Source organism: Henckelia pumila, chromosome 4 (genome assembly GCF_033568475.1).
Source record: "Henckelia pumila isolate YLH828 chromosome 4, ASM3356847v2, whole genome shotgun sequence".
NCBI classification, from domain to species: domain Eukaryota; kingdom Viridiplantae; phylum Streptophyta; class Magnoliopsida; order Lamiales; family Gesneriaceae; genus Henckelia; species Henckelia pumila.
Genome location: NC_133123.1, coordinates 144,333,958 through 144,472,358, shown reverse-complemented (window position 1 = coordinate 144,472,358; position 138,401 = coordinate 144,333,958). Strand labels below are relative to the sequence as shown.

The 138,401-nt window shown below is 37.8% G+C and overlaps 5 protein-coding genes across 7 annotated transcripts; 2 read left to right on the top strand and 3 right to left on the bottom strand.

The window, feature by feature from the left end:
- Window positions 1–7,775: 7,775 nt before the first annotated feature.
- Window positions 7,776–12,178, bottom strand: LOC140861963 (uncharacterized). Its single transcript, XM_073264963.1, has 6 exons — window positions 11,198–12,178; window positions 10,994–11,054; window positions 10,775–10,951; window positions 10,415–10,474; window positions 9,683–9,782; window positions 7,776–7,836 (listed from the first exon to the last, which is right to left on the bottom strand). Exons 1-6 carry the CDS (start codon window positions 12,176–12,178, stop codon window positions 7,776–7,778), a joined length of 1,440 nt encoding a protein of 479 aa, XP_073121064.1.
- Window positions 12,179–52,551: 40,373 nt separating this feature from the next.
- LOC140865893 (protein DETOXIFICATION 48-like) lies at window positions 52,552–54,388 on the top strand. Its single transcript, XM_073270723.1, is given in 3 exon segments — window positions 52,552–52,590; window positions 52,593–52,688; window positions 52,801–54,388. Coding segments are annotated over 3 exon segments (1,638 nt in total). The 3' UTR covers window positions 54,304–54,388.
- A 5,129-nt stretch (window positions 54,389–59,517) lies between these two features.
- LOC140863195 (probable beta-1,4-xylosyltransferase IRX9H) lies at window positions 59,518–63,725 on the top strand. Its single transcript, XM_073266441.1, has 4 exons — window positions 59,518–60,471; window positions 62,288–62,537; window positions 62,632–62,849; window positions 63,042–63,725. Exons 1-3 carry the CDS (start codon window positions 59,639–59,641, stop codon window positions 62,803–62,805), a joined length of 1,257 nt encoding a protein of 418 aa, XP_073122542.1. The 5' UTR covers window positions 59,518–59,638; the 3' UTR covers window positions 62,806–62,849; window positions 63,042–63,725.
- Window positions 63,726–63,868: 143 nt separating this feature from the next.
- On the bottom strand, window positions 63,869–65,976 carry LOC140863194 (E3 ubiquitin-protein ligase WAV3-like). Of its 2 annotated transcripts, none has more exons than XM_073266439.1 (2): window positions 65,591–65,976; window positions 63,869–65,523 (listed from the first exon to the last, which is right to left on the bottom strand). In XM_073266439.1, the coding sequence occupies exons 1-2, from the start codon at window positions 65,810–65,812 to the stop codon at window positions 63,961–63,963; spliced, it is 1,785 nt and encodes a 594-aa protein (XP_073122540.1). In that variant the 5' UTR covers window positions 65,813–65,976; the 3' UTR covers window positions 63,869–63,960. The 2 variants fall into 2 exon arrangements, with proteins under 2 accessions (XP_073122540.1, XP_073122541.1); XM_073266440.1 differs by having other exon boundaries at window positions 63,869–65,499.
- A 5,525-nt stretch (window positions 65,977–71,501) lies between these two features.
- On the bottom strand, window positions 71,502–134,841 carry LOC140866599 (transcription factor bHLH93-like). 2 transcript variants are annotated; one of them, XM_073271625.1, is made up of 5 exons: window positions 134,654–134,841; window positions 72,293–72,806; window positions 72,005–72,181; window positions 71,744–71,935; window positions 71,502–71,644 (listed from the first exon to the last, which is right to left on the bottom strand). In XM_073271625.1, exons 1-5 carry the CDS (start codon window positions 134,824–134,826, stop codon window positions 71,561–71,563), a joined length of 1,140 nt encoding a protein of 379 aa, XP_073127726.1. In that variant the 5' UTR covers window positions 134,827–134,841; the 3' UTR covers window positions 71,502–71,560. The 2 variants fall into 2 exon arrangements, with proteins under 2 accessions (XP_073127726.1, XP_073127727.1); XM_073271626.1 differs by lacking the exon at window positions 134,654–134,841 and having other exon boundaries at window positions 72,011–72,181; window positions 72,293–72,932.
- Window positions 134,842–138,401: the final 3,560 nt, after the last annotated feature.

Here is a 138,401-nt window from a genome sequence, read left to right as displayed (position 1 = left end):
TTTAGGAAATCCTACTCCCTTACTCTTATTTAAGAAGTCCAACTCCTTAGTTCATTAAATTTAACTCTTTAAATTTAACTATCTCAACGGGGATTAAAACTCCATTACACTGTGTGACCCTCAATGGTTCAGGGATACAGCTAGCCGTGGGCTCACAACTCCTTGTGACTCGGAACAACACTTTCCGACTTGCCCAACGAATCATGGTAAAGCGCCTAGCAACATCGCCCCATGATTCCCTAGGTATCACTGATAGTGCCTACAAGAACCAGTAGATTTTGGTTAGCGTACAGTACGGTCCCTTCATCCATATATCCCGATCGAATCAACAACCATTGGTATATCGAGAGTCGCTCAAGATTCGATAACTATGCAATACATCTTGAAGATCAAATTAGTGACATCGCATGTGCTACTAAGAAACCATTTCTTAAATCACATCAAGTACTCTGGCCAGAGATTTGTCACACTAATATCTCCTCAGATCGCATAGGATATCCACACTCGCAAGTATGTGGTGAATCCTTGACAACAATGCATTGACTCCTATATGTGTCGTAACTGTACCCAATCTCGACACCTGATGACCCCCATAGAGTCGGTAAACGAGTCAAAGCACAGCACTAGCATATAGAGTCTCCATGATGTTTCAAGTCGTAAGGACTAATGGTGTACAACCAAAACCGCGGACTTTATCCACTCGATAAGTGATAACCACTTGGAAAGTCCGGATAGGGTAGTTCGACTATTCATCCTATGAATATCCATTTGCATGCTTCGAACATCTCCATGTTCCCTACCAATGAAACGTGGTACTCCGCATCGCAAATGCTAGTCTCAAACTCGAGCGATCCTTATCCTTATTATCGGACGGCTCAATTGACTAGGAACGATTTTAGAATATACAGTGACTATAAGATGTATTTCATGATAGACATCTCCATGTTCTACCACATCTTACATACACTATAGTATATTCAAGGTCTTTATCAAAACAACAATAGTATATCACAATATAACAATATGAAGTAATATAAAGTCATTGCCATAAAAGTGTAAATAATATTAAACAAAAGATTGTTTATACAAAGAGTCAACAAAGCCCATAGCCACACAGTTGGCTCACTGGGCACCCACTCTTACAATTATCTCGGTATGGGAGCCACCTCCTGAAGCGACGGCACAGCGTGCTACATACCAGGGCCCGGTCTGTCTCTGTTATCTGATCCTTGACCTCGAGTCTATAGGGAGTTCACTTTGCATGCATGTATACTCATACTCTCGCACTGAGCGTTTTATGCTCACGTCTCGTACTCTGTATTTTCTGGACACCCTATTCCATGGGGCAGGTTTGCGATTGGATGAGGAGGGTGGATCCAGGAGGGGCTAGTCAGTGGTTGGCCAGCTGGAGCTTCGCTTAGGTTTTATTACTGTTGTTTGGGTTTATACAGCTATTCAATTTGGTTGTATATTATTGGATAAATTACAGATTCCTTTACTTGGGGTTGTAAACTATTTATGGTTTCCGCAGTTTTATTCTGATATCTGTTTAATTAAGTTAATTGCATGCCTAAGTTCTGTTTAGTAGGTGATCCGGGTAAGGGTCACTACATTTATGGTATCAGAGCATGCAAAAGATTTCTTGGGATTTAGTCTCATCTTGAGGTGTTTTTGTAGATGTCAAATCGTGACGACCAGAGTTCTCATGGCAGTGTTGGTGGGCGTTGGGGTGATGCCGACTGGGAGTCTCGTCAAGAACGGCGTCATCGTCACCATGACGACGAGCGTTTCACTGTGCGTCGATTTTTAGCTATGGGTCCTAAGCCCTTAGTTGGAGGTGAGTCTCCGGAGGATGCGGAGAACTGGTTAGACCGCATGGAGACGACTTTTCAGACTTTCCAATGCACCGATGAGCAGAAGGTGGAGACCCTTGGCTATCTTCTGGATGGGCGTGCGCGCAGGTGGTGGAGGTTTACTTCTGCACCTTTTGTTGCGGCGAGAGGAGTGGCCACCTGGGCCGAGTTCCGCACAGCTTTCCAAAAGGGGTATTTTCCTCCTACACTCCGTCAGTCGAAGGCAGGCGAGCTACTGAGTCTGCGACAGGGAGCCATGTCTATCGATGAGTATCAGCAGAGGTTCTTTGATCTGTTATCCTATTGTCCCGAGATTTCTGATAGCTCAGAGATGAAGTATAATCTGTTCCTTCAGGGCCTTAACCCTGAGATCCATGATCGTGTGGCATTTGGCGACGACATGTCCTACGAGGGTTTGGTGAGCCGTTGTCACCAGGCGGAGGACAGCATTCGGCGGAACAGGTCTTTCCCTCAGTCGAGGCCTGCTAGTTCTTTGGGTCCCCGTGCCCAAACTTTCAAGAAGTCTGGATCTTCTTCTTCCTCTGGTTCTGGAGGTGTTGTTCGTTTCGGTAAGAAGAACAAGTGTGATCACTGTGGGAAGAACCATCCATCCAACAAGTGCCGCAGAGCTGCTGGAGCTTGTTTCCGTTGTGGAGAGATTGGTCATATCCGGAGGGATTGTCCACAGTCTGGGGGAGGCGGTTCTGGATCTGGTTCAGGATCGGGTTCTCAGGCCACCGTTCAGCAGAGGTCGCAGGGACAGTCTGCTGGGAGTTCTCATTTGAGGCCACGAGCTTCTGGCCAAGTTTTTGCCCTGAGACATGATCAGGCTGTGGAAGAGAATGAGAAAATCATCGCAGGTACATTTCTGCTTTATGGTATACCTGCTCTTGTACTTATTGACACTGGTGCATCTCATTCCTTCATTTCTGCACGTTTTGTTAAGAGGCATAAGTTACCATGCATTGCACTAGACGTAGTGATGTCTGTTTCTACTCCGACGGGCCAATCTGCTTTGGCTAAGCGTCTAGTGATGGGTTGCCCTTTAGAGTTCGAAGGGAACATTCTGTTAGCGAATCTCATGGTCCTGGCGATGGACGACTTTGATTGCATTATGGGAATAGATGTGTTGACTACCTATCGAGCTTCAGTGGACTGCTATCAGAGATTAGTACGCTTTCATCCGGAAGGGAGTGAGAGTTGGTTTTTCTATGGTGAGGGAGCGCGACCCCCGATGCCTTTGGTATCAGCTTTGAGAGCCTGTCGAGCTCTGAAGTCTGGCGGGGAAGGCTACCTTATCTATGCAGTTGATTTGTCTGCTGAGAGTATTGGGTTAGAGAGCATTCCTGTTGTGGATGAATTTCCAGATGTATTTCCTGATGAGATACCGGGTTTTCCTCCTGCTAGGGAAGTCGAGTTTGGCATAGAGTTGATGCCGGGTACTTTGCCTATTTCTAGAGCACCGTATCGTCTGGCTCCGTCAGTGATGCGTGATTTAAAGAATCAGCTACAGGATCTTTTGGACAAGGGGTACATTTGTCCTAGTGTGTCTCCTTGGGGAGCTCCTGTTCTCTTCGTGAAGAAAAAGGATGGATCGATGCGGCTGTGCATTGACTATCGGCAGCTGAATCGAGTCACTGTGAAGAACAAGTATCCGTTGCCTCGTATTGATGACTTGTTCGATCAGCTGCAGGGCACGTCAGTTTACTCCAAGATTGACTTGAGATCTGGGTATCATCAGTTGAGAGTCCGTGATCAGGATGTAGCCAAGACTGCATTCCGTACTCGCTATGGGCATTACGAGTTTCTAGTGATGCCATTTGGTTTGACTAATGCGCCGGCTATATTCATGGATTTGATGAACCGTGTCTTCAGGGAGTATTTGGACAAGTTTGTCGTGGTCTTCATTGACGATATCTTGGTGTATTCGCGTAATACGGAAGAACATGTTTCTCACTTGCGGTTGGTACTACAGACTCTTCGAGATGAGCAGTTGTACGCCAAGCTGAGCAAGTGTGAGTTCTGGATGGATAGAGTGGTCTTTCTTGGCCATATCATATCCAGGGAAGGGATTTCTGTTGATCCAAGCAAGATTGAAGCGGTACTTAATTGGTCGCGTCCGACGACAGTTGCTGAGATCCGTAGTTTTCTGGGTCTAGCAGGATATTATCATCGCTTTATTCTGAACTTCTCTCAGTTAGCTCGAACGTTGACGCAGCTTACCCGCAAGGGTGTGGATTTTGAGTGGTCCTCCGAGTGTGAGGAGAATTTCCGTGAGCTTCGACGGCGGTTGACTTCTGCGCCGGTGTTGGCATTACCGTCAGGATCTGGAGGGTATGTAGTTTACACGGATGCTTCTCTTCAGGGGTTGGGTTGTGTCCTGACTCAGAATGGGCATGTGATCGCATACGCTTCTAGACAGCTGAAGCTTCACGAGGACAACTACCCAGTCCATGATTTGGAGTTAGCAGCCATTGTGTTCGCTTTGAAGATCTGGCGTCATTATCTGTATGGCGAGAAATTTGAGATCTTCACCGACCAAAAGAGTCTCAAGTATTTGTTCACTCAGGCGGAGTTGAACATGAGGCAGAGACGTTGGATGGACTTGCTTAAGGATTATGATTGCGAGATTAAGTACCATCCGGGAGCTGCTAATCTCACCGCTGATGCTTTGAGTCGCAAGGTGCGATTATCCGCACTTCAGACTTGTTCTATGTCTAGTGCGATCAGTGACTGTTGTACTTCAGGTTATACCTTCAAACATAAGAAAGGTATGCAGAGTATCCAGATGTTTGCGATATTATCTGAGCCAGCCTTGTATTCACGGATCCGAGATGCTCAGATGTCTGATTCGAAGACCCAGCGTTTAGCTCGTCTAGCTAACGAGGGTAGCTCGTCTGGATTTCATTATCAGTCAGATGGCTTTCTGTGTTTGTCTGGTAGGCTTGTGATTCCGCAGGATGAAGAGTTGCGAGAGGAGATTTTGTCTCAGGCGCATCGCACTAAGTTGAGTATTCATCCTGGGAGCAACAAGATGTACAAGGATCTACGTACTCGTTTCTGGTGGAAGGGAATGAAACGCAGTGTTTATCAGTTTGTTTCGAGATGTTTGGTGTGTCAACAGGTCAAGGCATAGCACCGACGACCTGGAGGATTGCTTCACAGTCTGCCTATTCCTGAATGGAAATGAGAGTTTATCACTATGGACTTTGTGACCCATTTGCCGGTATCCCCGAAGAACTGTGATGCTATCTGGGTTGTGGTGGACCGACTCACCAAGTCAGCGCATTTCATTTCCTATAGCCGAGAGTACTCTATGGATCGCATGGCACGGATGTACATTCAGGAGATCGTTCGACTTCATGGAGTGCCTGTGAGCATTGTCAGCGATCGGGACCCCAGGTTTACTTCTAGATTCTGGGGGAGTGTTCAGCGTGCGATGGGTACTACTCTCAGTTTGAGTACAGCCTATCATCCGGAGACTGATGGTCAGTCAAAGCGCACTATCCGTACGCTAGAGGATATGCTTAGAGCGTGCGTCTTGGATTTTGGTCCAGCCTGGCATGATCATTTGCCGTTGATCGAGTTCGCTTACAACAACAGCTATCATACTAGTATTGGGATGGCACCTTTTGAGGCGTTGTATGGGCGACGTTGTCGTACTCCACTCTTTTGGGAAGAAGTGGGGGAGAGACAGGCTGAGGGACCAGAATTTATCCAGCAGGCGATAGACATTGTTGATCAGATCAAGAAACGGATTAAGACTGCACAGGATCGTCAGGCCAGCTATGCTAATATCAAGCGTAGGCCTTTGCAGTTCAAGGTCGGGGAGAAAGTGTTTCTGAGAGTGTCACCTTTCCGCAAGATTCTCAGATTTGGCCTTAAGGGCAAGTTGTCTCCCAGATTTATCGGTCCGTTTGAGATCTTGGAGAGCATTGGCGATTTGGCTTATCGACTAGCTTTGCCACCGCATCTATCCAGTATTCACGACGTGTTCCACGTATCTCTGTTGCGACGGTATGTGGCGGATGAATCTCATATTCTGCAGCGGTCTGAGGTTCAGATAGACAAGGATTTGACTTATGTTGAGAAACCTCTTCGTATCCTGGATTATAAGGATAAGGTCTTACGGAACAAAGTAATTCCTTTGGTTTTAGTTCAGTGGCAGCGCAGAGGCACTGAGGAAGCTACTTGGGAGCTTGAGGACAGGATGTGTAAAGACCATCCTGAGTTGTTTTGATTTCATTCTTTAAGTTGTATTCAGTTGCAAACTCTGTAAACGTTTGATTTGAATAAGAATGTTTCTGATTTCTGTATTTGCATTCGGTACTTAAGATCTGTTTTCGAGGACGAAATATCTTAAGTGGGGGAGAATGTAGTAGCCCGTACCCTAATTGAGTAATTAAAGGATTAATGCTAATTAATTGAATTGGGTATTGGACGGATCAGAAGCTCCGAAGGCACGATCGGAAGCTCCGAACAGGATCGGAAGCTCCGATGAGCGATCGGAGGCACCGATGTTATTACGTCAGGCATGACGTGTGGTTGGATCGAAAGCTCCGACTAGGACCGGAGGCTCCGATCAGGACCGGAGTCTCCGATCAGGACCGGAGGCTCCGATCACCCCTATCCGGAGTCAACAAGTGATATTTTGACATGTGGCAGATCAGGATCTTCGAAAGCTCCGATGGCAGGATCGGACGTTCCGATCGAGGTTCGGACGTTCCGATCAAGGATCGGAAGTTCCGATCGTTGTCTATAAATAGAAGGCCGAGACTTCACTTTCATTTGCCAATTCCGAGTTCTCCTTTCCTTTCTAGTCCTTTTGGAGCTATTATAGTCTTCTTAGGCTTGGTCCGGAGGTCGGCGAGGCGTTCGGTAGTCGTAGCGGAGTTGTGCCCAAGTTCTGGAGGCATCGACATCAAAGGGCTAACGACGGACGAAGGTATAGCTTTTGCTTCCTATAAATATTTAGGAGTATGCAATAGCTTAGTTAAGGCTTTTAGAGCACTTTAATGATAGTAGTATCATTTGGCAGTGTAGAGCAGACTATAGGCGTGGACCTAGAGTTGGTAGAGCTTGCACTGTATTGAGGTACGAAAGTACTGTTCGAGATATCCTGACTGAGCATGCATGTATTATGTGACCGCATGATTTATATGCCATGATATTATGCTGCATTCATTTGCATCTTGCTGTATCTCCTTCGAGATGTCTGTTAGTAGGGTTGTACCCTATCCTGTTAGTGGATGGACTTCCATTGATTTGGGTCCGGCGTTTCCACGGTTATCTCGGTATGGGAGCCACCTCCTGAAGCGACGGCACAGCGTGCTACATACCAGGGCCCGGTCTGTCTCTGTTATCTGATCCTTGACCTCGAGTCTATAGGGAGTTCACTTTGCATGCATGTATACTCATACTCTCGCACTGAGCGTTTTATGCTCACGTCTCGTACTCTGTATTTTCTGGACACCCTATTCCATGAGGCAGGTTTGCGATTGGACGAGGAGGGTGGATCCAGGAGGGGCTAGTCAGTGGTTGGCCAGCTGGAGCTTCGCTTAGGTTTTATTACTGTTGTTTGGGTTTATACAGCTATTCGATTTGGTTGTATATTATTGGATAAATTACAGATTCCTTTACTTGGGGTTGTAAACTATTTATGGTTTCCGCAGTTTTATTCTGATATCTGTTTAATTAAGTTAATTGCATGCCTAAGTTCTGTTTAGTAGGTGATCCGGGTAAGGGTCACTACATCACATCAGATAAAAAAATCCGGAAATCTCTGCCTCATATCAGATTCTGTCTCCCAAGTCGCTTCTTCGACTCCGTGACGACTCCACTGAACTTTCACCAAAGGAATCGTTTTGGTTCTGAGCTGTTTCTCCTTTCTGTCAAGGATCTGAATCGGTCTCTCGAAATAAATCAGAGTTTCATCAAGTTCGGCTTCATTAGGTTGAAGAACATAAGAAGGATCTGGATGATACTGCCGTAGCATAGAGACATGGAAGACGTCGTGAATACCAGATAAAAAAGGAGGAAGTGCTAATCGGTAGGCTAGATCGCCTATCTTCTGTAAAATCTCATACGGACCGATGAATCTTGGTGACAACTTTCCTCTCTTCCCAAATCTAACAGTACCTCTAAACGGAGAAATCTTCAAGAATACTCGGTCTCCCTGATCAAAAGATAGAGGTCTGCGACGGATATTTGCATACTTCGCTTGTCGGTCCTGAGCAGTCTTCATTCTCAACCGAATAATCTTCACCTGCTCAGCCATATCACGAATCATATCTGGTCCCAAGTCTGGGGACTCAGACATCTCATCCCAGTAAAGAGGAGATCTGCACTTATTTCCGTACAACGCTTCAAAGGGTGCCATTTCTATACTCGTCTGGAAGCTGTTGTTGTATGAAAACTCGACGAGAGGCAAAGAATCTTGCCAAGTAGTGCCAAAGACAAGCACCACTGCTCTTAACATATCCTCTAGAGTCTGAATCATCCGCTCAAACTGACCGTCGGTCTGAGGATGATAAGCTGTACTCAGATGCAACTTAGTACCAAGAGCCTCTTGCAGGCTGTGCCAAAAATGAGAAGTAAACCGAGGATCTCGGTCAGAAACAATCGATCTCGGTACCCCGTGCAATCTGAAAATTTCTCTGACATACAAATCGGCCATCTGATCATGGCGGCACGTCATCCGATAAGGAATTAAGCAAGCAGACTTCGTCAACCTATCAATCACTACCCAAATAGCATCGCATCGTTGAACCGATCGGGGTAGTTTCGTGACGAAATCCATCGAAATGTGATCCCACTTCCATTCTGAAATAGACAGACGGTGCAAAAGCCCACCCGGTCTCTTTCTCTCAGCTTTAACTTGCTGACAGTTCAAACAATGGGATACAAACCTCACCACATCCTTCTTCAACTTCTTCCACCAGAACTGACTCTTCAAGTCGTTATACATCTTTCGGCCTCCGGGATGAACACTGAACCGACTACAATGTGCCTCTCTCAGAATACGCTGTCTTAAATCATCAATCTTAGGCACAACAATACGGCTATTCACAAATAAAACATCATCTCTGACCTGAAACTCAGACTGGTGTCCTGATCTCACCTTCTCTATCGAATTCTGAATACTCTCATCTGATTTCTGTGCTTCTCTGATCGACACAAACAACTCTGGCTCGGCCTGAATCGCACAAACTCTGATCGGATTCCTATCTGATTCAAACTCCAACCCAGAAGTACAACAGTCATCGATCAAACGAGAAACACCGATCGTCAAAAGAGATAAAGAGCAAAGCTTGCGACTCAAAGCATCAGCAGCCGCATTCGACTTCCCCGGATAATACTTAATCTTGCAGTCGAAGTCCTTCAACAAATCTAGCCATCTTCTCTGTCTCATATTCAATTCTGACTGCGAAAACAAGTACTTCAGACTCTTATGGTCAGAAAAGATCTCGAAAGACTCACCGTAGAGATAGTGACGCCAGATCTTCAAGGCAAAAACAATAGCAGCGAGTTCAAGATCATGAACTGGATAGCGAGTCTCGTGCGGTTTCAACTGCCTCAACGCATATGCTATCACGTGCTTCTTCTGCATAAGAACACATCCGATACCTAGATGAGAAGCATCGCAATAAACTGTGAAACCTCCAGAACCAGATGGAATAGAAAGAATCGGAGCACTGGTTAATCTCTTCTTTAACTCAACAAAACTGGCTTCACAATCATCTGTCCACAGAAAAGGAGCATTCTTCTGAGTCAGCTGGGTAATAGACTTTGCAATAGAAGAAAAACCCTAAATAAATCTGCGATAGTACCATGCTAAACCCATAAAGCTGCGGATCTCAGGCACCAAAGTCGGCCTTCGCCAGTTCATCACTGCTTCTATCTTGCTGGGATCAACAGTAATCCCTTCTCCTGAAATAATGTGCCCCAAAAAGACAACTCTGTCAAGCCAAAACTCACACTTCGAAAGCTTGGCGAATAACTGTTCTGTCCTCAAAATCTGCAAAACTGTTCTCAGATGCTCTGCATGCTCGGCATGCTCGGCACGACTCTTAGAATAGAAAAAGATATCATAAATGAAAATAATCACAAACTCATCAAGAAAACGCTGAAAGATTCGGTTCATCAATCCCATAAAGACTGCGGGGCGTTAGTCAAACCGAACGGCATGACAAGAAATTCAAAGTGGCCATACCTCGTTCGAAACGCAGTCTTAGGAACATCCTCTTCACGAACTCTCAGCTGATGATACCCAGACCTCAAATCTATCTTTGAATAGATACAAGAACCCTGCAACTGGTCAAAAAGGTCATCGATACGCGGTAAAGGATACCTATTCTTCACCGTCGCTTGATTCAGTTGGCGGTAGTCGATGCAGAGTCTCATTGAGCCATCCTTCTTTCTCACAAACAGAACAGGAGCACCCCAAGGCGTCACACTCGGTCTAATGTATCCCTTGGCAATCAAATCTTCCAATTGCTCCTTCAGTTCTTTCAATTCGATCGGAGCCATTTGGTATGGAGCTTTCAAAATTGGCTGAGTACCTGTCATCAAATCAATGCCGAATTCAATCTCCCTAATCGGTGGCAAACCCGGAATTTCATCTGCAAACACATCAGGGAATTCCCTAACCATTGGTATATCGTTCAGCTCAGGGCTAGACTTCAGAATATCGATCGCATAAACAAGAAATCCTTCGGCTCCTCTCTATAATAATCTAGTCATAGATAAGACAGATATCAAAGGAATTTTAGAACGAGAACCCTTACCGAAGAATCTCCATTCATCTGTCATAACGGGTCTGAACCGAACTACTTTCTGAAAAAAGTCCACGGTAGCCCTATATTTAGTCAACACATCTATTCCAACTATGCATTCAAAATCAGACAGACTAAGTACAATACAGTCACACTCAATCGAATTTCCATCAAAACTCAACTCGCAGTTCCTAACCAATTTCTTCGACACAAAACCTTCACCCAAAGGTGAAGTAACAGATACAAAAGCAGACATAGGCTCCACAGGCAAGGCATGCATCAAAATAAAGTTCTTAGATAAGAAAAAATGAGATGCACCTGTATCTACCAGAATAAATGCAGGATAACCAAAAATCTTACAGTTACCTGTAATCACATCATTCGGTGCAGCTTGAGCCTCATCTTCGTTCAGAGCAAACACTCTAGCCTGTGGCCGGGAAGGTTGGTTCGAACTTTGATTACCTCCCTGACGGTTCTACTGTTGTGGTTGGAAGGAGTGAACCGCAATAGCCTGTCTCCTAGGCTGAGATGACTGTCGAGAGGCATTCCCACTCTGAGTCAGGTCAGAACCTTTCTGAGGACACTGTCTGGAATAATGTCCTGTCTGTTGACAGATGTAGCAGTTCCCAAAAATTCCTCTGCATTTCTCACTGGAGTGCCGTCCTCCACACTTGCTACACAAAGCTCCAGATGATCCTGAACCCTGTCCAGAACTGAACTGTCTCGAGCCACTCGAGCTCGAAGAAGTGCTTCCCGACTTCTTGAACTGCTTCTCGTGGGACGAAAATAGTTTTTCTTGCTACCACCACTTCTACCACCCTCATTTATCTGTGGTTGATTCTGATACTGCCTCTGCTGCTGCTGTTGAGGCTGGTACTGATTCCCCCTATTTCTCATCAGTCCCTCTTCTGCTCCCTTAGCCTGATCCATCGCATCAGAAAAATTATCTGGCCTCCCAGTATTTACCAGAATAAAGATATCAGGGTGCAAACCATTAATGAACTGGTCTGCTTTTGCCTCCTCGTTGTCGGCAATATGCGGAGTGAACCTCAACAAACTGTCAAACTTTGTAACATAATCCTCAATACTCATGCTACCTTGCCTCAAATTTGCAAACTCGGCACCTTTGTTCTTTCGATAGGAAACCGGAAAGAGTCTCTTATAAAACTCTGCTCTGAAAAGTGCCCAAGTAATTGCCGTACCTTTATTCTCTTTGGATCTTTTGGTAGTCATCCACCAACTCTTTGCCACTCCCTGTAGTTGATGCATTACCAGTCTAGTTCTGCGGTCATCAGAGTAGTCAAGCGACTCAAAGAGCTGATAAATATCCTCCAACCAACTCTCGCAATCGACCGGATTTTCCTTCCCATTCAAATACGACGACCTAAAAGATTGGAACCTCTTCAGTAAAGATTCCATAGGCGTGATCGAATCATCCATCTGTACCACCGCTCTATTACCCGGAACCAACGGAGGAGTCGTAACCGGTGGAGTTTCTGTCGTAGGGATAATTGGTGGAGTATTCATGTCTAGCCTTCTTCGATTACCCATCTAAATTGACAGGGTTAGAACACGGGTAATTCAATTCACATCTCATCATTTCAATGTCTCGAAACCTCTGATCTTCTTATTCGATTCAAAGATGGAACTCAGATCAAATGCATGAATACAGTTCATATCTCAATTAACTCATGCTTTATTATTTAAATCACCGAGTCAAGTAATTCAAATAATTTTCAATCAATAAAGCATGCTCGCATATTCTTTACTCAGAGAATTAATCAAGCACATGCGAGAAATTAAGGTCAAGCGGACTCGATCTACCTGGCTCACTTCTAGAAATAAAATCTAGAAACTTATCGCTCTGATACCACTTAATGTGAGGCCTCGGTTCTAATATTCTATCCTTAAGATAATATAAACAATTATCATGCACCATCTATAAGATAAGGCAACAAGTAAAAAAAATTTTATTTTTTGGGTGAACAGTGCTGCGCTCGATCCTATAAAAGTCTAGGATTGAGCGCACCAAATTTCAAAACTCTCTGCCGAGAAAAAGCAGTGTGCCGCGCTCGATCCGGCAAAAAGCCAGGATCGAGCGCACCAATTTTTGAAACTCTCTGCCTCGGAAATCACAGGGGCCGCGCTCGATCCTGCAATAACCTAGGATCGAGCGCACCCCCTTGCCCAGAAAATTTCAGAATATGGAATGTCTTTCCTTACAAACTCAATCCAATCAATAATAATAACAACATGCATTAATCCAAATTCAAAAATAATCTCGACTACTCGATACAACAAGATACAACCAAGGTTTGAGTTTAGTAATTACTTCAAAACATAAATAGATTCGCATGCATTACAAAACATCAAAAGTTCGAATACATTCGACTTCTAAAAACCAAGCCTCACTTCTAATCTCTCGATCCTCTATCCACGTGGTCTCTGACTGGTACCTGCCCCACCTGTTTCCAAGTACACATACAAACAAAGACAACAACCGGATAATTCGGTGAGAATTGACATTCCCAGTAAAAGAGACTAACATGCTATCAAATAAGCATATCAAGTCATATATGAACTCATTCTTCATATAATCAATTAATCCAATCAAATACTGAATTAAAATGATATGCATGTCTTTAAAACTTCTGGATTATCAGACTCAGATAATCGAATGAAATTCTTCTATTCTTTCTTTCTTTCTTCGGTTTGGGATCCCGAGGTTAAAATATCCTACAATCACACCGACTTCCCTCTCGAGGTGGACGAGGCATATTTTAATCCTCTAGACTCCAGAGCATTATAGTGAGTTAAACAACGAAGTAGTAAATCGCCAACCAAGTCACTCGACTACAATCTCTAGATCGTCTAATTCAAAATGAATAATCAATTCAGCTCAATATGAATGCACATGAATCTAATGCATTCAAATAACAATTCAGACATATATTCAAATAAGCACATAAGCACATAAACATGCAATATGTGATTTCTTCTAGGACACTCGAATCAATCCGGATTCGAGTTAATCATCCTATTCCATTCCAAAGTCATCTTATACCTTTCTTCGTGTTGTTCACAATCGTCGATCTGTAAAACAACAATTCTCAATCAAAGTTCCCTCAATCAAAATCTATCCAAATCCATCAAGAAATAAAGAATAACATCGACACTATACCGGCTCAACTCTTCCAACTGATCAAAGCTGTAAGGCTCTCAACTTCCAGGACTTCAAATCAATCTATCAGAAGAAGTCATAGTGATCAAATTGATATCAAAACTCATATCAAACTCGGTATAACTCAAAACATCAAACCGATATCTAAATCTCAAACTGACGGCATAACGACTATAACTGATCAAACCGGAAATGCAGACAGCAAAACAATAACTTAATAAACTCATTCCAATCCTCAAACCTCAATTTCAACACAATCTCAACACATCACAAAATCAAGGTTTTCGAAAAATAATAAGAAAATCATAACAATTCCGAACGTCGCTCTATTTCAAAACCGACAGATAATAAACAACCAGAACTCTGTCAAGAACAACATACTCGAAACTCGAACGATTCTAACAACATCCAAAAACTAGAATGTATCCGATCGTAGAAAAACTTACGATATAACGGAGCTCTCGTTGCAGTGATCGCTAAACTGCCTTCAGAAATAGATTCTAACGGCCGGATCGAGCTCGAAATGAAATCACAAAGCTTGGAAACTCATTTGGGTCGGCTTCAATGGAGGAGGCGTGCTTGAGAAAGGAGGAGAAGTAATGGACCAAGTCAAACTAGACAAGATAATATATAAAATCCATTACTTGCATTTTAGTCCCTGAAATTTCCAAAATTTGCAAAAAGGACCCTGATCAAAATTAAGTCGGCTCGTGAACTCTGTAATATCCGATTAACTCAAATAAACTCATTGAAGATAAAAACGGGGCGTTACATCTTATGACTTATATTACAAATTTATTATATTTTATTCTACTTCACTCGCATTTCCTCCCATCGTAGTTCCGGATGTTCCTTCGGTATCATCTTGGTCTTCTTCATCACTTTGAATATGTTGTGTTCGAGTAGCGGCTTTTGACCAATCATTGAGCAAACATTGGGCTTCCAAATTTTTCGGCGTTAAGCTAGAACGTCTTTCGTCCAATGTATTTCCTCCAATACTAAATGTTTGCTCCACTGCAACTGTTGAAACCGGACAAGCTAGAATTTCTTTTGCCATTATAGCCAAAATTGGATATATTTCTGTTTTTTGCGACCACCATCTCAAAATGTCGAAGTTTTCCTCATCTGTATCACTAAAATCAAAAGTAGTGGTAAAATAATTCTCAAGTTCCTGACTGGAACTTGAGGATCCTCATGGACGTTTCGTCCGTTCCCTTAATAAAAGTTGTGCTTTAGTAAGTTTAGAAGTAACATTACTAGTTGCAGTGGATTGTGTTTCATGTGAAACAATTTGTCCACCATATTTGATGTTATATTCATTATAAATATCAAGTAAATGAGTTTTAATATTAAACAAAATCAATGAGATAGAAGGAATCATTTCCGCAATAGGCTCCAAAGATTCATAATATAATGTTAATATGTCGCTTAAGCCATCTAATTTAAGTCTAGGATATAAAACAAAAGCACATAAAAAAATTTCAGGAATGAGCAAAAAATATTTTTCCCATTTTGCTTTCATGACGAGAATACATTGAGATAAATCACTATCATTAGATTTAACATGTTCATGAAAAATACAAGCAATGTTGCAATAATGTGTTAAAACTAAATGTGAAGTAGGATAATAAACACCGGATAATTGGTCACTAGCATCATTAAAAACTTTTAAAATTTCACAAATACTAGTGCATATGTTCCATTGATTTGAAAACAAATAAATATCACGAGTTTGAACAAATTGATGAAAAAATGTACATAATAAATCTTTATATTCAAAAGAGGACAATAACAATTTATATGTTGAATTCCAACGAGTTGGAACATCTCGTGCAAACCGCTTAGGCTTCATAACATTTACTCTACAAAATTTTCCCCATTTCTTCATAACTTGAGGATGCGTCCATAAATAATGAATAGCATTTCTAATTGGTTGAATATGTATGCCTAAACTTTTTAGCCCATCTTGAACACAGAAATTTAAAATATGACATGTGCATCTAATATGAAAAAATTTTCCACCTAGTGATGGTTTAAATATTTCAATAAGCTCACTAATACTAGAAGTATTTGCACTAGCATTATCAAAAGACATTGAAAAAATTTTGGTAGTTAGACCATATTCTTTTAAAATAACAAATATAAGTTGCGAAATATTTTGTGTCGTGTGTGATTCGTTGAAACATCTATATGCAAGCAACCTTTTTTGAATGTTCCAATTATTATTAATCCAATGACATGTAATACCCATATATGAACAACTTTGTCAATGATCACTCCAAATATCGGAACACAAAGAAACTTTATTATTCAAACTATAAAATTCATTAATTAATTCTTTCTTTTGATCAACGACTAACTTTTTCAATGTGCGTTTGAGACTATTTACTGGAATACGTCTAATAGAAGGATTTGCACTTGTAGAAAGCCAATTTTTAAAAGATAATTTATCGCTAAAACTAAAAGAAAGTTGTTCAACCGCACAAAATTTAGCCGTTTCTTTTCTAAATCTAGCTTCGTTATATTTAAATAGTTGAGATTCATTACCCGATTGAGAAGAGAATGCCGGAATTTGAGTTTGACCACGATCAATACCAATTTCCACCGGATGATTTTTCTCGATATGCCGCGTCAAAGTTCCATAACCATCTCCTTGTTTAAATTTGTAACATTTTGAACAATATTTGCATTTGGCTTACAAATCACCAGAGGGAAGCGTCACCTTGTCGAAATGTTTGGTGAAGATATCGGATGTCGGGCGAGGCACCGCTCGAGTTTGTCTTTGAGAGGCCGCCGGATCGTTCATACTTTCTTGACTTGCATGATAACATGGTGGTGGTTGTTGTTCAATTTGTTGTCTTTGTTGCGTCTCTTGTCGAATTTCTTGAATTTCATCATCGGAATATTCAAGATCAAAGCCATCGACATTGAATTGAGGATACTCGACTTCGGGTGGTATGATGCTCTTTTCCTTTCCTTTTCCTTTGTCACCCCTACGACTTGATCCCGCTTCGGACATTTGTAATTGTATAAATATGAAAATAAATCAACAATTGACAATAAACCAATAATCGAAACTTGATATTTTTGATAATTTAAGAAATTAAAAGGAATTGAGAATAGAGAAAATGAAGAGAGAATTGTGTAAACAAAATGAAAGGAGATTTGGGGTATTTATAGATAAAATCATAAAAAATAGGTTTTTTTTTTTTAAAAAAAATTCCGATAGACCCGGCGGGTCGGCCGGGTTTCAACGGCCACAAAATCGTGGCCGTTGAGAGATCCAACGGCCACTTGCTAGTGGCCGTTGGATCACCTGGGCGCCCCCATGGGCGCCACGTATCCAACCCGCCGGTTTTCAAAAGGAAAAACCGGGACCGGACCGCCTAGTGGCCGGTCCTGTCTCGGTTCCGGGTTGGACCCGTTGACCCGGTTAACCGGCCCGTTGACCACGGTCCGGTTTTGGGCCGGATCCGGGCCCAACTCAGCCCTTGGCCAGGTCTATGCACAACATTGATATTTAGTCTTTGGTAAAAAAATAACTTGTAAGTGTTACACTTAAATATCATGGTTATTATTTTTCAAAAAAAAATCATGGTTATTAAATATTAATATATAATAAATCCGACTAACAACATGTCTTTTTTTGGACAACATATTGCGTGCATAGGTAGCCCAAATACCACATGGTGTTATCATTTAGCAAAAAAAATATTATTTTATTTTTCACATAAATTTAACACAATTAATTAAGACCATAACATTGATGTGCCTACAATCTTGCCGAAAAATAATCTTTCTTTGGTCCAATTATTTTATGCATAGGTATTATAAACTTAAGAAAAAGATTTATTGTATTTATAATATGGTCATGAAATAACCTTCTTTCAGACTGCTTATTTTTCACATATTTTTTTTTTAACACAATCAAACACTAAATATCATTCTGCAATTTCGCCAAAAATAGTCTGTGTGTCGCCTATTTTTCGTATAGATTTAAGTACAGGTACGTAAAAGCAAAAATTGTGTCACGATTTGACCAAAAATTAACTTTTCTTTGGGCAATTTTTTTTTTTTAAAATATAAACTTAAACACGATTTATTTTATAAATTAACAATATCCTCGTATCTAAAAAATGACATAACTACGAAGGTAACTTGAGTTTAACAAAATTTGATAAATAAGATATTAATGCAATCAAAAAATTCTAAAGAAAATTACATTAATTACTTTAATATATAGGGTCACATAAAATAGAAATACTGGATATGAATATTTATGTCCTAATTATTCATTGTCAAATATTTTATCATAACAACAAACAATGACTTTTGAATTAGTTATTTATTTCATGCAGATAAATTTTGAAATAGTAAAAATAATTTTGAAATCCAAATTAAGAGAAGTCAAATTCAATGAAAAGTCAAAATCCATAATTTTAAAATCTAACTCAAAGTCAGAGAACCAAGCATGCCTAATTTACATTGATTGTCGCGTCAAAATTATATGGATATTCCATAGCAACAAAAAATCGACCACTTTATTTTTATCTGTGATAGAAACAGGACAAAAATCTAAAATGTGTGTATTGTATTTTTTTTATTTGATATGCCTCGGGGACCCTTTCAACCTCCCACGGAAGACTTTTGAAACCCAAATTATACATCAAGTGAACTATATATATATACCAATTTATTTTAATCATTAGAAACTCACAATTAAATTCATATATAATTAATGGAGTGAGGTCATAAAATAATGATGGCAATTATATATATATATATCATATTCATATTAGGAAGGGAAATGCACCTAAAATGAAAATATAATTAGCTAGGAGAGAAATGTAGGTGATGGGTGCCGGGGAAACCAACCATGCCAAATGGGGCAACTTATTGAGCTGGGAACATGTGTTGTTCTGACATACACCAGTTTTCGAAATAATCGTTACCATTATTAGAATTATAGAAAAAAGCAAAGCAAAACCTGATTCTGGTTGGTTTGTCATATATATATATCAGACTGTTGCTTGGGTAAAATATAAAAAGAACATGAGAATGTGTTTGTGTTTATTTTATTTTATTTATTTACGTTATAGAGTATGATTGAAGGATGTAAAATTAAAGGCCTTTGTGTTTGTGTACTGTACCGGCAATTGCATCAATTTTACAGAGACAGAGTCAGAGTCCGAGTCCGAGTCAGAGTCAGAGTGGGGGAGGAAAAGGAAAAAATTATAGCAGTACTCTCATCTCATGATCTCTTGAGAGCTAGAGATACAAAATTAAATGGTTGTAGTTAAATGCCTTTCTTCCATCTGCATGCCCGCCGGTTCTTGATCATATATAACCATTAATCATACTGGTCCGTCCTGCACCTACCTCCATATTCATTTCATTTGTCAGTGATAGAAATCGTATTGTAATTGTAGGTTAAAATAAATATTCAGTATTGTCCGCGGTGTCACAACATCAACGACAACACAGTGCAGCAAAAAATAAACAAAAATAAATAACACAAGAAATTAATTTTGCACGAGTATAAAAACTCGTGCGGGTGCCTTAGGGCTAAATATCACTAGTAAACGTAAGATGAGTCTTACAAAATAATCCTAATGATTTTATGAAAAATCATTAAATCCTAAATTTCTCAACAAGTTGAGAAATCAAACTTGCATCCTAAAATACAACAGAGTATAAAAGAAATCAGATGCAACTCTCGTAGCCTAAATTGAAGAGACAGAAAAATCTTCGATCAACACAGTTTCCACAGTGTTGTCTCTGATGTTTTCAACACGAACGGCAGCACGGGGACAAGCAACAACGATGGTTGCAAAAATTCTTCAGAATCTTCGAATTCTTCTATGTGATTTTCTCTGAAAGCTCTTCTGAATTCTCTTATGAAGTGTACGATTGTTTGTGCGCAGAATCCTTTACTTATAGATGAGAGTCCAAGTAGAGAAAAGATTTCTTGTAGAGTCCTACACAAATAAGAAAATAAGTTTTTGTTAGGAATTAGACTCTTTTGATATCATCTTGATAATATATGATAATGATAATACACAATATTTCTTTATCAAGATAATACTCAATCTAGGCAAATATCTATCTCAATATTTTCGATAATAGCACATAAATATTCAACGTATCATATCATATCTTGATAATATTTTATAAACATAAATCCCTTAATTTCCTAATCAAGATATAATATTCATTCTAGTTAAATATCTATCCTAGTCAATCTCGAGATCATAGAATATTTAACCATGTCAAATCAAATATATTGTCTAGAAGGCAAAATTCAATATTATAATTAACACGCTTAAGAAAAATATTTTCAAGGAATTAAAATTTCTTTCAATCTCCTACTTTTTGCCTTTCTAGACAAAACCAGCACAAACATTTCAAACGTAAACTCCCCCTGAGTTTAAAGCACTTCTCCCCCTGAATTTTAAGTTTTCCCCTGAAAGTGTTGTCCCTCGTGTTGGCAACACCAAGGATAACACGAACCTTGACGCTTAGGGATTCTATAATTCATATATCAGAGCATAAGTGGGGTAGAAGTAGTTAGTCTAGTTAAAGCATATCAGAGCAATTAAGGCACATAACTAGAGCAAAACAAAAACAGATATAATAATAAAAAAATTAAAGCAAAGATGAGATAAGAAAAAAAATATGGGATGACACCAATCAATCCAAAATTGATCAGTATCAGATCCCTTCTGATCTTCAGTGTCCTCATCGTCCTTAGTCCCAGATGGACCAGCCTCATCTTGCATTCTCTCCCCCTTTTTTGGCCAGAAATGCCAAATCTTGTACGACAGTCACCTAACAAGGCTCCATAAAGATCCAAGTCCTCCAGGGCTTGGGCAAACCGCTTTCAGCATGAACCATGAGAGCTTAAATGGTAAAAACAAAAAAAAATTCCAGAGAATAGGGTGTATGCACAATTTCTTCAGTTTCTTCAGTGTTGTTTTCCATGTTGGCAACACCGGGAACAACATCATCACCAGTAACAACAGCAGTAGATTCAGACCAAGGAAGGTCAAGGTTTCTCTTCCCTCTTATTAAAGCAGCTGCAACCTGCAGATTTTCAGTCAGTTCAGAGATACCTTCACCAAAATCGCAAAGAAAAACTTGAAAATCCAAAATTCCATAGATCAAAGATGGAAAAGACAGCTTGATGGATTTTAAGCTTCCATCTGCAAACCAAAGTATAGTCTTGAATACGAGCTTTGCTAAAAAAGAAAAGTGCTCTTAGTCTCTATATCAAATGACACAAATGCTTGTGGTCGAGTCACCACAATGGAGCGTGTAGAAAGCATCCAATTTTGTACAGCTGTTTTGTGTAAGATAGAGTAAAAGGATATGAGCTGTGCAACAGAGAGTTATCCAGAACACTTTTGAGTACACCACCGGTGAGTAAACATGTAACGCCCCGTTTTTATCTTAATTGATGTTATTTGAGATATTAAGTGATTTCAAAATTCGAGAGCCAGTTTTTATTAATCAGAGACCTTTTTGCAATTTTCGGAAATTTCAGGGACTAAAACGCAAAATTGAGCTTTGTTATATATTGGACTTTGACTAAGTCTTTTGCACCACTCCATCATCCCCTCCACACATTCCTTCACCATTGTAGGCGATCAAAAAGCTTCCAAGCTTTTGTGATTTCGATTCTAGCTGGATCCGTCCGTTGGAATTTGATCTGAAGTAGATATATGCGATCACAGCATCGAGTGCTCCGTTTGGAAATAAGTTTCTCTTATTTCTACGAGGTTTGAATTTTTGGATGTCTTTAGAATTGATTGATATTCGTAGAGAATGTTCTTGAGGTTGCTGGGATAGTATATCTAAGACGGTTCGGAGATTTATCAACGATCGGATTTGATATGATTTTTCTTATGATTTTCGAAACTTAGATTTTTTAGATGTGTTGGGTTTGACTTGGAAATGATGTTAGATGATTGGTTTGAGTATTTGGAATTGATATTCTGCTGTCTGCAATTTCGGTTTGATCAGTTTATAGCCGTTATGCCGTCAGTTTGAGTTTCGGGATGTCGTTTCTATTGATTTGATTATACCGAGTTTGATGAGGTTTTGCTATCGATATTGATCATGTGACTTCTTCTATTAGATTGATTCGAAGTCCTTGGAGTTGCGAGATTGCAGCTTCGATCAGTTCGGAAGATTGAGCCGGTATAGTATCGACTTCTTACTTCGATCGTAGAACTTGAATAGATATGGAATTGAGATTTGTTGTTTTACAGATTGAAGATTGTGAACGACAAGAAGGTATAAGACGACTTTGGAATGAAATATGACGATTAACTTGAATTCGGATTGATTCGAGTGTCCTAGAAGAAATCACATATTGCATGTTTATATGCTTATTTGAACTTATGATTGAATTGACGATTGAATGCATGAGATTTCATATGCATTCATTTTGAGCCGATTGATTATTCATTTTGAATTAGACGATCTGGAGATTATAGTTGAGTGTCCTTGGTAGGCGATTTACTACAAGTGTCGATTAACTCACTATAATGCCCTAGAGTCTATAGGATTAAAATATACCTTATCCACCTCGAAAGGGGAGTTCGGTGTGATTGTAGGATATTTTAACCTCGGGATCCCAAACTGAAGAAAGAAAGAAAAATTCCTTTTGATTATCTGAGTCTGATAATCCAGAAGTTTTAAAGTCATTCATATCATTTTAATTTCGCAATTGAATGAATTACTTGAGGTATACGTGAAATTTAATTATATATCATGTTTTGATATATTATGTGATATTGTATGCTAGTCTCTTTTACTGGGAATATTATTCTCATCGGATTATCTGGCTGTTGTCTTTGCTTGTATGTGTACTTGGCAACAGGTGGGGCAGGATCAAGTCAGAGACCTCATGGCTAGATCGGGAATGAGATGATAGAAGTGAGGCTTAGATGTTAGGAGTCATTTATGTATTTTTGAACTCCTGTTGTTTTGTATAAGTCGAACTAGTTGGAACTTATGCATGATTTTTAATGAAGATTGTATGCATCTAGAATCAAATACTTTTATATCTTGTTGAATGAGAATATGATGTTTGGAATGTATTTGATAAAGTTGGAGTTGAATTTTTGAGGAAAAACCAGTTTTATTTCTGGTACAGAGCATCTCGCTCGATCGGTAGAAGTTCACCGATCGAGCGAGTACCCATGTACCAAAACAGAGAGTTGGACATTTTTGTGTCCGCTCGATCGGTAAGATTTTACCGATCGAGCGGGCATCCTGATTTTCTGGGCAGTGGCTTCGGAATCCTTGGCCGCTCGATCGGTAAGAATTTACAGATCGAGCGGGCACTTTTAAAAAAAATAAAATCAATGTCTTAATCCTTATTGTTTAATTGTGTTGATCAATTGCTTTACTCTAAGTTTATGATTAGAATCGAGGCCTCACATTAAGTGGTATCAGAGAATTAAGATCTTGGACTGAATTTAGAAGAGAGCGGGGTAGATCGAGTCTGCTTGTATTGGCTTCTCGCATGTGTTTGAGTTATTTAATTGATTTATTAATACGATGCGAGCATGCTTTATTGATTGAGAATTATTTGAATTACATGATTATGTGATTTAATTTATAAAGCATGGATTGATTGAGATATGAACTATAATCATTCATTGGATCTGAGTTCCATCTTTTGAATTGTGTTAGAAGATCAGAGGTTGAGGGGGCACTGGAATTTTGAGATTGAGATACCTGTGTCCTAATCCCTTGTTTTTAGATGGGTACTCGAAGAAGATTGAACTTGAATACTCCGCCAATTTTTGCTACGACTGAAACTCCACCTGTAGTGACTCCTCGGAAGGACCAGGGCGATACGGTTGAGAATCAGATGGATGCCACGGCTACCCCTATGGAAACCTTACTGAAGAGGTTTCAGTCTTTCCGACCACCGATCTTGAAAGGTACGGAGAATCCCGTGGATTGCGAGGGCTGGTTGGATGATATAGATCAGCTTTTTGATTCTCTCGACTATTCCGATGACCGACGAATTAGATTGGTTATTCATCAGCTGCACGGAGTGGCTAAGAAATGGTGGACCTCGACTAAGAAAGCCATGGAGAACAGAGGTACGCTTATAAACTGGATTCTGTTCAAGACTGAGTTTTATAAACGATTCTTCCCAATTTCGTACCGTAAGGATAAGAATGCCGAGTTCGCAAATTTGAAGCAAGAAAATTTGAGTATCGAAGATTATGTTACCAAATTTGACAGTCTATTAAGGTTTGCTCCACACATTTCTGACAATGAGAAAGCGAAAGCTGACCACTTTATTAACGGTCTAAATCCTGATATCTTTGTTCTGGCGAATACCGAAAGGCCGAATAACTTTTCTGATGCAATGGATCATGCCAAGGGTGCGGAAGCTGGACTGATAAGGCAGAGAAGGAATCAGTTTGCCCCTCAGCAACAACAAAGGCAGTTTCAGGCCCAACCGTCCCAATACCAGAATCAACCACCGAGGACTGAAGGTGGTAGCAGTTGAGGTAATAAGAAGAATTACTTTCGTCTCAAAGGAAAACAGTTTAAGAACTCGGGAAGCAGTTCTTCAAGTTCTGGTGTCTCGAAACAGAACAGTTGCAGTCAAGGTTCAGGTTCCTCTGGTACTTCTTGCAACAAGTGTGGAGGTCATCACTCCAGCGACCAGTGTAGAGGGATTTTTGGGAATTGCTATATTTGTCAACAGACGGGGCATTATGATAGACTTTTTCCTCAACGGGGCTCTGAGCAAGCACAGAGTGGAAATGCTTCTCGACAGTCATCTCAGCCTCAGAGGCAATTGAATGCAGTTCACTCTTTTCAACCTCAACAACAGAATCGTCAAGGAGGCAACCAGAATTTGAACCAACCTCCTAGACAGCAGGCGAGAGTGTATGCTCTGAATGGGGATCAGGCTCAGGCTGCACCTGATGATGTGATTGCAGGTAATTGTATGATCTTTGATTATCCTGCTAATATTTTGATAGATACAAGGGCTTCTCACTCTTTCATATCTGAGAAATTTGTGTTGATGCATACCTTGCCTTTTGAGCCATTACCTGCTGTAGTTTCTGTTACTTCACCTTTAGGTGGAGGAATTTTTTCGAGGAATTTTGTTAGGAATTGTGGATTGTGTTTTGAAGGAAATTTAATCGAGTTTAACTGTATTGTACTTGGTTTGTACGACTTTGACTGCATAGTTGTCATAGATGTTTTGACTAAGTACAGAGCTATAGTAGATTGTTTTCAGAAGATAGTCCGTTTCAGACCAGAGATGTCAGACGATTGGAGATTCTTTGGTAAGGTTTCTCGTTGTAGAATTCCTTTGATTTCTGTATTGTCTATGACTAGATTGTTGCAGAAAGGAGCCGAGGGATTTTTGATTTATGCGGTCGATGTTTTGAAGTCTAGCCCGGAGTTGATTGATATACCAGTGGTTAGAGAGTTTTCTGATGTGTTCTCGGATGAGATTCCGGGATTACCGCCTATTCGTGAGATTGAATTTGGCATCGAATTGACGCCAGGTACTCAGCCGATTTCTAAAGCTCCGTATAGAATGGCTCCGATTGAATTGAAGGAGCAGTTGGAAGAATTGATTGCCAAGGGATACATTCGACCTTGTCTATCGCCTTGGGATGCTCCTATTCTGTTTGTTAGAAAGAAAGATGGATCTATGCGTCTCTGCATTGACTACCGCCAATTGAACCAGGCGACGGTTAAGAACAGGTATCCTTTACCTCGTATAGATGATATTTTTGACCAATTGCAGGGTTCGTGTATCTATTCGAAGATAGATTTGAGGTCTGGGTATCATCATGTGGGGACCTCGGGTGCTAATCTCATCTTATAGGGCGATTAATAACAAGAAATATTCAATCAGAATATTAAACTGCTTAAAAAAATAATAATAAATAACAAGAAATATTCAATCAGAATATTGAACCAGGCGACGGTTAAGAACAGGTATCCTTTACCTCGTATAGATGATATTAAACTGTTGTATCAGCAAAATTTTCTTTTTTTTTTTTTAGTAGACCTTAACGCGCGGGCGCGCCTCATGTGGCGCGGGCACGCATAGGGCTCGGTCCAAGGCACCCAAGGTGCCTTGGTTAGGCGCGGCCGCGCCTCTGGGCTGGGCGGGCACGCCTGGCCCTCTGATTTGCCTTCCAAACAGCTGAAAAATGATGTCTTTGTCCCTGTTTTGATTCTCAAACATTGACAAACACATATAACATGAATTTAACATCAAAATCTAGATGAAAACATGCAAATCCATGAACTAATCAAGTAACTAAACATGGAACTTGACATACAACCATAAGATCTTACATACTCTTGTTCTTTACAACATACATATCTATATGCTCAAATGTTCTTATTCTTGCCATTCATACAAGTCTTTATATGCAAAACAAAGACAAGATCTAAATACAAAGGTTGACATCAACTCTACTGCATAAACCCGAGTTCACCACATGCTACTCTTGCTCTCGTCCTTCTTACAATCTTCTTTGTCCTGTGCTCTCCCCATCTATTCCCATGCACACATACAAACATAGAAATAGCCGGATATCTCCGGTGAGAATTGAATCTCAGTATAAAACAACTATATCATGCATATCTTAAAGTTTAAGGAAACACTCATATAAACATCTCAACAAGCATTAAACCAATCTATAGCAATGCATGACTTAAAAATCTGCTATCAAATTCTATATCGGTTCTTGGGATCCCGGGGAATAAGAACACAACAAATCTCCCACCTACTCTCCCTTTCGGGGTGGCGTTGAGCTCTTTTCCCGGACTTTGGCATACTATATCAAGTTTCTAACCATAGGAGTTGATCTATCTCCTAGGTTCCTTTATATATATCCAAACATCCGTATTCTTTTGGCGAATCTGCCATTTCAAATCTCAAAGGGTTGTTGGCTCAAGATTAATGCATCAAAATCTAGAAGCATAAGAGTAAAATCCAACTAATAACAAGCTAAGTCAAACAAGCAAGTAAATGTGCAAATACAACACATATAAGCACATAGTATGTGGTTTTGGAAAGGGCATTCAAGCAAAATCTCTTGAATGTACAAGCCCTTATTCAAAGGTTGTCTTATACCTTTCAAACTTGGTTTCAAAGCTCTTCCAATCTGATATAGCTTGTTCTTCCGTCGATTGGTTTCGAAGTCGTGATTCTTAACTTGAAGTCCCCTGTTTTCAATATGAAAATACATCAAACATGTCTAAGAACATCAGCAAGAAGTCACATCATACTCAGCTTAAACAATCTAGACTCAAACTTGATCATTTTTCAAACCGACGGCGTAACGGTATGGAATCGGTAACCGAAACTGAAATCCAACCAATCTATCATTCATATCTACTTCAAATACATGATACACCAGCCAAAATACATCAATATACCAGCATATCAGCAGCTACCATTTCAAAATACATGCTGAAAAATTCATAAGAAATAGAAACGGCATCCAATCTTCGACCCGATTGCGATAATACAACACATAGAATCTCAAGAACACATACTCATACTCAAATTCTGAGTTCCTTATCATCTCAATTTCGAAATATGCTGAATCATAAAGATCCTTACACCAAATCGAAGCTCGTCTTTCAAGGATCGCAGAACTATGCCCGGAATTTAATTCGGATGCACGGATCTTGAAATATTTAACTTGGAAGACAAAATTCCAAGGTAGAAGATGGTGTTCTCGATTTTGGCTGAGTAATCTGATGTAAAACATGCATATACACGTTTATCTCTATGTCAAGCCAAGTGTCCCACTCAAAATGTTAAAATTTCACTTTGGCCCCTCATTTCTTCACTATTTGCAAATTGACCCTTGAAACTTCTATTTATTCAATTTCAATCCTAAATAATTTAAGAATATTAGAATTTAAATCTAAACTCCAAAAATTCTCAAATTAAATATTCTCGAATTAAAATTAAATAATCTCGGGCCTTACAATTCTCCCCCTCTAAGATATAATTTCGTCCTCGAAATCTTATGCAATCTGTACGCATATAAGAGAAAGAAATAACAGAAATACTGAAGAAGACTCACATCAGTGAAATAGCTCTGGAAAGCATTGTCTCATATCTAATTTGACTTCCCAAGTTGCTTCTTCAACTCCATGTCTACTCCACTGAACTTTCACGAGAGGAATAGTCTTGTTTCTGAGTTGTTTCTCTTTCTGATCAAGTATTCGTATCGGCTTCTCAAAGTAACTCAGAGTCTCATCTAATTCTGCTTCATCTGGCTGGAGAACATGAGAAATATCAGGCTGATACTTCCGCAGCATAGAAACATGAAAGACATCATGTATTCCAGAAAGAGCTGAAGGAAGAGCAAGTCTATAGGCAAGATTGCCTATCTTCTCAAGAATTTCGTAAGGACCGATAAATCGTGGAGATAACTTCCCTCTCTTGCCGAATCTGACAGTGCCTCTGAAAGGTGAAATCTTCAAGAATACTCTGTCCCCCTGTTCAAAACACAAAGGCCTGCGTCTGACATTTGCATATTTGGCTTGTCGATCTTGTGCTGTTTTCATTCTTTTCTGAATCAGTCTTACTTTCTCGGTCATCTCTCGGATCATATCTGGCCCAATATCAGGTGTCTCTGAAATATCATCCCAATAAAGAGGAGATCTGCATTTCTTTCCGTACAATGCTTCAAATGGAGCCATCTCAATACTAGTCTGGTAGCTGTTATTGTATGAGAACTCCACAAGTGGTAATGAATCTTGCCAACTAGTGCCAAAATCTAGCACTACAGCTCTAAGCATATCCTCGAGTGTCTGGATAGTCCGCTCTGACTGTCCGTCAGTCTGAGGATGATATGCAGTACTCAAATGTAATCGAGTACCAAGAGCTTGTTGCAAGCTGTGCCAAAAGTGCGATGTAAATCTAGGGTCTCGATCTGAAACGATAGATTTAGGCACACCATGTAATCTTACCACTTCTCTGACATAAATCTCTGCCATCTGATTGTGTCTGTATGTCATTCTGTACGGAATAAAACATGCTGATTTCGTAAATCTGTCGATAACTACCCAAACAGCATCACAACCTCTGGATGAACGTGGTAGCTTCGTAACGAAATCCATAGAAATATGATCCCACTTCCATTCTGGAATAGGTAAGCTATGCAATAAACCACCTGGTTTCTTTCTTTCAGCCTTTACCTGCTGGCAATTCAGACAACGAGATACAAACTCTGTAACATCAGATTTCATCTGTTTCCACCAATACTGAGTTTTCAAATCATTGTACATTTTTCTGCCACCAGGATGAACACTGTATCTGCTACAATGAGCTTCTTTCAAAATTTGCTGTCTCAAATCTGAAATATCTGGAACAACAAGCCTGTTATTCACATATAAAACGCCATCTACACTAACCTTGTATTCAGACTGATGCCCTGATCTGACCATGTCAACAGACTTCTGAATACTCTGATCATTCTTTTGTGCTTCTTTGATTCTGACTAACAATTCTGGCTCAGCTTGAAGTGCACAAATTCTGATAGACTTCATATCTGTTTCAAATATCAATCCAGAAACACAGCAATCTTCTACCAATTTAGTGATACCTATCGTAGATAAGGATAAGGCGCATACCTTTCTACTCAAGGCATCTGCAGCTGCATTGGACTTTCCTGGATAATATTTAATCTCACAATCAAAATCTTTCAGTAAATCTAGCCATCTTCGTTGCCTCATATTCAGCTCAGACTGTGAAAATAAATACTTCAAACTTTTATGGTCAGAATAAATCTCAAATTTCTCACCGTATAGATAATGTCGCCATATCTTCAATGCAAATACGATGGCTGCAAGTTCCAGGTCATGGATAGGATATCTGGTCTCGTGTGGTTTCAGCTGTCTCGAGGCATAAGCAATAACATGTCCTCGCTGCATAAGCACACAACCTAATCCCCTGTGAGAAGCATCACAATATACAGTAAAATCACCAGTACCTGAAGGAATAGTCAAGACTGGTGCACTCGTCAATCTCTTCTTCAACTCAAGGAAACTGGCTTCACATGCTTCAGTCCAGACATACGGTGCATTTTTCTGAGTCAACTGAGTAATAGGCTTGGCAATACTGGAGAAATCTTTAATAAATCTGCGATAATAACCTGCTAAGCCCATAAAACTCCGTATCTCTGGTACAGATGTCGGTCTAGGCCAACTGATCACCGCTTCAACTTTGCTAGGATCAACAGAAATCCCATCTCCGGATATAATATGCCCAAGGAAGACCACTTTCTTCAACCAGAATTCACACTTTGACAGTTTGGCATACAACTTTTCTGTTCTCAAAGTCTTTAAAATAATTCTGAGATGCTCGGCATGATCACACAGATTCTTAGAATAAATCAGAATATCGTCAATAAAAATAATAACAAAGTCATCGAGATATTTCTGAAATACTCTATTCATAAGACCCATAAATACTGCTGGAGCATTCGTCAGCCCAAACGGCATAACGATAAACTCAAAATGACCATACCTCGTTCTAAATGCGGTCTTCGGTATATCTTCATCCCGAACTCTCAACTGATGATATCCAGATCGTAAATCAATCTTGGAATACACTGAGGAACCCTGCAACTGGTCAAACAAATCATCTATTCTAGGCAATGGATATTTATTCTTTACCGTCGCCTTGTTCAATTGCCGGTAGTCAATTCAAAGTCTCATTGAACCGTCTTTCTTTCGTACAAATAGAACCGGAGCGCCCCAGGGTGAAACACTTGGTCTAATGTACCCTTTTGCTAAAAGATCTTCAAACTGTTCTTTTAATTCTTTCAACTCTATTGGTGCCATTCTGTAAGGTGCTTTAGAAATCGGTAATGTACCTGGCATCAATTCAATATTGAAGTCTATCTCCCGAGCTGGAGGTAATCCTGGAATTTCATCTGGAAAGACATCAGCAAACTCACTAACCACTGGCAGATCTGCCAATTCTGGGCTAGTTTTCAACACATCTACTGCATAAACAAGGAATCCCTCTGCCCCTTTCTGCAATAAACGAGTCATAGATAGAACTGATATCAAAGGTATTCGAGATCTCGAACCTTTACCGTAAAATTTCCATTCCCCTGCCATTTCTGGTCTGACTCTCACAACCTTCTGAAAACAGTCTACGGTAGCCCTGTACTTGGTTAACATATCGATTCCGATAATGCAATCAAAGTCTGACAACCCAAGCACAATACAGTCTATCTCTATCACATTATCTTCAAACTGTAGTATACAATTTCTGACAGATTTCACTGATACTATACCGCTCCCCAAAGGTGAAGATATAGATACTACAGCAGATAATGACTCAACAGGCAATGCATGTGATATAGCAAATTGTTCAGATATAAACGTATGGGATGCACCTGTATCTATGAGCACATAAGCAGGATAACCACAGAGAGTACAGTTACCTGCTATAACGTCGTCAGGTGCTGCCTGAGCCTGCTCTTCAGTCAAGGCAAAGACTCGAGCTTGTTGTCTTGGAGGTTGATTCGTTGCTTGACTACCTCCTGCTCTATTCTGTTGCTGAGGCTGTGGCTGGAAGGAGTGTACAGTAGATGCTTGCCTTTCAGGCTGAGCCACTGATCGTGATGACCCCGCACCTTGAGACCTCACAAGACCACGCTGTGGACACACCTTGGCAAAATGTCCTGGCTGATGGCATATGTTGCAATTCCCAGACACACCTCTGCACTGATCACTAGGATGTCTTCCTCCACATTTGTTGCAATACATTCCTGTGTAGCCTGAACCTTGTCCAGCACTGCTCTGTCTTGGCCCACTAGAGCTGGATGAACCACTGCCTGACTTCTTAAACTGCTTTCCTTTTGCTTTCAGATAATCTTTCTTACCACCGCTGCTGCTACCTCCCTCGAATCTAGGAAATGATTGTTGAAATTGAGCTTGGGGTTGTGATTGTCGTTGAGACTGTGCAACATACGATGCTCCTCGTTGTTTAATCAAACCAGCCTCCGCTCCCTTTGCTCTATCAAGTGCATCAGCAAAGTTATTCGGCCTCCCAGAGTTCACAAGGATAAAGACATCTGGATTCAGTCCATTGATGAACTGATCAGCTTTGGCCTCCTCACTTCCAGCTACATGTGGAGCAAACTTTAGTAATGTAGAGAACTTGGCAACGTACTCTTCTATATTCAGATTCCCCTGTTTCAGATTTGCAAACTCTGCACCCTTGTCCTTTCTGTACGACACTGGAAATAAACGTTGATAAAATTCTTTTGTAAATACTTTCCAAGTGATAGCTGTACCTCGATTTTCAAGAGCTCTCTTGGTTGTTATCCACCAACTCTTGGCAACCTCGTGTAGTTGGTGCCCAATCAGTCTGACTCTTCTGTCATCTGCATAATCTAGGGAATCAAACAACATTTCCATATCCTCTAACCATCCTTCACATTCAACTGAGTTCTCGGTTCCTTTCAAAGTAGGCGGCTTGAAGGATTGAAATCTTTTCAATAAAGTCTCCATAGGTGTTGCTGTAACATCCATTGGATCATTGGATGTACTACCATGTTCTGGTCTAGGAGCTTCTGCGGCCTGTGGTACATCTGCCTGTTCTGGCGGAGGAACGACCAATGTCTGTCTAGTAACCGGCGCTTGACGAGGAGGCATATCTGATATTCAAAAGGATTAGCACACAAAAGTATCAATATATCAGACTCACTCATTCTGTTTCAGCCCCCCTCTGATTAGCATTTTCATGCCTTCTCTAGAGATCAAGTTCTGATCCAAAACCGGTTCAAATTCATTCTCAAATAATACATACTTGATAAAGCAATAAATCATGCTTATAAAATCAATACACATAATCATGTGATCAATTTAATCTAAAACATTAAATCATGCAAGCAAAATCAATCAATCAAGAGGACTCGATCTACCCCGCTCGCTTATCTCTAATCAGTCCAGAACTTACGCTCTGATACCACCTGTTGTCGGGACCTCGAGTGCTAATCTCATCTTATAGGGCGATTAATAACAAGAAATATTCAATCAGAATATTAATCTGCTTAAAAAAATAATAATAAATAATACAGGACATTTGGCGACGCAAAACCATACATTTGGCGACGCAAAAACACGTCGCAAAAGATCAGCAAAATTTTCTTTTTTTTTTTTTTAGTAGACCTTAACGCGCGGGCGCGCATAGGGCTCGGTCCAAGGCACCCAAGGTGCCTTGGTTAGGCGCGGCCGTGCCTCTGGGCTGGGCGGGCGCGTCTGGCCCTCTGATTTGCCTTCCAAACAGCTGAAAAATGATGTCTTTGTCCCTGTTTTGATTCTCAAACATTGACAAACACATATAACATGAATTTAACATCAAAATCTAGATGAAAACATGCAAATCCATGAACTAATCAAGTAACTAAACATGGAACTTGACATACAACCATAAGATCTTACATACTCTTGTTCTTTACAACATACATATCTATATGCTCAAATGTTCTTATTCTTGCCATTCATACAAGTCTTTATATGCAAAACAAAGACAAGATCTAAATACAAAGGTTGACATCAACTCTACTGCATAAACCCGAGTTCACCACATGCTACTCTTGCTCTCGTCCTTCTTACAATCTTCTTTGTCATGTGCTCGCCCCATCTATTCCCATGCACACATACAAACATAGAAATAGCCGGATATCTCCGATGAGAATTGAATCCCAGTATAAAACAACTATATCATGCACATCTTAAAGTTTAAGGAAACACTCATATAAACATCTCAACAAGCATTAAACCAATCTATAGCAATGCATGACTTAAAAATCTGTTATCAAATTCTATATCGGTTCTTGGGATCCCGGGGAATAAGAACACAACAAATCTCCCACCTACTCTCCCTTTCGGGGTGGCGTTGAACTCTTTTCCCGGACTTTGGCATACTATATCAAGTTTCTAACCATAGGAGTTGATCTATCTCCTAGGTTCCTTTATATATATCCAAACATCCGTATTCTTTTGGCGAATCTGCCATTTCAAATCTCAAAGGGTTGTTGGCTCAAGATGAATGCATCAAAATCTAGAAGCATAAGAGTAAAATCCAACTAATAACAAGCTAAGTCAAACAAGCAAGTAAATGTGCAAATAAAACACATATAAGCACATAGTATGTGGTTTTGGAAAGGGCATTCAAGCAAAATCTCTTGAATGTACAAGCCCTTATTCAAAGGTTGTCTTATACCTTTCAAACTTGGTTTCAAAGCTCTTCCAATCTGATATAGCTTGTTCTTCCGTCGATTGGTTTCGAAGTCGTGATTCTTAACTTGAAGTCCCCTGTTTTCAATCTGAAAATACATCAAACATGTCTAAGAACATCAGCAAGAACTCACATCATACTCAGCTCAAACAATCTAGACTCAAACTTGATCATTTTTCAAACCGACGGCGTAACGGTATGGAATCGGTAACCGAAACTGAAATCCAACCAATCTATCATTCATATCTACTTCAAATACATGATACACCAGCCAAAATACATCAATATACCAGCATATTAGCAGCTACCATTTCGAAATACATGCTGAAAAATTCATAAGAAATAGAAACGGCATCCAATCTTCGACCCGATTGCGATAATACAACACATAGAATCTCAAGAACACATACTCATACTCAAATTCTGAGTTCCTTATCATCTCAATTTCGAAATATGCTGAATCATAAAGATACTTACACCAAATCGAAGCTCGTCTTTCAAGGATCGCAGAACTATGCCCGGAATTTAATTCGGATGCACGGATCTTGAAATATTTAACTTGGAAGACAAAATTCCAAGGTAGAAGATGATGTTCTCGATTTTGGCTGAGTAATCTGATGTAAAACATGCATATACACGTTTATCTCTATGTCAAGCCAAGTGTCCCACTCAAAATGTTAAAATTTCACTTTGGCCCCTCATTTCTTCACTATTTGCAAATTGACCCTTGAAACTTCTATTTATTCAATTTCAATCCTAAATAATTTAAGAATATTAGAATTTAAATCTAAACTCCAAAAATTCTCAAATTAAATATTCTCGAATTAAAATTAAATAATCTCGGGCCTTACACATCAACTGAGAGTTCGTGAAGAGGATGTTCCTAAGACTGTGTTTTGAACGAGGTATGGCCACTTTGAATTTCTTGTCATGCTGTTCGGTTTGACTAACGCCCCAGCAGTCTTTATGGGGTTGATGAACCGAATCTTTCAGCGTTTTCTAGATGAGTTTGTTATTATTTTCATTGACGATATCCTGATCTATTCGAAGAGCCGTGCTGATCATGCAGAGCATCTGAGGATTGTTTTGCAGATTTTGAGAACCGAACAGTTGTTTGCCAAACTGTCGAAGTGCAAGTTTTGGTTGGACCGAGTCGTTTTTCTTGGTCACATTATCTCGGGAGATGGGATTTCTGTCGATCCCAGCAAGATCAAGGCAGTTATGAACTGGCGTAGGCCGACTTCTGTGCCTGAGATTCGAAGTTTTATGGGTTTAGCTGGTTACTATCGCCGATTTATCCAGGGTTTCTCTTCTATTGCGAAGCTGATTACCCAGCTGACTCAGAAGAACGCGCATTTTGTCTGGACTGAAGAGTGTGAGAACAGTTTCATTGAGTTGAAGAAGAGATTGACTAGTGCTCCGATACTATCTATTCCATCAGGTTCTGGAGGTTTTTCGGTGTATTGCGATGCTTCTCATTCTGGGCTTGGATGTATTCTTATGTAGAGGAAGCATGTGATAGCGTATGCGTCGAGTCAGTTGAAACCGCATGAGACTCGCTATCCAGTTCACGATCTTGAACTCGCTGCTATTGTTTTTGCCTTGAAGATCTGTCGTCACTATTTGTACGGTGAGTCTTTTGAGATATTTTCTGATCATAAGAGTCTTAATTACTTATTTTCACAGTCTGAGTTGAATATGAGATAGAGGAGATGGCTAGATTTATTGAAGGACTTTGACTGCGAGATTAAATATTACCCGGGAAAGTCGAATGCAGCTGCCGATGCTTTGAGTCGCAAGCTTTGTTCTTTATCTCTTTCGACCATCGGTGTGTCTCGTTTGATTGACGACTGTTGCAATTCTGGATTGGAGTTTGAATCATATAGGAGTCCTATCAGAGTTTGTGCTATCCAGGCCGAGCCAAAGTTGTTTGTGTCGATCAGAGAAGCACAGAAATCCGATGAGATTATTCAGAATTCGATAGAGAAAGTGAGATCTGGACACCAGTCTGAGTTTCAGTTCAGGGATGATGTTTTATTTGTGAATAATCGTATTGTCATGCCTGATATTGTTGAGATGAGACAGAGTATTCTGCAAGAGGCACATTGCAGTCGGTTCAGTGTTCATCCAGGAGGCCGAAAGATGTTTAACGACCTGAAGAGTCACTTTTGGTGGAAGAAGATGAAGAGTGACGTTGTGAGGTTTGTATCCCGTTGTTTGAACTGTCAACAGGTGAAAGCCGAGAGAAAGAGGCCGGGTGGTCTTATGCACAGTTTATCTGTTCCGGAATGGAAGTGGGATCATATATCGATGGATTTCGTCACGAAACTACCCCGATCTGTTCGAGGATGCGATGCCATTTGGGTAGTGATTGATCGTTTGACAAAGTCTGCTTGTTTTATTCCGTATCGGATGACATATCGTCACGATCTGATGACCGAGTTGTATGTTAGAGAGATTGTCAGATTGCACGGTATGCCGAGATCGATTGTTTTAGACCGAGATCCTCGGTTTAGTTCTCATTTCTGGCACAGTCTACAGGAGGCTCTTGGTACTCGTTTGCACTTGAGTACAGCTTACCATCCTCAGACCGACGGTCAATCAGAACGGACGATTCAGACTCTGGAGGATATGTTACGAGCAGTGGTGCTTGACTTTGGCACTACTTGGCAAGATTCATTGCCTCTCGTTGAGTTTTCGTACAACAACAGCTTCCAGACGAGTATAGGAATGACACCATTCGAAGCGTTGTACGGAAAGAAGTGCAGATCTCCTCTGTACTGGGATAAGATGTCTGAGTCCCCAGGATTGGGACCAGATATGATTCGTGATATGGCTGAGCAGGTGAAGATTATTCGATTGAGAATGAAGACTGCTCAGGATCGACAAGCGAAGTATGCGAATATCCGTTGCAGACCTCTGTCTTTCGATCAGGGAGACCGAGTATTCTTGAATATTTCTCCGTTTATAGGTACTGTTAGATTTGGAAAGAGAGGGAAGTTGTCACCGAGATTCATCGGTCCGTATGAGATTTTGCATAGGATATGTGATCTAGCCTACAAATTAGCACTTCCTCCTTTTTTATCTGGTATTCACGACGTATTTCACGTCTCGATATTGAGGAAATATCATCCAAATACTTCTCATGTTCTTCAACCTAACGAAGCCAAACTTGATGAAACTCTGAGTTATTTCGATAGACCGATTCAGATCCTTGACAGAAAGGAGAAACAGCTCAGAACCAAATCGATCCCATTGGTAAAAGTTCAGTGGAGTCGTCATGGAGTCCAAGAAGCGACTTGGGAGACAGAATCTGACATGAGACAGAGATTTTCGGATTTGTTTATCTGACGTGAGTCCTTATTCTATTCTTGATTCTTATTTCTTTTTAATGAGTTGATATTACTGATTTCGAGGACGAAATCTATTCTTAGAGGGGGAGAATTATAACGCCCCGTTTTTATCTTAATTGATGTTATTTGAGATATTAAGTGATTTCAGAATTCGAGAGCCGGTTTTTATTAATCAGGGACCTTTTTGCAATTTTTGGAAATTTCAGGGACTAAAACGCAAAATTGAGCTTTGTTATATATTGGACTTTGAATAAGTCTTTTGCACCACTCCATCATCCCCTCCACACGTTGGAATTTGATCTGAAGTAGATATCTGCGATCACAGCATCGAGTGCTCCGTTTGGAATTAAGTTTCTCTTATTTCTACGAGGTTTGAATTTTTGGATGTCTTTAGAATTGATTGATATTTGGAGAGGATGTTCTTGAGGTTGCTGTGATAGTATATCTAAGACGGTTCGGAGATTTATCGACGATCGGATTTGATATGATTTTTCTTATGATTTTCAAAACTTAGATTTTTAGATGTGTTGGGTTTGACTTGGAAATGATGTTAGATGATTGGTTTGAGTATTTGGAATTGATATTCTGCTGTCTGCAATTTCGGTTTGATCAGTTTATAGCCGTTATGCCGTCAGTTTGAGTTTCGGGATGTCGTTTCTATTGATTTGATTATACTGAGTTTGATGAGGTTTTGCTATCGATATTGATCATGTGACTTCTTCTGTTAGATTGATTCGAAGTCCTTGGAGTTGCGAGATTGCAGCTTCGATCAGTTCGGAAGATTGAGCCGGTATAGTATCGACTTCTTACTTTGATCGTAGAACTTGAATAGATATTGAATTGAGATTTGTTGTTTTACAGATTGAAGATTGTGAACGACAAGAAAGTATAAGACGACATTGAAATGAAATAGGACGATTAACTTGAATCCGGATTGATTCGAGTGTCCTAGAAGAAATCACATATTGCATGTTTATATGCTTATTTGAACTTATGATTGAGTTGATGATTGAATGCATGAGATTTCATATGCATTCATTTTGAGCCGATTGATTATTCATTTTGAATTAGACGATCTAGAGATTATAGTTGAGTGGCCTTGGTAGGCGATTTACTACAAGTATCGATTAACTCACTATAATGCCCTAGAGCTAGAGGATTAAAATATACCTCATCCACCTCGAAAGGGGAGTTCGGTGTGATTGTTGGATATTTTAACCTCGGGATCCCAAACCAAAGAAAAAAAGAAGAATTTCTTTTGATTATCTGAGTCTGATAATCCAGAAGTTTTAAAGTCATGCATATCATTTTAATTCCGCAATTGAATGAATTACTTAAGGTATATGTGGAATTTAATTATATATCATGTTTTGATATATTATGTGATATTGTATGCTATTCTCTTTTACTGGGAATATTATTCTCACCGGATTATCCGACTGTTGTCTTTGCTTGTATGTGTACTTGGCAACAGGTGGGACAGGATCAAGTCAGAGACCTCATGGCTAGATCGGGAATGAGATGATAGAAGTGAGGCTTAGATGTTAGGAGTCATTTATGTATTTTTGAACTCCTGTTGTTTTGTATAAGTCGAACTAGTTGGAACTTATGCATGATTTTTGTTGAAGATTGTATGCATCTAGAATCGAATACTTTTATATCTTGTTGAATGAGAATATGATGTTTGGAATGTATTTGATAGAGTTCGAGTTGAATTTTTGAGGAAAAACCAGTTTTATTTCTGGTACAGAGCATCTCGCTCGATCGGTAGAAGTTCACCGATCGAGCGAGTACCCCTGTACCAAAATAGAGAGTTGGACATTTTTGTGTCCGCTCGATCGGTAAGATTTTACCGATCGAGCGGGCGTCCTGATTTTTGGGCAGTGGCTTCGGAATCCTTGGCCGCTCGATCGGTAAGAATTTACAGATCGAGCGGGCACTTTTCAAAAAATAAAAAATTTCGATGTCTTAATCCTTATTGTTTAACTGTGTTGATCAATTGCTTTACTCTAAGTTTATGATTAGAATCGAGGCCTCACAAAACAGTAACTTCATGAATATCAAGGTGGTTCCCTTCTTCAACATCCGGTGTGTCAGAAGGAGTATTTATTATGGCAGGGTTGAACTCAAAAAGCTTTTCTCTCTCAAAAATTCCAGCTTGGTTTCTTGATGTAAGGCACCACTGGAGTAAAACTATAAAATAGCTTTTGAGCCTTTCAAAACCTCAACACAAATTGAACCTTCCATTGGCGTTCACATCAATATTCTTCTCATCAATCAGCCTCGATTCCCATACAAAATTCACACAGAAGTATCTTCTCCATAGTAGAACTTGTAGGAAAAGACAGTAGTCAAATAAAACTCAGCAGCATTCGTGTTGTCTGTGATGTTGGCAACACCATCAACAACACTAACATCAGTATCAGCATCATCATCTTCCTCGGAAAACTTGATTCCTAACTATCTTAAGCATCATACTTATCTTAGATATGGAGGAATTATCAGATACATTGGGCCTGATTGCAGCAAATTATTCTAGCATCTCTTTATCAAGCTCATCATCGAAAGTATGAGTAAAAACAACCACATAAATATCAACCTTCCCTTGCTTTAGAATGTCCAGAACTTGAGTTAAGGAAGCTTCATCATCATCATAAAAGACAATTTTCTCAGTAGCAATAGGAGGAACAAAAACATCAAATTCAATCATCAATCGATACTCAGCCATTATAGTATACATTATATTCCTTCTCCTGAATTATTTTCTTCACTGCATGATCCATCGAAGATTGTACAGCAACATGAGTGATCTGCAGAAAATCAGTTGTGGGATCAGTGTTGCGCGCAGTGTTGGCAACACGAGGCACAACATCAAATTCAGACCAAGTTAGGTCTATTTTCCCTTCCAGCAAAATATGACCAACCTTCAATTCTTAATCAACCATAGACAAAGACTCATCAATGTCTCGGATAAAGCCATATTATTCCAGAATCCCAAATATGAGGGATGAAAAAGGCAAATTTGTGGACATTATCAACATCTATCAGCAAATTGGAATATGAACTTGAATATCAACTTCACAAAACTTGAAAGGACATCAAGTTCCAACTGCAAAAAGTACCACTCCTTGTACTTGGCTACCATAGTAGATTTGGTTGAAGGAGTCTCGTTCTTCACAACACTAATTTATTTTCAGCAGAACCCCTTTCTCTTCAATATCAAAAGTGCGATATAGAGCAGTGATAACAACTGAATCAAACATCTATTCGCTCATGCACAGACACTCTGTCAAAATTGTTAGATTGCTCAGCATCTACACTAGCAGCGAGGTTTACAAAGAGTTCCAAAACAGGCTTTCGACTATGATGAACAAAAGCAAAGACAATATAAAAAAAATCTCGAGTCTTGAACAAATTCGACCAAATTCTGCCTCTTGCAAGCATCCAGATCAATCTTCTTCTCTTCAATGAATTCATGGTTGACATACATATGTCAATAAACAATAGAAGCTTCTGAACACAACTTGAGAAATAAGACAAATGACATATCATATTCTGCATAAACAATATTGCCTCCAGTGTTGGCAACACCATTCACAACATCATCACCAGCAGAATTTTTAGTGTTCGCTTCCTCAAATTCATCATCCTCAGAGATGAAAGATGAACTACCAGAAAATTTTTGCCTATAATCTGCAAGTTTCTGTTGCATATCTGCATTCGGTTCTTTCTCAATGACAGCATAAGTAGGCACATGTTTGGAAAAACGAAAACAAAAAAAAAACAATCTGATTAGCACAGAAAGCAGATAAGCCTAAATATAATCAAAGCGAGAAAATGTACAAAGACAATTTGATGACTGCAAAGACCAATTAAGAATAAGAATAATCAAATCAATGAGGAATATATGCTTAAAAGAAATCCATTGGATAGTAAAAAGAAATTCAAACAATCAAGCATTCACCTTCTAACAAACTCATCCAGAAATACTTACCAACGAAAATTCTTATGGGTAAAACTTTTCAAATCGAGGAAATAAAATCCAACCCAATTATGAAAATAATCCGAGATTGAAAGCAATCAAAATTCCCATAAATAACTCCACATCGGCTTAACTCCACTAAATCATTGTTAATCACAAAAATTCAATTTTCAGTAGATAAAGTATTTCACCAAATTTGTTCGTTTAGAACGTCAAACCCTGAACAGAAAATATTCACAATTTTGAATGCATATGCATGTCTTATTTTATTCCTAAAATAGAATGTAACAAAAAAATAAAATGCAACCACATGCACATGATATGTTCACAAGTGTAGTGTTGCCTTTCGTGTTGACAACATCATCAACAACACCATAGTTTTTCAAAAAGTATTTGAAACTTACACACTTGATTACCTTTGATTTCAGAAAATTTCCAGAAGTGGTAGCCTGCACACTAAAAGAACAGTATTCATTGGACTCAATTAGGTAGCTTTTTCCATTTTCTTCCGATTATTGGTAAAGTTTGTAAGTATGACATTGATCATCAAACTTAGTAAAAAGCTGAACACTGAATTTGCGAAACCACCTTTCACATGGGACAAGAACATGGAATACACGTACATCCCTCAACTACTTAGTGGTTTAATCAGAGTTCTATAAACAAGGGCCAGTGTGTTTTTAAAAAAATGTTCTGTAGAAAAACTTGGTGTCAGTCAAATAATTGTAACACAGATTAACACACTACACATCACAAAATGAATGCAGAATGTCTAAAATCCTAAATATGCATGAAAGGAAAAACAACAGTGTTGTCTATGGTGTTGTAACACCGGAGACAACATCAGTAAATGGTTATAATGCACACATGCTGAAAGACCTCCGAAGAGTTGAGAATCCCTCGAAATCTAAAGCTTTTGTGAATATAACTGTCAGTTGGTTATTAGTTTCAACAAAATCCATTCGGATCACACCTTTTTCCACCAAATCTCGAATAAAGTGACGTCGAATGTCAATGGGTTTTGTGCGAGAGTGTTGAACGGGGTTTTCTGAAATGTCAATCACACTCAAATTATCACAATAAAAAATGGGGGATTGACTTTTAAATTCACAATCCTCTAACATTTGGTTCATCAAAAAAGGTTGTGAACAAAAAGCTCCATCTCCAAGACAACAACACCCTCCCATAGTGCATTTTCTATCATTCAAAATCCCAGCACATAAACACACAGTAAAACCAACAAGAATGGTATTTGTCTCCCTATTTACCACAATCTCAAATCCAAGGTGTCTGAGGTGTATCTTAAGATACATTTTACTTCTTTTAAAAGTGTGACCTTAGGATCAGATTGGTACCTAGCACATAAACTGTAGTAGCCAGTTCCAATTTACAAGATTAATTGGTTAATTATATTTTATTAACAAGAGCACAAGTTAAGATCAAGAACACATGACATGAGTAGCTCGAGTCGGTCATAAGTAGCTCGGGTCGGTCATGGTTGTTCAACAATAGCTCGGGAATTGAGCAAGAGCTCAGGCATTGAGCTAGAGCTCGGGCTTGGAGCTAGGGCTCGGGAATGTGTTAGTGCTTGGCTCGGGTCGGGGCATAGGGTGCTCAAGAAATTGATGTGCAAGGCCAGGATAGTGTTCGGTCATGGGAAGAACACATGGTATTCAGGTCGGAAATGGACACGTGGCTGGAGCTATAACACGATTAGTGTCCTGCTAGGTGTCATGCACTCGATTGACACCTGTCCCGGCTCATCCTCTATAAATAGGAGTCGAGGGTTCGGTCATTTTACACCATTTCATCTCACTTCTTAGTTCTACTCGGACCAAGGAGTAGCTCGGGAGCTTGGGAGCTCGGGAAAGAGTAGCTCGGGAGTTCGGGAAGGAGTAGCTCGGGGCTTGACCAGGAGCAGTTCAGGTCGGGCTTGACCAGGTGCAGTTCAGGTCGGGCTTGAAGGTAGAGGTCAGGTCGGGTCAGTCTTGAGACCAGGTCGGGTCGGGACTTGGACCTAAGGCAGCTAGGGGTTGTCTTCTTCCAGCTTAGTTCAGACTTCGGTGTTAGGAACGATAGTACTGTTCGAGATATCCTGACTGTGACGACCCGGTTCTTAATCTCTCGAATAAAATAATAATCTAAGGTTCATGAATTAAGGTCAAGCATCAAAGCCAAAACCAAAAGATTTTTTTTTTTAATCAATGTGGCTCGCTCGAGCAAGCCTCACCCCTCGCTCGAGCGAGAGCTGCTCGGGTCCAAGACACCCCGCCCCCTTGGCTCGCTCGAGCGAGCCTCGGGTTCCGCTCGAGCGATCTGCACTCTGTCCAGCTGCTAAAACTCTGATTTTCTGCTGTACAATGAAGATTTATACTATATAACCTCTTCCAACAAAACCAAATGTACAAGAGAAGGTGATAACATCAAAAACTCAAACCCAACAAGATCATGTGTTATACATCTCAAAGTAGTAGAATCTCTAGACTAAAAGTTCAAGTCTAAGAAGAATTAAGACAATACTAAGATTCATAACATGAGTTTCAACATGCTTCATTTCATATCCATCTAGCATTAACAACATCATAACATCTATATAAAGATGTCAACTAGAAATTCATAAACTAGAGTTTAGTACAACACAAGCTAAAATCATTGCATAAAACCAACTATATCTCAAGTTGATACAATTTGACAGCAACTCAATATCTAAACCCGGATCACCACTCTACTTTCTCTCGATCTCAATTCTTCAGGGTCTTTTCGGACTCGTTCCAATCCCACCTATTGTTATGCACACATACAAACAAGACAATAGCCGAAGAGACTCCGGTGAGAATTTAATCACAATATAAAACAACATAAACATGCATAATCTCAAGTAATTCAACTTGAAGTATATATCAATTATTCAACAAATAAGACTCAAGGCAACTTAAAACATATTAACTCAACATTGTATAAATCAAGTTGCAAACATTGCATTTAAGCAAGACATGCTATCAATATTTACAAACTCATATCAAATCAATAAGTCAATATCAACTCTTCAAACAATCATCATTTTCTTATACCCTTACCTGTCGAATATCTTCCAAAAAAAATTCATTCAATAAAATAAAGACTCAAAGACAAGTCGAGGGTTCAAGGATTCAAGTCTCACAGAATCGATAATTTCAAAAATCATCTCATTGGGATCCCGGGAATATATTAAGGCCCAAAATCAAGCCTCCCACCTACGCTCCCGCTCGAGGTGGTAACAATCTCATATTCCCTGGACTGTGAACACTATACTGAGAATTCGTAGCAAAAATAAATCAAGTCCAGATCTCTAGCTTCTCATATACAAGTTCACCACGTCCACTATTTTCTTTTCGATTCTGTTTTCAAGGTTTCGAAAGAATTGTGGCTCAAGAGGGTTACTATCAATTCTATAACCAATCTACCACAACTCAACAACTCAAAATAATTTAAACTCATCAATATCAAATAAATTATCAATCATCAATCTCAATAAGTAATCATGTTTAAATCAAAAACCTCATATATCAACCAAATCAACTAAGTCAAGTATTCATTTAGATAATAAAAGAGTAAGTAAGTACTCATATAATCATCTATTAACATAGAAGCACAAAGTATGTGGTTTTAGAAAGGAATACTCAATAGATTCATATTGAGTGTGCAAGTCATTTCTTTAAAGGTTGTCTTATACCTTTCTTTTCTTGGTTTTTAAACTCTTCAACTCTTCAAAATCTTGACCCAAATCAATCCCGGTTCGAAGCTGAACTTCTCGAGCTCAATGTTTCCTGTTTTCAATTTGAAAATACATCATATATATTCAAGAACATCAGCAAGAACTCAAACCATGTTCAGCTCAATCAAAGAGAATTCAAAACTAATCAATTCTTGACTTGACGGCATTAACGATTAAACTTCGGCAACCGTAACTCATTTCTATCAACTCTATCATTTATATCAACTTCATATACATCTTATAACAGCTGAATATAATCATATATCAGCTAATTCAGAAGCATAAATTCGAACCCAACTTCTGAAAAATCTTGACGATTGCAAACAACGATTGTTCTTCGGTTCAACTTCGATACCGTAATTTATATCATTTCTAAACATCATATTAACTTCTAATAAACCTCATACCAGCAAGATATCAATAAGAACCAGCACATACACATTCAAACTAGCAAGATCAGATGGTAGGAATTTCAAATCATAGCTAAAACTCATAACAATTTCCTACAATAACCGTTCTTTAATCCGTCTTCGATATCGCCATACATATCACATTTAACCATAATCTGAACATCTAATTCATCTCTTAACATCATATACCAGCGTAATCAAAGGTGATAATCTCGAAATAATTGCTGGAATTTCATATCAAACTCAATCGTTGTCCGTTCTTCGATTCAATTGCGATATATCAAGATATAGAAGCTTTAGAACATTAATATATGATCAATCTGATTTCTGCCCCATATCAACATTTCAAAATCATAATAAATCTCATCAATACTTACATCAATAGATAGCCCTTATTGCAAGGAGTCCGGAACTATTTTCAGAATTGAATTCGGACAAACGGATCACAAGAAATCAAGGATTGAAGATGATAAAATATCTTGAGCTTTCCTTTCCTTTCTCTCTCGGTTTTGGTTTCTAAAATTCTGAACATGTACATGTATTTACACGTTCCTATTCATAATAAAGACATGTGTCCATGCACTTTTCCCATATTTGCACTTTGGCTCCTCAAGTCTTCATTAATTGCAAATCGGTCCTCGGCAAATCTTTTTAATTCAATTTCAATCCTAAATAATTTAAGAATATTAAAATTTAATTCAAAACTCCAAAATTCTCAAATTAAATATACTTGGATTAAAATTAAATAATTTCTGGATTAAATCAATTAATCCCGGGCCTTACAATTCTCCTCCGCTAAGATCGGATTTCGTCCTCGAAATCTCATGCAATCTATACGCACATAAGATAAGGAATAAGAAAAATACTGAATAAGAACTCATATCAGTAGAATAACTCAGAATAACACTGATTCATATCGGATTCAACTTTTCAAATAACTTCTTCAATTCTACAACGACTCCACTGAACTGTCACCAGCGGAATAATCTTATGTCTGAGTTGCTTTTCTTCCTCATCAAATATCTATATTAGCTGTTTGACATACATCAATGTCTCATCAAACTTAATCTCATCTGATTGAAGTACATAAGAAGTCTTCATTCTAATACGTTCGCAGCATAAAATACATCGCGAATATCAGAAATCAATAAAGACAAGGTAATTCGAGAGGCAAGATTGCCTACTTCTTCGGAAGTGTCATAAGATTCAATAATTCTTGAAGATAATAGTCTTCGCTAGTCAAATGAGATAAGACTTCAGCAATTAAAAGAATCTTCAAACATACTCGATCTTTCTGTTCACAAATCAAAGGTCGGTGTCTAATTTTCGTAAGTCTTGCTTCTCGATCTTAACCTATCTTCATTCTCGTCTGAATAAGCTTCTCAGTCTCTATCATTTCTCAAATCATATCTGATCCAATAACTGATAATTCTGAAATACTATCTCAATTCAGGGAATTTCTGATTTTCTTGTCATTTCACAATTCAGAACAGTATCGTTACATCTATTAGATAGCTGTTACAAGAATTATAATATTCAAGTGGCAATATTAGTCCGCTAATACCGAATCAGATACTAAAATTCTGAGCATCTCCTCAAATTTTGGATAGTCAACTCAGACAATCCTTCGATAAGAGGATGGTCGAATAAAATCTCATAAAACCAATTACTCAAAATATTTGACAATCGATACCACAATCAATCAATTAAATCTAAAGTCGTAAGCTTGACAATAGATTTTCATAATTCCTGTCCTCTCATCATATCAGTAACTTCTTTTACAGCTATCTTTTCATATCTGTATCATATCCAATATAGCATATTCTTGCATTTGTTGAATTCTACTTTAAGTAAATCGCAAACTCATAACGATCAGTAGCATAACTGAGAAATTTAACTCAAAATAGTACTCTGACATAATAGATCTCAACCTTTCTGCCATAACATCGAGTAATATCAATTTCAGAGTCAAACTCCTTTGGCGATCTCTTATAACAAGGAATAACATTTCTCATATAGCTACCATCTATTTCATCATCTTGTATAACTTCAAATACAACAGATTATTCCAACTATACGAACTATCAAAAATTATATCGCAATCTCCTGCCAATATTGATAGTTTCAGAATAAAATTCAATGAAATTTGATCTTCTTTCGATTCTGAACTACGAATTTGTTCATAACTCATTCAATTGACCTTGCTCAGTCTAATTCATTGACAATATAGACTTTAGAACCAAGAATTCTATCACATCTGCATTCATATCTCATCTGCTAGAATTGATAAATTCTATAACTGTGCAAATCAATCATCTAATCAAGGCAAAAAGATAACAATTTAGTATTGTGGCCTTATTCAATTTCTGATAAGTAGCATAAAATCTCACTGATCTGTGTCTCTTTCAATTTGTGCAGTTCTGTTGGTGCCATTCTATAAGGTACTAGAAAATCAATAAGATACCTGGCATCAGTTACGTATCGAAGTCCATCTCACAGGCTGGAATCTCAGAATTTCATTTGGAAAATAGCAGCAATTCGATAATAATTGACAAATCAATCAATTCCGAGCTAGCTTCCAATACATTGATTGCATAACAAAGAATTTTCTCTGCTCTTTTCTGCAATCATCAAATCATAAATAGAATAGATATCGAAGAAATTCAACATGTCGAACTCTTACCGTAGAATTCCCAGCCCTCTATCAATTCAATTCTGAATCTCATAACTTTCTGAATCAATCGACGACATCCATGTACTTGATCAACATATCTAAGCCGATATTTCAATCATAATCTGACGAACCAAGCACAATACAATCGATGTTTCTCACATTACCATCAGACTGTAGTATACAATTTTCGAACAGATGTCACTTCCTTCAAACTCACGAATAGATACCACAGTAGATAAGATATCAACATGTCATGCACATAATATGGAAATTTCGTTCAGAGATAACATATGGGATGCTCCAATATCTTCAAGCACATAAGCAAAATAATCATAAAGAGAATAATTACCAGTTATATCATCATTCGATCAGCATATAGCTCCTCATAAAGTTCCTATACACACTCTAGAGTTATATCATCATTGACAGCTTCTTGATCACCAAAATTACCAAGAGTAGATGTATTCAAGCAAACTGATTTTTCACTGGTGTTGCAAATTGGTGTTGCAACACCGGAGGCAACACCCAGTGGGTTGACTTGAAAACATCTCTTTGCTTTCAACAATGAAGCCAGGGAGTTATGATCTTGTTCATCATTCTGTTCTTGATCTCTGTCAGAGTCATCATCACTCAAGAACATAGTCATACCTTTGTGGAATCGATTTGCACATTCAATTGCATAGTGTCCATATCCTTTGCATTACCTGCATTGCACATAATCAAAATACTTGGTATTGGATTCATGATTAACAACATACCTTGGTCGAGATGTTTCTCGAGTAGGTGACACCCTCAACAGATTTTCAGGAGCAGGAAAATTAGGGTGCTTAAATTGTTGTCCAAATTTTTATTTGTTTCTTCTTTTCAAATAATTTTCAAACTTTTGGGTGATCAAAAAAATTGAATCTTCACATAAATCTGAATTATTGACTTCCGGTGGTCGAAATCTGACGTCAACAACCGGCACGTCCATGATAAACCTACAAAACAAAAATAACCAGAATCTCTCTTAGTAAGGTCAAAAGTTGGCTCTGATACCACTTGATAGAAATCGTATTGTAATTGTAGGTTAAAATAAAGAGTCAGTATTGTCCGCGGTGTCACAACATCAACGACAACACAGTGCAGCGGAAAATAAACAAAAATAAATAACACAAGAAATTAATTTTGCACGAGTATAAAAACTCGTGTGGGTGCTTTAGGGCTAAATATCACTAGCAAACGTAAGATCAGTCTTACAAAATAATCCTAATGATTTTACGAAAAATCATTAAATCCTAAATTTCTCAACAAGTTGAGAAATCAAACTTGCATCCTAAAATACAACAGAGTATAAAAAAAATCAGATGCAACTCCCGTAGCCTAAATTGAAGAGACAGAAAAATCTTCGATCAACACAGTTCCCACAGTGTTGTCTCTGATGTCTTCAACACGAACGGCAGCATGGGGACAAGCAACAACGATGGTTGCAAAAATTCTTCAGAATCTTCGAATTCTTCTATGTGATTTTCTCTGAAAGCTCTTCTGAATTCTCCTCTGAAGTGTACGATTGTTTGTGCGCACAATCCTTTACTTATAGATGAGAGTCCAAGTAGAGAAAGGATTCCTTATAGAGTCCTGCACAAATAAGAAAATAAGTCTTTGTTAGGAATTAGACTCTTTTGATATCATCTTGATAATATATGATAACGATAATACAAAATATTTCCTTATCAAGATAATACTCAATCTAGGCAAATATCTATCTCAATATTTTCGATAATAGCACATAAATATTCAACCTATCGTATCATATCTTGATAATAGTTTATAAACATAAATCCCTTAATTTTCTAATCAAGATATAATATTCATTCTAGTTAAATATCTATCCTAGTTAATCTCGAGATCATAGAATATTTAACCATGTCAAATCAAATCTATTGTCTAGAAGGCAAAATTCAATATTATAATTAACACGCATAAGAAAAAGATTTTCAATGAATTAAAATTCTTTTCAGTTACCATCGCCCCGATCCATCCTCATATTTTATTAATTCAAATATTTTTTTATAATTTATCTAGCTAGCTCCTAGCTAGCTTGTGTAATATATATACACAATACAATGTGCTTATTTTTTTGTAAAAAAATATATATATGTATATATATGGTTTAATTTCTAATTTACTCTTTATATATATAGGTTCAGTACCCCTTTTAGTTTTGTTGGATCATGAACACCAAAACATTCGGGGGTGCATTGAAACCCCACCTGGCTGCTGTTTGGTTCAATAATGATATCAGTTGTGGATTATATATATATATACATATATATAGTCATGAATTAAAGAGAGGGATCAGATAGGATGTTTGATAAATAGAAATATATATAATTGATTGTGAGTATATAATTTTGAATTGGATTAAAACTTGCATCAAAAGTAAAATGGAGACATGTGACTTTGCATGCACGCATGATTGGTGGATATATGGGTGCTGGAATAAATATCATCACGATTAATATATAATCGTTGATTATATCCCTCAAGATATCAAAACCCGGACCATAAAAAATAAATAAATAAATATATATATATATATATATATATATATATATATATAATATGTTAATTTCCATTTCCACTTCTTTCAAGAAATTAAATAGAAGCAAGCTCGATCGGATCGGACCACAATTCAAAATACCAACAATAATATCTCATGAATACATGCAGAGCCAAAAATTAATGGGTCCTCTGATCAGTGATTTCAGATTAATGGAGTCGTGCCTCACAATTGGGCAACGTAACTAGTGTAGCAACGTTAATTGGCTGTGTATCATCACATGGCATGGCTTCCCAAGGAACGTAACATGACATGGCCACACTTGCTTCTGACCATGCAAGCTCTGCTCATTATAAATTCATCATCTCAACATCCAAACCTCATAATTATAATATATGGATTTTTATTTACCCTTGTCAAAATTCATAATATATATATATATATATATGCCATGTCAATTCAAAAGAAGTAGAGGGAATTGATCAATTAGCTTGTCAAAACCACTAATTAATTCTTCCACTAGATCATCAGCATGCATTAATTAAAGATTATCTTATTATTATTATTCCTCATGTTTCTTTTTTTGTTCCTGTCGGATAAGTCAAAGCCTAAAGAAGAAGAGGTCGGTGAAAAAAGATTATTTTGAAAATTGAAAATGGCCAATTATATTTATAGAAAATTTATGCCCACCCAAAGATACTGATTGATTCTCACCTAAACCATGATTCTATAGGCCTCAAACTCCTCGCGCGCTGGCGGTGAAAAACAATGTAAAATGCACCAATTATTGATCCACAAAACTTGTGATTTTCTCAAAATATATATATATATATATATATATATATATATATATATATATATATAGCAATAGCAATAGCCCTACCTTTAGATTATATATATATATATAAGATTTATATAACAAAGCTTTATTCACACCCTCCACTCCACATTGAGAAACATTAAAGCTGACAAATATTCTAAAGCAGAAACCGATCGATGAAATTTTTAGTATTATCATTTATCATGTTGTGTTGTGTGTGAGTGTGTCCCTGTTTATTAGTTATTATAATATTATCTTGAAGGAGATATATAAAAGTTGGCGAAAAAGATAAATTCGGCCCCCACCTCTCAACCTTAGCCAACAAGCCAATGAAATATTTACATGATTCTAACCACATAATTTATTTAATTAAATTTCCCCTAGTTGTCAATATATATATATATCACCCTGGTCGCCACTTTTGTTTATATTTTTATTATATTATAATATTTTCATATCTTTTAAAAGTCTTTTTGGTCTTTAATTAATGATATCATTCTAATCTTATATTTATACCCTCAAAAATATTTTTGTTTTTCATTGTTATTGAATAAAAGAAACAAAAACGGTTCAATATTAATATATTACTCCATTATCTTCTCCCATTATTTTTATTAACCATGTTCATCACTTTATCTAACAAAATTTCTTTCTCTTTTCAAATCAAATATTTAAAATAAAGTAAATATACATAAAATTTATATATTATATCATACGTTTTGCGCATGCTTGATGCTAATATATATATATATACTTTCGAAAATCTACATTATCGACACGTGGAGGAACCAAGGTGGGTCCCTATTATACCATGTACGCATATATATAGACACGAAACTAATATGTTTTTACTCCCATCAAACCGGAAAATTAAACACCACCACCCCAACATATTTTGCTTATACAATTGTCTGAATCATGTGCAACTCAAAGCCCTCTTCTCCTTTCTCCTTTTCTTATCCACTACAAATGTAACCCATTTCTTAAACCCTAACAAACAAATGCAATATCTTCCCGCAGATGATGATCTTCAAAGATGGCCAACATCTTCCGAGGTACGTATAAATAAATTAATTTTATTATAATAATATCATGATAGCTAGCTCGTGAATTAATATATTGAAATTATTATTAATTCTTGCTAGCTTAAATATTTGTTTTAATCAGGCCCTGGAAGAAATGAAAGCCATAGGAAAAATATCGGCGCCAACAGCTATGACAGGACTGATATTGTATTCAAGAGCCATGATTTCGATGCTTTTTCTTGGATATATAGGTGAGCTAGAACTTGCCGGGGGATCTCTTTCTATTGGTGTTGCGAATATAACTGGTTACTCTGTTATTTCTGGATTGGCCATGGGGATGGAGCCCATCTGTGGCCAAGCTTATGGAGCCAAACATATGAAACTTGTTGGCTTGACTATGCAAAGAAGTATCTTGCTTCTTCTCTCCACTTGCATTCCCATCTCTTTTATGTGGTTAAACATGAAAAAGTTGCTCCTATGGTGTAATCAAGATGAACAAGTATCATCCGTGGCTCAAACTTTTATCGTTTTCGCCATCCCGGATCTCTTCTTCCTCTCATTGCTTCATCCTTTGAGAATTTATTTAAGGACTCAAAGCATCACACTCCCATTAACCTACTGCTCCTCTCTATCGGTGTTGCTACATGCGCCCTTGAATTTTCTGCTGGTGAATTATTTCAATATGGGTGTTTCGGGAGTCGCCTTAGCCATGTCTTTGACAAATCTTAATCTCGTTATAATGCTCTGCTTGTTTATATATTATTCTGGCGCGTATAAAGACACGTGGGTGGCGCCAAGCATGGATTGTCTCCGGGGATGGTCCAAATTGCTGGCTCTAGCGGTGCCAACTTGCGTCTCCATTTGCTTAGAATGGTGGTGGTATGAACTGATGATAATGCTTTGTGGGCTGCTGCAGAACCCCAAAGCCACCATTGCTTCCATGGGAATTCTGATTCAAACAACCTCATTAGTGTATGTGTTCCCCTCGGCGTTGAGTTTGGGTGTGTCAACTCGAGTAGGGAATGAGCTGGGTGCAAGACGGCCCGCCAAGGCTCGAACATCGATGATGGTGGCCCTGTTCATGGCCGTGGTGTTGGGCCTAGCGGCCATGGTTTTCACAACAATGATGAGGCACAGGTGGGGGAAACTTTTCACGAGGGATGCTGAAATTTTGGAGCTCACAGCCATGGCGTTGCCGCTGGCAGGGTTGTGCGAGCTTGGGAATTGCCCTCAAACCACGGGGTGTGGAGTGTTACGGGGAAGTGCGAGACCAAGTATCGGGGCAAATATAAATTTAGGGTCATTTTACATGATAGGAATGCCGGTGGCTTTCTTGATGGGATTTGTGATGAAACTGGGGTTTCCAGGGTTATGGATCGGACTTCTTGCAGCACAGGCATCTTGTGTATTGTTAATGCTGTTTGTTTTGGGCAGAACAGATTGGATTCTTCAAGTCGAAAGAGCTAAACAACTCACAGAAGACCTTCATCAATCTTCTTCTTCTTCCAATCATTCTTTGTTGCCTGTTTCTGCATACAAAAGGGCTTATAATAATAGCATACATGATTTTGAAGAGTCGTTCAAATCAGTATCAGTCGAAACCGATCATGAAATAGATCCTTTAATATATAGCACTATAGTATAGGGTAATTAATTATAATATTGTACGTGTAATATATATATATATATATTATTGTACTCTATTTATAATTCGTCTTTCTCTTCTTCTTTTTTCCCACCTCCACGCTTTGTATCTTCATATTGTTGTAGAGGATCGATCAATTAAAGTTTTGATTATTATATATGTTTCTTTGTTAGAACATGTGTTTGTGTATATATATATATATATATATCATGTGTGTATATATGTATATATTGTTAATATATTTATGTGCGGTTAAATTATTAGTTAGTTCTTTCATATTAATTTGTCTTAATTTAATTAATAAATGAGCTGTTGGAATATTGTATATCATATATACAATATTAGTAAAATTTTGTTGAGAGTATAATATTATTATAGGTATGATGCATACACACATGCTGGAATATTAGCAGTTTCTTCTGAATCTTTAGTGGGAGGAGATTAATTAGATATTATTATATGGAAAGGTTAAGGTGTCGGATTCTCCTGCTTTTTATCTGTTCTTTAATGGGCGCAATTTTAGGTCAAAATATTGACTGCCAAATATGGAAATGTGTATATTATATATATTAATGATCAGTTTGACATGAATTAATTAAATTAAATATGATATGATGTCTTTTCATCTTCCTTTAATTTGTTCTCTCAAAATATATTTCTTAAGGGAGAACTAAAAGGAATATCGGTCGATGAGAATCGTTCAAAGTTGATGTCAAAACATTTATTAATTCTAAAACCTATAATTAATGTAAATAATATTATCCGGCATTGCTTTAATTAATTTTTTTTAATAAAATTAAATGTCCCTGTATATTATATCAAATGAAACATTAATTAATTTTTGGAGACTTGAAGATATGATGACATGTTAAACCATTTTTTTTTCTCGTGGAAATCCAAGATAGCTATATATATACGGGCATGCAAAATGGAAAGTATATATAAACTTTGAATTAATTTAAGCGATCATGTGGCCAAATATATAGCTAACTTTGTTACCAAAGTAGACATGTTATTTAATTTTCTAATAATTCAACCCAAGAAGAGCTGCTAGCAAGCAGAGATTTCACCAGCTTTCCAGCGCAAGCTTACTTCAAAAGATATATATATGTATATGTAGTACACACTTTAATTTCATCTTTTTCTGTTCTTTTCCCCCTTAAATTAATAATTTTTTCTTTTTAAATGAAAATATGATTTGTTTTTATTTTTGGCTATCATTGTCTTTTTTTCGATACATTCCATGCACTTTAATTTCTTCATCGATCGTGCCCATATTTCGAGCATAAAAAAATTTAATATTTCATAATACAATAGAATTCGAATAATCGTAATATTAGAGACGTATGTTCAAAAACTTCTAAAAACTACAAGATAAACATTTAAGAATTAAATTACTCTGATGCATAAAATGTATCGTTTGTAATATAAAGTGGGGGGCCTGGTTACCATTTAAGAAACAAAATATTCCAGCTACCATTTAATTTGCTAGCTCTGTCGCCTCATTGCTGTTGGAGCAGAAACGTACTGATTCATCGTTCACTTACATGCATGGCCACGGGTACTGCTTTAATCTGTATTGTAATTAATACTATTTCAGGCCAAACATTCATAGACAAAATAAATAAATATTAATCAATCTCTTTTCATTAATTAGCTAGCAAATTTGGCATGCATGCATGTATAGTTAATTCTTATATATCTGATATATGACCACTTGTATATATATATATATATATATATATATATATATATATATATGAATAGGAGAGTTCATAAATTTTTTTAATTCAGTTCTAAAAAAATAATAATAAAATAAAACTCACATGCCAGTTCACAAGCCTCCAAGCAATCAATCATGCATGCAAAAAGCTCAAGTTACGACTTAGTTTGGTAGTACTAACACCAAATAATGTGATTGAACACTTTGTAATATATGTGACATTATTATGCACATAAATAATTGATTTGGCAGTACTATATCATGAATGTTTGGAACTGCTTGGAGTTCTTTTACTAAATGTAAAAGAATGCAAATCACCAAAAAATAATTTTTAACTACGTATAAGAAAGACAAATTATATTTCACTTAATTCTCAACTAAAAATTAACGTTTTTAGTGAAACTTGGGCTCATGCCAAATGTCTCGAGCAGATATAGAATCTCCATTTACCGGCCAGCTAAAATGATAATTATATTAATTAATGTGCATGGATCAGTTGAATGCCACGTGTCACACTTCTCTTTATCATAATTATGTTCTTAATTGCTTAAGAAATTGATATATTACTTCGTTCGATCGATGTGCGTGATTGCATCCATCATTATTATTATTAGTAGAAAACAAAAGGTTATATAAAAAGGAAGATAAAAAAGTTCAAGCAAATGGCGCCGCCCAAACCCTCTTTGCGCATCAAAGTGGTAGGGTAAACACACCATAAAATTTAACCAAAAATAATACAAAAGTATATATGATCACAAAAAACTTTGACAAGAAATATAATTAAACAAGTGTTCTTTTTATGTCCATATTCCTCAAATTAATTAATGCTAAAAGCCAAGGGATTTCTGACAAATCGATCGATATTATATAACAAGTATTAATTGTTCTCATTTCTTTTCTTTTTTCTTTTTCCCTTTTGAATTGAAGATGGATGCATGGTACACAAAGAGTTGAAACTGTGTGATTCCATCCACAAAATTTTCTGCCACAAGATAATTCCCATGCTTGACCAACAACTTTAAGGGATGAGGATGTAGAAAATTAAAGGGACAACGTGTACTTGTAGCTAGCTAATTGATGTGTAAGGTAAAATGATTATAATTAAATGCGTATTTTTGTAATCTTTGTTTATGAACCTTGTACATTTTATATTGAATAATTAAATGAATTTCATTTTTATATATGCACGCAGCTGGATCGACCCAAATCTCCCAGAGTACTATATAAACTAAGATTGAGTGAATGTCAGTCATGTTTACCAAATCGTAATTTGCATAATCAAGAATATATGTATATATATAATTGTGTACGTACCATTAACGTCCTTGGTTGATGCGAAAAATGCCAATGCATGTATATAATTAATTGGCTTCTATGAATTGTGATGAATTGTGCATCCAATAATCGAATGCCACCTTATGTTGGACACATTAGATGAACATGTTAGGTGGGCAGCATAACAAAATTATATATATATATATAGTTTCGATCACATGGGCAACCATCATGATCAACTACGTGAACAACAGCTGACGTGACAATCACTCATTGGATGTACAAGGTGTCACGTCAGTTGTTGCTCACGTAGTTGCCCATGATGATTGCCCATGTAATCGAAACTCTATATTATATATTCAAATAAAAAGGTAGCTTTAGGGAGCAGAAGAAAACAAAGGATTATAAGATGCACGTAGGAGTAGGAAGATGAGGAATGGATGGCGGGCAGAGAGTGGAAGTCATGTCGGGATGAGGATCGGACGGTGGTAAGAGAGTCAGGCATGCATACAAATAATATAAATAAAGTAGCATATATATATATATATATATATATATATATATATAGGAATGGGCTTAATAATTTTTATTTTTATTTTTTTGGAGAGGAAACACCGCCGGAAGCGGGGGTTAGGCAGACCCCTACATGTATATATAAACATAAAGAAGCGGAACAAATAAAACCTAACGGAGGAGGGAACTAGGCCAAGACCTCCCAAAAGAATGAGCTTAATAATTTGTGTGAAAAATGTATACGACTTCTTCATTTTATTTTATTTTTGTTCGAAAAAATGAACGATTCATTCAAAAAAATGGGTGGGGGCAGACCCATGCAGTCCAAGATGCGAATCGTGTGGCATTCACCCAATTTCTACTGATCAAAAGCTACTTCATTTCAAAAACAAAAAAAAAATGTGCCAATATCACAAACTAATTAAAATGTACGTTACGTTTTGTAAAAAAAAAAACACTCGTTTTCCACACGAGTCTCTTCGATCATATACGCATGCATTAATATATTAATTAATGATTAACTAACGAGAATTGAATTTGAAGGGTGTACGTAAGTAACATTAACATTCAGATAGACAGAATTGCTAGCTCATGTATTAATCTTTTACTACTGCACGTTCGTACCACTTCAGCTACTATCCATTATCGATCGGTTGGTATCATGTTTTCATTTAATGATGACTTCCCCACCATCCGTTCATGATCAAGCATATATATATATATATATATATATATATATATATATATATATATATATATAATCTTGTGTGCACCCTGTGATATTCGCGATGTTCACGCGAACATCTGATTTTTTTTTAGATGTTTGCGCGAACATCCCACGGTGCACACAAAATTTCTGCATACTGATGCGCAGTAGATCATGACTGTATATATATAATTAAACACTTGATATATTTTATCTTCTTTTTTTTTTTTACCGTTAAACGTACACTAGAATCTAGATATATATCATTATTATATATAGTATGTACGATAAATAAATAAAAAGAATTAAGAAATATGATAGGTTTTAAATTGCTTCTAGCTAGTCTCTATGGATCAAATTTCAATGCCAATTTATCGATCAAAACAAAACAAAATCATGCATTCCACTTGTTTCAATACATACAAGCTAGAAAGTGGAGGTGGAGAAATGGAATGACAAACTCCCAAAGTGCTAGCTAGCTAGGAGGTCAGGATCATCTAGGATAAGTTAATAGGACGGAACTAGTACCCTTTGACAGCTACACCCATATATTATATCCATCATTTTATGGATGGTGATCACCAAAGTGAGCATGTAAAGTGATATTTATTTATTGGATGTACAAGATGTCATCTCAATCGATATTCACGTATCTATTTAGAGGATATATTACCCGAGCTAGTTAGTTAATTTATACGAACTATATCCGAACATGCATGCTGAAAGTTAATATTAATTGTTCGTTAGGATGAGATCAAGTCGACTAAAATTATTGTTCATATAGAAGTGTTTATTCCATTCCACCCACATGTACCAAATTGAAAATTCTATTATATATCCACGTCCACAAGCTAAGGCTAATGGACAACTTGATGGACTTTATTTTTCTTGGACTAGTAAAAAAGGATTGGGCTAATTGAGATGGGCCCAAACTCCCTTCGTTGGGCCCAGATGACAGCGCTCACCTCAGCTGGAGCCAGAGTGGGAGGCTTTCTTCTCCGGTTTTCTTCTACGCCAGACCAGAGCTGCATTTTTGGTTCACTTCCTTCGCATGGTATCACGATTTTATCCCGATGCATCATCGAGATCGATGCTGATTGATTTTTCCCGTCGAGGAAATGGCTTCGATTCGTAGAACTCTGTCCCCATACAGCGACCGATCGTATCAGAACGGATCCAACAACCCCTTTTCAATCCAATCTTCATCGCAGAAGCTGCTCTACAATACCAGGACGACCTTGTCTCCACTCCACAGATTTCTATCCGGAATTTTCCTCCAAAAGCACTACTACAAAAAAAGTAATCACTTTTCTTGGCGAAAATGGCTCTACCGCTGCATGTTGTTCTTTTTCCTAGGGTTTATACTCGGTATGGCGCCATTTAGTACCGATTTTAGTGAATTAAAGCAACAGCGTTTGAGTGATAGTGATTTCTCCTTCGAAATGAAGCCGCAAGTTGTGAATCTCGAGAAAAACGAGGCTGATATTGGTGGTGGTGTTGATAGGCGGGAGGAAAATCATATGGTGGTGGATGCTGTTGAATTAGGGGTTGTTGAGAGGAGTGGCGAGGATGTTACTGGTAACACCTTGGGCTCTTTTGCGCCACAGAAGCAATTGATTGTGATCACTCCAACCTATAATAGGGCTTTGCAGGCCTACTTTTTGATTAGGTTGGGACAGGTTTTGAGGCTGGTGAAACAACCAACGCTGTGGATTGTGGTGGAGATAAATGCCGCATCAATGGAGACTGCAGATATTTTGAGAAATATGGGAATCATGTACAGACATTTGGTGTGTACCAAAAATTCTACCGATATGAAGGACAGGGGAGTGCACCAGCGGAATACTGCACTTGAGCATATAGAGAGGCACAGGCTTGATGGAATTGTGTATTTTGCAGATGATGATAACATTTACTCACTCGATTTATTTGAGAGCATCAGGGAAATCAGGTTGACTTTTATTCCTCAATCATCTCAATTGTCTGTCAAACTTGTTGATCTTGCATGCCACCACCATTGCATTTATACTCTCCATAATTTATGAGGTTATGTGATTTCCCATAGAAGAGTTTACTACATTTGCTTTGCTGAAGCAATTACGTGGTTGTTGAGTAAACAAACTGGAAGGTGTGAATGATCTCCTGATAATGGAAGCTTGGACTGCAATGTTGGAGCTAGTGGAGAATGGAATCTTTAAAATTTTTAAAGTTAAACTTGGCTTTAGTTAGTTTTATCAGATATTTCCCTTGTTTTTCTTCTCTGCTGGAAATGCTTCCATCGATATTTGAACTTTTTATCTACATTTGGTTCATATAATTTACTCGGTATTTGAGACTTGTGTAAAAAAGTTTGATGGATGTAATCCTTTTTCATTCGTGAACATGGTTTGAGAGCTGTCATCTGTTGGATTGTTAACACAGCAAATATGCTTGCGAAATATGCAAGTTTGAATCCTTTTAATAGATTATAGACCTCATGAAAATGATTGAACACTCATGTGGGAAATGTGTGTCTATTATCTTGTTGGATGATATTTTTGGCAGCTTTTGCTCGTTTGATACTCAAAATGCTGGTTGTTTCCCAATGTCCTTGATAAATTAACTTCTTCACCAAGTTATCTGTTCTTAATGATATAGTTATAGAGTTTTGCAGTTGAATTAGATTGTTCTATTGATGATAAACTTTCTAAAAATATTTGGAACGTGGGAAACTGTTCTTCTAAAGATGTTTGTTAATCACTTGTGAACAAGCTTGCAAATATGCCTTCCTTTTCAACTCCTTTAGACACCTTACTACTGGGAAATTCTCCTTTTCTAATTCAGGTCTAGCGGGTGTGTTCAACATGTTTATTGATAATATCTCTCTCTAAAGAGTCGATATATTGAGCAGGAAGGTCCAATGCTCCACATCCTTCTTTGACTAACTAACTTATGCAATAGTTTTGTGTTCTAAGTGATTTAACCCTGTTAGAGCGTGAATTTATTGCTTCTTCAACCTTCTGTTAGAAGATTTGGCGCACATTCACTTGATATTATATTCTATTAACTGTTGATGATATTCTACTAAATGATGTTACCTTTTTCCTACATGAATTTGAACTAGCTTTGAGAATGCTTTAGATAGTCTAGAAACTCATAAATCCAACATGGCTATATAAAACTTAAGGGTTTATTCACATGGTCCTTTGCCAGAGAAATTCTAGTCTAAATTAGGTGATTATTTCAATTTCAGTTGTTTGGCATCTTCCTTTGTCATTTTAGTTGGTTGTACTCAACTAGATAGACCTTTAACTAGTTCAAGACAGTTTCTTGTGTCAAAGACACTGACGTTTGTCGTTGGTCAAAAGTGAAAGCCTTTTCTGCAGATTATAGGTGGTACTCACATGCTTATCTACCCATATGTTATAAATAATAAAACAGCTGCTCATGTTCATCTTGCTCTGGTGATTCACAGCTGAGATACACTGAATCATGTGTCAATACTCGTTTTGAGCACTTATTATCGTAACGTCTTTTCTTCTGGACACTAAATTTTCAACTAATCGAGATTCTGTGATTCATGATAGTAGAATTCTCTGTTAACTTCTATAGTGAGAATAGTAGTACGAGATGTAAGGAAGGACGGGATCACCTACATTAATATCCTCTCAGTCCTTTGGGAAAAAGTTTGTTTTAATGATCCTAATTAGCATTGATTTTTTAAGGTTTCTGATATAAAGTTTTGGTCCATGATTCTGAGTTCTTATTTTATTATCGTTGATATTCAGCCGTTTTGGCGTTTGGCCTGTTGGCATGCTGGCTCAAAGCAAAAATAAAGCAATTCTAGAAGGTCCTGTTTGTAATGGAAGCCAAGTGATTGGATGGCATACAAATGAGAAGAGTAAAAGGCTCCGTAGATTCCATGTTGATATGTCAGGCTTTGCGTTTAATAGCACAATACTGTGGGATCCCAAGAGATGGCAACGACCAACTTCAGACCCAATTCGGCAGTTGGATACAGTGAAGGAGGGGTTTCAAGTATGGGTCATATTTTGTATTTTGACCCCATAAAATTTAAATGATTTTATCTTATTGAGTTTAAATAGACTGTTTTATTTGATTGTTGTTTCAGGAAACAACTTTCATTGAACAGATTGTGGAGGATGAGAGTCATATGGAAGGAATTCCTCCTGGTTGTCACAGGATAATGAACTGGCACCTACATCTAGAAGCTCGCAAACTTGTATATCCCAAAGGCTGGATGCTTCAGAAAAACCTTGATGTAGTTCACCCTTCTAAGGAGTAGATTTTGATTTCATGAGATCACATATTCCATGTTTGATCTGTGAGGTATGATATCTGTCCTAAAGTTGAGCATATAATTAAGAGTCTATTCGATGTATAGTACTTCAAATCCTACAAACTATTCCTTCATTTGGCATTTTTTTTTCATATCTATAATTTTTGGACGAGATTAAAAAACAGATGTTATAAAAGAAGGAAAACAAAAGGAAATGACCTTTTAATGTGTTGTGTATACAGATTGGCAGAACGGTGCATTTTCTGTGTTGTGATGACCAGTAATTTGTATCAAGACACTAGTGTAAGGAACGAACTTATGGAACTGCAGCAGTAAACGACCTGAATGAAATGCCAACGAGCTAGCACCATTGCTGTATCTATTTCTAATATTTCGTTTAGCCGATAATTCTTTTGCATAGACTGAACTTGATTTTTGTGATAGTATGAAGCTTGTTAAGAGATGAGTTGCTGAAACGCCTTTAAACCTATGCTGGAAATGAGTGGTTGTGGATTAATATTGTGCTGCGGGTCTCACTTGTGGACTGCAGTATTTAGGAGAAATGAGGTGACAAAGTTGCCCATTCCTACTGTTGATTCTTTTTACTTTCTGTTTCATTTGGCAGTGATGAATGAACTCTGAACAGAACACCATTTTTGGTTCTTGATCAAGTATATATACCTTGTTCTTCAAGGGTGTGCGCTTGGAATTTAAAAAATTGTGTCGAGAGGTCGATATTTATTTGGGTTTATTTTCCGAAGAATTTCTTGATTAGTGTAGGTGTCATGTCAAGATATTTAATTTTTTCACAAAAACTTTTGATTGGAGAAATTACGTAGAAGGCGCTTTTAGATCCGCATTTATGTAAATTTATGCCATTTTTTTGTTAGATTTAAAAATGGTAGAATAGATTAGAAATGTTTTTGGTGAGTTTGTCTCCTCCCGTAAAGTTGAGATAAAAATCCACGTACACGTCCACCTTGAACTTATCTGACTGGGTTATATATTCTTGCTATTTCGGGCGTGGTTGGGGACAAAGCTCGAGACTTTACTCATCAGCAAGAGGATCGAAAATCTGAAGAAGCAATTGCACCTTCTTGATTATTAGTACAATGATATGTAACAGCTAGCATGGATAGTTTTCTATCTCAAATTACATGGCTAAGAATAATTCTTGACGCTGGGAGTTGATATATATTGTCTATATTGCACCTCCGCCAACTCCGTGTCTAAAACTGTTACTAATTGGAGTGCTGTCTCGGACCTCGATTGCAACAACAAATCTCGAGCCGATGACAACAACTGCATGGCACTACATAACTCATCGTACTCTATTAATCGCCTGGCCTCAGCCAGGGCTCGGGTGCTGATGAATGAATATCTCAAATGCTCAACCACTCCTGATCGAACGTCATGCGGTTTGGGCGCAAGCAATGCGTGATCACCGACGTGAATTACCTCTTGAGTGGCGGGATCCTTGTGAGTACAAGACACTGATAACACGCAGTACTGCTGCTGTGAAATTGGGACCCGTAATTCGATATAAACTTGTCTTTCCTCCTCCGCGTATAAGTTGCCAAGTTTGACTGAGCTGGGGTCCAGCAGGATTGGATGTCCGTTGCCCGAATAGACGCCCAAGATTTCGGCGGCCGTGTCCGACCCTAGCTGGATTTTCAAGTCATCCACTACAACGCTTAGTACTCCGCCCACACATTTGGAGAAAAAAGCAGCTTCCTCTTCCTCATGGCCATAGCCATGGCCTGTGCTAATTGGTAATTCTATGTGGGCAAAACGGGTAGATGACACGTGTCGTTGATTGTCTACGGGGATTATGTCATCCTGACCGTCTGACAGCAGTATGATGCTTGCCACTGGGTTCCTCTCCCGCCTATCTTGAAGCACTATGGTCGCTTGTTTTAGAGCTTCCCCGGCCTGATGCATACTGCAGCTAATTCCATTGCGGCAACTGAGGCCATCCACGGTGCGTCTAGCTGACCGCTGACCCTGACCTGTCATTCTTATCAAAGGCATTAATCTTTTCGGAGCAGCGGCAAACGCCACGACCGATAGTCGATCAGCGGGGCCTAGAGATGAAATCACCAGATGCATGGTTCGTTTCAGCATCTGCAGCTTGCTTCTGCCCATTCTCTCACTCACATTTACAACGGTCACAAGGTCGATCGGGGCCCGCCGGGGGAAGGCTGTGGCCGGTGGTGGTGGTGGGGCCTTGATGTTCAGGACTACGACGTAGGTCTCATGGGTTTGGCCCGTGCACATGACAGCAGCCTCAGGCAACAGAGAAACCTCTACAATATTTCTTGATTCTCTGATGGACTGAAAGCTATTATCACTGCTCGAAATGTGGTTCACGAAAAATCCCTGAAACTCTTCAACCTCTTCAAATTCAGCCGACTCTGTTGGTCGACCACGATCAAATTTTGGCGAAACCAATGGCTCGTCGTCGGCATAAATTTTGAAGCGTCCATATTTACGAGTGTTGTTTGTGGGAAATTTCTGTTCGTCTTCTTCTTGTGGATTTTGGTTGTGGACAGAGAGTAAAGGGACATCTTTCCAAATGATATGGCAGACAGGGCAAACCAGAGCGTCTTGCTTTCTTACATGTGAAGCTATGCAAGGAAAGTGAAAAGTGTGGGAGCACTCGGCGGTGTATATGGCCATTCCTTGACCTGTCTTCACACTCTGCATACACACGCCGCAGCCACCCTGCAAATATTAACGACAATAAAAACTTGTGCAAAAAAAAAAGAAATTGTTTAGAGTTGGAACTTACTCTGGATAGGCGAAGAGTGTTCTTCAAGAATGAAAAAGGCGATCTTGGAGAGGATGATGGATTGGAATTAGCAGAAATAGTTCTTGGGCTTTTGGAGGTTATTATATGATTCTCTGCTTTATCATGAACACGAGCAATGGACGTGTGGAGCGGTGGCGCCGCTGTTGTGGTGGCGGCGGCTTCTCTCCGATTGCCAAATGCCCGTCTCCACCCACTCCCCATTTCGATGAAAACGGAATCGATGAACGCGACGCGGGTCTTTTGATTTTCTTTATTTTAATTGAATAACACCTATCTTAAACCAATCATATTTAAATACAACTTCTTTTTTATTTATCAAATTATATTAAGGTTGCGCTTGTATTGAAATATTTCAAATGACATGGATTTCGATTATAATTGTATTGTTAACAATGAAACATAGAAATTTTAAATTCATAAATTAATTATTTACATATTACTTATATGAATTAAAATGGATTTCAAATCATTACTTTATTGGATGAACTGAAAATACATCATAACTATCATGAATTACTATTAAAACATAAAAGAAGTGGATTTGATATTTATGATTTTACTCCTCTAAACAACAAAAATGCATTTGAAATTCATGTATTTGAAATATTTTTATCCAAACACAGTCATATAATTACAAGTCATTTAAGTATCTAATAAGTACATTTGTGATCAGACAAGACAAGATCGCCTTCATATAACTCACACGTAAAAAAAAAAATGTAAATGTACTCAAATCTTGCCTTAAAAAATATGAAGTTTAGAAATACTTTTAATCTTAAAAAAATAAACTCATGACACGGTTTTATAGGTTAATCGATAATGACATCTTATTTAGATCACTGTGAAAAAGTATTACTTTAATTATAAATATAGACAAGATTAACACATTTCACGAATAAAAATCCGTAAGATCGACTCACAAAATACAATGTTAACACATTTCATGAATAAAAATTCATAAGATCGACTCATAAAATACTTACTCGTTAATCTTTAGCAAGAATAATTTTTGGACTGCAACTAATTACTCTGTTTTTCTTGTTTACCTATGCGAGGTGCATGCCATTTTAATTATTTTTATTTATTTATTTGGGATTAAAATATAAAAGAATTGCATGATAGTAGACTGGACTTGACTGTTAAAACTTAAAATTGATGTCATTGTAGGTACGTACGTAGGTAGTGAGGCGGCTTTGTGTTAGATGAGACCTTTTTTTTTTTCTTTTTCTTTTTTTTTTTTTTTAGAAAGCTAGATGAGACTTGAATAACATTACACCATAAAGGAAACTTACGGCAGAAAATTTCATGCATGCTAATATAAGGTGGATATATGATATATAAAAATATATAGATTTTGCATATATAAATTAAAATTAAATTATTAGATATAGGGTGTCAATATTACTTGTATCCGACACGTTGATTCCGCAAAATACGGAGTATCAACAAATCCTTGTATGCTCCCTGTAGAGATCTTCAGTGAGTTGTTTCTACGTCACAAAACAAAGTCAGAGGAGTCGGGAGGGTTCCCGGCGAAGGCACACCGATGTTCAAGTCTAAGGCTGGGAAAAAATACCGAAATGCCGAAAATACCGTCATACCGTATCGAAAAATTTACCGAATATATCGAAAAATCGGTATACCGAAAATTTTGTTACGGTATTTTCGGTATCGGTAACGGTATATAAATTTTTTTATTTCGGTATACCGAATATATCGAATTAATTTTTTTTAAAATTTTTCACGGTATACCGAGTTTTTTTTTCGATATACCGAGTTTTTTTTCGGTATACCGAAATTTGTCGGTATACCGAATTTTTTTTTATATCCGGTACGGTATTCGGTATAGAAATTCTCCATATCTAAAATTCGGTATATCGAATTCGGTATGGTACCGATATGAAATTCTTCATACCGATATGGTACGGTACGATATACGGTATCGTATTTTGATACGGTATACCGTACCGTATCCAGCCCTACTCAAGTCAGTTATTACTCAAGGAATAATAATCAAGAGTAGAGCCTTATAGTGCTAAAGAAAGTGTGTACCTTAATAATTAGGTAACTTGAGCTATTTATAGATATTCGGTGAATTTCACGGGCTTGAGCCTCTTATGGGCTTGTGTAGAATTCAGGGTCTGCTTGAATTAAATATATATAATATTTAAATAAGTTTGAGCCTCAAAAATATTTGAAGTGGACTTTCATGATTGAACTCAGACCCAGTTGAATTTTTAAGTGTAACCTATCATATATATATATATATATATATATATATATATATATATATATATATATATATATATATATATATATATAATCAACTATAATGACACATACCTCTTGTGATTTTTATTTTGGATGCCCACATTCGAGCAGACCACCTTTATTGTTAGTCAAAATGGCAGACTGCAACAATCCAATCTTTAACCTAATAATCATTATTACATTAATAAAAGTTAGGCCATCCCATTTACCAAATTTTCACTGCTTAACCTGCCTAAATTTTAGGCTCATTTTGACAATATTTTTTTTGTATTGTGTGGTAATAAAAAGTAGTTTATATTGTCCGATATCAACTCTGGTAAAGCTGGTTCCTTACTGCAGTGATCACGACTATTAATTTTAAATTTAATTTTATGCCATTTTTTCGTAAACCCAATATTCATGTCATCCACCACCATTGCTGGATCCATTTTTAAACACAACGACTAATCCTTTGTACCAAAAAAAATTGATTGAGAACTTAAATTTCGTGTATGTATATTATTTTGAGATGTAAGTGCATGCATTGGGATTTAATTTATTTGTAAAGCCAAGACATGATCGGACGTTTTTTCTAGCTATAACTATAATAATTATTAATTTTCAGTCAAACACATTACTGAACATGAGCCAATGGAAGTGCAATTGTTTTAGAATCGTGTCATATACATTTGTGTCATAACTATGTATGAACATTCTAATTATTACATCCACATATGTAATTATCTCGGGGATTTTGATTTTTGTGACGTTGATTTGATTATTGGCTGCCCGTAAAACATGCCATGTTGGGTGTCCGACTATGATTTCGAACGAGTCTATTTCCACATGATATGATACCTTTGACCAAATTGGCATTTCCACGTGTATATTTTATAATTTATTTTACGTTACACTCTTCTAATTATTTACTCAATAAATATCATATTCTTTCTCACATTGTTCAATGTATTCCAACACACACTAAAAAAAATGATGTGGTAAATCTAATACTCTTGAAATATTATCTCAAGCGTTGGGTCAAACTTATTTATATTTTATATATCATACGTGATTTAATTAATAATAAATGGAAGAATCTCCATAAATTATTTGTAGATTAAAAAACATACAACGTGCATGTCCTCTTGCTAACAGTTTGGATCCGAGAAAAATAGAATCAGATTTGGACATATGACGCTGATCATTAACTACTACGAAAATCAATATTGATTATCAATGCCAAAGTTATTTATATATGTTTATTAAACCAACAAGTTAGATTGATAATTTTTATTCTAATGATCAAGAATTGATTCTCCCGTACTTCCGACTTAATTCACAGGGGAACACTTTTCTTTGGTTCCATTATAATTTTGATTCCGATCCGTTTATTTTGTACACTTTCGATGATTTGGTCTTTCAGTTTTTTGTATCATGTGAGAGCAGAGGGCCAATATAATTTAATAATCGGTTTTCAGTTCATTTGAAAGTGCATATGGAAATGTGAGTTACAGGATCCATTGGATCGATCTTCAATGTTAACTACTTTTATATAATTAATAAACAAAAACTCAATTTCAATCTTTTGTTTAGCTCACTCATTCATGAATAGATATTATTTTATATGTTTAAAATATTATTATTTTTATTGTAAATATAGATAAATAAGATATCTACTCTAATCTAATTAATATATATGATTTATTCAAAACTTAATTAAAACCCATTAATGCCGTTATCACATCCCACACCTGATCCATCCAATAATTTGATATCTGCATCAATTATTTTATTTCTATACAAAATTCTATTTTCATTATATTCTATTTTCGTGAAGACTATTAATTTTTATTTATATACAAAATTCTATTTTCATTATATTCTATTTTCGTGAACACTATTAATAGTTTATACGGTTTATTTTTTAAAATTATAATGATTTACATATTCTGAAAATATTCTTACTTAATTGTGAAGAGTGATCGATGGACAATAATTCTTACTTCACATGCGTGCACGTTAAATATATATATGCATACATCAGGCATCATCCATGCCGGTGTGACAACACATGCACTGAGCTCCTATAATTATTTTGTATTCATCTTTGTTTTACGAAAAGATTTGACTCAAATTAATATAAAAATTTCAGAATAACCTCTTATAAATTTCTTTAAATTTTCATAAGTTTTAACCAATTTTGGTTGTGGCGTTATATAATTAGTTGATTGATTGATGGATTGATTTCCAACATAGCATTAAATCGACTTATTTAGATGTATAAACTATAAAATGTCACTTCATTGGTTCATAGTAAATACTCAATATATATATATATATATGTGTGTGTGTGTGTGTGTGTGTGTGGGGTTTGCTTGCTAATAAACGAATATTACTTAATTAGTTTAATAGTTTCTATAAACCCAACCCATGAATAAAAAAAAAACTCATAATTTAATATTAATTAACCAAATTAAAGCTAGTTGACATTAATTAGTAGGTAGAATCACATGGAAGATATTAAAAGAAGAGGGTGGGAGCAGCAATAATAAATAAGATTCTTGTGGACTCGATGGGGATTTCTAACCACAAAGGGTTTAACTTATTAAAAAAAAATAATTGAGAGGTAATACTTGCAATATTATTAAACAATAACATTTTATGATATTATATAAAAAATAAAAATTTAATTGTGCATATATATATACATAAATTTTAGTAGATAACTTTACCCTACATGGACATGGTTGTGTGGTGCAACTACCATATTCGTTGTATCGTGTTCATTAATTATTTTTTATATTTAAATACGATTCGCATGGACGACTATGATCACAAATAAAATTTTATTTTTGCATTAAATATCGAAGGAAATTAATAGATACAAGAAATTAATTATAAAGTGGCATCGAATTAAGACCATGCCTTTTAAAAATTATTCTTGTTGAAATATATATAGATGTCATGAAATCACGTATATTGGACTGCAACTCAGAATTTCATAGCTGAAAAGTTATTAGTCCACGATAATATTTTGTTATTATCTTCTTTTATGTGACAAATTCTGGACCGTCCCATCTAAAAGACAGGGGGCTTTAGTTTTTTAAACAATAAATGGGCCCAATGAAATGATCCATGAGATAAATGGATATATAACTAAGACCAGCCCAGTCGAGTTCAGTCCAGCAAAAATCAGTCACACACCTAGTAATGTAATGTTGAGTGTGGATAATATACCTTTTTTCCTCGTCTCTGTTAACAAATTCAATTCGAATAAAATCAATTATTACATTTACGGTTAGGGATCTTCAACCTTAAAATATACGATGATACCTATTTTATTTTGAGGTGATAATCATATTTTGTTTCGAATTCATTTCGATCTACTGCAAAAAGGTGACCACAGAGAATATTTAATTAACGATTTGTAATTGTAACCACACATTTTTTTTTAATAAGAATAAGAATTAGATTTGACATTAATTAATTTTATGGAACGAATCCATATTCCAGACGTTGGAAATAAGGAATTAGAAACAAAAATGGCATATAAAGTGAAATGTTTTATTTATTATTAAAAAGGTAGAATGGGGTTTATGAAGGGACATAAACAAATATATATATATATATAATACTAGTTATTAATAATAATTAAGGTGCAGGTGAGTAGAATAGGTGGAATGAGAATCATGCATGTATCTATACAAAAGTAGATATTCCAGCAGCTGCAATATTTCTAAACACCGCTTGCTTTATGTCTTCCACATCCATCTCCTTGAATTCCTGCAGTACCATTTAATTCAATTCAATATATATATATATATATTAATTAATGAAGAAATTAATTAAAGAATTATGAAATTTATATTGTATTATACTGGCCTGTGAGTGTGAGCAAGAAGCTTGCATTGTGAAGTCACTGAAGCAGCTGATGACACATTGTTGAATCTCCAGTCCCAATTCCTCCTCCAGTGTGTTGATGGTTGATAACAATAACCCAGCTTTCATCCCTGCACCGCAGCTAATCTTTATTCTTGTCTCTCCATTATTAATTCCCCTTTTCTCCACTTCCATCTGCACCCAATATTTCATTCATTCATCATTTAATTAATCAATTAATTACCATATACTTGAATGAATTACCTTTACCTTTGGTGAATTATTTCTGGCTAAAATTTCATTTGCCTTGAAAATGGTCATCACACCTTCAGCTGCATTATTATTATCCAATATTATTTCTTGGGCCTGCAAATGATTGATCCTCTCTAAAAGTTCCTTCACGTAATCTATCGTATCTCCGAGTATGGATGTTCTGTCCATCTGCACTAGTACTACTACTCCTAATTAATTATTAATGTTCAAAACGTATACACTTGCAATTAATATTCATTTAACAAAACATACATATATATATATATATATAAATATAACCTTGCTGATCTTGGGAACAACCGAACGGAGCATGGAAAGCCGGTCGTTCAATCTCTTCCTCCGCCGTCTCTCCGCCATAAGATTCTTGGAAGGCACCTTCTTCGCCGTTTTGTTTTTACTTTCGTTAAAAACGGCTTCATCTTTACAATTAGGAGGAATTACATAATTCGGTACCACCATGGAATATTGATCATTATAACTAGTACTACTGTAGTCCTGCAGTTGAAAATCTTGAATGTTGGTGTTGGGCGAATAGTAGTCATGTGATTGGGTGAATTCTCCGAAGGATATTGGGAAGTTGAAGCTTTGGATCATGTCCATGGCCATGGGGAAATTGGAGTAATAATTATAATCTTGAAAGCTGCTGCAATATTCATGACCATTTGAAATAGTAATATTGGTGTTGTCGGAGGGGAGACATGAATCAAGATTATCCAAGGTGTTGAGATCTTCCACATTGGCATAATATTCCACGTCTTTAACCACCAAGAACTCTTCCATCAAACATGTTTCACTATTGTAATACTCCATTAATAATATATCTATATCTATATATATATATTAGTACGCCTGCACCAGCTGCCTCTAATTCATTTTCTCTTTTCACTTCTTCCTTTATTTATATATAATAATAATAATATATACATACAAAAGTGTGTGTGTGTGTGTGCCAACATAAGTTATATATATATATAGAGAGAGATTGCTAGCTTTTTTACGTAAATAAATGGTTTATTATTTTATAATAATTATTGATTTATAATGTCATTTTCATGAAAATCTGGGTGTATCGAGAAGAAATGATATTAAATTGGATGGCTGTGAAAAGTTTGACCCACATTTGGTGTCTCCACCGAAAACGATGGAGTTTAGCATCATAGACCCGTCAGTCTTTGTAGGCACTAAACTTTCGTAGCATTAAATATACATATATTCCATCTGTCCAATTATATATATATATATATATAACCTCCTTACCACATCACGTACAATTTTATATATATATATTATATATAATACCATACGTACGTACTAGTTACTAAAAAGTTTATAGAGATATATGCACAGCGCGTACATCATCTATGTATCTCTTCTATTTCTTTACTAACTACTTTATTCTCGCTCAAAAAATTGTCACTGGACATGAGAATAAATTTAAATTATACTTAAAATTTAGACTAGTTATTAATTGTAATATATATATGTGATAGAGAGAAAGAGAGAGTTGTGTGTGTATGTGTTATATATAAACACGAGTACTGACTCCAACAATATAAATAAATAAAGGGGAGGTTTGATGATCCGTGTAAAATTTGGCAAGTTCTTAGCTGCCCTTCGAGGTGGTGCCCTGAGGGCAATTCAAACGGCTCGGGCATTGTGCACACATCACATGATGCGATTTGCACAATGGTTTGGGGCCATTGGATTTGACAGACTGGGTAGTGCCAGCATAAAATTTTCCTTAAAATTTAATGTAATTTTTATGATATTGGAATCGGGCCTTCTTGAATTATTATCTGACAACGAAAACTATATATATATATAGTACATGCATGATTTGAAATTTGAAAAAATGTATTTTACGTACGTTTACTGTACGTACTCATTAGTTTAGAAGACAAGAGAAAACGGAAGTAGATGATCAAGTGCAAGTAGAATTTATTCTCCATGGGTGAAAATTACAGTGGGGTGGCAGTCGATGAAATGTAATATTTGATAATAAAAAAAAAGAAAGAAAAGAAAAGAAAAGGTGCATTTATAAATAATAATTTTAATAGATAAAAAGTGTAGAATTAATAATATATTTATGTGTGTGATGAAGTGAGGAGTGATGTACTTACAATTAATTAATAATTTAGGTAGCCCACAGAATGAAAGTAAAAACCGCTTCCAGTAGATGATGGTTGTTGTTGGTGTCTGATCTGGTCTGGGAGTTGCCCATTGGTGAGGGCAGGGAATAGTAAGTACTTGGTACACTTGCCTTCTAGCTCCTTGTGTCATTTTTTGCATTTTCATTTTAATTTATTTCCAATATTCATTATTATTATTCTTATTAATTTCAAGCTAGCTAGCTAGCTTCTACAACAAAAATTATATTATATTTTTATATAAATACCAAAAAGAGCTGCAGGCACATATCCTATCCATTGTAGTTAGCCTGAATTTCATCAAACAGCTTTCTCCATCAAAAGGCGTGTAAAACTATACCTTTTCCCCCTTTTTACATCAACACTCGTCAAAGCTGCAGTTTACTTACATGTTTTTTTTTTTTTTTGCTTTCAGTACTATTCTGCTACCTTCCACTCAATTCATTCCTTTATTATTATTATTATTATTATTATTATTATTATTATTATTATGTTTTTTAATACCAGCTTAATGGTCCGTTTTAATTCTTCATCTCCATAAATATTCGTTTTTAGCTTGTGACATCAATTAAAACTAATACAGACCACTTGCTGTTAGTAGGTTGTATTCTGAATTCTGAAAACTTCAATGTCGGAAGCAATCAACAACAACGAAAATGATCAACACAGTCGAGGCGAGAGAAACTCTTTATCCGCAAGACGAAATTGCCCGTTCCAAGTGCTAAACGTTAGCGGCAATCGTCTCTAAGATACAACGACTTTCGATCGTGATATAGCAGCACAACAAATATCACGAACTTCAACGAACGAAAATATGCTTTAACTTTTCTTTGAGAAAGTGAGGGAGAGATTTTGAGAAATCAGAAATCTGAAATGTATATTATCAGATGTTTCTATGTCCGATTTCTATGTTATAACCACCATATATATAGTGTTATACACGAAACAACACGTTTTAAGGCGTAAGGATGCAACCCATGACAGAAAAATGCCAGAAACAGTCGTGACTGTTAGTTCTGCAGAAGGCGCGCTCGGGCGGTAATTTTCTACCGCGCGAGCGCCCAACTTTAAGCCAACACACTGCCTCGCCATTTTGGTACCGCGCTCGGGCCCACTCCATAAAATAATAAAATATTATTTTATTCAAAAAGAATAATCGGATCAGAACACCACACCGAGCCGAGCCGAGCCGGCCGGCCGCGCGCGTGTGTGTTTGTTGCATCGACTAGCGTCTTGCCCTTTACAAAACATCCGGTGCCCTAAGGGCCCAATCCCATAGTCCAATGTTGGACTAATTAAGTTGAACAACAAATTGAAGTTGTTCCAATGTGGGACTACCATTTCCCCATTTCCCTCCAATTTATTTCACCAAAATTTTGAATTTTGTAATACTTTGGACAAGGCTTTTACAAACAATTTGGGTTAATCAATTCAAACCCTTTCAAGCCCATTTCAATTGTAATTCATTCAATAATACAATTTCCAACAATCCCCCACATGAATGAATTTCACGTATAGTAACATTCTCACTAGAAAATCATTTTGAGTTATTGTTACATCAGGATAGGTAGCTTGTGGCTTTGAACCTACCGTAGTAAAATACTATCGGATTTACTAGTTGCATAGTAACGCGATGTTTTGAACTAGTCAACCGTTTGTGTAAACCAAGACAATAGTACTTACATAACAATACTCTTACATATTTTGTTCTCACGTTGTGTCCATTTCGGCCCTGGACCATATCTTAGATTCATAAGTGTTACAATCAAAGCGGCCAATACTTTGCACTTATATAGGTGATCTCCTATCAAGAGTATCCTGCATTACTCCACCTTATAGGTATAGGAATCATTAAAAGAAAAACTTAACCTCACCACATTTTGCAGGTTATGTCAACTTGGATGTTCCAGGAATGAGTAAGTAATTTTTCCAAGTACTCAAACTAATATTTATAACTTAGTTGTCCCATTGAACCAAGGTTTTGGGATCTCTAATTCTCAAGGTTGGGTTACCGCTATAAATATTTTATTTTGTGGATTTTAAACTCATTCCACCAAGTAGTTTGTACATTTGATCTCTATTTATACTTTTTGTAAGCGGATCCGCAAGGTTTTCCTTTGACTTCACATAGTCAACCGAAATAACCCCATTCGAGATCAATTGTCTTATGGTATTATGTCTCCGATGAATATGTCGAGATTTACCATTGTACATAATACTTTGTGCTCTTCCTATTGCTGGCTGACTGTCACAATGAATCGTAATGGAAGACACCGGTTTATTTCAACATGGAATATCTTCGAGAAAGTTTCGAAGCCACTCGGCTTCTTCTCCAGCTTTATCTAGAGCAATAAACTCGGACTCCATAGTTGACCGAGCTATACAAGTTTGTTTAGAGGATCTCCATGACACCGCTCCTCCACCGATAGTGAACACATATCCACTCGTAGACTTGGAGTCTTTTGTGTCAGAAATCCAATTTGCATCACAATATCCTTCTAGGACCGCAGGATATTTTGTATACACTATTCCATAACTCAAAGTGCATTTCAAATATCCAAGCACTCTCATTAATGCTTTCCAATGATCCTTACTTGGATTACTTGTGAATCGACTTAGCTTATTTACGGTATATGCAAGATCGACGGGTACAGTTAGTTAAATACATTAAACTTCCTATCACCCTTGCATATTCCACTTGTGAAACAGGTTCTCCTCTATTTTTGGCTAAATGTGTACCCAATTCCATAGGTGTTCTAGCCATAGGATGATTTGTGGAATTAAATCGTTCAAGAATCTTTTCTACATAATGAGTTTGGGATAACATAATTCCAGCAGGAAGTCTAGACACTTTAATCCCTAGAATTATATCATACAATCCCAAATCCTTCATATCAAAATATTGTCTCAACATTTTCTTGGTTTTCACAATCAATTCATGGTTGCTACCCATGATTAACATGTCATCTACATAAAGACAAACAATTACATATGCATTTGTAGTACCTTTAATGTAGACACATTTATCACATTCATTTATTGTGAAACCATTTGACAACATTGCAGTGTCAAACTTTTGATGCCACTGTTTAGGTGCTTGTTTAAGTCCATACAATGACTTGACAAGTTTACACACCTTTTGTTTTTTTCCGGGTACAACAAACCCTTCTGGTTGTTTTATATATATTTCTTCATCCAATTCTCCGTTCAAAAACGCAGTTTTAACATCCATTTGATGAATCTCAAGATCATGCAATGCTGCAATAGCTATGAGAACACGAATGGATGTTATTCTAGAAACCGGAGAGTAGGTATCGAAGAAATCATATCCCTCTTTTTGTCTAAAACCTTGAACCACGAGTCGAGCTTTATATTTATCTATAGATCCATCTTCTTTGTATTTCCTTTTAAGAATCCACTTGGATCCTAAAGGTTTACATCCCGGAGGGAGATCAACCAACTCCCATGTATGATTATGCATTATGGAATCTATTTCATTTTGTATGGCTTCCTTCCAAAAAGGAGCCTCATGATTTGATAAAGCCTCTTGAAGAGTTCTTGGTTCATTATCTAACATGTATGTTAGAAAATCAGGACCAAACGATTTTTCAACTCTTGCACGCTTGCTGCGTCGTGGTTCCTTGTTGTTTTGTGGAGTTTCAGTTGTGTTTTCATGAGTTCGCTTGTTCGAACTTATTTCTTTCTTTTCTTTACATGGAAAGACATTTTCAAAGAATACAGCATTCCTTGACTCCATAATTGTGCCTTCATGTATATCAGGATTCGACTTATACACTAAGAATCGGTATGCACTATTATTGTATGCATAACCAATAAATATGCAGTCAACCGTTTTAGACCCAATTTTTATTTGTTTTGGCTTAGGTACTTCTACTTTCGCCAAACACCCCCACACTTTGAGGTATTGGTAAGAAGGTTTACGACCTTTCCACTGTTCATATGGTGTTTTGTCTTTTCCTTTGATTGGAATCCGGTTTAGAATGTGTGTTGCTGAGAGAATCGCTTCACCCCACATATTTTGAGGTAAGCCAGAATTTATTAGCAACGCGTTCATCATTTTCTTTAATGTTTGATTTTTGCGTTCTGCAACGCCATTGGATTGAGGTGAGTAAGGGATCTTCGTTTGATGAATGATGCCCGAAGTTGAGCAAAATTCTTCAAAAGGAGCCACATACTCTCCACCTCGATCACTTCGAATCATTTTAATTTTCGAACTTCGTTGATTTTCAATCTCAGTTTTATATTTCTTGAAAGCGTCGATCGCTTCATCTTTGCTTTTCAATAAATATACATAACAAAATCTGGTGCAATCATCAATGAATGTTATAAAGTACTTATTTTCACCTCGTGTTTGTACCATTTTTAAATCACATACATCAGTATGTATTAATTCAAGTGGCGTAGTACTTCTCGTGACATTATGAAATGGAGCTTTAACCATTTTCGCTTCAACACATATCTCACACTTGTTTTGTGGATTTCTTTTAAACATAGGTATTACATTTAAATTTGTAAGTCTTTTCAACGTGTTGAAGTTAACATGTCCTAATCGTTCATGCCATATATCATAACTTTCAGTCAAGTAAGCAGAACCAATAACTTTATTCTTCGCCGCAAGGCGGGAAACATTCATTACATTTAACTTAAAGAGACCACTATCTTGGTACCCTTTCCCAACAAATACACCAGATTTAGTTAACACAAATTTATCAGATTCAAATACCATTCTAAATCCAGCCTTGCTCAAGAGTGAACCAGAAACTAAGTTCTTCCGAATGTCTGGCACATGCAGCACATTTTTGAGCGTCACCTCTTTACCAGAGGTCATCTTCAACACCACATTTCTCACTCCCACAACTTCAGACGTTGCGGAGTTTCCCATGAACAACTTTCGATCCCCAACAGTGGCATAGGTGGAATACATGTCTTTCTCGGCACACACGTGACTCGTAGAGCCGATATCGATCCACCATCCTCTTGGATCATCCACCATGTTGGTCTCACATATAACAGCACTAAGATCAATATCAGAAAGTGCTAAAGGTACATACCTTTCTTGAACCATGTTCACGTGCCTTGGTTTCTGATTTTTGTTATTTTTCTTTGGAAGTCGGCAGTCCCTTGCCATATGATTCGGTTTGCCACAGTTGTAGCAACTTCCTTGAAATTTCTTCGCTTTCCCCTTTTTCTTTTCATCATGGGGGCGCTTCCTCTTTTGACTCGTACTAGACTCCGCCAGATTTGCTTTGGCCTCGGTTTCCATCAACTTTTTATGTGACTTGGCCTCGGTATTTCTGTTGTCCTCCTCGATGCGAAGCCTCACAATAAGATCTTCAAGTTTTAACTCCTTACGTTTGTGCTTAAGGTAGTTTTTGAAGTCTTTCCACAGTGGAGGCAATTTTTCAATGATAGACGCGACTTGGAATGGTTCATTGATTTCCATTCCTTCGGCCAATAAGTCATGCAAGATGATTTGTATCTCTTGCACTTGACTCATTACAGTTTTTGAGTCTACCATCTTGAAGTCCAGAAATTTGCCAACTACAAACTTCTTTATGCCGGCATCTTCAGTTTTGTACTTCTTTTCCAAAGAATCCCATAATTCCTTGGCCGTCTTCACAGAGGAGTAGACACTATAGAGAGTGTCGTCGAGGCCATTAAGAATATAATTCCTGCAGAGAAAATCGTTGTGGTTCCATGCATCTATTGCTGTCCTTCTTTGTGTGTCAGAATCGCCTTCAACGACGACGGGGGGATCCTCCTTGAGAAATCTAGACAGATTAAGGGTGGTCAGATAGAACAGCATCTTCTGCTGCCAACGTTTGAAGTCGGCACCAGAAAACTTTGGCGGCTTTTCTCCATGAGCGGGGGCGAAAGCGAGCGGAGTGAATGAAACGGTAGACATCTTCAGAATCCGGGAAATACAAAGAAATTTCGTCTTGCGATTGTTAGTAGGTTGTATTCTGAATTCTGAAAACTTCAATGTCGGAAGCAATCAACAACAACGAAAATGATCAACACAGTCGAGGCGAGAGAAACTCTCTATCCGCAAGACGAAATTGCCCGTTCCAAGTGCTAAACGTTAGCGGCAATCGTCTCTAAGATACAACGACTTTCGATCGTGATATAGCAGCACAACAAATATCACGAACTTCAACGAATGAAAATATGCTTTAACTTTTCTTTGAGAAAGTGAGGGAGAGATTTTGAGAAATCAGAAATCTGAAATGTATATTATCAGATGTTTCTATGTCCGATTTCTATGTTATAACCACCATATATATAGTGTTATACACGAAACAACACGTTTTAAGGCGTAAGGATGCAACCCATGACAGAAAAATGCCAGAAACAGTCGTGACTATTAGTTCTGCAGAAGGCGCGCTCGGGCGGTAATTTTCTACCGCGCGAGCGCCCAACTTTAAGCCAACACACTGCCTCACCATTTTGGTACCGCGCTCGGGCCCACTCCATAAAATAATAAAATATTATTTTATTCAAAAAGAATAATCGGATCAGAACACCACACCGAGCCGAGCCGAGCCGAGCCGGCCGCGCGCGTGTGTGTTTGTTGCATCGACTAGCGTCTTGCCCTTTACAAAACATCCGGTGCCCTAAGGGCCCAATCCCATAGTCCAATGTTGGACTAATTAAGTTGAACAACAAATTGGAGTTGTTCCAATGTGGGACTACCATTTCCCCATTTCCCTCCAATTTATTTCACCAAAATTTTGAATTTTGTAATACTTTGGACAAGACTTTTACAAACAATTTGGGTTAATCAATTCAAACCCTTTCAAGCTCATTTCAATTGTAATTCATTCAATAATACAATTTCCAACACTTGCTTTACTCAAAACAAAAACATAGCAGATGTGCATGACAGCATGGTTCCAGTCATTTATACATATTCCGATAATTAATTTGCGAATTTTGGTCTTTGTAAGTCTTGATAAAGTATCGATTGGACTCACTTTTTTTTATGGCCTAAATAATTATTAAATGATAAATACTTGCTTGTGATCGACCTTTTTTTACAAAAAAATATTTATATATTAAAGCTTAAAATTTCTGTTTCAACAGAAAAAACCAAAGGCCCAACCCCTTTTCCAATTTCCATGCACTGTGTCACCAACGAACAGCTAGACAATTAGAACTATTATGATATCATTGTATATAACTATTCGTATTTGTTACTTTGAAACTTTCATTTGTCGACTTAGAACTTGAAATTTTATTTTTATGCTTAAATTTATAAAGGTTGATCATCAATTATATTTTTCCAGAATCTTGTTCTCGTGGTATGCACTTGGAAAAACATGGCAATTGTTAGCGGTATTTGTTGCCCCAAGTTTTAGTAGCCCGGCCCGGCCCACATTTATTTGTTGAAACAAATCATTTGTGCCCACATTCTTGTATTATTCTAATTTCTTAATCATTTATAATTTGAGAAGGAATTGGATACTAATTTCAAATCTTTAATTTGTTGCAAACTTCCACGACATATATTTTGGAGTACTTTGGATATGAGTTTTCGAATATGATAAAATAGAGGTGACTAGTGAGCTACTGATCGATGGATTATCCTTTTCTTTTGTGGGTATCTCGAGGAGGCCGTGCTGATCAGTGAGGGAATTTGGAAATTTGAGTGTTATAATTAATGTACCTCACAACCATCTTAAATTTATGTACATTATTCACGAAGAAACTAATCGTCTACGTCTAAATTATTTGTCCTACCTCACAACCATCTTAAATTTATGTACATTATTCACGAAGAAACTAATCGTCTACGTCTAAATTATTTGTCCTATATATTATAATTTGAAATCTTCGAGAAATATATAATTGATGTGAATTATTGATTCAAATCGAACGATCGAGTTCCATTTTTCAATTAAAAAATTAAATTTTGTAGGTACAAATATATAAAAAAAAAAACACAATTAAATATTTGTCTATTTCTTCTATAACAATCTATAATAATTAACAAGTATTTCAAATAATCCATAAGTATACTTCAAAATCATGAATTTCACCCATGAAATTAAAAGTTTCTGACAATGTTCTCAAGGTTGTCCTTTTTTTCTTTTTTCTTTTTCCCCCCTTTTTTGGCCATTTTCATTAAAAAAGATTAGTAATTCACACTCATAAGTAGGGGTGCAAACGAATCGAATCGAGCCGAAAAATGGTAAAATTTTAAGGCTCAAATTCGGCTCGATAAGAGTATATTCGAGTTCGAGCTTGATTCGAAGTTCGATAATTTCAAATATTTTGGCTCGAGCTCGGCTTGAAATGAAGTTCGAGTTCGGCTCGAAATATTCGAACCTATTCGTGAACTATTCGGATATTATGGTTCGAAATATTCGAAATGTTCAAAAAAAGTTCGAAATGTATATATACTTATTATATAATTATATTATGTTAATTAAATATTAAGGTTCGCGAACTATTCGCGAACTATCGAACAGTATAATTTCGGCTCGAGCTCGACTCGAAAAAAAGTTCGAGCATGTTCGAATTCGGCTCGAGTTCGATAAGCTCGAATACAAATCAAATATTTATCGAGCGGACTTGTAAAGCTCACGAACAGGTTCAGTTCATTTACACCCCTACTCATAAGTCATAATTGAAGTAAAATCCATTGATTTTTTTTTTTAATTGAAAACATCTAAAATTCATCATGCCCTTTTTACCGGCAGTTGCCTTTGTTGGCATGTTATATATGTAAATATGTAACTATAAAAAATTTGTCGCATGATACGTTACAACAAACGCTGGGACACAACACTAATATTGGATACTACATTCAACACACCATTGTTTTCAAGAGCGATTAAGATAAATCGATCATTCCTTTTCTTGATGAAATTCTTGGTCTAAGGCTCAACTAATAGGACCTCAGATTCCGTGAAATTTCCTCCGGTTGTGTTTGGATGGAAGAAATTCAAATGTATTTAAATGTAAATTTATAATTTAGACAAGTAACAACATAAAATTTAAATTCACTTCTTCCATGATTATACCGTATTACATGTTAACTTGCTAAGATAGAGTTTAAACAATAACTGTATCATTTAAAATTCATTTTACTTTGTACTGTTTATACTGTGGTATATGTAAATAAGTAAGATACAAATTTAAAATTTGATCTATTATTTCATTAACAATAAAACTAGATTCAAAATCCATAAATTTTTAATCCATCTACCCAAACACAATCTTGTAGAACTTATCTTTGTATCTCATTTTAAATTGTTAGTTTCATTGAATTTTAAGACAAGACAGTGTATTAGATATTAGAATTAGTTAACAATAGTTAGAAGTTAGTTAAGAGATAGTTAATTGTGTAAGTGCATATAAATACACAAATGTATAGAACTCCTTCCTCTCTCCTTTTCAATTCAATACAAATCTTGTTATTCAATCTATCGTAATATGGTATCAAAGAGATAATTACTTCCGTAATTTTTACTTCGATCGACGATCTGTGATCATCTTCCGATCATCTTCTCCGATCGCCGATCAAGCGATCTTCTTTATGTTTGTTTCCGATCAATAATAGATATCTTCATTCCAGAGTTATGGCGAATCCACAATCAAATGCATGGAATTTGTCTGCTGGTAGATCTGTTATTGATGATCCTTTGAGTCAATATTTTCTGCATTACTCGGATAATCAGGGACTCGTTCTTGTCTCGCAACCTCTCACCAGTGACAATTATGCATCCTGGAGCAGGGCAATGACGATCACACTTTCTGTAAAGAACAAATTAGGGTTCATTTATGGATCAATCTCCAAGCCCTCTGTCAGTGATCCGATTTTTCTTCAGGCATGGATGAGAAATAACAACATTGTTATTTCTTGGCTCTTAAATTCAGTATCTAAAGAGATTTCTGCCAGCATTCTTTTTGTGGATTCTGCAATTGACATTTGGGATGATCTTCATGCTCGATTTCAACAAAGCAATGATCCTCGAATTTTCCAGCTTCGTCAAGAATTGTTTACTCTTCGTCAAGAACAAGATCCGGTCACTGTTTACTTCACCAAGATCAAAGCCTTATGGGAGGAACTAAATCAATTTCGTCCAATGTGCAGTTGTGAGGCATCGATTCTAATTATCTAATTAGAAATAAATAGAGATGTAAATGAACCGAACTGCTCGCGAGCTATTCGGAGCTCGGCTCGTGAAAAAGCTTGTTTGGGCTCGTTCGTTAAGCTTATTGAGCCGAGCCCGAGCTTAATTTTGAGCTCGAAAATTTTAACGAGCCGAGCCCGAGCTTAAGGATGTTCGGCTCGTTAGCTCGCGAACATGTTCATTAATAGGCTCGAAAGCTCGAGCTCGAGCTCGAGCTCGGCCTCGGCTCGTTTAGGTGGCTCGTTAGCTCGGGCTTGGGCTCGGCTCGTTTAATGGCTCGTTAGCTCGGCTCGTTTAATGGCTTGTTAGCTCGGCTCGTTTAGTGGCTCATCAGATCGGGCTCGGGCTCGAGCTCGGCTTGTTTATTGGCTTGCGAGCTCGGGCTTGGACTTGGGATTGGATCGTTTAGTGGCTCGCCAGCTTGAGCTCAGGTTCTAGATCGGGCTCGACTCATTTTTTTGGCTTGTGAAAATATATTAATTTATATAGTTTCTCGAACTCGGCTGGTTTAGTTATTTATATGCTCATTGAGTAAATTTAAATCTATAATATTTTAAAAATTAAATTAAATATTCCTAGAAAAAACTTGTTTTTTTTTAAATAATAAAATTTTGATTTGTATTTGAAATTTATATCAAAGTATTGATATGATATAATAAATTTATTTGTTTTTAAAATATTATTGTAAAAATTATTAATATTGTTTTTACATATATATGCACACGAAACATTTGTTTGAAATTATAAAATTGTGATAACATCATATCAAATTTTCAATTTTAAAACAAAAATTAGTATATTGTAATAAATAGAAAATTGCTGATAAGTGATAACATCTAATCAAATATAAAATAAAATTTTTATATTAGCATATATTTCATTTATATAAATGTTCACGATATGGAAACACAAAATTAACTTAAATAAAAAATTAGTTATAATATTCGATCAAATTTCAAATTGTGAAACCAAATTCATAATTTCATTACAGATAGAATTTATGGATATTTTCACATATATATGGATACAAAAAAGTTAAGTGTAATTAAAAAATAATGATAACATTTAATCAAATTTAAAATTTTTATAGAAAAAATAGATACATTATTATGCATCTATATCGTTTGTAAATATTTTTGCACACAAAAACTAGTTAAAATAAAAAATAGTGACAATATTATATCAAATTTTGAACCAAAAAACATATATTTGATTATGTTTATTTCTTTTATTGGTAATTACGTTTTAGTAATAATTATATATATATATATATATATATATATATTATATATTTATATATAAATTTGGTATCGTACGGACAAAAATCTTAAGCACTTACATGAACAACAACTGATGTAACACTTTGTACATTCAATCAGTTATTGTTACATGAGTTGTTAACCAACTAGGTGTCTATGATTATTAAGTAAAAGTTTATGGTAGAACACAAAATATCTTAAATTTTAATATTAAATAATATTTTTTTTATTTTAAATTATAATTTTATGACATATTTCGGGTTATATTAACAAAATAATACAACCCTAATCAAATGGAAGGTATATAAGTTTATAATTTATATTGTATTTAGTAATTTTGTTTACAAAAATACATGCATGTATATAGCCATGAAAATACAAGAACAATTTTTTTCATTCATTTTATACATTTTATTTTAATGATATTATTATTTATGTGAAAAAAAAATTAGGTATATATAATTGAGATGAAAAGATTATGATATAAATCATATCACACATTGGTATAATTAAATCATTATATATAATTAAAAGAATTTGTGAAATAATAATATCATTTCATTGGTATAGGTAATAAAAATAAGCTTATCAATTATCAAACAAATTATAAAACCAAATTTTATTATGATTAAAACTTAAAAGTTAAAACTATGAATTCACTCTTGTTAAATAATATGATGTTTATATGTGATTATTAGAATTATTATGTAGAATGATGTTTTAAAACTACGTCACCATATAGGTGTCCATAAATTTGTGGTAGGCTGAAGTTTTTGTTAAAATATTTTCAAAACTTAATTTAATATTTTCAAAAATTTAGTTGCAGACAACGACTTAATACATTATTTGCGAATGAAATAACTCTTCAAAAACAACAACTTATTTTCAGAAATTGTTTTTCATAATTATAATAATTACCGATACGTTAGATACATACAAAATTATAAACGTGTCGTAATTTAAAATTACCGATAATTATAACAACTAATTAAAATTACCGATATTTATAACAACTAATTAAAATTACAAACGTATTTTAAAAAATGGTCGTCGCATTCAATTTTCTGCTTGCTTATATTACTTTGTGATACTAACTTTATTTTTTATATTGCATGATGATTTTTAATTTTCATTAGAGATGATGTTGCGAAAAATGTTGGTTGCAGGATGTATTTAATTTTTATTGGAGACGCAGTTTGCACTTTTCTAATGGTTTTTCTAATTTGGGTTTTTTATGTACAATGTAATGATGTTATATTGTTATTGTGTATCGTTGTAGAGGACTGTTGCATATGACATACATTTGATAATTAATTTTATAGTTTTATTTATGTTTGTAATTTTTATTTTTTTAAGAAAAATTTAATTTTAGTTTATATAGAGATTTATATTTTGTATTTAAGCTTCACGAGCTTGAAAACGAGCTCGAGCCCGAGCCCAAGCCCACTTAACAAGCCAAAATACGAGCTTGCTTAACGAGCCAACGAGCTTGAAAACGAGCTCGTTTAACGAGCCAAACTCGAGCCATAATACGAGCTTGCTTAACGAGACAGTTAAACGAGCCAACAAGCTTGAAAACGAGCTCGTTTAACGAGCCAAACTCGAGCCAGGCTGGTTTCATATGATAAATGAGCCGAGCCCGAGCTTACAAATTCAATAAACGAGCCGAGCCGAGCTTTATTACAAAAGCTCGGCTGGAGCCCGAGCCGAGCCCGAGCCTCCACATATACCAAACGAGCCGAGCCCGAGCCTGATACTGTTTGGCTCGGCTCGGCTCGTTTACATCCCTAGAATAAACCATTCAAAGTAAATAAGAACTAAGATGGAAACCAAGTAAATTTTTTTTTTTAAATGAAAAGTGCCCGCTCGATCGGTAAGATCTTACCGATCGAGCGGCCAAAGAATTCTAAAGCAACTGCCCAGAAATCAGGACGCCCGCTCGATCGGCGAAATCTTACCGATCGAGCGGACAATAAATGTCCAACATTCTGCTCTCAGTACAGGGTTGCTCGCTCGATCGGTAAGATTCAACCGATCGAGCGAGATGCTCTGTACCATAAAAAAATCTGGTTTTCCTTCTCCAATTCAAATTCAACTCAAACCATACCAAAACAACATAATATTCCATTCGACAAGATACAAAATGATAAAGGTCTAGAGTTGTACAATCCTCCAAATAAAACATGCATAAAAATCCATCTAATTCGGACTTATTCAAAAACAGAAAGAAGTTCGAATACATAAACGACTTCTAACATCCAAGCCTCACTAGATCCTCTCAACCATCTAGCCATGCTGCCTCTGACTCGATCATGCCCCACCTGTTGCCAAGTACACATACAAACAAAGACAACAGCCGGATAATCCGGTGAGAATAATATTCCCAGTAAAAGAGACTAGCATACAATATCACATAATATATCAAAACATGATATATAATCAAATTCCACATATACCTCAAGTAATTCATTCAATTGCGGAATTAAAATGATATGCATGACTTTAAAACTTCTGGATTATCAGACTCAGATAATCAAAAGGAATTATTCTTTCTTTCTTCGGTTTGGGATCCCGAGGTTAAAATATCCAACAATCCACCGAACTCCCCTTTTGAGGTGGACGAGGTATATTTTAATCCTCTAGACTCTAGGGCATTATAGTGAGTTAATCGACACTTGTAGTAAATCGCCTACCAAGGCCACTCAACTATAATCTCCAGATCGTCTAATTCAAAATGAATAATCAATCGGCTCAAAATGAATGCATATGAAATCCCATGCATTCAATTATCAATTCAATCATAAGTTCAAATAAGCATATAAACATGCAATATGTGATTTCTTCTAGGACACTCGAATCAATCCGGATTCAAGTTAATCGTCCTATTTCATTCCAAAGTCGACTTATACCTCTTCTCGTCGCTTCACACTCTTCAATCTGTAAAACAATAAATCCTCAATTCAATATCTATTCAAGTTCTATGATCGATAAGAAGAAGTCGATACTATACCGGCTCAATCTTCCAAACTGATCGAAGCTGCAATCTCAAAACTCCAAGGACTTCGAATCAATATAACAGAAGAAGTCACATGATCAATATCGATAGTAAAACCTCATCAAACTCGGTATAATCAAATCAATAAAAACGATATCCCGAAACTCAAACTGACGGCATAACGGCTATAAACTGATCACACCGAAATCGCAGACAGCAGAATATCAATCCAATCTACTCATAACAATCATCTAACATCATTTCCAAGTCAAACCCAACACATCTCACAAATCTAAGTTTTGAAAATCATAAGAAAAATCATATCAAATCCGATCGTCGATATATCTCCGAACCGTCTTAGATATACAATCACAACAACCTCAAGAACATCCTCTCCGAATATCAATCAATTCTAAAGACATACAAAAATTCAAACCTCGTAGAAATAAGAGAAACTTACTTCCAAACGGAGTACTCGACACTGTGATCGCAGATATCTACTCGAGATTGAATTCCAACGGACGGATCGAGCTAAAATCGAAATCACAAAAGCTTGGGAAAGCTTTTGTCGCTTCAATGGAGGGAGAGGCGGTTGGAAGGGATGAGGGGAAAGATAAGGAGACTAGTCAAAGCCTCCAATAATATAACAAATCCACACTATGCGATTTAGTCCCTGAAATTTTCGAAAATTGCAAAAAGGTCCCTGATTAATAAAAATCGGCTCTCAAATTCTGAAATCACTTAATAACTCAAATAACATCAATTAAGATAAAAACGGGGCGTTACAGCAGTTGTGGCAAATGTGTCTGTTATGGGGTCAAGAAGATTGAAGCATATACTCAAATGGATTACGCAATGCTGTTTTTGATGGGGCTTAATGATTCTTTTGCACAAGTTCGAAGTCAAGTACTTTTTATGGATCCTTTACCACCCATCAGTCGAGTTTTCTCTTTAGTCATTCAAAAAGAAAGACAAAGAACCATTGGTTTTGCATCACAAACACACTCTTCGAATACTGATATGGCTTTTTTGATCAAGAACAATCAATCTCACACAAATACCACATATCGAAATGCTGATAAAACTCCAAAAAGAAGGCCATACTGTACTTCATGCAATCGTCCGGGCCACACCATTGAAACATGTTACACACTTCATGGTTATCCACCTGGGTATAAGCATCGGGCTAAACATGCACATCAAGCCAATGTTGTTCCTGCAACTCAAATGTCTTGGCCATCTTTGGAAGCTGCTTCTGTTAATTCTTTTTCGAATCTGGACAAACATCAAATGGACCAGTTGATGGCAATGTTTTTGCAGCATTTTGCTAAGTCTAATACCTTAAGTCCTACCCATGATGGTACCTGTAATGCATCTCCTTCAGTGGGATTCTATCTCAGTGGACTTCTCCTATGACACCTCAGCTTAATGGTGTTTCGGAGCATCACAATCGAACTTTGTTGGACATGGTTCGATCCATGATGAGCTTCACTGAGCTCCCACCTTCGTTTTGGGGCTATGCGCTTGAAACGGCGGTATTGTTGTTGAACAATGTCCACACTAAAGCAGTGGATAAAAATACATACGAGTTATGGAATGGCAAAGCTCCTAAGTATTCGTACTTAAGGATTTGGGGATGTCCTGCTTACGTGAAGCGGACAGTGGGAGATAAGTTGGATAGTCGATCCACCTTATGTTATTTTGTAGGGTATCCGAAGAATTCAATCGGATATTATTTCTATCATCCTACTGAAACAAAAGTGTTTGTTTCGAGGAATGCCACCTTCATGGAGAAGGAGTTCTTACTTGACAAGAAAGGCAAGATGATGGAACTCGAAGAAATTCGAGAAGAACCCAAGATACAAAATAACGATCCCACACCTCAGGAACCATTAAACGACACGCCTCTTTCTAGAAGATCCGAGAGGACTTCTAGACCTCCTATTCGATATGGTCTACTTCTTGAAGGGGATCAAAATGAACCCGACATTGGATGTGATCCAAGAAACTTCAAGGAAGCAATTTCTGATGCGGATTCGAATTTATGGATTGAAGCTATGCATTCAAAAATAAACTCGATGCATACAAACCAAGTTTGGTTTTTAGTAGATCCTCCTGATGGAATTGTTCCAATAGGGTGTAAATGGATCTACAAGAGAAAACTTGGGCCTGATGGTAAGGTACTGACCTACAAGGCACGATTGGTAGCAAAAGGTTATACTCAAAGACAAGGAGTTGACTATGATGAAACCTTTTCACCAGTCGCAATGTTCAAGTCCATAAGAATCCTTATTGTCATAGCAGCTTGGTATGACTATGAGATATGACAAATGGATGTGAAGACTGCATTTCTTAATGGAAACATTAAGGAAGAAATCTATATGATGCAGCCCGAGGGATTCACATCCATGGGAAGCGAGCATAAGGTATGCAAGCTTTCGAGATCAATTTACGGTCTCAAACAGGCATCAAGAAGTTGGAACCAGAAATTTGATGAAACAATAAAGGATTTTGGTTTCATCAAGAACCCAAAGGAACCATGCGTGTACAAGAAAGTAGTTAAGGATGCTGTGACATTCTTAGTACTTTATGTTGATGACATCCTACTCATTGGGAATGATGTAGGGATGTTGCAGTCAACAAAGATATGGTTATCAAGTAGATTCTCGATGAAAGATTTGGGTGAGGCATCCTATATTCTAGGAATACAGATCTATAGAGATAGATCTAAGAGAATGATAGGACTCACTCAAGCAACCTACATCAACACCATATTGAAAAGGTTTTCTATGGATGAGTCCAAGAGAGGACATCTACCTATGTGTCATTGAGTTTCTCTATCCAAGTCTATGTCTCCCAAGACTGACAAAGAGATAGAGAAAATGACACACATACCATATGCATCAGCCATAGGTAGTATCATGTATGGGATGATATCTACCAGACCGGATGTAGCCTTTGCTCTGAGTGTCACGAGCAGATATCAGGCCAATCCCGGTCAAATGCATTGGAAAGCTGTGAATGATATTCTAAAGTACTTGAGAAGGACTAAGAATATATTCATGGTTTATGGAGGAAGAGAATTGAAATTGGAAGGCTATACCGACTCTAGATTCCAAAGTGACGTGGATGACTCGAAGTCAACCTCTGGATTTGTATTCATGCTCAATGGCGGTGCTGTCTCTAGGAAGAGTTCCAAGCAGGACACCACAGCGGATTACACCACTGAGGCAGAATATATTGCAGCATCAGAATATATATCTAGGGGTTAGGTATACCGGTGATCAAGGAGGTATCTGGGTCAGCCTCCTCTGCCTGCATCACATATACTCGCCCACTGACGTTCTGCCTCTGCGGGCAGTTGGCAATCTGATGCCCCGGCTCCTTGCAACGATAGCAGACTCCTGCTCCCATAAGACACTGCCCGGAATGCATCTTCTGACACTTTGGACATACTGGGTATCTCCCTGGAGTAGGGGCCCCGCCCCTAGTCTGCTGCTGTGGCTTCCCCTGAGGCCTCTGCTGATTCGGGCCCTTAGATGGCCCTGTAAACTGTTTCTTCGCAGGAGGCTGCGAAGATGGTCGCTGATACCCCGTCTGCTGAAACTGCCTCTTACCCTGCTGCTCTCTCTGGATCTCTCTCCGACCCTCCTCGGAACGTAAGGCCCTACTGACTGCAGACTCATAAGTAAGTACGTCTGCCATGCGAACATCATGCTTGATATCCGCCTTCAAACCTTCCACAAACTGCCTCAACTTCTCTGGTGGGCTATCAGAAATCATAGGCACAAAGCGACAGCCCCTCTCGAACTGTCTCACATACTCGACCACTGTCTTGTCCCCCTGACGGAGACTCATAAACTCCCGGATCATGCGACTGCGCACATCCTCAGTGAAGTACTTGGCGTAGAAGATACGCCTGAACTCTGTCCACGTCAGTGTAGGTAGATGGACTCCTCTAACTGCACCCTCCCACCAAAGGGCTGCATCTCCTCTCATCATGTATGTCGCACAGCTCACCCTGTCGGTGTCTGTGATCCCCATATAATCAAAGATGGACTCAAGAGAGCGAATCCATCCCTCAGCCACCAAGGGATCGGTGGTACCAACAAACTCCTTGGGCCCCTTCTTCTGGAACCTCTCAGCAACGTCCTCCTCATGGGACAGTCTGGGACGTGCAGCCTGCTGCTCCAACAGAGCAGTAATACCCGCCATCATATTAGCATTGGCCTGCTCCAATGCTGATAAAGGATTCTGCGGAGGTGGCGGTGGAGGCGGAGGTCCCCCACGTCGGTTCACTGGTCTGGGAGGCATTCTGCACCACCAAATATTACTTTACGTAAATCGCCATGCATAACTAAGTGGTTTAAAAGTAATGCTAACTTAAATTCAAAGAATTAAATCATGCTATAAACACTTAAAACTTACAGACCGGTAGCGTGGATTTCTGAGCTAGCATAGCAGTAATGACCCCTCCAAGAACCATGCTTTGATACCAACTAAAACATCCTAGACTTATAAATTTCTAAAATGCGGAAAATTTTAAAAAAATTTTCTTTTTCTTTTAATTTTAAAATAAATACTAAGTAAAATATATATATATATATATATATATATATATATATATATATATACATATATATATATATACATATATGCCCATACATATATGTACAACCATAAAAGAGATTTAAAATTTAATAAATAATTATGCAACATAAAAATAATTACTAAAACGTCTGAATCATGCAATACTTAAAATACCTCAAAACAATTTAATCAACAGTGCATACACTAAAAAGTTGCATAAAAATAATACTTAAATCTCAACACTGGAATAAAATCTTCAAATAAAATAGTGTTTAAAATATTCATGCATAGAACACTAGCACGATGCAGACTATGGTCACGGGGCCACTGCAGCTTCGCTCATACGTCCTCACCACCGGTAGGAGTAACCTGCTCCTCTACGTACTCACCTGCACCATATCAGTGTAGTGAGCCTAGAGGCCCAACATGCATACTAACAAGGGTTTAAAATAATTTAATACACTTTCATACATAATACTTAACCTATAAATGCACGAGCATGCCTCAAAAATAATAACATAAATGTTGCTTAAAGAAATCACTGAATTATACGTAACATACATAATATCATACATACTTGAGTTGTTGAGCACTTATTTTCTTAACATCGAATGGTCCTATCCGTAAGTGTGACCCATACTTATAGTGCGACTGATCAGTCTAAGAAACCATCGTACGAGGCTGGTGGCGAACCACCCATACATAAATGGCAGAAACTGCCCATACATAAATGGCCGCACTACTTCAATTTCCACCTAAAATATTTTATTTGCTCAACCATAGAACTTCAATCATAGCATAAAAATTGATTTCATGAATGCATGTACTTTAAATAAATTGTGTGTCCTTCATTTATATTTAATTTATTTTCTAATATCATATAAATATTCAACTAACTTTTCATGCATAAAATAATTAAATATAAACTCAGGACACATGAATTTTCTCATGGTTTGATTCAACTGCTGGCCCTAGACATACAAGCCCATTAACTTAAGACTTGGCCCATTAGTGCACTTAAGCCCATTAACAACTTTTCTAGGCCCAATAAATCAACCAAAGCCCATTAAGACTAACTTAGGCCCAATAACACTGTTCCTGTCCCAATGGGCCCAAAAGCCCAAAGACTGGCCCATTAACTTTCATGGGCTCCCAAGTCCATAAAAATTTCTGGCCAGCTTAAAAATTTAAATAAAAATTAATAAAAGCCCAAAAATAATTAAATTAACCCAAATAATATAATGGAGCCCAAATAAATTAAATGGTACTAATTAAATTTTTGGGAATTTAATTAGCCCATTTAACTCCTAATTAACTTAAAGACTTAAAAATAAAAATACACGAGCCCAATTAAAATAACCCGGACCCGGACCCAACTAACTTAACCCATATTATTTTAGACCCGACCCGGACCACATGACCCGACCCGGATCCACCAACAGCCCAAAAACCCGAAACCCTAATCCTCCCTCTTCCCCCTTGCCACGGCCGCACGAGCAGCAGGCCTTCACGGCCTGCTGCAGCCCAGCTCCGACCACCGTGGCCGGAGCCCCGCCAGCAGGACCTCCCCAGGGTCCTGCCGGTTCGAACCATGCCCTGGCCCGAACCCCATGCTGCGCCTGCACCTAGCCCGAATCCCACTTCCACGAACCCTAGCTGCGCGATCTGCTGCACCAGTCACGGTGCAGCTCGTCTCCTCCCTTTCCTAGCCCTCTCCAGCCTTAACCCCCGACTCCTACCTGGCCTAGGGACCCTACATCACCTTGACCAGCAATCAAACGAGCCATGGTTAGCCAAAAACGTGAACATGAACATCACAAAGCCAAAACCGAGTGCATAAGAGAAAGATTTTGAAAAAACTTGCTGTCAAAATGATATATCTCGATGCTACATACCCACACACATACATACACTGATATAGGATTGAAAAGAGAAGAAAATCATGCCTTTCACCGTAGATATGGATTTAACACGTGTAGGACGGACTTCGGGACGACGGGACGACTTTGGCTTGCTTGGGACCTTGAAAACCGATCTACTATGGAGTTTTAGGGCTGAAGATCAACTGGAGAAGATGATGAATAGTTGGGTTGGCGGCTGGGAGCTTGGAGGCGTGGGGTTTGGGTAGTTTAGGGTTGTAATTTAGGATTTATAATGTGTAATATAATTAAAACGATTAATGAATGTTATATATATAAAATATACAACTTAAAAATCCCTAATTAAATATACATAAGATAATTTAGCTCAAAATCCCGAAAATACAATTTAGGGAATTTTTAAAGATACATAAAAGTCATTATTTTGGCTTAATTTGGATAAAAACGGGTCCTATAATTAAATAAAATTAAATACTAAATATTTTGGGAAAATATAACTCAAAATAATATTTTTGGGCTCATAAAAGACTCATAAAATAATTTGGGTGGAAAGTTGTCATCTCGTCCGTCCACGGTCCAGTCTACGCGATAAAATAATTAAAATACTAAAAATCGTAAAAATCACTAATTATGGGTTAAATGTTTAAAAAAAATAAATTATATCATGCACAAATAATTCACATAATTATTTAACCCATAAATCTAAAATTTAAATAATTAAATATCCTAATTATGCATGCGGATTTACGTATTAAAAATACCGGGTGTTACAATTCTCCCCCCCTTAAATTGAATTTCGTCCTCGAAATTAAAGTACTTACCCGAACAACTCCGGGTAGCGAGTCCTCATGTCTGCCTCGGTCTCCCAAGTAGCTTCCTCCTCCGAGTGATTCAGCCACTGGACTCTGACCATCGGTATGACCCGCGTCCTAAGCCTCCGCTCCTCCCTCGCCAAGATCCGCACTGGCCTCTCCTCATACACTAGATCTGGTGGCAACTGTAAGGGCTCGAAATCCAACACATGCGACGGGTTGGAGACATATCTCCGAAGCATGGATACATGAAAAACGTTATGCACTGCCGCTAGCCCTGGAGGTAGAGCTAAACGGTAGGCCAACGTGCCAACTCTCTCCAAGATCTCGAATGGCCCTATATACCTCGGATTAAGCTTGCCTCTCCGGCCAAAACGCACTACTCCCTTCATAGGTGACACCTTCAGGAATACGTGATCACCTACAGCGAACTCCAAATCTCGTCGTCTGGCATCTGCATAACTCTTCTGCCGACTCTGAGCAGTCCTCATCCGTTCTCGAATCTGAGTCACAATGTCAGCTGTCTGCTGCACAATCTCAGGACCCAGCAAAATCCGCTCACCAACCTCATCCCAATGCACAGGAGATCTACATCTCCTCCCATACAATGCTGCATAAGGAGCCATACCTATAGACGACTGAAAACTGTTGTTATAGGTAAACTCCACTAATGGTAGTCTAGTCTCCCAAGAGCCCCGAAAATCAATGACACAAGCTCTCAGAAGATCCTCGAGAACCTGGATCACTCTCTCAGACTGACCATCTGTCTGGGGATGAAATGCTGTACTGAACAACAGCCTCGTCCCCATAGCTGTATGCAGACTCTTCCAAAATGCAGATGTGAATCTCGGATCTCTGTCTGACACAATAGACACTGGTATGCCATGCAGTCTAACAATCTCTCTAATGTAAAGCTCTGCATACTGGGTCAAAGTATAAGTAGTCCTCACCGGCAAGAAATGAGCTGACTTGGTGAGTCTATCCACAATCACCCAAATCGCTGTGCAACCTCTGGCACTCCTCGGTAAGCCAACCACAAAGTCCATCGTAATATTCTCCCATTTCCATTCCGGAATGGAAAGAGGTCTAAGGAGTCCTGCTGGACGCTGATGCTCTGCCTTGACTTGCTGACAAGTCAAGCACTCTGACACCACTCTCCCGATGTCACTCTTCATCCCGGGCCACCAATACAATAGCTGCAAGTCTTTGTACATCTTCGTACTTCCGGGGTGAATGGAGTACGGAGATGTATGAGCCTCTGCTAAAATCTCAGCCCTCAACTGATCGACGTTCGGTACCCACATCCTACCACGGTACTGAACGATACCATCCTCCACTGTATACAAGAGATTACCTCTAGCCTCATCTCTCTGTCTCCATCGCTGTAACTCCTCATCAGTAGACTGTCCCTCCCTAATCCGATCTCGCAGAATCGGCTGCACTGTAAATACTGACAACCTCGGAGCCTGACCACTCGAATACACCTCCAAATCAAATCTCTGAATCTCACTCTGCAGTGGTAACTGTACTGTCAAACTGGGTAATACGGAGGACTTCCGACTCAAAGCGTCGGCCACTACATTAGCCTTACCCGGATGGTAGCTAATGTCACAATCATAATCCTTAACAAGCTCAAGCCATCTGCGCTGCCTCATGTTCAACTCCTTCTGGGTGAAGAAGTACTTGAGGCTCTTGTGATCGGTGAAAATCTTGCACTTCTCGCCGTAAAGATAGTGCCTCCAGATTTTCAACGCAAATACCACTGCTGCAAGCTCCAAATCATGCGTCGGATAGTTCTGCTCATGAATCTTCAACTGTCGCGACGCATATGCGATAACTCTGCCACTCTGCATAAGTACTGCGCCCAAACCAAGCTTGGACGCGTCGGTGTACACCACTAACTCCTCATGTGGCACTGTCATAGCTAACACAGGTGCTGAAGTAAGTGCATCCTTCAGTTGATCAAAGCTCCTCTGACAATCTGAGCTCCAAATATACTTCGCGTTCTTCTTGGTTAAGGAAGTCAAGGGTACTGCAATAGAGGAAAAACCTTTGATGAACTTCCTATAGTATCCTGCTAAACCCAAGAAGCTGCGAATCTCCGAAGCATTCTTTGGAATTCCCCAATCCCTCACTGCCTGCACCTTGGACTGATCCACTGCAATCCCATCCCTAGAAATAATGTGGCCTAGAAACGCCACCTGCTCCAACCAAAACTCACACTTACTGAACTTTGCAAACAGTCGATGCTCCCTCAAAGTCTGCAAGGCTGTATGCAAATGTTGTGTATGCTCCTCAATGCTCCTCGAGTAGATCAATATGTCATCAATGAATACAATGACAAACTGATCTAGATACGGCTGGAAGACACGATGCATGAGATCCATAAAAACTGCTGGAGCATTGGTCAACCCAAAGGGCATCACCAAGAACTCATAGTGCCCGTATCGTGTCCTAAAGGCAGTCTTAGACACGTCTGAATCTCTGACTCTCAGCTGATGGTAACCAGATCGCAGATCGATCTTGGAGAATACCGAAGCTCCCTGCAACTGATCGAATAAATCCTCTATCCTCGGTAGTGGATACTTATTCTTCACTGTGACTCTGTTGAGCTCTCGGTAGTCGATGCACAATCTCATGCTGCCGTCCTTCTTCTTCACAAACAACACTGGAGCTCCCCATGGAGAAAAGCTAGGACGAACAAAGCCCTTCTCCAACAGCTCCTGAATCTGCTCCTTCAACTCTCTCATCTCTGTAGGAGCAAGTCGATACGGTGCCTTAGAGATAGGCACAGTATCCGGCAACAACTCAATACTGAACTCCACCTCTCTCACTGGTGGAACTCCTGCAACATCGTCAGGAAAAACATCTGGATAGTCACGTACAACTTCTATATCTGATAAAGATCTGCTAGAAACGTCTGAGGTAGTGACCACACTAGCAAGAAAGCCCTGACATCCATGGCGCAATAATTTCCTCGCACGAACAAGTGATATCATCTGAGGAATACTGCTAGACTGAGATGCAAAGAAAGTAAACATCTCACCTCCTGCTGGCTTCACTGACACTGTCCTACGTCGGAAATCAATCGAAGCTCCATTAACTGATAGCCAGTCCATACCCAAAATAAAGTCAAACCCGGTCAATGGAAGAACCACTAGATCTGCTCGAATGGAGTGTCCCTGCAACTCCAATTCCAGATCCCTGATGACACTAGTGGTAGTGATAGTCTGTCCGGATGGCATGGTAACATCGTAACCACAGTCGACAACCTCCGGTGTAATGCCTATCCGTCTGATAAAATCTCGGGAGATAAACGAATGCGTGGCTCCTGAATCTAGCAACGCAAACGTGGAGTTGCCTCCAACTAGAATTCTCCCTGCACGCAGAAGATTCCCAACAATTCATACCACTACGCTCCCAAGGTTAAAACACTACAATCCTTAATTCTAATCACAAAGAAACAAAATTCTTATTCTAGCATGCTGATAGTTAAACTCAAGTAACAGGCATTCAGATATAATCGCAATAAACAAAAGCAAAGAATTGAAAAAGTTCTAGGGGTTAGGTATACCGGTGATCAAGGAGGTATCTGGGTCAGCCTCCTCTGCCTGCATCACATATACTCGCCCACTGACGTTCTGCCTCTGCGGGCAGTTGGCAATCTGATGCCCCGGCTCCTTGCAACGATAGCAGACTCCTGCTCCCATAAGACACTGCCCGGAATGCATCTTCTGACACTTCGGACATACTGGGTATCTCCCTGGAGTAGGGGCCCCGCCCTTAGTCTGCTGCTGTGGCTTCCCCTGAGGCCTCTGCTGATTCGGGCCCTTAGATGGCCCTGTAAACTGTTTCTTCGCAGGAGGCTGCGAAGATGGTCGCTGATACCCCGTCTGCTGAAACTGCCTCTTACCCTGCTGCTCTCTCTGGATCTCTCTCCGACCCTCCTCGGAACGTAAGGCCCTACTGACTGCAGACTCATAAGTAAGTACGTCTGCCATGCGAACATCATGCTTGATATCCGCCTTCAAACCTTCCACAAACTGCCTCAACTTCTCTGGTGGGCTATCAGAAATCATAGGCACAAAGCGACAGCCCCTCTCGAACTGTCTCACATACTCGACCACTGTCTTGTCCCCCTGACGGAGACTCATAAACTCCCGGATCATGCGACTGCGCACATCCTCAGTGAAGTACTTGGCGTAGAAGATACGCCTGAACTCTGTCCACGTCAGTGTAGGTAGATGGACTCCTTTAACTGCACCCTCCCACCAAAGGGCTGCATCTCCTCTCATCATGTATGTCGCACAGCTCACCCTGTCGGTGTCTGTAATCCCCATATAATCAAAGATGGAATCAAGAGAGCGAATCCATCCCTCAGCCACCAAGGGATCGGTGGTACCAACAAACTCCTTGGGCCCCTTCTTCTGGAACCTCTCAGCAACGTCCTCCTCATGGGACAGTCTGGGACGTGCAGCCTGCTGCTCCAACAGAGCAGTAATACCCGCCATCATATTAGCATTGGCCTGCTCCAATGCTGATAAAGGATTCTGCGGAGGTGGCGGTGGAGGCGGAGGTCCCCCACGTCGGTTCACTGGTCTGGGAGGCATTCTGCACCACCAAATATTACTTTACGTAAATCGCCATGCATAACTAAGTGGTTTAAAAGTAATGCTAACTTAAATTCAAAGAATTAAATCATGCTATAAACACTTAAAACTTACAGACCGGTAGCGTGGATTTCTGAGCTAGCATAGCAGTAATGACCCCTCCAAGAACCGTGCTTTGATACCAACTGAAACATCCTAGACTTATAAATTTCTAAAATGCGGAAAATTTAAAAAAAATTTTCTTTTTCTTTTAATTTTAAAATAAATACTAAGTAAAATATTTATATATATATATATATACATATATGCCCATACATATATGTACAACCATAAAAGAGATTTAAAATTTAATAAATAATTATGCAACATAAAAATAATTACTAAAACGTCTGAATCATGCAATACTTAAAATACCTCAAAACAATTTAATCAACAGTGCATACACTAAAAAGTTGCATAAAAATAATACTTAAATCTCAACACTGGAATAAAATCTTCAAATAAAATAGTGTTTAAAATATTCATGCATAGAACACTAGCACGATGCAGACTATGGTCACGGGGCCACTGCAGCTCCGCTCATACGTCCTCACCACCGGTAGGAGTAACCTGCTCCTCTACGTACTCACCTGCACCATATCAGTGTAGTGAGCCTAGAGGCCCAACATGCATACTAACAAGGGTTTAAAATAATTTAATACACTTTCATACATAATACTTAACCTATAAATGCACGAGCATGCCTCAAAAATAATAACATAAATGTTGCTTAAAGAAATCACTGAATTATACGTAACATACATAATATCATACATACTTGAGTTGTTGAGCACTTATTTTCTTAACATCGAATGGTCCTATCCGTAAGTGTGACCCATACTTATAGTGCGACTGATCAGTCTAAGAAACCATCGTACGAGGCTGGTGGCGAACCACCCATACATAAATGGCAGAAACTGCCCATACATAAATGGCCACACTACTTCAATTTCCACCTAAAATATTTTATTTGCTCAACCATAGAACTTCAATCATAGCATAAAAATTGATTTCATGAATGCATGTACTTTAAATAAATTGTGTGTCCTTCATTTATATTTAATTTATTTTCTAATATCATATAAATATTCAACTAACTTTTCATGCATAAAATAATTAAATATAAACTCAGGACACATGAATTTTCTCATGGTTTGATTCAACTGCTGGCCCTAGACATACAAGCCCATTAACTTAAGACTTGGCCCATTAGTGCACTTAAGCCCATTAACAACTTTTCTAGGCCCAATAAATCAACCAAAGCCCATTAAGACTAACTTAGGCCCAATAACACTGTTCCTGTCCCAATGGGCCCAAAAGCCCAAAGACTGGCCCATTAACTTTCATGGGCTCCCAAGTCCATAAAAATTTCTGGCCAGCTTAAAAATTTAAATAAAAATTAATAAAAGCCCAAAAATAATTAAATTAACCCAAAATAATATAATGGAGCCCAAATAAATTAAATGGTACTAATTAAATTTTTGGGAATTTAATTAGCCCATTTAACTCCTAATTAACTTAAAGACTTAAAAATAAAAATACACGAGCCCAATTAAAATAACCCGGACCCGGACCCAACTAACTTAACCCATATTATTTTAGACCCGACCCGGACCACATGACCCGACCCGGATCCACCAACAGCCCAAAAACCCGAAACCCTAATCCTCCCTCTTCCCCCTTGCCACGGCCGCACGAGCAGCAGGCCTTCACGGCCTGCTGCAGCCCAGCTCCGACCACCGTGGCCGGAGCCCCGCCAGCAGGACCTCCCCAGGGTCCTGCCGGTTCGAACCATGCCCTGGCCCGAACCCCATGCTGCGCCTGCACCTAGCCCGAACCCCACTTCCACGAACCCTAGCTGCGCGATCTGCTGCACCAGTCACGGTGCAGCTCGTCTCCTCCCTTTCCTAGCCCTCTCCAGCCTTAACCCCCGACTCCTACCTGGCCTAGGGACCCTACATCACCTTGACCAGCAATCAAACGAGCCATGGTTAGCCAAAAACGTGAACATGAACATCACAAAGCCAAAACCGAGTGCATAAGAGAAAGATTTTGAAAAAACTTGCTGTCAAAATGATATATCTCGATGCTACACACCCACACACATACATACACTGATATAGGATTGAAAAGAGAAGAAAATCATGCCTTTCACCGTAGATATGGATTTAACACGTGTAGGACGGACTTCGGGACGACGGGACGACTTTGGCTTGCTTGGGACCTTGAAAACCGATCTACTATGGAGTTTTAGGGCTGAAGATCAACTGGAGAAGATGATGAATAGTTGGGTTGGCGGCTGGGAGCTTGGAGGCGTGGGGTTTGGGTAGTTTAGGGTTGTAATTTAGGATTTATAATGTGTAATATAATTAAAACGATTAATGAATGTTATATATATAAAATATACAACTTAAAAATCCCTAATTAAATATACATAAGATAATTTAGCTCAAAATCCCGAAAATACAATTTAGGGAATTTTTAAAGATACATAAAAGTCATTATTTTGGCTTAATTTGGATAAAAACGGGTCCTATAATTAAATAAAATTAAATACTAAATATTTTGGGAAAATATAACTCAAAATAATATTTTTGGGCTCATAAAAGACTCATAAAATAATTTGGGTGGAAAGTTGTCATCTCGTCCGTCCACGGTCCCGTCTACGCGATAAAATAATTAAAATACTAAAAATCGTAAAAATCACTAATTATGGGTTAAATGTTTAAAAAAAATAAATTATATCATGCACAAATAATTCACATAATTATTTAACCCATAAATCTAAAATTTAAATAATTAAATATCCTAATTATGCATGCGGATTTACGTATTAAAAATACCGGGTGTTATAGTAGAACATGCGATGTCACTATTTGATCTTCAAGATGCATTGCATAGTTATCGAATCTCGAACGACTCTCGATGTACCAATGGTTGTTGATTCGATCGGGATATATGGATGAAGGGATCGTACTGTACGCTAACCAAAACCTACTAGTTCTTGCAGGCACTATCAGTGATACCTAGGGAATCATGGGGCGATTTTGCTAGGAGCTCTTACCATGATTCGATGGGTAAGTCGGAAATTGTTGTTCCGAGTCACAAGGAGTTGTGAGCCCACGGCTAGCTGTATCCCTGAATCATTGAGGGTCACACAAGTAATGGATTGCTAATCCCCGTTGAGATAGTTAAATTCAAAGAGTTAAATTTAATGAAAGAGAAGTTGAACTTCTTAATTGAAGGGAGTGGAATTTCCTAAAATGACATAAGGATGAACATTTTTGGAAATCATTGAATTCGGATTCAGAAAAATTATCTTGACTTTAAAAGGTGCAGAAATGGTTTCTGTGCACATTGGTGAAATCAGTTTATCAATCGGAGTCATGATGAATTTTATATTAATTTCTATAACAACAGGTTTGGCTTGTTGGGCTTAAGTTATGGATTATGAACCCTAAGGAGTTAGTGTCCTAATAGACATATAACTTAATCCAGTCTAGAAATTATAAATACATGATATGCAATTTTAAAAAATCACAAGTTATTCCAAGCTCGATTTTTCGAAAACTACACAAAATAGAAAAAGGATTTTTCGAAAATCCACTCTCCCTTTTGAGAGAATCCAGTCTGTGATTTTTATGAAAAATTACATTCTGAATTGACATATCAAATCTGTTTAATCTCTTCGATAAACATATGATTGATTTCTAGTACAATCAATCAGAGGGTTTTAGTTTTCTGTTCGTGGACCTAATTTCGGAGATTGATCGAGCAAGTCATCAGTTCCTGGGATTTACAACAAGAGCAGATTTAATCTGTTGGAGTCCATAATCAAGCCATAGCTTGAAGAGATAAAATATTAATTGTTATTATTATTTTACTTGCATAATTTAATCGTTAGGATTTGATACCCATGATATGGAATCGTTCCATATAAAAAAATTTTAAACTTTCGCTGCACCGGGTATCAGATCTATGATCTGAAAACGTGATCCAACAGTGGTATCAGAGCCAGGTTGCTCTCAGATCAAACGATTAAAATTAATTGATTGTACAAAATTTTTAGCCTCGGTTTTTGAAACAAAACAAAATTTTAAATTAAAATTTTTGAAGGGCAACACGGGCAGCGCTGTGCAGCGATTTTTTATTAGAATTTTAACTTTTTTGAAATTTTAGTTTTTGGTCCGATCGAAAATTGTTTTTGATTGGTCCACGAGGCATCGGGTCAAATTTTTTGAGTTCGAAATTTTTAAAATTGATTTTTGGATAAATTTGAATTTTTGAAAAATTTATAAATTTTATCCGTTAAATTAAATTTTATAAAATTAATTATTTTGGTACAATTGATGATAAGATATGATCTTATGTATATATTAGATAAAATTTGATTTTATCTTTTAATTATGTTGCCATTGCATGTTATCCAATGATTTAATTATTGAATTAAATATTGGATAAAGGATAATCGATTGCCATGACCAATTTTGTAGGTGTATGTTAGGAAATTTACATTTGGTTTTTGTTATTGTTGTTGGGTTTTATTAATGGGCTTGGTTTATGGCCCAATTTGATTTGTCATTTGTAATAAAAAGTGGGCTTGGTTTATGACCCGTTCCCACCCTTAAATATGTATCTCCTACTTGTCATCGAAATTTATTGTAAATTTATTAGACTTAGTGGGAGATAAAGATTTGAGGACATAGGTGGGCTCAGCAGACAATAAAGACCGAAGAAATGTAAATTGGAAGCTCAATGTAATAGGATTGCATTGCATACTTGCATATCACCTAGGATTGGACTTAGACTCGTGATTGGCAACCACGGGTCGATTAGTTTTGGGGTCGATCATCCTAACTATAATATATGATATTATTGTTGTATGCATGTTTAGACTAAATTGCATGAATCCCGCAAGCATACAAATATGATATGATGAGACAATTTTTCAAAAATTAAAAATCCCTCATTTTAAATATGATTTAAAATTGATTTCAAGATAAACAAAAGGGAATTTAAATATTCTTTAAATATTCCTACCTTCCATCAACGATCAATGTATGAGATGCTATCCGCGGGCACGGTCCGGCTCATATTATTGGGGGGCCCGTTCGTCGGAAAGCTGTACATTGGATCGACACATATTGTAAGTTGGGTGGAACTCCCATGGGATTGGCTCATATTATTGGGGATCCACATGGCGATCGTCCATCATAACTTAATATTGATGTGTCATCTTGACATGTCACAATAAACGGCGTTATATTATTGGGCTCTTATTGGACATGGGGTAAAAACATGGGGGTTGCTTTGGAAGCAATTGGGCTCTACCTTTTGAAAATTATGGTTGACTGATATTATTCGGGACTATGATTTGTCAATTGGACTCCATGTTCCCACTAAGGAAATCGATTTCTCGTTTTCACTAGAGGGTAGTGAAATCGTTAAAATAGTGGGAGTAAAATTCATAAAATTAAATCTCGCCATATTTTATGTCTTAGTAAATTAATTAAGCAATCACTGATTATTGTCTGTTTCTTTTCAGTATTTTATTACAATGAATTCGCGCAATCCACTATTCTCAATTCTCGAACAAAACAAACTGACTGGCGCAAACTATACGGAATGGTTCCGTAAGTTAAAGATTATTCTTAGTTCGGAAAAGGCTTTCTACGTGTTAGAAAAGCCTCCTCCGAAGGAAGCCCCGGCTAATACAAGTCCGGAAGAGTTGGCCAAACTTGATCTATAGTGGGACCATGATATCAAGGCCAAAAGCTACATGCAGGCTTCAATGTCTGATGAACTTCAGAGGCGATTTGAGGATGTCGTGAATGCTGCTGGCATTCACAAGAACCTCAAGGAACTTTTTGGAGATCAGTCAAGATCGGAGAGGTATGCCACCGTCAAAGAGCTCATGACATGCCGCATGCGAGATGGGACTTCGGTCCGTGAGCATGGGGTACACATGATTGGGCTCATTGAAAAGTTGGTAACACTCGACTTGACATTGGAGCATGAACTAAACGCGGACTTGTTACTTCTTTCTCTTCCTTCGTCGTTTGACGGCTTTGTGATGAACTTCAATATGAACAATATAGAGGCCACCCTTGAAGATATGGTCAATATGCTTGTGACTTATGAGGCCACATTAAAGAAGGATAAACCGGTACTCTTGGTTGGTTCCTCTTCTAACTCTAAGAAAGGGCCAAGTGGAAAGGGTAAGAAACGTTCTGCCCCACCCAAGAAAATTGTACCAAATAAGAAGAGAAAGACAAAGGCTTCAAATGGGAATGGATCTAAAGACGTTTGCCATCACTGCAAGAAACCCGGTCATTGGAAACATAACTGCAAAGTATATCTCGAGCAGTTGCGAACTGCAAAGGGTATGTTTTACATTGAAATAAATGTTTCACTTAATACTACTTCTTGGGTATTGGATACCGGATGTGGATCTCACATTTGCAATGATTTGCAGGTGATGACAAGAAGTTGTAAGCTTAGGATGGGTGAGACCCAGCTAAGGCTTGGAAATGGTTCTAGATTTGAAGCCAAAGCTGTGGGAGACGTTTATTTAGTTTTGCAGAACGATTTTAAGTTATTTTTGAGAGATGTTTTATTTGTGCCAGATTTGGTTAAAAACATTATTTCTGTTTCTATGCTTGATAGAGATGGTTTTTCTTGCAATTTTGTGAATGGGATTTGCAATATTTACAAGAATGAATGTTTGATTGGATGTGAACAACTTGAAAACGATCTATATAACTTAAAATTAAAAGACGTACCAATTAATTATGTTGATAAACCGGCAACAACAAATAAAAGGAAAAATGATAGTCTAAACCCGGCAAACCTTTGGCATGCTAGGCTAGGTCATATTTTCTCAAGGAGGATGAACAAGCTAGTGGGAGAGGGCATGTTTGATATGTCTGATATTAAATTTCTACCTACTTGTGAGTCCTGCCTAAAAGGAAAAATGACTAAATCTCCTTTCAAAGGAAAACCTGAGCGTAGTCAAAATCTGTTGGATTTTATCAATACAGATGTTTGCGGTCCATTTAGTATTGGTACTAAATTTGGACACACCTACTTCATTACCTTTACTGATGATTATTCTAGATATGGGTATTTATATTTGATGAAATATAAGTTTGAATCATTTGAAAAGTTCAAAGAATTCAAGGCTGAAGTAGAAAATAAACTAGGTAAAAGTATTAAAGCACTTCGATCGGATCGAGGTGGAGAATATTTAAGTACCGAGTTTTTGGACTATCTAAAAGAGAATGAGATTCTCTCTCAGTGGACACCTCCTATGACACCTCAGCTTAATGGTGTTTCGGAGCGTCACAATCGAACTTTGTTGGACATGGTTCGATCCATGATGAGCTTCACTGAGCTCCCACCTTCGTTTTGGGGCTATGCGCTTGAAACGGCGGTATTGTTGTTGAACAATGTCCACACTAAAGCAGTGGATAAAACTCCATACGAGTTATGGAATGGCAAAGCTCCTAAATATTCGTACTTAAGGATTTGGGGATGTCCTGCTTACGTGAAGCGGACAGCGGCAGATAAGTTGGATAGTCAATCCACCTTATGTTATTTTGTAGGGTATCCGAAGAATTCAATCGGATATTATTTCTATCATCCTACTGAAACAAAAGTGTTTGTTTCGAGGAATGCCACCTTCATGGAGAAGGAGTTCTTACTTGATAAGAAAGGCAAGATGATGGAACTCGAAGAAATTCGAGAAGAACCCGAGATACAAAATAACGATCCCACACCTCAGGAACCATTAAACGACACGCCTCTTTCTAGAAGATCCGAGAGGACTTCTAGACCTCCTATTCGATATGGTCTACTTCTTGAAGGGGATCAAAATGAACCCGACATTGGATGTGATCCAAGAAACTTCAAGGAAGCAATTTCTAATGCGGATTCGAATTTATGGCTTGAAGCTATGCAGTCGGAAATAGACTCGATGCATACAAACCAAGTTTGGTCTTTAGTAGATCCTCCTGATGGAATTGTTCCAATAGGGTGTAAATGGATCTACAAGAGAAAACTTGGGCCTGATGGTAAGGTACTGACCTACAAGGCACGATTGGTAGCAAAAGGTTATACTCAAAGACAAGGAGTTGACTATGATGAAACCTTTTCACCAGTCGCAATGTTCAAGTCCATAAGAATCCTTATTGTCATAGCAGCTTGGTATGACTATGAGATATGACAAATGGATGTGAAGACTGCATTTCTTAATGGAAACATTAAGGAAGAAATCTATATGATGCAGCCCGAGGGATTCACATCCATGGGAAGCGAGCATAAGGTATGCAAGCTTTCGAGATCAATTTACGGTCTCAAACAGGCATCAAGAAGTTGGAACCAGAAATTTGATGAAACAATAAAGGATTTTGGTTTCATCAAGAACCCAAAGGAACCATGCGTGTACAAGAAAGTAGTTAAGGATGCTGTGACATTCTTAGTACTTTATGTTGATGACATCCTACTCATTGGGAATGATGTAGGGATGTTGCAGTCAACAAAGATATGGTTATCAAGTAGATTCTCGATGAAAGATTTGGGTGAGGCATCCTATATTCTAGGAATACAGATCAATATAGAGATAGATCTAAGAGAATGATAGGACTCACTCAAGCAACCTACATCAACACCATATTGAAAAGGTTTTCTATGGATGAGTCCAAGAGAGGACATCTACCTATGTGTCATGGAGTTTCTCTATCCAAGTCTATGTCTCCCAAGACTGACGAAGAGATAGAAAAAATGACATACATACCATATGCATCAGCCATAGGTAATATCATGTATGGGATGATATTTACCAGACCGGATGTAGCCTTTGCTCTGAGTGTCATGAGCAGATATCAGGTCAATCCCGGTCAAATGCATTGGAAAGTTGTGAAGGATATTCTAAAGTACTTGAGAAGGACTAAGAATATATTCATGGTTTATGGAGGAAGAGAATTGAAATTGGAAGGCTATACCGACTCTAGCTTCCAAAGTGACGTGGATGACTCGAAGTCAACCTCTGGATTTGTATTCATGCTCAATGGTGGTGCTGTCTCTAGGAAGAGTTCCAAGCAGGACACCACAGCGGATTCCACCACTGAGGCAGAATACATTGCAGCATCAGCTGCTAAAGAGGCCGTTTGGATGAGAAATTTCGTCCAAGAGTTGGACGTAATTCCTGAAGTTGTTGGTCCAGTCCCGGTGTATTGTGACAACACTGTTGTCGTTGCTCAGGCAAAGGAACTAAGGTCTCATCAAAGATCCAAACACATACTGAGGAAATACCACATCATCCGGGAGATCATGGAAAGAAAAGACATCACTGTCGAGAGAGTGGCCTCTGCAGACAATATCGCTGATCCACTTACTAAGCCCTTGCCAGGACCATTGTTTGAAAAACATCGCGAGGCAATGGGACTACGTAGTATGACTAGTTGGCTATAGGGCAAGTGGAAGATTGAAAGAGTTGATGCCCCGCTAGCCAAGTTGTGGCTAAGGGCTTTAAGAGTCTTTTATTGTAAACAATCTTTGTTTAATATAATTTACATTCATTAATGGCATTTTCTTTATCTTTCTTCATAATGTTATATTGTGATATACTATTGTTGTTTTGATAAAGACCTTGAATATACTATAGTGTAAGTAAGATGAGATAGTGAATAAAGAGAGATCACTATCATGAAACACATCTTATAGTCACTGTATATTCTAAAGAGTTCCTAGTCAAATGAGCCGTCTGCAAATAAGGATAAGGATCGCTCGAGATCGAGACTAGCATTTGCGATGCCAAGTACCACGTTTCATTGGTATGGAACATAGAGATGTTCAAAGCATGCAAATGGATATTCATATGATGAATGATCGAACTACCCCTATTCGAACTTTCCAAGTGGTTATTATTAATTGAGTGGATAAGTCCGCGGTTTTGGTTGTACACCATTAGTCCTTACTACTTGAAACATCATGGAGACTCTATATGCTAGTACTATACTTTGACTCGTTTACCTACTCTATGAGGGTCATCAGGTGTAATACCCGGTATTTTAAATACGTGAATTTGCATGCATAATTAGGAAATTTATTTATTTAAAATTTTAGATTATGGGTTAAATTATTATGTGAATTATTGGTGCATGATTTAAATTATTTTCAAGCATTTAACCCATAATTAGTGATTTTTATGAATTATTGGTATTTGAATTATTTTATCGCGTAGACGGGACCGTGGACGGACGAGATGACAACTTTCTATCCAATTTATTTCGTGAGCCTTTTAAGAGCCCAAAAATACTATTTTGATTTTTATTACCTCAAAATTTTTATTATTTAATTTTATACAATTTTAGGAGTCCGTTTTTATTCAAATTTAGCCAAAATAGTGACTTTTAATTATTTTTAAAATTTCCTTAATTATATATTTCGGGATTTTAATTTTAGTTATCAGATTTTACTTCTTAATTAGAGTTTTTAAGTTATATGTTTTATATTTAAAAACCCTTATTAATATTTTAATTATCCTAAAACCTATTTTTAATTAAATTAAAAACCTAAACCTATTCTACCCAAACCCCTCACCCGATCACTCTCACACAGCCGCCACCCCCTCTCCTTCATTTCTTCTTCGACCGATCAGCAGCCTCCAAGAAGACTCCATATCCCCGGTTCTTGAGGTTTTCAAGTTAAATCGTCGTCCCGTCGTCCCGGAATCGTCATCTACATTTATTTCTCTTCAACCGACGGTGCAAGGCATGTTTTTATTCCTCCTTTTCGCACAATATCAGTGAATATTATGTATGTGTCGTGTATGCATCGATTTGTTCTTGAGTTTTTTCAGAAATCTAATTGGTTTTGTTCTTGGTGCTCGATCGTGTGTGTTCTTCATTCATGCTCACGTTTTCTTCCTCCATGGCATGCCTAGCTACTGGTATGGGCTACCTAGGATGTGTGAGGGTGGTCTAGACTCGAGTGGCTCGAGTGGTTCGAGCCAATCGAGCCCAGAAAAGCTACAAGAGGAGATCGGGTATAAGGGGGCGCAGATTAGGGTTTGATGGAAGTGGGTGCTGGGCTCGGTGCGTGGGCTGCATGAGGTCAGGGCTAGGGTCAGGTTGGGACCGCCCAGACGTGGGCTACGTCTGGGCGGCGGGGCTCCGGCCAGGGGCGGCCGGAGCAGGGCGGCAGCAGCCCTAGAAGGGCTGCTGCTCGCGACCGAGAGGAAGCAAGGGGAGGGGTCACGGGATGGGCTGGGTTCGTGGTCTGGGCCGGGTCTGAGTGGTCCGGTTCGGGTCAGTAGGGTAGTGGGTCGGGTTAAGTTGGTCCGGGTCCGGGTTAGGTGGGCCGGACTCGAGTCTTTTTAATTTTAAAGTATTTTATGATTTAATTGGTTTTTGGGCCAATTAATTGGAAATAAAATGATTTGGGTTCCATTTAATTATTTTGGGTTTAATTTAATTATTATTGGGCTTAATTAAGTTAATTAAGTGAGTCCACGAATTTTTATGGGCCTTGGGGGCCCATGAAAGTTATTGGGCCAGTCTTTGGGCTTTAGGGCCCATTGGGCCAGAATAAGTTGTTATTGGGCCAAGAGTGTTTTAATGGGCTTTAATTAATTAATTGGGCTTAGAAATGTATTGTTGGGTTTAAGTATGTTAATGGGCCAGTCTCAGTGTTAAGGGGCCAGATTTAAGTAAATGGGCTTGAGTGTTAGGGCCAGCAGTTCAGTACAATCCATGAGAAATTGCATGTGTCCTAAATATATATTTAATTATTTTATGCATGAATGTTATTTTAGTATTTATATGTTAGTATAAAAAATTAAATTAAATATATATGAAGGACACACATTTTATTTAAGTACATGCATTCATGAAATAATTTTTATGCATGATTTAATGTTTAAGGTTGAGCAAAAGAAAAATCATTTTTATGTTGGAAGTTGAAGTAGTGTGACAATTTGAGGGGGATTCGTCCCCATATGTGAACTATTGAAGGGCAGTTTACTGCCAAATTTAAGAGGTGATTCGTCACCGCCACGTACGTTGGTTTCCACGCTGATCAGTATTTAATGTATGATTTAAGGTTACACTATGAATACAACCATGCGATGTTAGAAAATAATTTGCTCAACAATGTTTATGTATTATGTATGATTATGATATTTAAGTTAATTTAAGTTATGTTATGTCATGATATTATTTTAAGCATGTTCATTCATGTATATGGTATGTATTAGTATTAAAGTGATTTAAATTATTTTAAATCCTTGTTATGTTAGCATGTTGGGCTTCTAGGCTCACTGCACTGGTATTGTGCAGGTGAGTACGTAGAGGACATAGTACCCACCGGAGGCGAGGACATATGAGTGGGCATGCAGTGATCCCCCGCGGCCGTCGTCTGAGTCTTCATGATTATGTTTTTATGGAATATTAAACATGTCGTTCTTTTTATTCATTTTCAGTGGTTGGTACTAGTATATATATTTTTATTGAAATATCTTCAATGCATGCAAACTTTTATTCAATTGTTTATAACATCATTTTTATTTAATGCATGACTCAGACATTTACTCTATTAAATGTTGCATTTTATTTGAGCTATTTTTAAATCTGTTTATTTTTGTGCATATATGTTTGGGCATGTATGTACATCTATTTTAATTAGTATTTTAAAAAAAAAATTCCACATTTATTATTAGTAGTAGTCGTTTCAATTGGTATCAGAGACGCGTTCTTGGTGGGGTCATCACTGCTATGCGAGCTCAGAAATCCACGCTACCAATCTGTAAGTTTTAATTGCTTTTAGTATGATCTAGTAGTATCATGTTTAAGACTTAAGCATTTATGTTAGCAGAAAATTTTTAATTACTTAGTTATGCATGGCGATTTACGTAAAAAAATATGTGGTGGTGCAGAATGCCTCCCAGACCGATGAACAGACGTGGGGAATCTACACCTCCACCTCCACCTCCGCAGAACCCACTTGCAGCATTGGAGCAGTCCAATGCTACTTTGATGGCAGGAGTTACTGCTCTGTTAGAGCAGCAGGCTTCACGTCCCAGAATGTCCCATGAGGAGGACATAGCTGAGCGGTTCCAGAAGAAGGGGCCAAAGGAGTTCCTTGGTACCACCGATCCATTGGTGGCTGAGGGGTGGATTCGTTCTTTGGAGTCCATCTTTGCATATATGGGGATCACAGATGCGGACAGCGACGTATATGTTGAGGGGAGACGCAGCTCTTTGGTGGGAGGGTGCTGTCAGGGGAGTCCACCTCCCTACACTGTCTTGGGCATAGTTCAGGCGTGTCTTCTACGCCAAGTATTTCACGAAGGATGTGAGGAGTCGCATGATCTGGGAGTTTATGAGTCTCCGGCAGGGGGACAGGTCAGTGGTTGAGTACGTGAGCCAGTTCGAGAGGGGCTGTAATTTTGTGCCCCTGATTGCAGACAGTCCACCGGAGAAGATGAGGCAGTTTGTGGAGGGACTGAGAGCGGATATCAAGCACGACGTACGTATGATGGCAGTTGCTACATATGAGGCGGCAGTTAGTAGAGCACTGAGGTCAGAAGAGGGTAGGAGAGAGATGCAGCGAGAGCAGCAGGGGAAGAGACAGATTCAGTCGGGGTATCAGCGACCATCTTCGCAGCCCCCTGCGAAGAAGCAGTTTACTGGGCCGGCTAAGGGCCCGAATCCGCAGCAGAGGCCGCAGCAGCAGAGGCCACAGCAGCAGAGGGGCGGGGCCCCTAATGCTATAGGTTTTCCTACTTGCCCGAAGTGTCAGAAGATGCATTCGGGACCTTGTCTGTTGGGAGCAGGAGTTTGTTACCACTGCAGAGAGCCAGGGCATCAGATAGCTAACTGCCCGAGGAAGAAGAACACGGCTGGTAGAGTGTTCGTCATGCAGGCAGAGGAGGCAGACCCAGACACCTCCTTGATCACCGGTATATCTTATCCCTAGTATTTTATGATTTTTCCTTTGGTTAAGAATCTCGTTTCTTGCGAAATTGTTGCTATTTGGGTTATCTATCTGCATGTTAGAATAAGAAGCATGTTTTACTTGTGATTAGAATTAAGGGTTAGTAGTGACTCGCTGGGGAAAAGTTTAGTAGTGGTATGAAATTGTTGGGAATTTTCTGCGTGCAGGGAGAATTCTAGTTGGAGGCAACTCAACGTTTGTGTTGCTAGATTCAGGGGCTACGCATTCGTTTATCTCCCTGGAATTTATCAGGCGGATAGGCATCACACCTGAGATTATTGACAGTGGGTATGAGTTACTATGCCGTCAGGGCAGATTATTACTACCTCTAGTGTCATCCGAGAGCTGGAGTTAGAGCTACAGGGACACTCCATTCGCGCAGATGTAGTGGTTTTGCCGTTAAGCGGCTTTGATTTGATATTGGGTATGGACTGGTTGACAGTCAATGGAGCTTCGATTGATTTTCGTCGGAGGTCAGTGTCAGTGAAACCGTCAGGAGGCGACCCGTTTACTTTCCATGCATCTCAGAGCAGTGATTTTCCTCAGGTGATATCTCTTATTCAGGCGAGGAAGTTGTTGAGACGGGGTTGCCAGGGGTTTCTAGCGAGTATTGTCACGGCCTCAGAACCATCTAGCAGATCATTATCAGAGATAGAGGTGGTTCGTGACTTTCCAGATGTCTTTCCGGAGGATGTTGCAGGAATTCCACCAGTGAGAGATGTAGAGTTCAGCATTGACTTAGTGCCAGACACCGTGCCTATCTCTAAGGCACCATACAAACTTGCTCCTACCGAGATGAAAGAGTTGAAGGAGCAGATACAGGAATTATTAGAGAAAGGCTTTGTTCGTCCTAGCTTTTCTCCATGGGGAGCTCCAGTGTTATTTGTGAAGAAGAAGGATGGCAGTATGAGACTGTGCATCGATTATCGAGAGCTCAATAGGATCACAGTGAAGAATAAGTATCCACTGCTGAGGATAGAGGATTTATTTGATCAGTTGCAGGGAGTTTCAGTGTTCTCCAAGATCGACCTGCGATCTGGTTATCATCAGCTGCGGGTTAGAGATGCAGATGTGTCCAAGACTGCTTTCCGGACACGGTATGGGCATTACGAGTTCTTAGTGATGCCATTTGGGATGACCAATGCTCCAGCGGTTTTCATGGACCTCATGAACCGAGTTTTTCAGCCGTATCTAGATCAGTTCATCATAGTCTTCATTGATGATATCTTGATCTACTCTAGGAGCATTGAGGAGCATAGACAGCATCTACAGACAGCCTTGCAGACTTTGAGGGATCATCGTTTGTATGCCAAGTTCAGCAAGTGCGAGTTTTGGCTCGAGCAGGTGGCATTTCTTGGCCACATTATTTCGAGAGATGGGATTGCAGTTGATCAGTCGAAGGTTGAGGCAGTGCAGAATTGGGGTATTCCGAAGAATGCTTCGGAGATTCGCAGTTTCTTGGGTTTGGCAGGATATTATAGGAAGTTCATCAAGGGTTTTTCCTCTATTGCAGTACCCTTGACTTCCTTAACCAAGAAGAATGCGAAGTTTATTTGGAGTCCAGACTGTCAGAGGAGCTTCGATCAGCTGAAGGAAGCACTCACTACCGCACCGGTTTTAGCGATGACAGTACCACACGAGGAATTAGTGGTGTACACCGACGCGTCTAAGCTAGGTATAGGCGCAGTACTTATGCAGTGTGGTAAGGTTATTGCTTATGCGTCGAGGCAGTTGAAGATTCACGAGCAGAACTACCCGACACATGATTTGGAGTTAGCAGCAGTGGTCTTCGCTTTGAAAATCTGGAGGCACTACCTGTATGGCGAGAAGTGCAAGATTTTCACGGACCACAAGAGCCTCAAGTACTTCTTCACTCAGAAGGAGTTGAACATGAGGCAACAGAGATGGTTGGAGTTAGTGAAGGATTATGACTGTGACATTAGCTACCATCCAGGTAAAGCTAATGTAGTGGCCGATGCTTTGAGTCGGAAGTCGTCAGTGGTATCGTGTTTGTCAGTGCAGCTACCACTGCAGAGCGAGATTCAGAGGTTTGATTTGGAGTTTTACTCGAGTGGTCATGCACCGAGTTTGTCAGTGTTGACGGTGCAGCCGATTCTGCGAGATCGGATCAGAGTTGGACAGACTACTGATGAGGAGTTACAGCGTTGGAGGCAGAGAGATGAGGCCAAGGGTGGTCGTCTTTATACAGTTGTGGATGGCATTGTTTAGTACCGTGGTAGGATGTGGGTACCGAACGTCGATCAGTTGAGAGCTGAGATTTTAGCAGAGGCTCACACATCTCCGTACTCCATTCACCCCGGAAGTACGAAGATGTACAGAGATTTGCAGCTATTGTATTGGTGGCCCGGGATGAAGAGAGACATCGGGAGAGTGGTGTCAGAGTGCTTGACTTGTCAGCAAGTCAAGGCAGAGCATCAGCATCTAGCAGGACTTCTTAGACCTCTTCCTATTCCGGAATGGAAATGGGTGTTGGATAACGCGACGATCAGATCAATTAGGATTGATACCCAGTGCAGCGGAAGTTTAAAATTTTTTATATGGAACGATTCCATAATGGGTATCAACCTTACGATTAAATTGTGTGTGTAAAAATTAAATAACGATTATAAAATTTTTACCTTTAATCTCGAATCGAGATTTTGGACACCAACAGATTGCTCTGCTCTTGTTGTATATCCCTGGAACTGATGGACGAACTGTTCTTCAATCAGGTCCACGAACGGATATTTAATCCCTCTGATAGATTGCACTAGAAAATCTATCAGAAGTTTCTACGAAGAGATTAACGAATTTGATCCGTTAAACCAGACTGCAATTCAAAATTCACAGGCTGGATTTTTCGAGCAGAGGGAGGGAGGGGGCGGCCACTTATTAAAAATGCAGCTAGGGTTTTAAAAATATTTTGTGACCTGTTGTGTGTAATTTCTGTACTGCAATAACTTATTTATAATGTAGGCCACTAACAGCTTAGGGCCCATTAGTCATAAGTTCAAGCCCGACAAGCAAAGCCCGCATGTTCAGAAATTAATATAAAATTCATCGTGACTCTGATTGATAAACCGATTTCACCAATGTGCACAGAAACCATTTCTGCACCTTTTAAAGTCAAGATAAATTTTTCTGAATCCGAATTCAGTGGTTTCCAAAAATGTCCATCCCTATGTCATTTTAGGAAATCTTACTCCTCTACTCATAAGTAAGAAGTCCAACTTCTTTGTTCATTAAATTTAACTCTTTAAATTTAACTAGGGATTAAAAATCCATTACTCTGTGTGACCCTCAATGGTTCAGGGATACAGCTAGCCGTGGGCTCACAACTCCTTGTGACTCGGAACAACAATTTCCGACTTGCCCATCGAATCATGGTAAGAGCGTCTAGCAACATCGCCCCATGATTCCCTAGGTATCACTGATAGTGCCTACAAGAACCAATAGATTTTGGTTAGCGTACAGTACGGTCCCTTCATCCATATATCCCGATCGAATCAACAACCATTGGTATATCGAGAGTCGTTCGAGATTCGATAACTATGCAATACATCTTGAAGATCAAATAGTGACATCGCATGTGCTACTAAGAAACCATTTCTTAAACCACATCATGTACTCTGGCCAGAGATTCGTCACACTAATATCTCCTCAGATCGCACAGGATATCCACACTCGCAAGTATGTGGTGAATCCTTGACAACAAAGCATCGACTCCTATATGTGTTGTAACTGTACCCAATCCCGACACCTTATGACCCCAATAGAGTCGGTAAATGAGTCAAAGTACAGTACTAGCATATAGAGTCTCAATGATGTTTCAAGTAGTAAGGACTAATGGTGTACAACCAAAACCGCGGACTATATCCACTCGATAAGTGATAACCACTTGGAAAGTCTGGATAGGGTAGTTCGATCATTCATCATATGAATATCCATTTGCATGCTTCGAACATCTCTATGTTCCTTACCAATGAAACATGGTACTCCACATCGCAAATGCTAGTCTCAAACTCGAGCGATCCTTATCCTTATTATCGGACGGCTCAATCGACTAGGAACAGTTTAGAATATACAGTGACTATAAGATGTGTTTCATGATAGACATCTCCATGTTCTACCACATCTTACATACACTATAGTATATTCAAGGTCTTTATCAAAACAACAATAGTATATCACAATATAACAATATGAAGAAAGATAAAGTCATTGCCATTAATAAAAGTGTAAATAATATTAAACAAAAGATTGTTTATACAAAGAGTCATCAAAGCCCTTAGCCACAAGTTGGCTCACCGGGCACCCACTCTTTCAATCTCCCACTTGCCCTATAGCCAACTAGTCATACTACGTAGACCCATTGTTTCGCGATGTTTGTCAAATAATGGTCCTGACAAGGGCTTAGTAAATGGATCAGCGATATTGTCTGCAGAGGCCACTCTTTCGACAGTGATGTCTCCTCTTTCCACAATCTCCCGGATGATGTGGTATTTCCTCAGTACGTGTTTGGATCTTTGATGAGACCTTGGTTCCTTTGCCTGAGCAACGGCACCCGTGTTGTCACAGTACACCGGGACTGGACCAACAACTTCAGGAATGACGCCCAACTCTTGGACGAAATTCCTCATCCAAACGGCCTCTTTAGCAGCAGCTGATGCTGCAATGTATTCTGCTTCAGTGGTGGAATCCGCTGTGGTGTCCTGCTTGGAACTCTTCCAAGAGACAGCACCGCCATTGAGCATGAACACAAATCCAGAGGTTGACTTCGAGTCATCCACGTCACTTTGGAAGCTAGAGTCGGTATAGCCTTCCAATTTTAGTTCTCTTCCTCCATATACCATGAACATATTCTTAGTCCTTCGTAAGTACTTAAGAATGTCCTTCACGGCTTTCCAATGCATTTGACCGGGATTAGCTTGATATCTGCTCGTGACACTCAGAGCAAATGCTACATCCGGTCTGGTAGATATCATCCCATACATGATACTACCTATGGCTGACGCATATGGTACATGTGTCATTTTCTCTATCTCTTCATCAGTCTTGGGACACATAGACTTGGATAGAGAAACTCCATGACACATGGGTAGATGTCCTCTCTTGGACCCATCCATTGAAAACCGTTTCAATATGGTATCGATGTAGGTTGATTGAGTGAGTCCTATCATTCTCTTAGATCTATCTCTATAGATCTGTATCCCAAGAATATAGGATGCCTCACCCAAATCCTTCATCGAGAATCTACCTGATAACCATATCTTTGTTGACTGCAACATCCCTACATCATTCCCAATGAGTAGGATGTCATCAACATAAAGTACTAAGAATGTCACAGCATCCTTAACTACTTTCTTGTACACGCATGGTTCCTCCGGATTCTTGATGAAACCAAAATCTTTTATTGTTTCATCAAATTTCTGGTTCCAACTTCTTGATGCTTGTTTTAGACCATAAATTGATCTCTGAAGCTTTCATACCTTATGCTCGCTTCCCATGGATGTGAACCCCTCAGGCTGCTTCATATAGATTTCTTCCTTAATGTCTCCATTAAGAAAAGCAGTCTTCACATCCATTTGCCATATCTCATAGTCATACCATGCAGCTATGGCAATAAGGATTCTTATGGACTTGAACATTGCAACTGGTGAAAAGGTTTCATCATAGTCAACTCCTTGTCTTTGAGTATAGCCTTTCGCCACCAATCGCGCCTTGTAGGTCAATACCTTACCATCAGGCCCAAGCTTTCTCTTGTAGATCCATTTACACCCTATTGGAACAATTCCATCGGGAGGATCTACTAAAGACCAAACTTGGTTTGTATGCATCGAATCTATTTCCGACTGCATAGCTTCAAGCCATAAATTTGAATCCGCATCAGAAATTGCTTCCTTGAAGTTTCTTGGATCACATCCAACATCGGGTTCATCTTGATCCCCTTCAAGAAGAAGACCATATCGAATAGAAGGTCTAGAAGTCCTCTCGGATCTTCTAGGTACAGGCGTGTCTATCAATGGTTCCTGAGGTGTAGGATCGTTATTTTGTATTTCGGGTTCTTCTCGAATTTCTTCGAGTTCCATCATCTCGCCTTTCTTATTCAATAAGAACTCCTTCTCCAAGAAGGTGGCATTCCTTGAAACAAACACCTTTGTTTCAGCAGGATAATAGAAATAATATCCGATTGAATTCTTCGGATACCCTACAAAATAACATAAGCTGGATCGACTATCCAACTTATCTCCCACTGTCCGCTTCACGTAAGCAGGACATCCCCAAATCCTCAAGTACAAATACTTAGGAGCTTTGCCATTCCATAACTCGTATGGTTTTTTGTCCACTGCTTTAGTGTGGACGTTGTTCAACAACAATACCGCCGTTTCAAGCGCATAGCCCCAAAATGAAGGTGGAAGCTCAGTGAAGCTCATCATGGACCGAACCATGTCCAACAAAGTTCGATTACGACGCTCCGATACACCATTAAGCTGTGGTGTCATAGGAGGAGTCCACTGAGAAAGAATCTCATTCTCTTTTGGATAGTCCAAAAACTCGGTACTTAAGTATTCTCCACCTCGATCCGATCGAAGTGCTTTAATACTTTTACCTAGCTTGTTTTCTACTTCAGCCTTGAATTCTTTGAACTTTTCAAACGCTTCAGACTTATATTTCATTAAATATAAATACCCAGACCTCGAATAATCATCAGTAAAGGTAATGAAGTAGGTGTGGCCATATTGAGTACCAACTCTAAATGGACCACAAACATCTGTATGGATCAAATCCAACAGATTTTGACTACGCTCAGGTTTCCCCTTAAAAGAAGATTTAGTCATTTTTTTCTTTTAGGCAGGATTCACAAGTAGGTAGAGAGTTAATATCAGACATATCAAACATGCCCTCTCCCACTAGCTTGTTCATCCTCCTTGAGGAAATATGACCTAGCCTAGCGTGCCAAAGGTTTGCCGGATTTTGGCTATCGATTTTCCTTTTGTTTGTTGTTGCCGGTTTATCAACATAATTTATTGGAACGTCTTTTAGTTTTAAGTTGTATAGATCGTTTTCAAGTTGTCCATTTCCAATTAAACATTCATTCTTGTAAATATTGCAAATCTCATTCACAAAATTGCAAGAATAACCATCTCTATCAAACATAGAAACAGAAATAATGTTTTTAATCAAATCCGGAACAAATAAAACATCTCTTAAAAGTAACTTAAAACTGTTATGCAAAATTAAATAAACATCTCCCACGGCTTTAGCTTCAACTCTGGAACCATTTCCAAGCCTTAGCTGGGTCTCACCCATTCTAAGCCTGCGACTTCTTGTCATCACCTGCAAATCATTGCAAATGTGAGATCCATATCCGGTATCCAATACCCAAGAAGTAGTATTAAGTGAAACATTTATTTCAATATAGAACATACCCTTCACAGTTCGCAACTGCTCTAGATATTCCTTGCAGTTACGCTTCCAATGACCGGGCTTCTTGCAGTAATGGCAAACATCCTTGGATTTTTTCATGTTTGAAGCCTTTGTCTTGTACTTCTTCTCGGGTTCGATTTTCTTGGGTGGGGCAGAACGTTTCTTGCCCTTTGTACTTGGCCCCTTCTTAGCAAAAGAAGAGGAGCCCACCAAGAAAGTCGGTTTATCCTTCTTTAATGTGGATTCATATGTCACAAGCATATTGACCATCTCTTCAAGGGAGGCCTCTATCTTGTTCATATTGAAATTCACCACAAATCCGTCAAACGAAGAAGGAAGAGACAGAAGTAGTAAGTCCACGTTGAGTTCATGCTCCAACACCAAATCAAGGGTTACCAACTTCTGTATGAGCCAAATCACTCGTACCCCATGATCACGGACCGAAGTCCCTTCACGCATGCGACACGTCATTAGCTCCTTTACAGTAGCGGACCTTTCAGCCCTCGATTGAGCCCCAAAAAGTTCCTTGAGTTGAACGTGAATGTCAGCAGCATTCACGGTGTCCTCAAATCGCCTCTGGAGTTCATCAGACATCGAGGCTTGCATATAGCATTTGGTCTTGATATCATGGTCCCACCATGTATCAAGCTTGGCTAACTCTTCCGGACTTACGTCAGCTGGTGCTTCCTTCGGAGGAGATTTTTCTAACACGTAGAGCATCTTCTGCGAAGTCAAGACAATCTTCAACTTACGGAACCATTCCGTATAGTTTGCGCCAGTCAACTTATTTTGTTCGAGGATCGAGAAAAGTGGATTACGCGAATTCATCTTATGAAATACTGAAAAGAAACAGACAAATATCAGTGATTATTTAAGCAATTTACTAAGACATAAAATAGGCGAAATTTATTTTATGAATCTCACTCCCACTATTTTAACGATTTCACTACCCTCTAGTGAAAACGGGAAACTATTTTCCTTAGTGAGAACATGGAGTCCAATTGACAATCTATGGTCCCGAATAATATCAGCCAACCATAATTTCAAAAGGTAGAGCCCAATTGCTTCCAAAGCAACCTCCATGTTTTTACCTCATGTCCAATAAGGGCCCAATAATATGATGCCGTTTATTGTGACATGTCAAGATGACCCATCAATATTAAGTTGTGATGGACGGTCGTCATGTGGATCCCCCAATAATATGAGCCGATCCCATGGGAGTTCCACCCAACTTACAACATGTGTCGATCCAATGTACAGCTTTTCGACGAACGGGCCCCCCCAATAATATGAGCCGGACCGTATCCGCGGGTAGCATCTCATACATTGATCGTTGATGGAAGGTAGGAACATTTAAACAAATTTAAATTTCCTTTATTTATCTTGATATCAATTTTAAATCATATTTAAAATGAGGGATTTTAATTATAAAATTTGTCTCATCGTTTTTAAAGTTTTGTATGCTTGTCGGATTCACACAATTTTGTCTAAAACATGCATACAACTATAATATCACATATTATATAGGATGATCGATTCCATTTCTAATCGACCCGTGGTTGTCAATCACGAGTCTTAGTCCAATCCTAGGTAATATGATGCAGTATGCAATGCAATCCTATTACATTTGCTTCCAATTTACATTTCTTCTGTCTTTATTGTCTGCTGGGCCCACCTCCATCTTCAAATCTTGATCTCCCACTAAATCTAATGTATTTACAATAAATAACAATGACAAGTAGGGGATACATTTTTAAGGGGTGGGAACGGGCCATAAACCAAGCCCACTTTTATTACATATGACAATTCATATTGGGCCATAAACCAGGCCCATTAATAAAACCAACAACAATAAAAACAAATGTAAATTCCTAACATACACCTACAAAATTGGTCATGGCAATCGATCATCCTTATCCAATAACATTTATTTAAAATTAATTTATTGGATAACATGCAATGGCAATTTAAATTTAAAATGATAAAATCATATTTCATATATAAAATCTTATTTTACATACAAAATCATATTTTATCTTTTTATCAAATAAAATCATATTTTATCTATAAAATCCAATTTTATACATAAAATCATATTTTACTCAATATATCCATAAGATCATATCTTATCATCAATTGTACCAAAAATAATTAATTTCAAAATTCAATTTAACGGATAAAATATTTAAATTTTCCAAAAATTCAAATTTATCCAAAAATCAATTTTAAAATTTTCGGACTCGAACAATTCGATCCAACGCCTCGTGGACCAATCAAAAACAATTTTCGATCGGACCAAAAATAGAATTTTAACATATTAAAATTTAATTTAAAAAATTAAAAATTAATTTTTCCGCGGGCCGCCCGGGACATTCCCGGGCTGCCCGCGCCCCAAAGGGCTCGGGCCGGGCAGCGACGATCGCTGCCCCTGCCCCGGGCAGCGATCCAATCGCTGCCCGGGTTTTTTCCCGAAAAAAAAAATTTATTTTTAAATATTTATTTTGTTTCAAAAACCGAGGCTTAAAAAATTTTTGTACAATCGATTAATTTAATCGCTTGATCTGAGCAACCTGGCTCTGATACCACTATTGGATAACGCGGCGATCAGATCAATTAGGATTGATACCCGGTGCAGCGGAAGTTTAAAATTTTTTATATGGAACGATTCCATAATGGGTATCAACCTTACGATTAAATTGTATGTGTAAAAATTAAATAATGATTATAAAAATTTTACCTTTAATCTCGAATCGAGATTTTGGACACCAACAGATTGCTCTGCTCTTGTTGTATATCCCTGGAACTGATGGACGAACTGTTCTTCAATCAGGTCTACGAACGGATATTTAATCCCTCTGATAGATTGCACTAGAAAATCTATCAGAAGTTTCTACGAAGAGATTAACGAATTTGATCCGTTAAACCAGACTGCAATTCAAAATTCACAGGCTGGATTTTTCAAGCAGAGGGAGGGAGGGGGCGGCCACTTATTAAAAACGCAGCTAGGGTTTTAAAAATATTTTGTGACCTGTTGTGTGTAATTTCTGTACTGCAATAACTTATTTATAATGTAGGCCACTAACAGCTTAGGGCCCATTAGTCATAAGTTCAAGCCCGACAAGCAAAGCCCGCATGTTCAGAAATTAATATAAAATTCATCGTGACTCTGATTGATAAACCGATTTCACCAATGTGCACAGAAACCATTTCTGCACCTTTTAAAGTCAAGATAAATTTTTCTGAATCCGAATTCAGTGGTTTCCAAAAATGTCCATCCCTATGTCATTTTAGGAAATCTTACTCCTCTACTCATAATTAAGAAGTCCAACTTCTTTGTTCATTAAATTTAACTCTTTAAATTTAACTATCTCAACGGGGATTAAAAATCCATTACTCTGTGTGACCCTCAATGGTTCAGGGATACAGCTAGCCGTGGGCTCACAACTCCTTGTGACTCGGAACAACAATTTCCGACTTGCCCATCGAATCATGGTAAGAGCGTCTAGCAACATCGCCCCATGATTCCCTAGGTATCACTGATAGTGCCTACAAGAACCAATAGATTTTGGTTAGCATACAGTACGGTCCCTTCATCCATATATCCCGATCGAATCAACAACCATTGGTATATCGAGAGTCGTTCAAGATTCGATAACTATGCAATACATCTTGAAGATCAAATAGTGACATCGCATGTGCTACTAAGAAACCATTTCTTAAACCACATCATGTACTCTGGCCAGAGATTCGTCACACTAATATCTCCTCAGATCGCACAGGATATCCACACTCGCAAGTATGTGGTGAATCCTTGACAACAAAGCATCGACTCCTATATGTGTTGTAACTGTACCCAATCCCGACACCTTATGACCCCAATAGAGTCGGTAAACGAGTCAAAGCACAGTACTAGCATATATCAATGATGTTTCAAGTAGTAAGGACTAATGGTGTACAACCAAAACCGCGGACTATATCCACTCGATAAGTGATAACCACTTGGAAAGTCCGGATAGGGTAGTTCGATCATTCATCATATGAATATCCATTTGCATGCTTCGAACATCTCTATGTTCCTTACCAATGAAACGTGGTACTCCACATCGCAAATGCTAGTCTCAAACTCGAGCGATCCTTATCCTTATTATCGGACGGCTCAATCGACTAGGAACAGTTTAGAATATACAGTGACTATAAGATGTGTTTCATGATAGACATCTCCATGTTCTACCACATCTTACATACACTATAGTATATTCAAGGTCTTTATCAAAATAATAATAGTATATCACAATATAACAATATGAAGAAAGATAAAGTCATTGCCATTAATAAAAGTGTAAATAATATTAAACAAAAGATTATTTATACAAAGAGTCATCAAAGCCCTTAGCCACAAGTTGGCTTACCGGGCACCCACTCTTTCAATGGGAGAATATTACGATGGACTTTGTGGTTGGCTTACCGAGGAGTGCCAGAGGTTGCACAGCGATTTGGGTGATTGTGGATAGACTCACAAAGTCAGCTCATTTCTTACCGGTGAGGACTACTTACTCGTTGACACAGTATGCAGAGCTTTACATTAAGGAGATTGTTAGACTGCATGACATACCAGTGTCGATAGTATCAGACAGAGATCCAAGATTTACGTCTGCGTTTTGGAGGAGTTTGCACACTGCATTGGGGACTAGACTTTTGTTCAGTACAACATTCCATCCCCAGACAGATGGTCAGTCTGAGAGAGTGATCCAGGTTCTCGAGGATCTTCTGAGAGCTTGTGTCATCGATTTTCAGGGCTCGTGGGAGACGAGACTGCCATTAGTGGAGTTTACCTATAACAACAGTTTTCAGTCGTCTATAGGTATGGCTCCTTATGCAGCATTGTACGGAAGGAGGTGCAGATCTCCTGTGCATTGGGATGAGGTTGGTGAGAGGATTTTACTTGGACCTGAGATTGTGCAGCAGACAGCTGATATTGTGACACAGATTCGGGATCGCATGAGGACTGCTCAGAGTCGTCAGAAGAGTTATGCAGATACACGACGACGAGATTTGGAGTTCGCTGTAGGTGATCACGTATTCCTGAAGGTGTCACCTATGAAGGGAGTAGTGCGATTTGGCCGGAGAGACAAGCTTAATCCGAGGTATATAGGGCCATTCGAGATCTTGGAGAGAGTTGGCACGTTGGCCTACCGTTTAGCTCTACCACCAGGGCTAGCGGCAGTGCACAATGTATTCCATGTATCCATGCTTCGGAGATACATCTCGAACCCGTCACATGTGTTGGATTTTGAGCCTCTTCAGTTGACACCGGAGTTAGCATTTGAGGAGAGGCCTATACGGATCTTGGCTAGGGAGGAGCGGAGGCTTAGGACGCATGTCATACCGATGGTCAGAGTCCAGTGGCTGAATCACTCGGAGGAGGAAGCTACTTGGGAGACCGAGGCAGATATGAGGACTCGCTACCCGGAATTGTTCGGGTAAGTACTTTAATTTCGAGGACGAAATCCAATTTAAGGGGGGGAGAATTATAACACCCGGTATTTTAAATACGTGAATTTGCATGCATAATTAGGAAATTTATTTATTTAAAATTTTAGATTATGGGTTAAATTATTATGTGAATTATTGGTGCATGATTTAAATTATTTTCAAGCATTTAACCCATAATTAGTGACTTTTATGAATTATTGGTATTTGAATTATTTTATCGCGTAGACGGGACCGTGGACGGACGAGATGACAACTTTCTATCCAATTTATTTCGTGAGCCTTTTAAGAGCCCAAAAATACTATTTTGAATTTTATTACCTCAAAAATTTTAGTATTTAATTTTATATAATTTTAGGAGTCCGTTTTTATTCAAATTTAGCCAAAATAGTGACTTTTAATTATTTTTAAAATTCCCTTAATTATATATTTCGGGATTTTAATTTTAGTTATCAGATTTTACTTCTTAATTAGAGTTTTTAAGTTATATGTTTTATATTTAAAAACTCTTATTAATATTTTAATTATCCTAAAACCTACTTTTAATTAAATTAAAAACCTAAACCTATTCTACCCAAACCCCTCACCCGATCACTCTCACACAGCCGCCACCCCCTCTCCTTCATTTCTTCTTCGACCGATCAGCAGCCTCCAAGAAGACTCCATATCCCCGGTTCTTGAGGTTTTCAAGTTAAATCGTCGTCCCGTCGTCCCGGAATCGTCATCTACATTTATTTCTCTTCAACCGACGGTGCAAGGCATGTTTTTATTCCTCTTTTTTGCACAATATCAGTGAATATTATGTATGTGTCGTGTATGCATCGATTTGTTCTTGAGTTTTTTCAGAAATCTAATTGGTTTTGTTCTTGGTGCTCGATCGTGTGTGTTCTTCATTCATGCTCATGTTTTCTTCCTCCATGGCGTGCCTAGCTGCTGGTATGGGCTACCTAGGATGTGTGAGGGTGTTCTAGACTCGAGTGGCTCCAGTGGTTCGAGCCAATCGAGCCCAGAAAAGCTACAAGAGGAGATCGGGTATAAGGGGGCGCAGATTAGGGTTTGATGGAAGTGGGTGCTGGGCTCGGTGCGTGGGCTGCATGGGGTCAGGGCTAGGGTCAGGTTGGGACCGCCCAGACGTGGGCTACGTCTGGGCGGCGGGGCTCCGGCCAGGGGCGGCCGGAGCAGGGCGGCAGCAGCCCTAGAAGGGCTGCTGCTCGCGGCCGAGAGGAAGCAAGGGGAGGGGTCACGGGATGGGCTGGGTTCGTGATCTGGGCCGGGTCTGAGTGGTCCGGGTCGGGTCAGTAGGGTAGTGGGTCGGGTTAAGTTGGTCCGGGTCTGGGTTAGGTGGGCCGAACTCGAGTCTTTTTAATTTTAAAGTATTTTATGATTTAATTGGTTTTTGGGCCAATTAATTGGAAATAAAATGATTTGGGTTCCATTTAATTATTTTGGGTTTAATTTAATTATTATTGGGCTTAATTAAGTTAATTAAGTGAGTCCACGAATTTTTATGGGCCTTGGGGGCCCATGGAAGTTATTGGGCCAGTCTTTGGGCTTTAGGGCCCATTGGGCCAGAATAAGTTGTTATTGGGCCAAGAGTGTTTTAATGGGCTTTAATTAATTAATTGGGCTTAGAAATGTATTGTTGGGCTTAAGTATGTTAATGGGCCAGTCTCAGTGTTAAGGGGCCAAATTTAAGTAAATGGGCTTGAGTGTTAGGGCCAGCAGTTCAGTACAATCCATGAGAAATTGCATGTGTCCTAAATATATATTTAATTATTTTATGCATGAATGTTATTTTAGTATTTATATGTTAGTATAAAAAATTAAATTAAATATATATGAAGGACACACATTTTATTTAAGTACATGCATTCATGAAATAATTTTTATGCATGATTTAATGTTTAAGGTTGAGCAAAAGAAAAATCATTTTTATGTTGGAAGTTGAAGTAGTGTGACAATTTGAGGGGGATTCGTCCCCATATGTGAACTATTGAAGGGCAGTTTACTGCCAAATTTAAGAGGTGATTCGTCACCGCCACGTACGTTGGTTTCCACGCTGATCAGTATTTAATGTATGATTTAAGGTTACACTATGGATACAACCATGCGATGTTAGAAAATAATTTGCTCAACAATGTTTATGTATTATGTATGATTATGATATTTAAGTTAATTTAAGTTATGTTATGTCATGATATTATTTTAAGCATGCTCATTCATGTATATGGTATGTATTAGTATTAAAGTGATTTAAATTATTTTAAATCCTTGTTATGTTAGCATGTTGGGCTTCTAGGCTCACTGCACTGGTATTGTGCAGGTGAGTACGTAGAGAACATAGTACCCACCGGAGGCGAGGACATATGAGTGGGCATGCAGTGATCCCCCGCGGCCGTCGTCTGAGTCTTCATGATTATGTTTTTATGGAATATTAAACATGTCGTTCTTTTTATTCATTTTCAGTGGTTGGTACTAGTATATATATTTTTATTCAAATATCTTCATTGCATGCAAACTTTTATTCAATTGTTTAGAACATCATTTTTATTTAATGCATGACTCAGACATTTACTCTATTAAATGTTGCATTTTATTTGAGCTATTTTTAAATCTGTTTATTTTTGTGTATATATGTATGGGCATGTATATACATCTATTTTAATTAGTATTTAAAAAAAAATTCCGCATTTATTATTAGTAGTAGTCGTTTCATCAGGTGTCGGGATTGGGTACAGTTACGACATATATAGGAGTCGATGCTTTGTTGTCAAGGATTCACCACACGCTTGCGAGTGTGGATATCCTATGCGATCTGAGGAGATATTAGTGTGACAAATCTCTGGCCAGAGTACTCGATGTGATTTAGGTTACTTGGTTTCCTAGTAGCACATGCGATGTCACTATTTGATCTTCAAGATGCATTGCATAGTTATCGAATCTCGAACGACTCTCGATGTACCAATGGTTGTTGATTCGATCAGGATATATGGATGAAGGGATCGTACTGTACGCTAACCAAAACCTATTAGTTCTTGCAGGCACTATCAATGATACCTAGGGAATCATGGGGCGATTTTGCTAGGCGCTCTTACCATGATTCGATGGGTAAGTCAGATATTGTTGTTTCGAGTTACAAAGAGTTGTGAGCCCACGGCTAGCTGTATCCCTGAACCATTGAGGGTCACACAAGTAATGGATTACTAATCCCCGTTGAGATAGTTAAATTTAAAGAGTTAAATTTAATGAAAGAGAAGTTGGACTTCTTAATTAAAGGGAGTGGAATTTTCTAAAATGACATAGGGATGGGCATTTTTGGAAATCACTGAATTCGGATTCAGAAAAATTATCTTGACTTTAAAAGGTACAGAAATGGTTTCTGTGCACATTGGTGAAATCAGTTTATCAATCGGAGTCATGATAAATTTTATATTAATTTCTATAACAACAGGCTTGACTTGTTGGGCTTAAGTTATGGATTATGAGCCCTAAGGAGTTAATGTCCTAATAGACATATAACTTAATCCAGACTAGAAATTATTAATACATGATATGCAATTTTCGAAAATCACAAGTTATTCCAAGCTTGATTTTTCGAAAACTACACAAAATAAAAAAAAGGATTTTTCGAAAATCCACTCTCCCTTTTGAGAGAATTCAGTCTGTGGTTATTATGAAAAATTACATTCTGAATTGACATATCAAATCTGTTTAATCTCTTCGATAAACATCTGATTGATTTCTAGTGCAATCAATCAGAGGGTTTTAGTTTTCTGTTCGTGGACCTAATTCCGGAGATTGATCGAGCAAGTCATTAGTTCCTGGGATTTACAACAAGAGCAGATTTAATCTGTTGGAGTCCATAATCAAGCCATAGCTTGAAGAGGTAAAATATTAATTGTTATTATTATTTTACTTGCATAATTTAATCGTTAGTATTTGATACCCATGATATGGAATCGTTCCATATAAAAACTTTTTAAACTTCCGCTGCACCGGGTATCAGATCTATGATCTTAAAACATGATCCAACAACCTTTTGTTTCACATCATCATGTATCTTTAGCTGCTTTTGATTTGGTCCATTGTGATATATGGGGTCCTTATCGTGTTACTACACACAACAATCAACGATTCTTTTTGACATTAGTTGATGATTCAATAAGGTTCACATGGGTTTTTCTTCTTCAACATAAATTTGAAGCATTGAGTTTTGTTTCCAGATTTTGTGCTATGATTGTGACTCAATTTCACAAGAAGATTAAGGCATTTCGTACTGATAATGCTAAAGAACTTGCATTTACTGAGTTATTTCAAACCAAGGGAATATTACATCAGTTTTCTTGTGTTCAAACACCTCAGAAAAACTCAGTAGTCGAACGAAAACATCAACACTTACTCAATGTTGCTCGTTCTTTATTTTTTCAGTCCCGTGTGCCGATCAAGTTCTGGAATGAATGTGTTTTGACAGCCACCTATCTGATAAATCGGATACCTTCTACTTCTCTGCACAATAGATCTCCTTATGAGCTGTTATATCATCAACTTGTTGATTATGCTCAGTTTAAGGTGTTTGGATGTCTTGCTTTTGCATCTACATTGTCTGCACATCGTGACAAGTTTCAACCTCGAGCCCGCATTTGTGTTTTCTTAGGATATCCCTCAGGCATGAAAGGATACAAGTTGCTAGATATTAAGAAAAATGAAATTTTTATCTCACATGATGTGGTGTTTCATGAATCTATATTTTCTTTTCTTTCTATATCTTCAGCGGATTCTTTCATTGATCCTTTTCCTGATATAGTGATACCCATTCCAGCTCAAGATGACAGTGATCATTATCAGGTTCCACATCAAATTGCTCCAACCTCACCCCCTGACAGCAATGTTCATGCTGATATATCTAATACAACCACAGAAATCTCAGATATGGCTCCAACTCGAACATCTTTCAGAGTTTCTAGACAACCATCTTACCTTAGGGACTATCACTGTCACATGTTAAATTGTCAACCACTACCCAAATCAACATCTTCCTATCCCTTCAATACTTATCTTTCTTATGACTCATTGTCTCAACCATACAGAGATTTTGTGCTCAACATTTCTACTCAGATTGAACCTCAGTTCTTTCATCAAGCTGTCCAATATGATTCTTGGAGAGTTGCTATGAAAGAAGAACTTGATGCCATGGAAGCTAACAATACTTGGTCTATAGTTCCCCTAACTTCAGGCATTCGAGCCATTGGATGCCGTTGGGTTTACAAAATCAAGCATAAATCCGATGGTTCCATAGACCGATACAAAGCTCGCCTAGTAGCTAAGGGCTACACTCAACAAGAAGGCATATATTGAATGGTGATTTACCAAACTCACTACGGTCAAAGTTCTTCTTGCTTTAGCTGCAAATCAACATTGGCATCTTGCTCAATTGGATGTCAACAATGCATTCTTAAATGGTGATTTACAAGAAGATGTATACATGGATCTTCCACCTGGGTACATTCACCCTAAGTCCTCTTGTACAGATTCTACAAAGTTTGTTTGCAAACTCCAAAAATCTATCTACGGACTTCGGCAAGCCTCTCGACAATGGTACACTAAATTCTCTGCTGTCTTGATTACTTATGGTTTTACTCAATCTCAGTCAGACCATTCATTATTCATTAGAGGCTCAGGTTCCTCATTTTAGCTCTTCTAGTGTACGTTGATGATATCATCATTGCTGGACCATCTTCTGACTTCATCCATGAATTCAAGGCTGACCTTCACCGCTCTTTCAAAATCAAAGATCTGGGTAACCTTCGTTATTTTCTTGGTCTCGAAATTGCTAGATCCTCACAGGGCATCTGTTTGTCTCAACGTAATTATACACTTCATTTACTTGAAGACACTGGTTATCTTGCTTGAGCCTACAAATGTGCCAATGGAACCAAGATTGCGGCTTAATCTTACTGATGGTGATCCTCTTGAGGATATCACTCAGTATAGACGACTTATTGGCAAACTTCTCCACTTGTCTCTCTCAAGACCGGACATCATGTTTGCTGTGCACAAATTAAGCCAATTCATTGCTAAGCCTCGCACTCCACACTTACATGTTGCATATCATCTTCTACGTTATCTAAAGTCTACTCCTGGTCAAGGAATTTTCTTTTCAGCAACTTCATCCATTCAATTGAAGGCATTTTTTGATGCTGATTGGGCTGCATGTGTGGACACCAGAAAATCAGTTACTAGTTTCTGCATTTTTTTAGGGGATGCCATAATATCCTGGAAAACTAAAAATCAAGTGACCATTTCCAGGTCCTCCACTGAAGCTGAATACCGAGCCTTGGCAGCTACAACAAGTGAAGTTATTTGGCTTACTCAATTACTTAAAGATCTGCAGGTTCCTCTTACAACTCCAGCTACCATCTATTGTGATAATCAACCATCCATTCATCTTGCCAACAATCCAATATTTCATGAACGGACAAAGCACATTGAGATTGACTGCCACTTCGTTCGTGAAAAGATCGCGGCAGGAATTATTAAGCTTCTACCTATTCGCACACATCTTCAACTAGCGGACATGTTCACAAAATCACTACCTAGATCATCCTTATCTTCATTACTGTCCAAGATGTCCATTAAAAACATTTATGGTCCATCTTGACGGGGGGATATTAGATATTAGAATTAGTTAACAATAGTTAGAAGTTAGTTAAGAGATAGTTAATTGTGTAAGTGTATATAAATACACAAATGTACAGAACTCCTTCCTCTCTCTTTTTCAATTCAATACAAATCTTGTTATTCAATCTATCGTAATACAGTGGGATATTAATATTTTAAAATATATTACGAATGATTAATAAGATATGTTAGGCATATAAATTTTTGTCACTAATTATACAAATTAGTGAATAATGTTCCGAAACTTAAAAATGAGAATATCGTATTGAGTATATATATATATATATATATATATATATATATATATATATATATATATATATATATATAATGCAACAAGAATTATAAAACCCCAAAACAGTACGTGCCACATGCAATTAATTAGGCATCTTTTAAGTATAAAACCATACATATGTGTATGATGATCGATCGAGCATGCAATTGATGATGATGGATATTGTACGTAGGTTTCTATAATTTCTTACACATGATATATATGTTGGTATGAATTAGCTAGCTAGGTAGAAGTGGATGACGATGTATGAGACGCCGCATACCTGGATGAAAAGCTTCGGAGTGAAAAGTCATCGAAATCATCATCATCTCGCCAATAATCTTCAAAATTTCGGGAATAACTCAAAGGACTGTATCTGAAAACTTTAGATTTGTGACCCCCAGCTTTTCTTGCTTTTGACACACACACTATTACTTTGCAACTTTCTTTCGCCATTTTTATTTCCTGAAAAGAAATATTGCAACAGACATCCCCAGCATGAGACTAATTCATCGTCTTTATTATTTTCCTCGGGAATTTTTTTCTTGTCCGGAGTTATATAATTAATTAGTTCATTAATGTGCATAATAATGTTGATTTCCTCAGATTTTTTTAATTTAAATAAATAAATTAGAGCATGCATGTGTGGTATAGAAAAACACAAGGTATATCCTTAAATAATTTCATATTATTTTCATCCAAATATGCCCCACGCAATCCAACTTTTCACGCCCACGATTCGGATCCTGCATTTAATCTCATTAAATTAATTAAAATAAAATAATATATTCATCATCATGCAATAATAAAATAACATATATATTACTTGAGTATATTACGTACGTACGTACGTGATTAATTAAATTTACCTCAATATTGTTGAGACCATTAATTACCTTGTTTATTCTTAATTTTATATGATATTGTATATTTTTGTTTTCTACGATTTTGATGATTCTTTATACCATCCAAATTCCATTTTAACTAGCCATATATCTTTAAATTTTTTATAATTTCAACTCTTTCTTAAGTGGGATTGCTGATTTAGTAATACATATCGCCTATCAGGCGCCCCACTTCGGATAATTAAGAAAAATACAAAGTTCAGTTTTTCCACCAAAGTTTTTAATTCATTTATGTTTCAAATCTAATTGCACCAATCTAGGGATTGCAATTTCCTCCGAACCCGATAGGGAACCCGATATCCGACCTGAACGGAGGAGGGTATGGAGGCATTTTTTGGACCCGATTAAATAAATGGATAAATGGGTATGGGGATCTCGTAAATGGGGATGGAGGAGGATTTAGTGGTATCCTACCCATATCCGATCCGATACCCGATTATATAATATATATATATATATATATATATATATATATACACACACATACATACATACATACATACATACATACATACACATATTAATTTATATTAAATAAATGCTAATTTAATTTTTTTTTTTGTTGAATTATGTTAGTTGGATGAAATAATGAAAATTATTAATATAAAACTAATGCTATTTTTTAGAAGTTTTATTTTTTATATAAGTCTTTGGTTGTAAATTTTCTTCGGTGTTTTATTTTTTTATTATCTTAAAAATTTTGATATAAAAATCTAGTAAATAAGTATAGTTTTATCAAATAATTAAAATTTTAAAAAAATTATTTTTATGGAGTATATACAATAAATGGGTAATATCCGATCATCCGACGGGTATGGGGATGGATTTAATAAATGGGTATGGGGATGGAGGCACGATATCCTACCCATACCCGACCCATTGTCATTCCTACACCAATCAAGTATAGTGAGTCTAAAGACTCAATAAGAAACATATATACATTACATAGCTAATACATATTAAAAATTATCATGCTTTGAACATGCAAGACTTAAACATAAACATCATGCGTAAAAATAACATAAAAATAAACTTCTTCTATTTGGGGTGATGAAATACGTGCAATTGTGCCAACCATAATTATGAGCACATCATTGGTTCCCGTTATCACTGATTTTTGTACAACTATCATATGGCATCAGCCATTTAAACTTTCATTCTTTGGAAAGGTCCTCCCCGGGGCTCATGCCAGGGAGCCAGTCCTATCATTCCATCTCGTGAGCACATAGTTTGGAAAGGCCCTTCCGGAGCTCAAACCGGAGTACTAGTCCCGTATTGCTACCACGTATTGCCACCACAAAAACACATACATCAAAATATTTGCAAGCATCATCATCGTCATGAAACATCATCATAAACTTCATCATAAAACATTTCAATCATAAAACTTCTTATCGTTCATGAAACATACTTAAAAAAATATCTTGAAATCATCATGTCATCATAAACCTTGAAAATAACTAAGAAACTCAACATGTCATGCTCTTAAAAATCGAGTACATCATACCTTCATAAAATTTCATGCTTTCATAATGAACATAATTTTCATGAGAACATACTAGCATATATATAATACATTACATAACTAAACCGATCCACGTGAGTCGTTCTTTTCGTTCTTGACAATAAAACTTGAAATTTTTTGCATATGAACTCTTAAAAATAATTTAAACACCTTAAAATATCATAAACATGAATTTAGGATCCCAATTACGTAATAAAATATGCCCGGGCAGAACCCGGGCGCCGGAGAGCGCAGAATGCGCGGCCACTGGCGCCTCTACGAACGTAGGCAGCGGCGCAAGGTGTATAAAAACGTCTTCTTTCATAATTTCCGGTCATTTAACACAATATTTAAACATCCTAAGACTTAGTTTTGAACATGAAATCTCATGCAAAATAAATTGAATGAAGATCCTTTAAACTTAAATTTTAAATCATGAATTTTTCACGTAAGATCATTTAATTAAACATAATTTTTAAATCACAACTAAATAAAATAAAATCATTTAAAATTCCTTCAATACTCGTGAATAGATTTATGAATTTTTCGAGCGTTACATACAACTTGCATAAGTTTGTCCATCGAACCTGCTTTATTGGTTAAGACTAGTTTCGCATATATTTGCTTTGAAATCATTAATTAAATTTAAATTTATCTCAATACTCACAAAAATGGATCCATCGACCACTCTTTTGTTTAGATTATAAAAGAGACGTATGATGCACGTAAGAATAAATTTTTATTGTCGATAAGTATTTTTTTTTTTTGAAATCATAAGCATTGTTAAATAAATGACTTGAGAAGAGATTAATATGCAACTAATAAATAATTCTCATGGTATAATTTGTACAACATGCATTATAAAATAAGTGCAAAGGATCTTCATTAAAGGATTTTTATATGTTACAAATCTAATTGCATTTGTAATTGTTGGAAACCATCTCAGTAATCAATATTATAATTTTGTATAAATTAGATATTGGCATAACCATATTTTTATATCTAGAGGGACGAAATCAAATATATCATTTCGAGATTGGGATCATGTTTTAAAAAAACCTAATGAAATATAATATTTCTCAATTCTAACATAAAATCTTCTAAAAAAATATTATAATCTCAATAAAAGTATAAATAAAAATATCATTAATGATTTACACCAAAAAAATACACATTCGTTCTCAACAATTAAAAAAATACAAAAAAATTATTACACCAAAAAAGAAAATTCACATTCTATCTAAAGAATAACACTCTTGTGAGACAGTCTCATTCATGAGACGGGTCAACCCTACCCATATTTATAATAATAAGTAATACTTTTGAAATAAAATGTAATACTTGTTAATGGATAACCCATACAAGAGACCCGTCTCAAAGAAATGACCCTTGAGACCGTCTCATAGAAGTGTTTGTCCTATCTAAATATCCAAAACACGGAAACTAGTGATAAAATTTATGTACATTTAGCTTATAAAACCACTAATAAAAATAAACCACGATGAAAAAATATTAATTATCTATTAAAAAAAGTTGTGGTTTAATTTTTTTTAATAGTTAATTACATTACAAATTATTAAAAAAATAACAAACGTCAACCCTTTCTTTAAGTCCGTCCTTGG

Bases quoted from the DNA above. Each gene is read 5' to 3' on its own strand.
- LOC140861963 (XM_073264963.1), bottom strand. From the start codon at position 12,178: ATGGGTAATCGAAGAAGGCTAGACATGAATACTCCACCAATTATCCCT. The intron at 9,783-10,414 runs GTACTCAGCCAA...ACATTATTTCAG, and splicing joins CGGCATTGATTTGATGACAG to GAGAAGGGATTACTGTTGAT. The intron at 7,837-9,682 runs GTACTATCGCAG...ATGCTACGGCAG, and splicing joins AGCTTTATGGGTTTAGCATG to TATCATCCAGATCCTTCTTA.
- LOC140863195 (XM_073266441.1), top strand. From the start codon at position 59,639: ATGGCTTCGATTCGTAGAACTCTGTCCCCATACAGCGACCGATCGTAT. The intron at 60,472-62,287 runs GTTGACTTTTAT...GTTGATATTCAG, and splicing joins GAGAGCATCAGGGAAATCAG to CCGTTTTGGCGTTTGGCCTG. The intron at 62,538-62,631 runs GTATGGGTCATA...TTGTTGTTTCAG, and splicing joins CAGTGAAGGAGGGGTTTCAA to GAAACAACTTTCATTGAACA.
- LOC140863194 (XM_073266439.1), bottom strand. From the start codon at position 65,812: ATGGGGAGTGGGTGGAGACGGGCATTTGGCAATCGGAGAGAAGCCGCC. The intron at 65,524-65,590 runs GTAAGTTCCAAC...TAATATTTGCAG, and splicing joins ACACTCTTCGCCTATCCAGA to GGTGGCTGCGGCGTGTGTAT.
- LOC140866599 (XM_073271625.1), bottom strand. From the start codon at position 134,826: ATGGCGAAAGAAAGTTGCAAAGTAATAGTGTGTGTGTCAAAAGCAAGA. The intron at 72,182-72,292 runs GTTATATTTATA...GTACTAGTGCAG, and splicing joins TTGTTCCCAAGATCAGCAAG to ATGGACAGAACATCCATACT. The intron at 71,936-72,004 runs GTAATTCATTCA...TATTGGGTGCAG, and splicing joins ATAATTCACCAAAGGTAAAG to ATGGAAGTGGAGAAAAGGGG.